This window comes from Neopsephotus bourkii, unplaced genomic scaffold (genome assembly GCF_033783945.1).
Source record: "Neopsephotus bourkii isolate Nb327-2 ecotype Australia unplaced genomic scaffold, CSIRO-AGI_Nbou_v1 NB_369, whole genome shotgun sequence".
NCBI classification, from domain to species: domain Eukaryota; kingdom Metazoa; phylum Chordata; class Aves; order Psittaciformes; family Psittacidae; genus Neopsephotus; species Neopsephotus bourkii.
In genome coordinates, this window is record NW_026900875.1 from 136,380 (window position 1) to 260,258 (window position 123,879).

The 123,879-nt window shown below is 49.9% G+C and overlaps 5 protein-coding genes across 12 annotated transcripts; all 5 read right to left on the minus strand.

Annotated features, from left to right (window-relative positions):
- Positions 1-3,908: 3,908 nt before the first annotated feature.
- On the minus strand, positions 3,909-7,336 carry LOC133209855 (PHD finger protein 13-like). 2 transcript variants are annotated; one of them, XM_061348698.1, is made up of 5 exons: positions 7,161-7,336; positions 5,383-5,475; positions 4,585-5,197; positions 4,273-4,308; positions 3,909-4,177 (listed from the first exon to the last, which is right to left on the minus strand). In XM_061348698.1, the coding sequence occupies exons 1-5, from the start codon at positions 7,290-7,292 to the stop codon at positions 3,951-3,953; spliced, it is 1,101 nt and encodes a 366-aa protein (XP_061204682.1). In that variant the 5' UTR covers positions 7,293-7,336; the 3' UTR covers positions 3,909-3,950. The 2 variants fall into 2 exon arrangements, with proteins under 2 accessions (XP_061204682.1, XP_061204681.1); XM_061348697.1 differs by having other exon boundaries at positions 4,273-4,311.
- Positions 7,337-7,842: 506 nt separating this feature from the next.
- On the minus strand, positions 7,843-18,357 carry ABCF3 (ATP binding cassette subfamily F member 3). Of its 2 annotated transcripts, XM_061348699.1 has the most exons (21): positions 18,209-18,357; positions 17,850-17,997; positions 17,686-17,765; positions 17,258-17,313; positions 15,412-15,509; positions 15,183-15,305; positions 14,651-14,917; positions 14,364-14,444; positions 13,760-13,819; positions 13,394-13,450; positions 13,160-13,182; positions 12,518-12,573; positions 12,189-12,389; positions 11,943-12,019; positions 11,661-11,705; positions 11,196-11,328; positions 10,547-10,635; positions 10,270-10,361; positions 9,966-10,098; positions 9,527-9,614; positions 7,843-8,771 (listed from the first exon to the last, which is right to left on the minus strand). In XM_061348699.1, the coding sequence occupies exons 1-21, from the start codon at positions 18,279-18,281 to the stop codon at positions 8,613-8,615; spliced, it is 2,139 nt and encodes a 712-aa protein (XP_061204683.1). In that variant the 5' UTR covers positions 18,282-18,357; the 3' UTR covers positions 7,843-8,612. The 2 variants fall into 2 exon arrangements, with proteins under 2 accessions (XP_061204683.1, XP_061204685.1); XM_061348701.1 differs by lacking the exon at positions 9,966-10,098 and having other exon boundaries at positions 8,631-8,771.
- A 452-nt stretch (positions 18,358-18,809) lies between these two features.
- Positions 18,810-47,369, minus strand: AP2M1 (adaptor related protein complex 2 subunit mu 1). 2 transcript variants are annotated; one of them, XM_061348702.1, is made up of 11 exons: positions 47,216-47,369; positions 36,641-36,753; positions 30,866-31,131; positions 29,345-29,427; positions 24,886-25,021; positions 24,647-24,788; positions 22,215-22,334; positions 21,313-21,448; positions 20,513-20,610; positions 20,255-20,366; positions 18,810-19,912 (listed from the first exon to the last, which is right to left on the minus strand). In XM_061348702.1, the coding sequence occupies exons 2-11, from the start codon at positions 36,712-36,714 to the stop codon at positions 19,778-19,780; spliced, it is 1,302 nt and encodes a 433-aa protein (XP_061204686.1). In that variant the 5' UTR covers positions 36,715-36,753; positions 47,216-47,369; the 3' UTR covers positions 18,810-19,777. The 2 variants fall into 2 exon arrangements, with proteins under 2 accessions (XP_061204686.1, XP_061204687.1); XM_061348703.1 differs by lacking the exon at positions 47,216-47,369 and adding an exon at positions 46,204-46,249.
- An 8,820-nt stretch (positions 47,370-56,189) lies between these two features.
- Positions 56,190-89,618, minus strand: DVL3 (dishevelled segment polarity protein 3). Of its 5 annotated transcripts, XM_061348704.1 has the most exons (17): positions 89,366-89,618; positions 68,396-68,465; positions 64,757-64,878; positions 64,262-64,368; positions 63,580-63,715; positions 63,224-63,317; positions 62,743-62,812; positions 62,311-62,450; positions 62,039-62,115; positions 60,882-60,949; positions 60,470-60,520; positions 60,198-60,347; positions 59,241-59,372; positions 58,829-58,996; positions 57,997-58,209; positions 57,313-57,711; positions 56,190-56,872 (listed from the first exon to the last, which is right to left on the minus strand). In XM_061348704.1, exons 1-17 carry the CDS (start codon positions 89,530-89,532, stop codon positions 56,841-56,843), a joined length of 2,196 nt encoding a protein of 731 aa, XP_061204688.1. In that variant the 5' UTR covers positions 89,533-89,618; the 3' UTR covers positions 56,190-56,840. The 5 variants fall into 5 exon arrangements, with proteins under 5 accessions (XP_061204688.1, XP_061204690.1, XP_061204692.1 ...); XM_061348706.1 differs by lacking the exon at positions 60,470-60,520 and having other exon boundaries at positions 89,366-89,617; XM_061348708.1 differs by lacking the exons at positions 68,396-68,465; positions 89,366-89,618 and adding an exon at positions 67,985-68,088 and having other exon boundaries at positions 56,191-56,872.
- Positions 89,619-93,370: 3,752 nt separating this feature from the next.
- Positions 93,371-112,736, minus strand: EIF2B5 (eukaryotic translation initiation factor 2B subunit epsilon). Its single transcript, XM_061348709.1, has 16 exons — positions 112,532-112,736; positions 111,068-111,192; positions 110,159-110,344; positions 109,885-110,062; positions 108,783-108,863; positions 107,971-108,048; positions 107,578-107,890; positions 106,824-106,969; positions 106,397-106,535; positions 105,642-105,743; positions 104,922-105,029; positions 103,948-104,038; positions 103,066-103,189; positions 97,847-97,972; positions 96,224-96,334; positions 93,371-95,149 (listed from the first exon to the last, which is right to left on the minus strand). Exons 1-16 carry the CDS (start codon positions 112,682-112,684, stop codon positions 95,084-95,086), a joined length of 2,127 nt encoding a protein of 708 aa, XP_061204693.1. The 5' UTR covers positions 112,685-112,736; the 3' UTR covers positions 93,371-95,083.
- Between the last annotated feature and the right edge of the window lie 11,143 nt (positions 112,737-123,879).

Consider the following 123,879-nt stretch of genomic DNA (forward strand, 5'->3'; position numbering starts at 1 on the left):
GAAGGGAAAGGGGGTGTGTGTTCAACTTCATTCCGTACCCACAGCACCACATCCTCTGACGCACAGCGATGGGGAGACCCCAGAAGAATGCCACCAGCGGGGCATCCCCTCGACGGGCCACCACCGCCTCCAAAACTGCCCCCGCCACACCACCACCTTCTGCCTCAGCTACCCAGGCCCGGACTGCAGCTGCCAGGGCTACTGGCCCCAGCCAGAGGCAGAGAGCAAACCCAGACTCCTCTCAGCAGAGACCCACAGCATCCCGCAGAGCCCAAGGAGGTGCTGGGGACCAGCACAGAGCATCCACCGAGAGTTACTCTGCAACCCAGAAGAAGGCACCAGATGCCAAAGCAGCTGCCAGTCCAGCCAGACCCAACATCAAAGCAGCTGCCACTCCAGCTGGACCCAGCACCAAAGCAGCTGACACTCCAGCCAGACCCAGCACCAAAGCAGCTGACACTCCAGCCAGACCCAGCACCAAAGCAGCTCCCAGTCCAGCCAGACCCAGCACCAAAGCAGCTGCCACTCCAGCCAGACCCAACACCAAAGCAGCTCCCACTCCAGCCAGACCTAACCCATGTCCGCAGAAGCAGCAGCCTGGGGATGACCTGAGCAGGGCCTATGGCCGGTTCCTGCCCCCGTTGGAGAGCCAGGACATCCCACGTGTGGAGAAGGAGACCCGCGGCCAGCGGAGCAACCCCAAGTGGTACGAGTGGCGGGCGAACCGCATAACTGCCTCCATGGCTCCCAGGATTGCCAACAGCAATTTTGCCAATGGCAAGACTGACAAGGTGCCACAGTCCTACCTGAAAGCAGTGCTGGACTCCAGCCCCAGTGTGCAGACGCGAGCCATGGCCTGGGGGATCGACAATGAGAAGGTGGCCGTGCAGGCTTATGAGCAGCTGAAGTCGCAGGCACTGGGCAAGCCAGTGCAGGTGGAGGACTGTGGCCTCTTCATTGACCGGGATAAGAAGTGGATCGCCGCCAGCCCAGATGGCATCATCAAGGAGGCGGCCACAGGGAAGGCCCTAGGGGTGTTGGAAGTGAAGTGTCCCTACAAGCACAGGAACAATACAGTACGGGATGCCTGCAATGACAAGGATTTCTGCCTGAAGATGGACGGGGACTCCTATGCCCTGAAGAAGGATCATGCCTACTTCACCCAGGTGCAGTGCCAGCTGGCAGCCACCGGCTTCCAACAAGCCGACTTCGTGGTGCACACCAACAAGGAGACAGCCGTGGTCCCTGTGAAGTTTGACTCCGAGTTCTGGGGGCAGACAGTGCCCAAGCTGGAGAAGTTTTACACTGAGGCAGTGATTCCCCACCTGCAGAAGGCAGGCAGCTCTGCCCTGGCCAAGGAGGAGTAGACCCCCCTGCCCCATCTTGCTCATCTGCCCCAGAAACCCACCTTTGGTCCCTAGCATAGAAAAGGCACCTGGGTCTGCTGCTGTTCTTGGACTGGTCTCTGCCTCAGGACTGAAACACTGCCAGCAGGACCCTGCTTTGGTAGGGGTCTCCATGAACAGTAACCTCTAGTGCCTTCTTGTCCTGTCACCCTCACCGTATCCCCCATTTGACCAGACACCACTCCCTGATGGAAGCTGGTACACCTCTGGATCTGCAGGGGAAGCCACTGATACCTCCGTGCTGGAGTAACAGGCTTATTTTGTGGAGAAAACTGGATCCTTTGGCATCTCGATTGCTGTCAGGACTAAACTGTAGCTCTGATCTGGAGACAGGCAAGTTCTGTCAAAGCCCAAGAGTGAAACGGCTTTTCAGCTAAATAGTGATGTACTGTAGCAAGGGCATGGGGACACACTTCCCCCTTGAGCCACTGGACCCGCTGCTTCTTTGGAGTGACCCATGATGTTCACAATGAGTTGGCTGCAGCCTTGGGAAAATGGCATCCATTGAAGAGGTTATCCCCCAGCCCATCTGCTTCCAGAGAACCTTCCTGTGAAGCACCCCTGTGCACTGCAGCGGGGTGGGGAAGTGGTCATCGCTCTATTAAACACAAGATGCACTGGCCTGGTCGTTCCCTGTTGTTTGTGCACCCTGGTGTGTACCTGGGGTGGGGGTGGGTTATCAGGGCTGAGTGGGATCCCCACACCAGGTCCCCTCCCAGCCACAGCGGAAGGGGAGCACTTGTGTCCCAGAGGGATATGAGACCCAAGGCCACCAAACTATGCCAAAGCCACCACCGTTATGGCAAAAGTACTTTATTATATACATAAGACTCTAGCCACACTCCACAGGGCAAGGACCAGAATTCACTATTTTACATATCAATACAAAGTAACTATAAAAACATAAAGCACTTTTGGGGCCCAGGCTTTCCATAGGAGGAGAGGCACAGGGATGAGCCTGGGGGCTGAGTGACAGGGGCTGCCCCACACTCGCCCCGGGAGCTGTGGTCCCACAGTAACCAGATGTGCAAGTAGAAAAGAACCCAGTTAAGAAATACAGTTGTGGGGGCCGTCCCACTCCTGCTTCAGTCAGCAGCACACGGGGGGCTGAGCTGAGCATCACCAGGCCAGGAGCAGGGGCTGTGTCCCCCAGGGAAAGTGCAGAAGGCACGTGGGCCAGGCTTTCTGGAGGGGCTGTGAGGAGGAGGTGGGATCCAAGTGCACGTGGGGCCCCAGGAGATCACACACAGACACCGCGCACAGGGAACACAGAGGGGGTAAAGCCTTCCACTGCTGAACTTCACCAGGGGGCTGGAGAGGGCACTTCCCATGTCTCTGGAGCAGCAGTTGCATAGCAGAAGGGGCTCAGGGCCCACTCTTGACAAGTCATTAACTCTGCACGTTCAGGACAAGAAAAACAACCCCAACAACCTCAGTGATGGAGGGAGCGCTGGGAAGCAATGCCCTCCCAGCTCCTGGCTTCATCCAAGCTCAGGTCTCAGCATCCAGCTGGTGTTGAAGCACATGCTCCACCAGGCAGCCCTGCAGGTAGGAGATGGCCTCAGGGTACAAGCTCCAGTTGTTTTAAACTGGGCGTGGAAAAGATGAAAAGCTAACCAGAGCACTCTTCTGATCCCTTTCTGAAGGGCTGCCAGCCCTGCCACAGCCAGCTCTGAGGATAACTTCGATCTCCTACAAGGAATCTCACCCCTCTTCACACAGGAGACCTCAGTGAAGCTGGAGAACAGGAACCAAGGAGGGCTGCTCAGCAAGAACAGCCTTTGCAATCATCTACTAGAGGATGCCTTTGCTAATCCTGACCCATCAGGGCTATTCTGGGGCTACGGGGACAGCAAACAAACAGGGATGGACCTCCCCTGTGCAGCCTACAACGCTGATGAGCCAGAGATGGATGGCTCCACCAATGCCCCTAAGATGCAAGAGCCCCAGTCTGCTTCAGGCACCAACAAGACCAATGTCCCTTCCCTGCCTAGCCTGCAGAGCAGCACACTACATCCCTTGATGCAGTGTAGACCTTGATGTGCAGCAAGAAGGTGTATCCCTGCCTGGGCTACGGCTACTTGCTGGGAAACTTGGGTCACTGGGGCTTTGCCATTGCAGCCCACCTGAAGGGTCAAGGGAAACGGTGATGACAAAGGAGGAAGGGGCGTCACATCGTAGGGTAAGTGTAAGCTTCCACCACACCACAGAAAAACTACTTGGACTAGGTTCTCCTTGGCTGTCCTGGGGGAAAGGCACTGGGACAGCCTCGTGCAAAGACAGATGTTTCCAAATGACCTAGTGCATGGCTGAGCCACCCTCCTCTCCCCCCAGAACCTCTGGGTTAACCGACCTCTGCGGCCAACACAATCCTCAGGGAGGACACGCATGGCAGCTCCCAGGAGTCAGAAGTGCAAGGGGGACAGTCCAGCCCCCGGCCCAGCCCCTCCACTGCCATTACTGTGCATTGATTGTCTAGCCAAACCAGGCTACAGTCTGCCGTTGAGAAAAGGGGACCCCCACCTTCCCTGCTGTGGAGGAGCTTCAGTCACAGAAGCGCTTGCGGGGCACTGTCCGAGCTCGGTTAGAGCGGCGAATCTCCTGCTTGGCATCGCGGCACCGCTGGCAGATGAAAACCTCAGGCACGTTGGATTTGCGGATCTTGGCACAGGAGAGGTGGATCCAGGTCGCGCACTCGTTACATTCAATCATGGGCCTTCCTGCGAAGGGCTTCAGGCAGAAGCAGGTGATCAGATCCCAGGCATCATCATCTGGTCAGGGAGAGAGACACTGGTCAGAAACCACCTTACAGCTGCAGCCAGACTAGCCAGTTGCGCTGGTGATAAATGGGATAGCCCCCACTCACCTTCTGCTTTGGTGTTGGGTGCTGCTGTGAATTCAACTGCTGGAATCGAAAAAGGGGAGAAAAGAGAAAAAGGAAGACCAGGTGAGCAGAGAGCCCTGCACCCCTCTTCAGACACTGCACAGAACAGAGCTGCCAAACAGAGCTGCTCTTCAGGCCCCTCCAGGTCCCAGTGGTATTCCCCTTGCTGGGAGAGGCTTGCGCCATCCACAAGGCCTCCCTGCAGCCAGCATAGGTAGCTCCAGCTAAGGGAGGGACCATCTTCATCACTGGCTGCAGCATAACAGAGCCCTCTGCACTGCCTCAGGTACTCACCACTAAGCTGGGAACTCCCTCTACTTGCATCTTCTCCTTCGCTTTGGTCCAAGGTACTACAAGAACTGGGGCTTTTCCTCCCTCCAGAGCAGGGGCTGTGCTCCTTTAGCTGAGGATCATCTCCTGCTAGCTTCTCCGTCCCCTGCTCTCTATGCATCCAGTCCTTCTCCTCCTTCATCAGTTCCTCCAGGAGGGAGTTGGGCTGGGGGTCCCCAGCCGGGTTGAGGGAAGGCTCCAGGAGCTGCTCTTTCACGGGAAGCATCTGTCCCTCTGGCGCAGCTGGCTCCTTCACCCCGTCCTGCTCTGCGCCAAAGCCCTTCCCAGTGCTCAGCAGCACGCTCTTCACCTCTGGCTCCAAAATGAGTTTCTTTGCTGGTGGCTTCTTCCGTTTCGTTTGCTGGGGCCGGACATCATAGAAGCTGGTGGGGAAGGCTGGGCAGCTCATGAGCAAGCTGCTCTCCACAGCCCCCCTGGCCATGGTGCTCCTGCTCCTCCCATCATCCGTCAGGACATGGCAGTCAGAGGAGTGGGATGAGGCCCAGCTATCACTGTCCTGAGTGCTCCCCGTGCTGTTCTGGGGACTCATGCTGCCTCCATGGGTCCAGGGCTCATTCTGCAAGAGGGGAAGATGCAGGACTAACATGGGAGACTGCAAAGCAGACACTCAGGGGTAAGGAGGAAGGAACTGGGGATGGAGAACGAATCTTGAGAAGAGATATTAGAAGCTGGGTTTGCACGAAGTGGAGAGCCCAGAGAAACCAGTCTTTTCATAGAGGAACACCCTGTAAACCTGCTTACCTCTTCAGGGTAGGGGATGTAGCCTGCGTAGGCCAAAACGAAGGTGCAGAACTGGTTGAAATCCTCCACGGTTCTCTGTCGTTTCTGCAATGGCTGCAACAAACACCGTGTGTCAGTTAAACTGCCCCATACCCCTACCTGAGCTGAGCATCCCAGCCAATCCTGCCAGGCAGCGCTGGACCACTAGGCAATTATACAAGCACATAATATTTAGGTCATCCAAACCTCCATCCATCCATCCCCTAAACCCATCAGCATCATCTGGCTCGACAGATGCAGCCTTTCCCTTCAGAGCCCGTACCGCGGGGGGACCCAGGGCGCACACGGTGAGGACACGGTGGAACACTTGGAGCGGCAGCAGCCGCCCGGCACAGCGTGAGTCAGAGGCTCGGGAGCTCCGAGCCAGGGATGTCCGCCCACAGCGGCTGACTCAGGGCCAGCGGGAGAAGGTGCCGGGACACTGGGGCTTCCCCGGCTCAGCCGGAAGAGGCCGGCGCCGCTCGGGACCAGCTCCCGCACTCGGAGCTCCGGGATCCCTCTCAGAGCCATCCCCGCGCCGGCGTCCCCAGAGCCATGGGCGGAGGAGCAGACGCCCCCCACCCGTCCCCGTCGGCACCGGGGGGAGCCCCTGCTGCCGGGTCGGGCAGGGCCGGGCCGCGCCGCCCCTCCTCGCACACGGCGGCCGGAACCGCCGGGGAGGGGCGGGCAGGGGGCGGGCAGCGCCCGTCCCCGCGCCGGGCACCTGATGGCTCCCAAGATGGCGCCGCGCTCCCGGTCCTGCCCCGACCGACCGTGGGGGGAGGAGAAAGGGGGGGGGGGGAGACCCCGCTCCCGCACACGGGCATCCCCCTCCCCCCACCCCGCACGAGCAGCACCCGCCCCGGCACGGGACCTCCGGAACCGGCACACAACGGCGCGCGCACCCCGCTCGCACACGCACCCCGGCAGCCCCCGGCCCGCCTCGGTACAAGCACGCCGCGGAACACACACACACACACACACACACACATATACATACATACATACATACATATACACACACGCATACAAACACACCCCGGCCGCGCCGCCAGCATCCCCCGGACCCCGTGTGCCACCGCCCGCCCGCTACCCCCCTCCCGTTCCCCCCCGCACCGTCGCCCGCCCCTGCCCACAGCCGCCCCCCGGGGCTCTTCACACAGGTACAGCCCCCCCGCGGGCGCACACACAACAGAGCCGCTCCCCCCGTCCCGTTCTCACGGGGCACGCACAGAGACACCCCCAGCACACACACACAGACCCGCTCCCCCCCCCCCCGGTCATATAGGGAACACAGAGACACCCCCCCGCGTGCACACACACACAGAGCCGTTCCCTCCCCCCGTTCTCATGGGGAACACAAGACGCCCCCCCCCTCCGCGCACACACAGAGCCGCTCGCCCCCCCCCCCCTCCCCGTTCATAGGGGGAACACAGAGGCCTCCAGCACACACCGATGGGGGGGGGCCCCGTTCACATGGGGCACACAAACACCCGCCTCCCCTCCCCCCGCACACACAGCGCTCCCCCGCTCGCATGCACCACACACAGCCCCCCTCTCAACCAAGCCTCCCTCAGTCACAACCCCCCCCCCGAGACCAGCTCCAAGCACCCCTCGATATGAGGACACCCCCCCCCCCCAGCACACACGGTCCCCAGTGCACACAGACGATTCCCCCCACCCCCCCATCCCATGGCGGGCCCTCAACCCGGACACACAAACAGCGTCCTCAGGGTTCCCCCCCCCCCAACCCCGCTCACCTCCTCGGACACCGGGGATCCAGGGCTGGGCACGGGGCTGCTCCCCGCCGAGCGCGGCCCGCCGCGGGGGAACGGTGCTCCGGGGGCAGCGGCCCCGCTCCCCTCACCTGCCGCCTCCCCACCAGCGCTCATGCCGCCCGCCGGGCCCTCCCCTCCCTGCCGTGCCGTGCCCGGTGCGGTGCACAACGGTGGGTGCCCACCGCCGGTCGGACCGAGCCTCGAGCACCGCCCCGGCCGCAGGGGCGGGACCACCTGGTGGCGGGGAAGGCGGGGGCGGAGCCTCGCTCCAGCCGCCCCGGGAGGACCGGCGCGGGGCGGGAGCCGCGGATCGGGCCCGTCCCACACAGCCCCGGGGCGCCGGCATCCCCTAACTCCGGGTGCCCGCCCTGCCCCCTCCTCTCACCGGCCCCTAACAGCAACCGGACCCAGCACCGGACCGGGCTGACACCCAGAGCCCGCATCCCCTCCCGCCCCAGCGGGCACCGGCGCGGCTCCGCACACCCCAGCCCGGGCACCCGCCTCCCCCACCCCACAGAAGAGACATTTGATTTTGGGAGACCCAACCAGAAAGCATCTCCCTCCCCCCCCCCCCCGCTGCCTTGTGGCCAGGGCAGCAGAAACACCCCTTCTGCCTCCTCCCGCATTCAAGCCCCGCAGCCCCCGAAGGACAGAGAGAACTGCACCCACTGCACCCTGGGTTTATTTACACGGCAACCTCTGTGCAGCGGGGCGAGAGGGACCCCGGGGCAGCCCACCCGGGACAGCCCACCCCAGGGCCGGTTTGCAAGCAGAGGCAGGCGCAGAGGCAGGCGCTGAGGCGCCGGTAGCAGCTCAGGGGAAGGAACGGGGAGCGGGGCCCAGGCAGAGAAGGGCACTGGCTCCCTCGGCACTACAAACACAAACCCCTGGGGAGGACGGACCAAGCAAGCCCCAGCTTCCAGGGGTTGGGGGAAGAGGCCGGGGTCATATTTAGCAGCAGAAGCCTCATTTCCCTCCAGGGTGGCAGGAGGATGGTGGCATGAGATGGAGCGGGACAAAAAGAACTAAAAGAGGCATAGGAGAAGCCAAGAAACATGGAGAACAGCTCTTCTCCTGCCCTCCAGAGCACGGAGTGACACTGGGGTTGTCGGGATGTGACACCTCTTTCCCTCCTCTCCGCAGAGCAGCAGCTCTAGGCACAGCCTTTCCTGTGTGCCCAGCACCAGGCAGAGCTCAGGGCGGCAGCAGGGTCCCCAGCGTGCCCATGGCTACACAGCACCAGGCTCCTGCTCCCTCGCTGTCCTTCCACCCGGCCCCTGGAGGGGAGAGCAGTTCAGGTGGCAGTTTGACGGCGTGGCTGACAGTCCATGTGGGCAGCAGCGTCCTTGGTGCTCTGCCAGGCACAGTTGGGATGGATGCCAAGGCGGTCAAGCTTCGCCCTCCAGCCCCAGCACAGTCCGGCTCCCGCCTTCCTTATAGGAAACCCTCCTTCCGGAACTGCTCCTTCAGGATGTCTCTGTACTGCTCAAAGCCACCCTCAATGCGGGTCACGGTGGTGTTCTCACAGACCCATAGCTCCTGGCACACCAGGTGGATGAAGCGCTCGTTGTGGGACACCAGAATTACACCACCCTGCCAACACACAAGGTGGGGAAAAAGGGAACTCAGTGGAGCACAACCCAGGGCCCAGCACTGGTGGCAGGGAGATCCTGAGCCCCCGTCCAGCCTGTGCCCAGGACTTTGGGTTTCCTTTTGCATCAGAGAAAACAGAATGGTATTTCACTGGCAGAGACCTAATCGCAGCCTTTCCTTCGTTCAGGGGGAGAGACAGATCACACATGGAGGAGGTGAGTGGAGCAGAACATATTTAGCCTCCACTCTCAGAAGGTGATCACAGGGTTTGTTACTGGCTCTCCAGGTCTCTGACAACGTCAGGGATGGAGATTCCAGATGGAGCCAATGACAGCTGAAATGTGGCTGGGCAAGGCCCCCGCAACCTCAGTTAAGCTTTTCTTTCACAAGGAAACTGCCCCAACCTGAGCAACTATTGAACAGTGAGAACAGAGAGTGATCACAGAGGTACCTGGAGATCAGCCATAAAACATGCCTAAGGAAGATCCAAGCGGTCCCAAGGCAGGGCTGAGTGCCACATGCAGCACGCGAAAGATGGGGGACAAGGTGCTCTCTGGTCTGCAGCTGCCTGCCTCAGCCACTCCCAGCCAAAGCCAGCAGGTGAAACAAACCATCAGGGTGAAATGTGGCCAACTTCCCAAATTCTGTCCTGGGCTTGAAGCCACTGCTGGTATTTGACCACCACCTCTGGCTGAGATACCCAGGAACTTGAGCTGGAGGCTGCAGGAAGCTTTACAGAAACGGGAGATCCTTACCCGGAATTTATTCAGTGCCTTTGCCAATGCTTCAATAGTCTCCATGTCCAGGTGATTTGTCGGCTCATCCAGGATGTAGAAGTTTGGACTGGAAAAGAAGACAGCTTTGAGCACACATGGGAACAGGTCCCCGCAGGGTCTGCACCCATTGCACTGCTGCGACCTGCACCAGGCTGCTGCTTTAGCTGCTTGGAGCTACATGCCTGGCTCAAGATTCACACTAACCAGCTCCAGGGATACCTCTTATCCCAAGACAGAAGAAAACCACCTGCCTCCTTCCACACAGTCCTCCCAAGGTGACAACCTCCCTCCTCACAAGTGCCAAGGACAAGGCTTCCACAAGGCATTGGAAAGCCCCTGGATGTCTGCCTTCCTCCGGGAGAAGCAGGCTCCAGGGATGAAGCCATGCCAAAATTAACAGCATCTGGGAGAAAATTACCAGGACATAGTCATCTGGGCAAAGGCCACGCGACTCTTCTGGCCTCCGGACAGGCTGGCCACAGGGCGCACGGCCAGCTCCCCCGAGATACCGTAGCTCCCCAGCTGATGCCGGTACTCCTCCTCCGTCTTCCCTGCAGGAACATGTCATAACACAGCTATGGCACACCCGATGTGACACAGGGTGTCCAGTGCCGCGTGCTTGGGCACTGTGTGCCAGACCAGCATGGCGGTGGAGGAATTCAGTATCTGCTTCCAGGCAATTCCCTCCCAACCTCAGTGTCCCACATCTTCTGGGATCTCACCTGGGAACTTTCTTGCCAGTAACTCTACAGCACTGATGTTCAAATCAAGTTGATCCACATGGTGCTGGCTGAAATAACCGATCTTTAGGTTTCTGCAGAACAAGAGAGTTTGGGAGCTGGTACTAGGCCCTGCAGAACCAGCACTCGCAGCTACAGTAAAGGGAGCGCACGCATGGGTGTGCAGGACCCATCCCCATCACTCCAAAGCATAGCCAAGAGGCCCTCCAGCTGCACCACTCTTCCCAGTCCCAGTCCCCCAGCCCTTCCTACCAGGTACCTGTGAGCATGTCGTATCCCTCTGACTGGTGCCAGCTCCCCCATTAAGATCTTTAGCATGGTCGACTTGCCAGCTCCATTTTCCCCAACCTAGAGAAGCAGCAGCAGCAGCATTGGAGACCATGAAACCCATCAAGGTACTTTGAAGAGGGGAGCAGTGATCAGGGAATCTCAGCTCTCTTGGATGATCATCCAGCAGAGGGGGGCAGGTTTAGACTCTAACCAGTGACTCCAGCTACCTGGCAGCTGCATTTCTATCACTGATGAACAGCACAGGCAGCAGTGCTAGGAGACGTTCCTTCCCCAGCCCTTGAGCCTAAGGACTACCTGGTCCCAGCCTCATTTCCAAACCACAGTGTCTCTCTGCTGCCCCATCCAGTGTAGCAGGAGCCCCCACTGTTGTCATCTAACACGGAGCTACAGAGAAGATGGAGCCAGTCTCGCCTTAGAGGCACCCAGTAACAGGATTAAGGGTGATCAAATGCTGCAATGGGACCCAGAGGAATGGGAGAAACAGTCCTCCCTAGAAATAGCCAGAAGTCAACTGAACAAGGACCTGAGCAACCTGACCTAACATCAAAGCTGGCCCTGCTTTGGGAAGGGACCTCCAAGGTCCCCTGCAGCCACCATTACTCTGCAAGCCCACATACCACACAGATGCGGGACTCCAGGTCAGCAGAGACGGAGAGGGAATGAAAGATGTAGTGACTTGGGTCGTAACAGAAGTCTACTTCATCCAGCTGCAGGATTGGCGGGGAGAACTTCTCAAAGCCATCAGGGAACCTGGGAAGACAGGAAGAGGAGAGAGATTGTGAGGAGCTTCAGCAATCCTGCCCCCAGCCCCTTGGGACAACCTCTGCTACCCCCCATGCGGCAAGGGATGCTATCTGACATGCAGGGCCTCTGGGAAGGATGGTCACAAGAAAAGGACACAGACCTGAGGCCTTGGCCCCAAGAGGCAACCCAGCCTGAATGCAGGGGTCTGTCTGGACTCCCTGTCACAGTAAGTAAGGCTGGCCCGCAGGAAGGGGTGGTTATTCCAGCCAGGACAGGACCCAGGAGGAGCTCACATCAGAAAGAGGCATTCTCCAAGCAAGGGGTCAGGAGACACTTACTTCATGATCACCTCAGACTCCTTGTCCACAGGTTTCAGCTCTGGTCTGCAAGAGGAGACACATAACCAAGGTGCCTTGCACTGGGCGTCCGTTCCCAGATCAGAAGCTCAGATAAGAGCATTCAGCTATGCAACACCTCAGCCTAGCCAAAGCCTCTGTAGCAGAGACAGAGCATTCAAAACCCCAAACCACCGCTGTATCCCCCAGGCACCCTGGGAACCTCTGTTTCTTCCCATGAGCACTGCCCCTTTCCCAGCTCCCGAAAGGAGAAGATGCACTCACAGCTTCTCCAGCAGCTTGAGCTTGCTCTGCACTTGAGACGCCCGGTTGGCATTGTAGCGAAAGCGGTCAATGAACACCTACAAGAGGGGAAAGCATCAGAGAACTCTATATCCCCTTCAGCCCCAGGCACCCTGCTCTGCTGCCAGACCTCCTGCAGCAATACAGGCACATCATGGGTCTAGAAGCATGGAGGAAGGGACAAGGCTAGGAGAAAAGCACCCCAGCACTACTGGCTTCTCCCGGTACCTGGATGTGCTCACGGTACTGCTGCTGAGCTTCGTACTCTCGCTGCTGGTTCTTCATCCGCTCCTCCTTGATCTTCATGAAGTTCTCAAAGTCCCCACGGTACATGTCCAGCCGCTGCGAGTGCAGGTGGATGATGTCTGTGGCCACCGCGTTCAGAAAGCTCCTGTCATGGGACACCACGAGGATGGTCGACTGCCAGGTCTGGAGGGGACAGCGAGAGGGAGGCCTGAGCACCACAAAGCACATGGCTTAGTGCCACCACCCAGTGAGGCGAGACACCAGCCCGACCCTTGCTCTGTCTTAGGGCCTCCCACCACACCAATCCCTACCTGCAGGTAGGTCTCCAGCCACAAAATGGCCCTCACGTCCAGCATGTTTGTTGGCTCTGAGGGAAGGGAGAGAGGCACTGAGATCAGGTGGGATGAGGATGGCTGGAGTATGTTTTTTTACACAGGAAAGACTAGCACTCGGCATTACGGAGGAAGAGACCCTGCGTAGGGACCTTTCCCACCCGAGTTCAAGGGGACTCACACATGTAAGATTTAATGGAGTGTGGGCACACGGGAAGGGATGCTCCCCCCACACCATACCAGCACCCACACCCTGATGCCCAGCAGCTGCAGCAGCATCTTGCCCAGAACCTCCTCCCAAGGTGGGCCTCTCCTGGCCCCAGGTCACCCACTGCAGTGAAGGGACACTCTCCAGTGTGGGCTGGCTGCCAGGGCACATCACAGGGACCTCCTGGGGCAGGCTGACAGGCAGCTCTGCTGGGCGCAGTGGAAGTGGCTGCCAAGCAGAACTCCCTGCACCACCGCCGTGCCAGGGGAGCACCAGCAGCGCTGCCAGTCCAGCCCTGTCACACAGGACTATTTTGAGCAGGCAGCTAAAGGCCACAGTGTGTTCCTAACCCCAGCAAGGGCATAGGCAGGCCCAGCAGCAGTGTCAGAGGGAACTTGCAGTTATCGACTTACCATCCAGGAGAAGGAGATCTGGCCTACGAAAAACAAGACATGGGTATCAGAAACAAAAAGAGCACAGGGTCAGTAATGAAAAGCACATTTCATCACACACACAGAGCTGCGATGCCTCCAGTGCTCCCCACTCTGAGAGCCTGAACCAAGGGAATCCCCAGGCAGCATCCCTGCAACTCCCAGCACAGACAGCAAGGAGCATTAACTCCAGAGCACAAAGGCCTGGACACCAACCTGGCAAAGAGGGCTCTGGCTAAGGCCAGTCTCATTCTCCAGCCTCCGGAAAACTCTCTGAGGAGAGAAGAGGGTGCAGAGGGGTTACTGTTTAATGCAGGACCCTTCCAAGTTTACCTGCCTGCCAGGCTCCCTGCTGCCCAGCAGCACTTTGGCTCTGCTGTCACCCAGAGGCATGTTGTCTCTGCAGGGATCTTGGGCACAGCACAAGGTCAATGGCCCAGCAGGAACCTCCAGGGCAGGAATAGACCCTTGCTCTCCACATGAGGCTTCCCTCCCCTGCAGCCACAGCAGTGCCTGGGAGCTCATCAGGAGCATCTCCCCAGACCCATTTCTGTTTCAATGCCCCAGGCTTTGGAGACTTACTTGGTTGTCTGTTGTTGCATCTTTGCATTAAAACCCAGCCCAGCAAGAATGACGGATGCCCTGGGGAAAAGGGGAGAGAACAGGAATCCAGCTACAGCATAAGCACAGTCCAAGGTCTCAGACCCATGGCCACCACTCTACTGCCTGGTTTAAAGCCATTCTGGTGCAGGAAAGCTTCCCTGCACACCTAAGAGCAGCACTCGGCTGGGATATGCAGCCCAGCAGGGAACATCATCCACATGCACTCCCAGATGGTTTGCAAGTTTTCAGCTCTTTGACCAGGAAGAGAGCCACTACCACCAACATCCCAGAAACGTTCCCCAGACAGCAGGGACCTGGGGAAGTTGTGAGGAGCAGCAGCAACAATGCAAGCCATTTGGGGCAAAAAGAATCCCTGCAGCACTGGGAGGAAGCTCAACTACTCCTAACCCAGCTGAGCTGTGATAGAAGCTGACAAGATAGAAGAGACAAGAAGAGCAGTCTGGAGAGCCCCCTGTCCCCATGTGCCAGATCCCAGGGCCACAGCATCACCCCTCCATGCCCTGTACCACTCCCCAGCTCTGGCCATGCCAACAGACAGCAGTGCCCTCAGAGTCCGTCTCACCTTGCTGGGGCCTTGTCTGCCTCAATCTCCTCCAGCTTTGCATAGATCTCCGACAGCCTGGCACCTTCTGTTCCTTCTCCCCTGTGGCAGGACAAAGAGGAGCGTGTGGAACTGACCAGGATCAGAGTCTGAGTGCTGGGGGAGCCTGATCTCCACAAGCAGGGCCAAGGTGGGCAAGACACAGCCCAGCCCTATCGGAGCCCTTCATTTGAAGGAAGAGACCTCAGAATGAGACCTCATGGTCAAGAGGCCACAGGATGGCTGGAAACGCTGCGGCAACGTCTCACCTGCCAGCATTAACTTTAGCTGTCAGGTCCCTCTCCTCCCGCAGCAGGCTCTCACGAGTGGTGTCACACTCCAGCACGCTCTGCAGCGCCGGTGTGTCATCCCCTGCCACCTCCTGCTCCACGTGGAGGATGCTGATGTGCGAGGGGATGTGCAAGCTCCGGCTGGCAATCATCTTCAGCAGTGTGGTCTTTCCCAGCCCATTCCTGCCCACCAGCCCATAGCGCCGTCCAAACGCCAGGTTCAGGTCTGCTCCTGCCAGCAGGACACTGCAGCAAGAGAGCAGGCATGTAGGGATCAGAATGCCCCACAGAGAGAGATAACCAGCAGCCACCTGCACCCAGCACATTTCAGGCTGCGCTGGAGGCAAGCAACTGTCACAGAGTTCTCCTGACCAAAGGCAAGAGGGTCAGTGCCCTCTCTGATCTTTTCCATACCCTCTGTCATTTCTCAACCACTCTTCAATCCGGTCTCAAATCCCCCACGGTCTGAAGCCCCAGCCAGGGTCTCTCCCACCTCCCCACCTGCACTCACCGCTCACCGAAGGACACATCGAAGTTCTCAATGCGCACATCATACGACTTGTTCTTGCCTGACGACTCCATGCGAGTCTCCTTCTTGCTGGCAGCTTGGCTGGCAGACGCCTCCTCAAGGACCCTGTGGGCAGGCAGAAGACAGAGAAAGGGGCTCAACTGGAAAGCTCTGGTACAGTCAGATCCCAGCAGAATGGAATGGGAACGTTCAAGGCATCCTCCATACTCACAGAGGGCCGGACGATTTCAAGGAATCCCGTTCCATCCTCTTGTCCTGCTTGGCTTTCAGCCTGGCTTCTGCCTTCTCCAGTTTCTTGGCATTCACCATCTGGGGCACAAAACAGAGTTTAAAGATGAGAGAGCATCTTCAGCAAAAGCCCAACTCCAGGAGAAGAGATCAGTCAACCCCTCAAGCCTGAAAGGAAAGGAGGGAGAGCAGGAAGGAGGTAGGACAGGCAAACTGGGACATATTCAACTGCATCTTGAGGAAGCTAATCAGGCCAGGAAGTCACTTCAGGAATGAAGTCCTAAATCAATAGCTCATAGACAACAGTTCTGCCATAGCAAGGCAAAGGGTTTGGCTGACCCTAAGGTACAGCCAGTTTTCTGCAGTGCCAGGGAGCTGGGTCAGCCAAGTCACTTCAACAGCAGCAACCTGCGATCCCTACACCCAGCCCTTCCCTAGATCCTGAGGTGCTCCCCTTCCTGACACGTTAAACTTTAGCCAGCTTGGAAAAAACCCTGTTTACGCAACGGATCGATCACAAGGGAGACAAAAAGCATTTAATTAAACCTGGAGCCAAGAAGGAGCCAAGTGTTTTAACCTGCCTCAGGTCTTGGCCAGGCTCTCAGCCCACTCCAGCTTATTCCTGTGTCAAGTCAAATACTTGTGGCTGACCAAGAACACTCCTAGATATTTCTAGGCAACTCTTCAGCCACCAGAGCACATTACAGACCTACATGCTAGACCAAAGAGCGTCTTGTTACTGGGCTGTGACCCCATACCTACAGACAGACTGAGGCAGTCTGTACCGATCTCCCAGTAAGACATGTCCTCCACAGCCTGAGAGGCCTCCCGAGACCTTCTCCACTTTTTCTGAAGATCCTTTCGAGCTGTGGACACGAGAGCCAGCAAGCGAACCCAGCAGCAACAGCTCCAGTGCCAAACCAGCAGCAGCTCCAGTACCAAACCAGCAGCAGCTGCCAGCTTTCACCTAGGGCTCCATTCAGACACATGGGGATCACGTTCAGCCTCAGTCTCCAAGTGAGGAGTTCTCATCCTCAATACATTACCCCAGGAAGGGAGAGCTCCGGGAGAGACGGGCCTGGTGGAGGGAGTGCCCACCCTGTACAGCTACAGCTGCCCTTGCTTTGCAGATGCACCACCACGTCTCACCTGTACCCAAACTCTGGCGCATCCAGCACAGAGGGGAAGCCAGGGCACTCCTGAGTGAGCAGCTACACATTCTGTCAGTAAAGACATTACTATTTGCTCCAGGTCGTGGAGCATAACTGCCTCTAAACGTCTCTGCTCTTACTCTGATTTCTCAAAACAGGACAACCCACAGCCATTGCTGAAGTTGGGTGTACAACCTAACCACAGCAGCTCTCTGGAAATCAGCTGCTCCCTGCTAACTACCCACCAGTAACATCCCAACATCTAACCGTGAGCGCGGATTTTATCTCATTGACCATGGCAAAATGTCATCCCAGTACATACCTGTTTTCTCAACCAAAGGCCCTGCTCTAAAAGCCAAATGTCTTCATGAGAAGCTGCACCCTGAGCAGCACCACTGCATCAACCACTTTTTGAAGTTCATTAAGAAAGCACAGCAAAATAGGTTCTGTCAAATTAATCTACCATTATCTCCTGTTGAGCCCCTTTATCAGACCAAGGTAAAGAGCTTCCCAGCTCACAGCAAACCTGACAAGGAGGAGCAGTACCCCCTGCAGCTGTCTCCCTAACCAGGGTGGCTGCCTTTCCAAGCTGACTGGAGCAGGGCACCTGCAGCCTCACATGTCAGTTGCTACCACCAGCTCTGCTGCCTTACAGACAAGGGCATGGTCCCCACTTACCGAGGTCTGGCCTCTCTTCAGCAGCAGCCCCGGCAGCATGTCCACACTGGCATCGGCTGCAACAAGACGGTTGGGCTGGTGAGCCTGTGCTCCAGAGAGGCTCCACAAAGCGCTGCCTGAACATCTGCCTGTGAGCAGACATGCCTATTCCTTCTCCCCATGGGACGGGGGTATCAAAGGGTGGCTTCTCTCCCAGCACCCAGCAGGCAGCTGGGTGCCACTGGCCACAGCTCAGCAGCGGGAAGAGCGAGAGGGCCAGCACCTGAGGGGCAGCCCGAGGCACACAGTGGTGGGGTGAGCTGCTCCCTGAGGTCCAGCGCATGTACACTCGGTGCCCCAAGCCCATCCCTGCTGCTGGCACCCTGGATGGGTGTGGGAGCTGGGGGGAGTGGTATGCATGGCCAGGGGTCCTTGGAGGCAGCACTCACCACATCCATCAGTGATCTGGGAGAGCTGGATAGGGGTGTCCAGCAGCACCTGGCTGCAGCGCTGAGCTTGGGCCTCATCCCTGTGAGAGAGGAGGAAGAGGAGGAAGAGGAGGCAGGGTTCGGGACGGTGTGAGGGCGCTGGGGGCCGGGGCAGCGACCCTTACAGCTGCAGGGTGTTGAAGAGGCGCTGGCAGATCTCCCGGATGGCGCCGTCGTCCTTGCTGTGCTGCGACACCTCCCGCAGGAGCTCGCCCACCGCCTCCACCAGGTCGTCCACCGACTCGAAGTCGGCCCCGCCGCCGTGCAGGATCCCTGCGGGCACACCGCGCCGCCGATGCACACCCCTCCGCTCGCTCGAGCGCTGTCGCGACGGACGGCCGCGTGTCGCGATGCGGCCGGCAGGTGGCACCCACCCGCTCCCACCACCCCCTTTGCTCCCCGGTAGCCTGTCGCGACAGCGGGGAGGTGTCGCGACATGCGGCGGGGCGGAAGGCCGAGCCGCGAGGAGGCGGCCGCCGCTCACCCGTCACGTAAGCGAAGACCTCGCCGTCCAGGTCTGGGAACTCGCTGCGGAGGATGTCGGCGCAGGACGCCATGGCGGACCCGGAGCGGGCCCCCCCTGCCCCTGCCCCTGCCGCCGCCGCCGCACGGAGCCCGGCGCCGCGGCCGAGCCGGAAGAGAGGGCGCGCGCGGGGACTACCGGGAAGTGGAGTCTGGGGCGTGGCGCGCGTGCGCGGGGCTGCGCTCGGGCCGGGGTCGTTGCGCCCCGTTTGGAACGGGAAAGGAGCTCCGGGGCTCGGGGCGCGGCCGAGGTGCCTCCAGCCACAGACAAGGCCCTGGGACCGGGACCGTGTCTGTGCTCGGGCGGCCCCCATCCACTCACACCTGTGCCGGAACGGGGAGCAAGGATCGGTTCATCCCAGCCAGAGGTTGCGGTGAGCCAGCCCTGCAGGGGAAGCCCAGGGCACCCTCCTTGCCCCGGCGGGTTGCAGCAGCAGCAGCTGGAAGGCAGAGCATCACTTGCTCGTTTCACACACTAACCCAGAGGCAGCCCAGGGCTGGGGAAGCCACAGGCACAAGTCAGGCTCTCACACCACAAATCCCACACAGCAGCACACATAGCCTTCTCCATTCTACATACTTTATTAGAGTCAGAGCTGGACAAATCACAAAGTGTACAAAATGGAGACCACACTACCAGAAGCAGGACTGTGGGTAGCAGCAGCATTCCTATGGCCCAGAAGCATTTGGTAGAAGTGTGGAGAGGGTGGGCTGGGGCACCTAACTACGTGTTAGATTCCCCAAGGACAGACCATGTTCACATCATAACAGAGCTCACCTGGCTCACCATCCCTGGGACAGAGGGGTCACATTTCTGATTGGCTTGGAAAGGACAGACTGGCTCCAGCCAGCAGCAGGTGGGGGAAGTGCTCCAAGGGCCTGAAATGCCATGCAACCCACATACACATCAGCAAGAGCCTAAACCCTCATCCTTTTTGGTCACAAACCTTCCCATGGCAGGACTCTATACTGATGACTTTGCAAGAAATAGAAGGTGGTGAAAAGATCTGGCGAGCCCGCCATCTCCTCTGAAGAGGCCCGACAAACTCACCACCCCAGGCATCTTGGACTGGCCAGCAACATCTACCACAACAGCAATAGCTAGTACAGAAGCCAGGGTAACTTCAACTCAGATTTGTCCAGTCTATGTTTAGGTCTATTCTACGGGTACATATGCACAAGAACTTCAAAAATACTAGGATATGATGCAAGTAGTGAGACACCAACAGAAGAGGAGTTTAATGGTGGACGTTCCCTAGAAAGATCACGAGGATGGGAGTTAGACTAGCCCTTCCTCACCCTGGGATGGGGAGCGTGAGGCTGGCTGCACCCCTGCACGTGACTAGGTTCTGAACTTCAGCTGCAGCAAGGGTGGTAACAGCACAGGCAGGCGAGTCCGCACCCAAGGTGAGCCACAGGGTCTTTCAATCTGCGTAGAGGGGCCAGGCAGATGTTTTCTCTGAATCTAGTTGACGACCGAGGAGAGGCGGAGGATGGCTTGGAGAAGAGGGAGCCCGCCACGCCGCTGGGGCTAGCATCTGGTCTCATAGATCCCACTCCTGCCGATGTACCTCACCCATTTTATCACATCATGGTCACTGTAGTTCAGCTTTGGCTCAAAGACTTTCAGGTAGCGCACCTTCAGCCCAGAGGGTGCAAATGGGACCTGTTGAGAAAAGGAAAGGCAACAGAGCATTAGAATGAGGGGTAAGATGTTTTCCATACACAAACGCCCTAGAACCTCTGGGTTATACATCTAGAAATGGACACCAAGAGCCACAGTTCATTTCCCTGTTCCCTGCATGCATGCTGACATGCTCCAGTAGCTTCAAGGGCCATTCTTATCCATTAGCCTTACCACCACGCTGGTCTCATGTTAAGAAGAGTCACATGCCAGCCTGAGGCAGGGAGCACTCACGTGCATGCAATTCCCATGAGGGCAGAAGCGACTGGACTGACAAAGCTTCTCCAAAGTTAGCTGATCCCTGGAAGGCAGAGAGGGACTCACCTCAAAGTTCATAGATATTGGGGGCCGAGCCCACTTCTTCTTGTCATTAGTGGGCAGCAGTTCAATCTCCGCACTGATCTGGGATTCCTTCATTCCAGCCATTCTTTTTATCCTACCAGGGAAAGCCCAGAAGTGAGAAGGTGCCAGAATTTATTCTCCCTTCCACTACATGTGCTCAGGGCAGAGAGAAGCACTGAACAGACTCTGCCTCCCCATGCCCTTCCCCTGCAGCACCCCAGATCCAACACAATCACTTACTTCCAGACAATGGCATTCTCACTGGCCTTGTACTTTGCCTTCCCTTTCATACAGATGACTTGCACTCCACTGGTATTGAGGGGTGTTGGGATCCGGACCTGGAAGGCAGAGCCCAGTGAGCAGGGGCACGGAGACTACAGCCTGGGCACTCTGTGCAGTCTCAGCTTTCTCTCTCCCATCTCAAGAGAACATCACCTACCACTGATGTTCCAGGGCATCCTAGGCTAGCTCCCTGTTTTTTTTTGCTTTGAAGTTCAAACATGTTTTCAGAATCCAGTCAAGGAGGAACCCACCAGGTTTTCCAGCAGCCTGAACTGCCTAGTGTCAGGCAGATGAGTTCAGAAGGCTGGCCTAGCTGCACCAGGCTCTGGACAGCCTAGCTTTGCAGCAGCAAGCCTCTCCCAGGAGTGGCTAAGCTGCAAAGCCACCATTAGCTTGTCTTAACCAATTTATAGCCTGCTGCCTGTCTGACACACCATCAGATCACACAGAAGTAAGAACATGAACTTTTCACAGTGGCCAAGACATTAAGTGAACTGGGGAGGGGGGGAATCAGGCTGCAGGGAATGAGGCCTCTGCCAGTGTGGCTGTGCAATTGAAAACAACTTCTGCCTTCCTGCTTTACAGCAGTTCCCTTCCACAGCACAGCAGCACCACACATCTGTGGGGCTTCCAGTTCACTCTTTTAGTTCTGTACAAGCTTGAGGACTCACTGAATCACCTCTAAGGACTCTGCAGCAGGGGACAAAGCAGAGGTACAGTTCTCAAGTACAGGAGGCCATAGTTTTTTATTTTCTTACCTCTATCTTCTGGGCCAGCAAGGAAGGTTTGAAATTTGATTTGATCACCACCTTCACTTCCAGCTTGGTCCGACCCACTTCCCGCACCAATGGGATCACACGGAAGGGAAGGATAATGTCCTTAGTGGTTCGGTACCTGCAGGGATGGAAGCAACAGTGAACTCTAAGGAGGAGTTTACTCCCTTACAGTTTCAAATTGTAGTACAGCCTCTGCATAGAATCATAGAATCATAGAATAGTCAGGGTTGGAAAGGACCTTAAGATCATCAAGTTCCAACCCCTTGCCATGGGCAGGGACACCTCGCTCTAAACCATATTACCCAAGGCCTCGTCCAACCTGCCCTTGAACACTGCCAGGGATGGAGCATTCATAACCTCCCTGGGCAACCTATTCCAGTGCCTCACCACCCTAACAGGAAAGAATTTCTTCCTTATATCCAATCTAAACTTCACCTGTTTAAGTTTTAACCCATATGGAAAAGGGCTTAGAAACATCAGGCAGAAAGGGAGCCATCCCAGGAAGAAGCAGCAGCGAGATCTAATGCTGCTGTAGGGCAGTGATGGTTTCTTGAGTCCCAAGTTTTATATCTGGTTCCTGCCAACCGCTCTGTTCAAGGACACCAGTTTTAAGCACTAAAAAAAAAAACCCCACAGCACGCTAAAGTGTAAGGAAACCCATGTCAAACACTATGACCGTGGCAAAGAAAACCACACAGCTGGGCTGCTACTACACTTTTAACAGAAGGATTTGTGGGACACCCTACAGATTCCAATCTGAAAACAAGAAGGCAAGGGCATGCTTGTTAGGTGCTCAAGGGCTGCAAGCCTGCTTGAGAGCAGCAACATTACCATAGCAGCAAGCAAATGCCAACGCCAACCTGTTCATCCCCCCACCACAGTACCTCATGAGCTCAAACTCTCCATCTGGTGGAATGAAACTGATGCTCCTCTCAGAATCAAACTTGCTGAGCCTCACACACTGGTGGAAAGTGCAGTCGTCGATGGCGATTGACTGTTTGCCACTAAAAAACACAAGACAGTTAAACAAGTGCAAACTGCAGCCCTGGTATCTTGGTGCAAAGTCTGCCCAGGCAGTAGCTACTCTACAGAGCATGTTGCCATCACAGGTATCCAGCAAATGGGGAGGCAGGGAGATTTAAGGGACAGCAGCCTCTTGGCTCAGACTTCTATTGTTTCACCACCACAAAAATCATATTTCAGGAAGCTTGTTTGAAAGAATTCCCTTCCTTCTCTCTGAGGAGAGGAAGGAGATTAAAGGAGCACCTTCTGTCACAGCCAGCAACACAATGCTTAGGTCTGCCTGCCAGCAGCACCTCAGAACTGCAGAGGCAACTCTGCTAGCCCAAGTCTTCTCACAGCACAGTTCAAAGGAGAGAAAAAAAACAACACTTTCCTGTCCACAAAGCTATCCCACTGCCACACAGCCAGGATATGCCATGTTCAGGGTCTTCTGCTCATAAATGTCTTCACAGCTGTTGAGCTCCACACTGCTAGCAGGTGGTTTGATTATGAACCCATTTATGCCATAAAAGTTTGCATCTCTCATTTCTAAAAATCTACAGAGCTACTGTCTGTCCTCCTAGGTGCACTAGCCTAAAGTGCCAGCAAAGAGCTTGTGCTGGGTTCTGCTTTCTGAGAACACATTCCTTGCTACAGGTCCCGAGATCAGCTGAGAACTCTCAGATATGACAGTGACCAGAAAACAAGGCAGCAGCAGTGGTATAGTACTGTGATACCTAGGCTGCCTCAACTGCTGGAAGGAACAGGACAACCATGAAAGTGTGCTGAGATAGTATAAGCACTACAGGCAGGTTCAGCTGCCCTAGGGGCCACCATTACCTGCACAAACAGGAAGCAGAGTGACCCCAGGCTGACTGCCTGTTTAGTTACGCAAACCAGTGGTATAGTCTGCGCTTTGTAAGCAGGAGTTATGCTTCCCTAATCTGTTGTCCAGATGACAGTCAGTGTTAGCTCAGAAGTTCCTGTTTCTTCTGAAAGCTGCTGGGAAATCCCTGCAGCCTAGCACTGCTCCAGGTCTCCGGCAGCACTGTTCAGGGCTTGCGGCTGCCACATGCTAGATGCCAACGAAAAAAAGAGCAGCAGCTGTCCCTTTTGGTCACCTCATAACTAAATCCTCCTGGAGAGTAACATCTCCAAGCTCTTGCCAACTAGAGAACCACAGCTAGGGAGAACCACCTAGCAAGAGTCTGTGTCCATCTTGCTTCTGTAACTCAATAGCACATTTAAAGGGAAAGGCAGTCGTAGCACAGAAGCTCTGGAACAGTGTTACTGACTCTTCAGAGGCCTATGCAGGTGACATTTTCACTAGAGTATATATCTCCCCTAGGCAGCCACCTGAGGCTCATCCATTTTACTATGTAGATTCAGGTATAAGAAAGATGGCTTAAAGGTGACAGTGAAGTGATAGCTCTTGGCTTGGTTCTGAGAGAAAAGGCAAATAGCAGCTCAGCTCCATTTATGGGAACCATCATGGAAAGTGTCTGAGATCCAAGTTACATGCACAAGTCAACATGAAGCAAGAGACAGGGAAAGACCAGAGTGCACACACAGCTCAAGCAGATTATCTACCTTCCCAATTCACTGGGGGTCAGCAAAAAAAAAACAACAAACAAACAAACAAAAAACAACCAAGAAAAACACAGTTGAGTTGAAAATGGTTAGTGAGAGAACAGTGGCAGTCCCTTTGCTTTTATCTCTTCACCCCAAGTAGGAAGGCTGGAAAAACCGCAAGACCCAGTTTTCAGCTTCAGTGTGGGCACTGACTGAGGTACAACTGGGAAGGAAGGCAGCTCAGCTCCCAGAAGGGATAAGCCTCCCTCCAATCCACACAGCCACTGACACCCTGTGTGTCAGTAGGAGGGGCTTACCCAGAGTTTGTCAGCTGTTCTAGTTTGGGCACAGTCCCGGTAGAGTAGGCTATGGTCAGAGAGGTTCCTTTACAGTTCCTTAGGAGCACTACTACTGCATCCTATGAGTAAGAGTCTCTGGGCTGATTAGAACTGCTAGGGACACAAATTCCAGGGAAAAAACATCTTGTGGAAGTGTTTCCAGCTGCAAGAACTCCACACTTAATACATTTAAAGCTTAATACTTGAAGAGCTGGACAGAAGCCCTCTGTACTGAGGCCCTCAGGCTGGTAGCTTGCAGACAACTGCTCTAACCAGAGAAAAAGTAGCAGTAACATCTGAAAGAAGAAGATACCAGCTTTGTCTACGAGACCAGGTAAGATATTCACTGCTGCCCTTCCCCGAGAGTCCCTAGTGGCAGTGGCTTTTAGCCCAATGTCTCTTACCTTTTCCCTGTTTCATCTGCAGTCCCTTTGCCCTGTTTTTCAATTACAATCTTGTCATTCATGCCAAACTTGCACTCTGGCATTCCACTCAGATAACTCTTCATCACCACTCTGCCAGAGACATGAGCACTCAAAACCTGACCTGGTGCAGAGAAAAGTACAGTTCAGAACACTTACACAAGTGCTCACTTACAAAGCCTGAAGGGGAAAAGGATGCCAGCCCAACACCTCCTACTTACCCTGGGGGGACATCAAAAGATTCACACTCTCCAGCACATCAAGAAAGAGTTCATTGCGACGATATTTGATCCCTTCACGTCTCCATCCAATCTGCCCAGTCACCTGGCTGGTGATCTGGGACTGCTCTTCCTTAGTCTGAAGGGAAAAAAATAATGACATCTTAAACCGCTAGATAAATTCAAAGGTGAAGAAACCTTGCACTAAATCTAAGAACAACCACTTGTCATTTATTACACACAGCTGCTTTTGACAGGTAGATATGGGTGCTGTCACATCCCCCCAGTTTGATCATTCTCTCCTCAATACAGCAAATTCTATGCCTAACTAAAAACTGGTCATAATGACAGCAAGAAAGGTTCTTCCCTTTTGTTAGCTAGTCCATTAAGCTACATTTAGGTGCAGGGAGGCATGGACTGCACCAGTAACACCCAAATCATGCCTCAGACTGTTGCATCAATCCATGTTAAGCAGAGAAGCAGCTGACAGACCAGTTTGCACCCTTATCCAACATGAAACCATAGGGCCACAAGACAGCTAGTCTCCAAGGACTGCTTCTTAATGACTGCAGTCAGTTATGTACCAACACTAACCTAGCATGAATCTAACAGCATCCAGGCTCTAAGCCTCCTAAAAGTACTAAGGGTTGTCTTGAGAGGCACAGGGAGGTTTCCTACCTGATGCTACAGGCGGGGTCCAGTCACACGCAGAAAGTCAAGAAGATGTATAGCAGCAAGTGTGGTGCACACAGGGTTAACAGGCAAGCAGGTCAGTAGCAAGGAAAGGGAGGAAGGAGAGAAAGAGGCAGGTTAGGCTTAAGGCTACCTCAGGACAAGAACAAAGCAGGCCAGTTTATCACTAATTAAGTAGCTAATTACCACAAACAAGATGAGGGGCTTTGCCCTTCAGCTCCCCTCAGGAAAGCCAGAACTACTAATAACGAAATGGCTTTTCAGACTTCCATCACAGAATCCCAGGTTAGAAGGACCTCAAAGATCATCACATCTAACCCTTCCTGGCAAAGCATGACCTAGACTAGATGGCCCAGCACCCTGTCCAGCCAAATCTTTAGTGTCCAGCGTTGGGGAATTTATCACTTCCCTGGGGAGATTATTCTAATGGCTGAGAGTTCCTATTCTGAAAACTTTCCCTCTAGTGTCCAACTGCAATCTCCCCGGGAGTAACTTGTATCCAAGTTACCTGACCCATTATGCACCACCCAAATATAAGACAGAGCAGAGGGAGTGATAGACAGGCCAATACCACTCCCAGTAATGTGCCCACAGAGATCGAACTCCTGATGTTGCCATTCCTAAAGCAAGCCTTGACTATTTACTATGGCAGAGATGCACAGACTATGGGAAGCACCGGGTATCCAGGACTGCCAGCATCTTAAGCCTGGGTCCTGTATGAAGTTATATCCTAGTTAACTCTACCTCTTCCACCACGACTGCACAACACAGACTGTGCAAAGTGAGTCCTGCTGCAGCAGCTTTGCACTGGGTCCACAGGGTGGCAGTACATGATCTCAGCTTTAAATCAAGTGGCTTGGTTTCACACATGCTCTTGCCAGAGATGTGATAAATCCTTGAGCGAGCAGAGCCTTTATTGTAACACCTAAGAGACAGAGCTTTATACTCCCTTGGGAACTGCCTAGGTGAGTGTTCAATGGAGCACAAAGCACCTCCCTTGTCTGTCCCACAAAAAAAAAAAGAAGCCTCATTATCTGCCTTGTTCAGGCTCAAGGGGAACAAAAGACACACAGATATAACACCCAGGTCTCTGGTTTCCAAAAGGACACTGCTCATGTGCTGACTTTCCCATCTCCTGCAACAGCATCAGTGCCATGAACCTCTGCTGGCTGCTACAGAAAGTGACTTGATAGATCTGGAAGCAGATGCCTGGAGAGTACTGAAGCTAAGAGCACACAGCTGCATGAATGCTCCCCAAGGGAGTGAAGGACTAAAGGCACCTGGGTCTGAAATTCCTCAGAACTGGGAGCTTCCCTAAACTGGACAAATAAGCCAGCTTTAACTTAGGACAAGAAATACCCAGTTGTACTTGTACATAGTTGCCAGCATGTTGATAAGGCAGACAGCTACCAGCAGGTTTCCAGGCTCCTGAAGCTGGTGGCAGCCTGCTCCTCACTTTCAGAAAGTAACAATAGCATTTTAGCATTAAAGTATACCTAAGGGAAATGCTGTAACTAAAGAGTTGACCAACCCGTACTCCTAGAAAGCATTTAAGAGGGGAAGAAAGTTACAGCATTCATCTAGTTCATGACATCCAGACAGATGCAGACTGGATTCAAAGAGTGATGAGTACACAGAGCACACCTTGAACTGTAAAAGCAGGTTTAGCCTCTACTGGAGGAACATTGGTTCTGATACACGACATTGGTATGGCCTACAGTCCTGCTATTGGAGCAGTGAGGAACCTCTTGGGGCACTTCCCTTGGCAAGCAATGCAGCAATATCAGACACTCTAAAAAAAGGGCAGATCTTTTATTCTGCAATCACCAGGCCTGAAAAGGCCACTGCAGCCATATAGGGAGGGCATTCAGAGAACAGCAGCTCAGTATGCCTAAAATCTTTCATTAAGAGCAAAGTTAAAAAGTTGTATTTGGAAATTCTGCCACAACTGTGGATTTTGCTCCTTAAACTCATAAGGACACAAGCCCAAGAAAGCATCATCAGGAGCTAAGCAGGCATGAGGGAACATGGAAGACAGGCCACCTAGTCCCAGATTCTCGTTCAAGGTACCTGCCAGAAGTTGGCTGTAAGTGAAAGAGGAGCTGGAGGCTATATGTACCAGAACAGAGAACAGAAGATTGCAAGTACAGTTTCAGTTGTTGCTGTTTGCCATACTGTGCCTGGAAAGGATTACTTCTGCTTTTTCAACTGGGCTGCCCAAAATTCCAACAAGTAAGCAGTCATTCTGCTCTGTATATCAAGCTGAAGTCCAAACTCCTCTTTGTAAGGAAAGGACTAAACCTACTGTTGCATAAAGCAAGATGCTGTGACAGTGGTTTGCACGAAACAGCGTAAGAGTTTGTTAAAACAGACAAAAGCAAAAAAAAGAGCTAGGGAAGGAAATGAGGGTGGTGGTTAGTTTAAAGCTTTTCTAGGAACAGGAGCTGACTCAGCTAGCTCGAGTGCTGACTGCCCAAAATGTCACACTGCAGAAGGCAAGAGTGATTTACACTAGGGCTTGGGATGGAGCACCAAGACCGGATGCACTCACATCCGGCCACTGATACGTGCGCCCTCTTGCAAAACACTGCTGTTCTGGCAGGAAATACACTGTTTAGGGGCAGCTTCTCTCTTGCCTCCTTCTCGAGATGCAGCTAGCCTTGTTATTAGTAGGTTAAAAATTTACAAAGAAGCTCTTCAGAAGTCAGTGCTGATGAAGAGAGTTGAAACAGAACCTCCAGAGACTCTGACCTCTGCTTATCCTAAACCCAGTCATCAGGTAGGCAGGCTCTCACTTGGCACTTTGCTTCTGTTTGTACCCTGAAGCTGAAGCTTCACCCAGGTCTCTGCTATACAGCTCCAGTACAAACTGACTCCCAGCTTTTTTCTTGACTCACCTGCTACACTGGGGAGAGGACCAAGTTTTAGGCTAAGTCCTCATTATGAGTTCCACAGCTGTATTAAATGGACAAGGTGAGTAACATTCCTTGGGGAAATGAGAAACAGTGACTATAACAGTCTTTTGGTTTCTGAGGTTGAGAATGAGCTGTTTAAGATAGGAAGCCTAGTTCTGAGGGCTGTTGCCCAAAGCGGGATTAGAGCTAGTTTAACACACATTCCCAAGAACAGTCCAATTTAAGTCTCTTTTCCCCAGGTGCACTTCCATGTAATATTTGTTGCAAGAGTTAATACTCTGCCAAATGCACAGCAGAGATTGCAATCCCTAAACATGAGAAAGCTCAGACTGTACTGATGCTGATCTGCAACGTTGTTACAGGCAGAGACAGAATAACAGCAGCTTCCTGACGGACAGGAAGATTTACAAGTCTGAATGATACTTCATTACAAGGCCTGACAGCTAAAAACACTGAAGGCTGGTGAAGAACAGACCGGCTTGGTGAGACCCACACACAGAAGAGCTGTTTCTGGTTCAGCAGGTAGATTTGTTTACCCTCTGTCAGAAGCTGACACAGAACAGGGCCTGAAGTCAGCCATCATCTACATGCAAGGGACTGTCATTATTCTAGCTCAGGGCCCTTCCTCACACATTGCACCATATGCCAGGGAACATGAGGTCACACAAGCATAGAGACACCTAGAACAAGACGCTACCGAGTTACATCCCTGCTGGGGTGTTCTTAATCTACTCAGGCACCTCCACCCAGCATAGTTCAAATGGTTAGCTGGTAATTAAGACTGTATTTTCTTGAACAGGCTTACAGATAATTTAGCAGCAGAGAAGTGCTGTACCCCAAATTCCTCTGGTTACCTGACTCTTGATGCCTTGTTGAGTGATGAAGGTCTTCAGAGCCCCTGTTTCAGAGTTCTGAGGATAGCCAAAGTCCAGGATTTCTAAAGAAAAGTAAAAGAAAGTTAGTCCAGAGCTGCAAGGTATAAAAGTGCCAGCTATGCTAACCATTTCTATGAGGACAGAGCCAACAGTGCACAGATATTGCGTACACACTAAATCTCTGGATAAATTGATGGAGCACTTCTTACCAGAAGAAAAGGAACAGCCTTGCTAAATTGTCTGCCCAGTGCAGTATTTTGAAGAGGAGGGGGAATGAAAAGCTGTCCAACTGACAAATTTGCTGGGCTTTGAATATAACTGCTCTTCAGAACTAAGCAGCAACTAGTCTAGCTATGTGCACAGAGCACACCTGGTTTGTCCAAAAAACCCCAAGGGACAATAGCGAGGGTTTATCCGACAGCAGAACAATCTATCTTCACTGCATGTTCATTAGATTTGTATTTTCTTACAAAGATGCAGTAAGAATCAAACCCTAAAAAAAAATATAAAATAATAGAGTAGTGGCACTGCAAGAGAATCACTGTGGGAAAGAACAGATGTTTCTTACAGATGGTGCACTTAGTACCCAGTCCCCTCAAAGAGAAAGGGAGCAACCCACAAGAGAGACAACCCACAGGGGAGAAAAGAGCCCTTCATGTTACACATTAATACTGTGTAACACCACACTGGCAGGGTTTGATTTCACTGCGCCTACTAGGAGACAGCTGTAACTGACCAAAGCAGAGAAACATCAGCCTCTTGATCTGCCCAGAAGGAACAGATTAAACATCAGTCACTGTGACCCTTGGCTAAGAATCCTAGGATACATGCACATGATGCCTTGTCTGGAAAATAAATTGAAGCATAGCTAAAACAAAATACGCATGCTACGCAGAACAGGGACAGCTCAAGGGCAATCTCCACAGGCAGGCTGATACCACAGGCAACTGAAGGGACACTTACTCTTCTTTGGCAAAATTTTGATCTGTATCACTGGGAGAGGTAGGGCTTGGGCAAATCAAGTTGGGTTTTATCGATCTCCTTCTGTCTCAGAACTGCCCCCAAGAGGCAACCTAAGAGTGGCAACCAACTGCAGCCTGGGTGACTGCTGCCATACAGTGCTAGAGCCACCAGGACGCTAGCTGGGATGCCTGGCCTTAGAGGTGCTAATGATAACCCTTTTTACATACCTCGGTATAACAACAGCCCTACAACTACACACGATGTACTCAGAAACTGGGGTCCAGTACCAGCTGCCTCATTTATACAAGTGCACAGCTCCCAACCCTTTAGCAAAGCAAGCGACAACCAACACAAGGCTATAGGCTTGGGATGTTATCCACATGTACAGCACAGGTGGCATTAGAAAGCAGAGCAAGTAATTCTGAACTCACCACACGTTAAAAATAGTTCAAGGACTACTATGACATCAAACTATAAGCTAAGGCTTTTAGAATGACCAAGCGCAATATCACATAGCAGATAAAGAGCATATCTCACCATCCAGTAGCTCATAGATCAGCACGAAGTTGTTCTTTATGTTCTCCTCACTGATCTTCCCAAAGTAGGCAGTCATCACGTCACACATCTTGTAGAGAAACTCGAATACCATGGCAGCATTGACATTCTGCTTGGTGACAGCAGCCAGCCAGATGTTGGAACGCTTGACATGGAAGAAACTGGTGCGGGCGATGTTGGTGACAGGCGAGCGCACCTGCTGCCGTGCGTGGATGACATTGACGCGGAAGGCGTCGACAGCATTCCGCCTAAAAGATCAGCACCAAAGAAGAGTTAACACCGGGGATGTGACAACAAGCTGCTGCAGAGTTCTGCTTATGCACTTACAGTCAGACACTGAACTACATACACCCAGCTTGCTTAGGAAGGGTGCCTGGGGATGTCTCCAAGAGGGACAACTGAAGGCTCTGAGCAGACGTGGACATTAAATTCTGCATGAACTAGAGGAGACACAGAGCGCTACTTGTCTCCAAGGAGTTTTGGACCACAGCGTAACTGTAGACAGAAGGAGAAGCTAACCTTCATCTGGAGTCAGACAGCAAAGGAACCATCCCTTCAATTAATTCTGCTACAACTCTTGATTGATTGCCATAGCTGGAAGCAGAGTAGCAGCTTATGGCTCCAAGAGCAGACCAGTTTTGACTAAACACCTAGTTACTGTCTATTCTTCATGCTCAGGCCTTCTTACTCTTTCCCCAAGGCAAGCTATAGTTTCCCAAGATAATATCAATGGCAGTTCCTCTAAGGAAAAAAACAGCAAAACTTGACACACTGTCAGTGCCCGGGTACACCACAAAAGGAAGCCTTAGCTCTCAGATGCACCTCAGCTCCATACCCCCACACACCATGGAGGGCGGGTTCAAAGCAGCAAGCAGGATGAGGAACACTGACTTTCCAGTTACACAGCCTCTCAAGCCTACTAGGCTTCAGAAAAGGTCTCCTGCAGACAGACTTAGGGTCCCCACAGTGCAATGTTCTAGTAGCACTGCATTACATGCACTGGATGGTGCAGTACCATTTACAGTAAGGAGGTTCTGCACAGTGCTGAAAAGGTGCTCTGCAAGCTTCCCAGCTGCTGTCGTCTTCAGTCCACACTGTCTATACATTAGTGACAGGGAACAAATCCCTCCTGGGTAAATTGGGATGTCCAAGGGATATTCTGGATGCCAGCTCTTTCACATGAGAGTTTCCTTATCCTGTGGGATAAGGACCCTTATCCAGGCCAGGATAAACTCCCCAGATTAAAGTCTGCGATTCCTAAGAACACAGGAAGGAAGCCTAAGTGCTTTACATGACAAGACAAAGACTTAGCTATAGTCTACACACTGAGCCAAGACTCATTCAGTTGTGCTTTACTGCCCATACTCTCACACACTGAATAGAATGGGGCGCTCCTGACTGCAGCATCAAGGCCACAGTACTTACGATGCAGAGCCATGTTTGAGAGCAGAGAGTAATATCACCCTTGCAAGCAAGGATACAGGCATACAAATGCTTGTAAGCATTGAGAGTTGTCAACAATCCAGCAGAAAGTTCCAAGTCTGAAAATAAAGAATATTCAAGGAACATATGCTACCACAGCAGGTGTTTGCTTGTTGAAGGTCTGGATATGTATGTACAAGCTTCACCAGTAAACATGCTCCCCCATATGCAAAAATCTGACCTTCAAATAAGTTTTACTGCTCTAGAAGGTTTGCAAGTTTGAGTTACATTAATATTTGTTATGGAAAAACAAAGGTAAAAAGGACTGTATTTTAATCTATTATAAAATAACAGTATCTAAAAGCCCCATTCCTCCCCTCCAGAAAGCTTTGCAAGGAAAGTTCAGCTTGTTCTGGAGCATTAGCCCTCCCAGCCTCAAGTTCTAGCCCACTAGAACTAGTATCGGAACCAGTAATCACACTGGTGCACACTAGAGCAGAAGCCTCAGGCTGATGAAGCTTTTCCAGCACACCGGTTGCCCACTATGAAGTGCCAGTCATGGCCTAACCACGTGTCTCTTACCTATTGCTACAGCAGCCAATGAGATGGGATGGACAGAAATGGCGCCAGCGGAGAAAGGAGGAGTGACAGCAACAAGAGAAAGGGTTAGAAACACACACACAAGGCACAATGAATCTAAAGAAATAAGAAGAGACCAAACAGCACCCCCTCCCCCTGCTCCTGGGCACAAAAGGCCAAGGTGGTATTGGATGGACAGTAATAAGCTGTGGCAGCAATGAAGCCCTCACAAGGCACAACGCTGACATGCCATGGTCAGGTTGCCAGCGTGGACAGACTTGTGTTTGGCTGAATTTTAGGCCTATGTGGGAGTTTAATCCAGATGAGCTGCATCCTTATCACATCAGTGATGCCCAGTCTGCTCTGCTAACACATGTAGCAGGCCTCGGAGGGGAAAAGCCCCAAAGCCTCAGTCTGAGGCATCACCTGGGGATCATGGAGTATCAGGTGTCTTCTTCCCAGTCTTCCTCAGAACAGGGCTGCAAGTCTGAGTGGGCATTTCTATGACCATACTTCTCATTCAAAGCTGTTTGGGTTGATGCTTTCTGGCTTGGTGCAGCCAACAAGAAATACAGCAAGCTTGATAGAGCTGGAGCACATCTGGATAGATAGGGCACATCCTGCAGATTCAGACACTGCTCTATCCACCTTGCACTTTTTCCGTAAGGATCAAGAGCCACGAAGCCGAAGTGATGTAGTAGAAGCTCAGAAACCAAACGCCTATTACACTTAAAATGCATGCAGTTTGTCAGGTAAGCTGCTCGATTTCAAATAGCTTATTTTTGTTAGATAGCTATGTTCTTAAATGCACGTAGGTTCTCCCAATGATCAAGTCACTGAAGAACAAGCCACTTGTCAATCTCAGTAGAGCCCTGCACAGTATCCTGAATTAAACGCATAGTGATTTGCGCTTTTTTTTAAAGAGGCTGCTTTACATGCAGCTAGCTGCTGTATGGACAGATGCACTACATGCACTGAAGCCATTCTAAGTTGCAAGCAAAGAAAGGTCAAGTTTTGTGGTACCCCTGTGTTTAACAAGGTCAATGGAAGGGCTTCTTCACTGATTATCACTTCGTTCATTAACATTTGAGGTAGTATGTGTTTATTTATATCCTTACACTATGCAAGGCAAGGGGTTCTCATAACCACAGTTAATCTTTCCCAGCACATCAGTTGAGGTTTCAGGATGCCAAAAAAATGCCAAGGCCAAGGAAGGAGTCTTAAGGGTCAATTACTCAAAGACAGGCAGCTATGCTCATTTCTAGTTCAACCTACCACGCAGTATGATGGATGGGCTCAGGCCTTAGCACTTCAGATCTGTCACATATAGAATACTATACAGCTCTTGATTCCTAAGTCTATTACCTGGTTGCTTGGTTGGAAACAGAACTCCTACAGACTATAAGCTACAGTATCATAGCTGTTCCTTTCTCTACTTCCTTCTGAAGGTCAGGATACTAAAAGCTTTTATTAAGTAGACCCAGTATTGATGCTAATGTTCACACTAGGAAATGACAAGATCCTCACTTACTTGCGGTGTAGATTACACCATAAGATGAGATATCGCCATTTTAAGGCAACTTGTTTTACGAGGTTACATGTCTAAAAAGATTCCAAACAAGGTGTGAAGGCCTATTTCAGAAGGAATCCAACACTGGGGAAGAAGCTTAGTTACGTGGCGCTGGTGCTGGCTATTAAGTCACACGACTGACACTTTCACAGGAACTGAATGGAGGATTTCACTCAAGGGAGCACTGACTTCTGAAGTCCTAGAAAAAACACTTGACTCTTTCTGGCACCTTCTGCCAAATGAAAAAGCTAGGAACAGGCAGGAAATCCTTTTTTCTAGTTTCATTTTTCCAGCCAGCAGGAAGTACTTTATCAGGTATGGAACACAAGTCACTCACTTTGCAAGAGCAGTGAGCCAAGATAAAAAGCAATAGAAAAATCAGTGCATTAAAAATAATTACATCAGAAATAGCTACCTCACTCTCCAGTTTACATCTCCACAGCCAGCATGCCCTTTAAATTAAAAGGCCTTCTTGAAAAAACATCAGTTTGAGCCCAATCCTATCTTTAAGTGCTTTAAATTTGCAAGCCACTAAAAAACACACACACCCCCCAAAAACACAAAGCAAACAAACCCCCAACCAAAAAAATCACCCAACTAAGCCAACAAAAAGCACCCCAAATTTTTGCCAGTAATGGCAGTAACAGTATCCCTAATCCCATCCCTGTCCTCCCCCAACATAACCTCAAAATTCAAAAATTATCTATAATCCAGACTGGCTTGGCTCGACCACTGTGATAACTGTTCATTAGGGGAACTTTACGAACTCAGATCTAGCACACGAATCGCTTTGAAGATCTTCAGCTAACAAGTAACCAAGATTGAAATGAATTAGTATATCAGAGGAGAGGCAAAACTTTGTAGCCAGTAGTTTTCTGCTTCAGAAATACAATGGTGTGGAAGATCTGTGTGGAAGTCCTGGAATAATTTAGGCAACCTTAGAGCAGCTACTTTACCTTAGCGGAATTAGAACAAGCACAGAGATTTAAAGCTTATTAGGTGAAGCCTTACTACAAGTATTGTGTTGGCTGCTATTCCATCAAGGATCAGTGCAAGCCCTGAGTAGCTACTAGTTCTACCTCAACTTCTCATCTCCACTAGACAATTAATAACAAGAAGGGACACACTCTTCAGACTAGAGCAGTCTGAAGGCAGACCAGCTTGACAGTTTGTTATCATTCATGGCAACAAGCTATTTCACAGCACATCATGCTACTATTCATTCTGGAGACCTGATACAAACTATTTTTAACTAAACTGTCCAGAAGGATCTCTCTCACAGACCTTTTAATTATCACCTACCACAGGCCTTGCTTCCATTACCTATGTTTTAACTCCATTAACTAATTACTAACTTTCACCTAAAGTCTAACACTAGTGAAAACCCACTAGGAAGAGCAGCATTCTGCAAGAAGTCCACTTCATGGCTTTAGTCCAAGAAGCAGAATCACTTAATACTGGGTTCCTTATAGCACTATCCACTCCCTTAAGACACCAAATTTTTAGTCAGGTGCTTTCTGGGAATTAACAGCCTAAGGACTGCACAGATCCACTCTAAGTAAGCATTGTAACTCTTCTGGGAAGTGCAATGACACCCCTACAACCTACTAAAGGCTTTCAGTGCTTCTCATAACTTTAACTACCCAGGAATGTAAGCTTTTCACATACAAGGCTGCCATACAAAGCTGGGGGACAGAATGCCAGCTTTAAGTGTACAGCCATGGTTACAATATAACTGCTTGCAGACAACTTCCCCAGGCCATAGACAGTCTTCTGCATGCCTGTACTTGATGCTAGACATCAGTGTCTGAAACTAATTCAGAGCCCTGGTTACAGTGCGTGGCAAACAGATCCCACATTACTGCTCCCATAAAGCCTTAACAACTACAGTGGGGCTGGCAGACTCCCATGGTGGCAGTCCATGTTGCTGAAGCATTTGGAGTAACAGCCAGATCTCTACCGTCTAAAAGAAAGACCCATGTTTGCCTGCAGGCCATCCTTTACTACCATCTGTAGGTAACCAGAGCTTAAACTGGTTTTTGCCTCTGCACTAAGCCTAGAGCAGCAAGTTGAGTTGCAGTCTTACATGCATGCACAGCTGATGCATAATAAAGCAGCTCCGGGTTGCTGTCCACACCAAAATGAGACAGAAATGCAAAGACCAGGGATGCAACAGAAGCACTTACCCAATGTCATCCCGGTAGACTCGAGAGATTAAAACCTCTCCTTTGTGATTATAGATGAATAAGCCGCCGATCATGATGGAACTTTAGTCTTCTCTTCCCATGTTGCTTAAGACCTGAAGCAAGAGACAGCATATATCAGAAGCTGCATGGTAAACAAGCAGTGCAGTAGGCACAGACTTTGGCACCTGCTGGGTACCAGGCAGGGCACAGACACCTTTTGTCACGCACATGCTCAACCAGAAGATGATTCTTACAGTACCTGTGGTACTGACCTCATAGCACACACCCTATAGGTAAGGCCCAGAAGGGCAGCCAGAGACCCAGGAGCAGCTCAGATGCTGGATATGCCTGCCTGCCTTGTGCTTACATCCTGCAGAGAAGAGTACATGGCTCCTTATAAAGGACTATTAGAAACTGTGTTTTACTTTGGAGGGGAGAAAAGTAGCCTTATAGCTGTAGTTACAGATTATACTTTTTGATCTGCTGGGGTTTGATACGGAAAAGTGTATGTTCCCAGTCCCAGTACAGACTGTAAATATGACAACAAATCTAACTGCAAGCCAGTCTCTGATCAGCTCTCATGTTTGCTGCCGAACTGCTTCTCAGGGGCACACCAAAGGACTCAATGAAGGAACCTACTGGGAACCAACTGCCTTGTTCAAGACCTAAGGAGCCACCACAGGAATCCTGACAGAGACCACTTGAGTGACTTCCTGAGCATGTTTGAAGCAACCCAAGAGCTGAGGTCTAGGCGAGGACCTACTTCTACTGTACACCCTGTAACACATGAAGCTCTGAATGTGACAGCAATTTGTAGCCAGGACTGAAGCTTAAAATTAGCACCAAAATATATGCAGGCTCACATCTCATTCCACTCCTCAGCACGGATGGATCAAGGCTCAAGTATTAGTAGTACCTGGTCTATTCCCTGAATGCAAGAAAAAAAAAAAAGCCTGGAATGACAAGCAAATCAAAGACCCTCTATTTCTGTTACAGAGCATCTATCTCCCCAGTGACTGAGACACAGATCAGATGCAATTCATAGTAAATCTTCTTGTAGAGAGTTCACACAAGTGTTTGACGTGTCACTAAACCTACCACTGTAGGGCAGGGCGTCCTTTGCAGCAAATACACCTTGATTTATTATTGCTTTTACATAGTTTTTAGAGAGCAACATTGCAGGCTTTGCTGATTCCTAGCATCAGAACTGAGAAACACTTCAGAGTCCAAATTGAGAGTAGTTTGGCCACAAGGAGCCATTGGAGAGGAAGATCTCAACCATGACCCACTTCAACTGGGGGCTAATGCCTCACAGGTTACCTTCTTAGACTGCTAATCTTCTTTTTCTTCAAAAGAAGATTGTTTTGAAGACAGCTATAAAGCTGGTAGGAATTATTGATGCAGAAGATTATTTTAATACACAGCTACTTCAGATCCTATTCCTGTAGTCATATGCAATCCTATTCACTTAGGTCCAAGTTGTAATACCCACTCCAGCAACCACTTTGTTGGCTTAGTCCAGAGAACAGCACTACAGATATGACAGGGCAAGCCTCCTGACTAGGTCTTGGAGTGATCACATAGGTATTTATCAGCTTTGGCACTGCAGAGCATTAGATAACCAACCACCTCTTTACTGCTGTTAGGGTGGGTTAGCCTACACCCACTTGTCCGGGGTGGGTGGAAAGGATAGGGAGAGGCCAGCCCACAGACAGATGCTGACAGTCACCTGATACATGTTTGCTCAGAACACTGCAAAATTAAGTCAAAGTGACCCAGCCCCAGACCATCTCAAAGGTCTGGGGGGGGTAAGTGGTGGTGGAAGGAGGTGGGAAAAAAAACAACACAAAACAAACAAAAAAAACCCCCAAACAAACAAACAAACCAGCAAAAGCAATACACACCAAGGGACAAAAGAACTTCCAGGGTGGAAGCCTGGCACATTAAGAGTAATATACTCTCTAGGCATTGTGGTCAAGAAACTAAATTAGCTGCCCATTTGACTACAGACATGAGTTCTGTGCTAAAACAAGATTTACAGTGCAGCCTCTACTTTAAATTTCTTTTTTGATAACTTTTAATAAGCCTTACACCAACAATTTTAGCTACACCTAGTGAGTCCTCAAACTAACATTACACATACTTCTCTGCTACAGGTCCTCAGCTACCAGATGGCTGCTTCTGCTCATAAAAGGGGGAGGGGGGAATATATCAAAAAGTCAGTTGTTAAGTCCAAATAGTGAGAAACAGAGAAACAGGCAGTTTTCCCAGAGCTCAGCAGTGAGCTTCCTGGCTTTTCCTCCCACACTCTGTTGACCAAGTGTCTCTGGCTATTAACTGGCTGCCTCCTGCCACTGTCAGTGGCTTCATGTGGCACTGTCATTAATATTTTTTGATGTCTGAGACTCTATCTAGCACAGAAGAGGCTTTCAAATGTGTTTTTCCTCCATTCCCATTAGTGACACTTTATAACTTCAGGATACAAGCATTTAATTTCCTTCCAGGATAAGACTGTAGCCAAACCTATTAAGACAAAGGCATCACACAATTTGAGATTCCCATGTAGTTACAGAGTGGGAAAAGCTTCCTGTAGCTGCCCACTGCCGCATGTAGAGGGACTGAGGTTACACAGTGTAGCTGGCAGCAAAGCCAGCATCCCCATGCCAGACGATGAAGACAATCTAGCTCGTCAACAGAACAAGCCAGGTTCTCAAATCTAAGGAAGTGGCTGTACCACACACTCATGACTATGGACATGAAATATACACAGCGGTAACAGGCATGCAGGAGACAACTAGGAAGGTTAACATGGAGAGCTAAAACCCCAAACACAGGGAATATCTGTTCAAATGTAGTTGCCCAACAAGTCTGGCAGACGCAGAAGCTGTAATTCAGCAAACATTTGTCAGGTCATTCACACAGGCCAAACAATAAAAAGAATTAGAACCGTTATGATAACAAAAGCAACTTTTGTTTTGCCCGCTCTAGGAAATACTTCCTTAATTAGTATTTTTTCATTCCACATAAAGAGGTACCTTTTCAGACTGCTACACTGCTGGCTTCCACATTCAGATAGGGCCTATTGTAACCAAATTAAGACTTATATTGTATTGAATAGTTCCATGGAAGCTTATGTAACTTGTCACAGCTGGATCATAAACACAATAAACCTGCTCCAGAAGATTCCTAGAAAGCATATACTAGTCTTAAAAAAAAAAAAAAAAGAAAAACAACAAAAAGATATTATCCCTCTTGGGTTTTAATACTGCTGAAGTTATTTGTTTCACTATTTTTTGCATAAAGGAAATGTCTGCTTTGATGAGCAACAGGATCAGGCACACAGCATATACAAGACAAAGACTTGCTGGCATGACAAGCTAATTGCTTGTTGAAAGAAGTGTCGATTTGACTATTTGCTACATTACTACAAAACATGTAGAAGACTGCTGATCAAGCTTAGCATTAAACATTGAAAACCTTCTCTGGGGAAGACATACAAACTTTAAATCTGATTGAGATAATGAGGCTACACGTTCTCATTGGTTAGGTTAGAAGGTACTCTAACAACTTCACTTAAGTTACAGGTGAAAACATCAGCATTTTTAACTGCATCACACTACTAGGCAGCAGAGTCAACTGCTTGCTTATCTTGTACATTAATAAAAATATATTAGATGGAGAGTGGACACATGATGATTCAAGCACTTTTAGTCTTTAAAAAAATTATTTGTCAATGTAAATAAAATGCTAGGCTGCTTCCTTATACAAACACACTGGGAGCTAAGTTCAGGCTTCAAACTTTCCACACAGCACCTAACCTAGCCAGCTTAATTTGCACATTTAAGAGCCACATGGGCTCATACTGTAGATCTGTTAGCTCAGTGTCTTGTCTTCAACATCAGCAATGAAAGGACAGTCAGATCAACAATAAGAACAGGTCAAAAAAAACCCAAACAACAAACCGTTCTCCAGGAGATCCCCCTCTACTGGCTTGTTTATTTTAAACTGTCAGCAGATCTCCTATACATTATTTGCCCAGTTTCCTCTGAAACTGATGCATCGGCAGCATCTTATGGAAAAAAGAAAACAAAATCCACAGTCTAAAGTTTTGTAACCACTGTATAAAACATCTTCTTTGTTTTAAGCCTGATTTTTCTTTCTTCCTCCAGCTTTGTTTAATGTCTTCCAGTTCAATGCAGAAAGAAGCAATTACGAATGAGCCCCCACCCTACATCTCCAGGTCACTGAGGATTCCGTAGATCCTCTCCAATGCCTCCACTACCCCCTTCCCAGAATGGGATGTTCCCAAATTAGTTGTTCTTCACAGGGAAATTGCTTTATGCTTTGGTCTTTCTCAGTGAGGATACAGTTCTAAATATTTTCCTTCTGAAAGTGAGGATACAGCTGCACAAGTTATTCAAGATGCCAGGAAGCCACGATACAGACAATATGACAATCATACATAACCTGCTTTGATCCTTTCCTAGTGATTCTCCGTATTTGACTTACATTTTTAAACTACCACTCAGCAAGAAGCTGACCATTTCATCACCTATCATAACTCTAAGATCACACTGAATTCTGTCTTCAAGGTGATTAACCACATTACAGGGAAAGCAAGAATTTGCTCCCTAATCCATCCACCTGCTATACGCACCACTGTTCATTTACGTATCTTGAATTTAGTGTTCCAGGTTATAGTCCCATCACTGCGCCTCAGTGTTGATTTTGACCCATTTTGCCCTTACTACTGTGAATACCCTCTTACCTACACATACACCCCATACCATGCCTGCTGATCAGAGTTGCTCTTAATGCGTACCATTCTCTACAACACAGGAGCACAGAGAGAGACTTGCCACCAGCCAGTTGATGCACAGTACCTGTGCTACACCAGTAATGCAACCCTGTATTGGGCAACTTGCTCCCCTCTCCGTGCTGTGCAAACCCTTGGCTAACACTTGAGGTGGTAGTTTCACTTAGTTCAGATTTAGCCACAGGATCAGGACTATTCTGCCAGTTTGTTTTAGAATAGCAGTGTACCAGCTTAAATATGCCTGAGAGATACCCACTAGCATTGTTTCACATGTAGTAGGAGCTTGCCTCTATACCAGTTATGATTCTCCTCAAGCCTGGGAAAACAGTTCTACAACTCTGCAGATTAAACCTGAATTCATATTTAAGTGCAAGATACCTAACTTAATTTGCATCAGACAACTGATAAAAGTGCTTCCAGGTACTAAGCAAAGTCACACAGGCTAAGGACAGTAGAGACAAGGAAATGGTTTTAGATGACTAAACCAACTCCACCAGTGACTTGTCAGGTGTCTGCAGCAATTGAAGGACACATGCAGTATAAACCTCTTGCTGCATTCCCACTAATGACATTGGGGGCCAAAGTGGCCTCAAGTGCACAAAATACTGAACTGAATTATAAGCAGATTTGTCTTGCTCTGCTCAATGTCTGCAGTCCAGCATCCTGAGAGTTCCAAGCTTTGCAAGCACAGCCAGCACAACAGCAGCAAGTGAGTGGTATTCTATCAGCCAGCCTTCACCAAGTTTGCCCATAGTGGAAGTTCAGGAAACACCGACAACAGCCCAGTCTTCTGCTCTAGCCTTGCATTACATGCCTCCCAGACCACAAGATCCACAAGATGAAAGTGACAACGCTCCCTCCCCACTACAGAGTTAATTCCATCAGCCAATGGGAGCATGTCCACACAGATGGACACTCAAGAGGTGGAATGACTAGCCCAGAGATATATGAACAGATGAGAGGAAATCTATACAAAGGGCAGCATGCAACAGAAAGTTGCTTAAAGCTTAGCAAGAAGAATGGCTCTTTAAGATGACAATGGCTTTCCTTGAAGTGATTGTAGCGAAAACAAGCCTGCTTTGTTTTGATCCTCATTTGTGTTTCTGTACAACTTTCAGACTCATTCCAAGTATTTCAAGGTTACATTACAACTAAAATGAGGTTTTTAATGGTACAGTTGTTATGATCTTTCACACATTTTAAACAACACATAGTTTTGCTTTCAGATGTTTATATTTCCTCTAATCTTGCAAAAGAAAGATCCTAGTGTTTGCAATGGTTAAGAGCTGCAGAGAACAGGGCTCAAATTAATTTGAGACTGACATTCAGTGACTCATGTCTGCTGGAATCAGAAGGCCCCAGAATATGAAATCCACCACAGGAGATGGGTTCATCTGCTTTCTGTGCATAAGCAATGTGACTCAGAAAGCTCGCAGCATTGCTCAGTTTTCAATGACTCATTCTGCTCCTCTCCACAGTCAGACTTTTCTGGGGAGCCTGCCCTCCACTGGTTTTGAGTTTCCTCGGGCTAACAGCTGACTGCCAGACATAGTTTAAGAGCAAAGACCATTGCTTCTTCAACTGTTGATCACTAAGTGTCTTGAAAACAAGGGGACTCTAGCTGAAGCCTTTGAGTTAATGGTCCATCAACTGCATTACTAGAGCTTTCCAGCTCCCCTCTGTCTGTTTCACTAGCTTGAACATATGGCAACCCACCCCACACTGCTACCTACAGCCCTGTTTTCTAGTTATAGTATGGGCGAATTTATTCCAGTTAAGGTACAGAGAAGACCCCCATGTATGCTGAATTCACACCATGTTGTGACTAATCACCTTAATTTAGGAACAGGCCTCTCCCCCAATACACTCGGTATTCTTCAAGCAGCTAGCTACTGGGATAGGGGTACGCTCTAACACCTGAATGCTGCTCATAAAAATACCTAAGGCTTCCTACTCTGCTGCCAAGTACTTGCATTACCATAACTTCTATTGCAACCCATAAATAGAAAGAAAGAATCATGAAGAGCATCACATACAGACCACATACTTAGACATTCTTATAAACCCACTAAGAGTTAAGGCTAGATTGAAATGCCTTCCCACTCAAGTGAAAGTCAGAGCATTAAGATATAACTGTGACAGAGTAACAACATTAAAATATCCAGCTACAAAAAAAGAACATGGATGAAATGCAAATACTGGGATGTGGATTTGAATGCATTCCAGCAGTTACACCACTTAAAAGCAGCAGGATTAGTTGGACATACAATGATGGACATGGCACCATGCATCCTCTTAAAAGAATCAAACATACTCAAATCATGTCCTTGCTCATGCTGTGCAGGTGATGTGCATTAGGGAGTATCCCTCTCTCAAACCACAACATGTTAGATAAAGCCCCAGAAGCCAGTTTGCAGCAGGTTAGCTGAGACCATAACCAAGAGAGTCCAGGGAAAGATAAAGATGCCTCCAACTCAGCCACTGACAGAGCAACCCACTGAGGCTTAATCAGCAGAGCTGAGGAGATTAATGCTCACCTGTGAAGCCATTCTGGCTACAGCCCCACTGTGAGACAAGCTGTTAGCATCACCAAATTCCCTGTGTCATCAAGTACAGAATACAAATAAGCACAAGACGATCAGTAGCGAGTCCAAGACCCAGCTACTTGGGCTTTGTCACTCCCATTAGGAGCGGGGGCCAGGAGCTTTCCACAGTACAGGTATCACTTCGATTAAAACCAGGAATGCTTATTTCTCCATTCTACACAGCACACCTAGGAAACAGCAATCACAAGTCAGCTAATAAGCTAGTGTAAAGCAACCAACCCATTTAGTAGTCTATTAAAAGAAAGTTTGAGTTCTGACTTAACAGTAAGACTCCTGTGCATTAATGAGCTTAGCTAACTAAGCAGTTCAGGGTACATTAGCTGCTAGAGCTCTCTCCAGGAAGAAGCAAGTGGTACTGCAGCTCTCGCACAGAGCTGAGGGTAAGCTACCAATTATAACAGTTTCTGCATTCCAGAAATCAGTATGATCCTGGACAAACGACAAAAACTGAAACAGGAGGGGGATTAGTCAGGCTGCTCTGGCAAACTGGAGTTATTCAGAAAACCAGTCCTTTCAGGCTAGCCATTATCAAACCAGAAGGCTTACAGCTTACAACAATGTCATCACCCCACCAGCTAATCCAAGCATCTAAGCTTTGCTTAGAGGGCCGTATTAGCCACCTTCCATGAGGCCATGGGCTGCACTTGCTTTTCAACAAGAGTAGCTGCAATCACTTCGTCCTGTGGAAGACAGGCAGCATAATTTAATTAAGAGGCATACCGTGAGCTAAAGAACTACTGAGATAAACCCATCAGTTTCAAAGAAACTGTTCCTATTTTAAACCAAATCCCATAAATCCCCACAACCAGTGGGCAGGAAGAGAAGCATGTTCAGCTCTTACCAGGCTCTCCTCCTACAGTCTACTTCTGAATGCCATACTGCGCACAGCCAGTCTGTAGAGTAGCAAGAGACAAATACCGACACAGGAAAACATGAAAAGCTCCCTTATTCTGGTAAAACATTGCAGGAACAACACTTAACACACCTTCCCACCTTCAGTCAAACCTTCTCTGAACAGCCCCAATGCCTTCTTTCATTTCTACCAGTTCTTCCAAAGCACTTTTAAAGTCAGTTTGAAGCATCTTCAACTTGCTTTTCACTCTTGAGCTAGAAACCCGAACACTAACTTGCATTCCATTCATCTTCTAACAGAGATTGAGCATTAAGTAAGAGCTTACATTCTGTGGACCAGTAGTGGTCTAGGTGCCCTAATGTTTCTCTCTCCCGCTACTGTAGAGCAGATAATTACATTTCACATCCTGTGTCTCAACCTACAAGCTTCTATCTAAGCTGCCAACCTCCTGCTGAGATCAAAATAATATATAGGGCTTGCTGACAACTTTTGACTCTGTAGGTCATGTAAAGGAGAGAAGCTGATTCTGCCATACAGATCAACTATATTCTCCTACCCCAAGCTATAATTCTGTGCATTTTCCAAGTGACCCTAAGAAGAGCCTTTAAATACTCTAATAGCCTTCAGTACTATAAGCTTAAAAAAAATCAGTACAAGACACTTTGCTGCAAACAGTCTTGGGTTTATCTCTTCTTGATGCAGGGATAAGACAGGAAGATTTTAACTAGGGTCACAGGAAGTTTCTTTACAAAGCCCATTTTGTTTAGTGATTGTTCCCATTCCATTAAAAGAAATACCATCAAACTGGAGTTCCAGTCATCTGTGTTCCAAAGAACTCAAGATATAACCTTTCACAGCCTCAGGACTCAACTCTTCAAAGGCCATAGTTGTGCTGTCTCAGGAGAAGGAAGCAGCAGCTAGCCATAATCCCCTTCAAAAAATATCACAAATGTTCTCCCTGGAACAAAGCCATTTTGCAGCCCAAAGAAGGCCAGGTATCTTTGCCACTAGATGTCAATAGCATGCCACTTCCTACAGAAGAGTGATGCCTCGCTTCTGGCAGGGAAAATATGTAAGCAGACAGTTTGGCAGTATCTCTTCAGATTAGACTGCCCCTCCAAGCAAAACTCACAGGGACAAGTACAGCTTTTACAATAGCAAAAAACAGTAGCTACAGCTCTGGCAGCATTCAAGCAAATGCTGCCCAACAAGACACCACATGAGCATGTACGCAGTCAGAAACCTGTAATACCTAGGCTTCCAAGCCCTAGAAGCCATTCAGACTCACCCATCTGGGAAAGTTCCAGACCCAGATTTTGGCAGCCTGGGGCTAAAGCTTGATAGCAGCTTTGTCATACTAAAGCAAGCAGAAAACAGATCATGGAATCACACAGCTTATGGGTAGAATGCTAGATCATAAGCAAGTCATTTCCCGGTGGGGAAGTAAGTCAACTGCACTGGATTGATAAACACAGGCTGTGTTTCCTGCAGCTTTACTGAATCCAAAAACCTAGCCCAGGGAAGAATGGAAGTGGAAATGCATCTAGAAGAGCTATTGGACAAGAGCCCGTTTTAAGCCACAGAACAAACAGTTTACCATCAGCAGCACCACATTCTGCCTCAGCAGGTTTTCCAGGGAGGAAGCTAGAGGGTGCAAGCCATGACCTAGCTAATTCACATTTATATCCGTAGCACAGGCAAATCATTTTCGGGGAAGATCCTGCCCGACACAATGACAAGACCTTTGCTCAGGCTGACCTAGCACATCAGTGCAGGCCTTCCCTTGGCGTTCTGTGTCACACAGAGCCTGACTCCGTCCCCACTAGCACCCAGTTCAACACCGCAGGGCTGCCGTCCCAGGTATTCCAGACAGCTAGCTGACTAATACAAACAATCAATAAGCCCTTAAACCCCAAGCAACATACGAGTGGGTGAGCCAGCCTCGGCGGGGCTGGGGTCGCCCGGCTGCCCACCACGGGTATCTCGGCAAAAGCCGTCCCAAGGAAGCCTTGCTTCTCTCGCGGCGCGGCTGCATGGCCGCTACCGTACCCATCCGCGGGAGCAGCCAGCTGGGATCCTCGCTCTCCAGGAGCATCCCCCGAGCCTGTCAGCGCCGGGCCGCGCCCCGCGGGGTAGGCCCGCGAACCCCTATTGCCGGCGAACGCCGAGGAAGCCGCCAGCCGCAGCACCTTGGCCACCGCCCGGGCGCAGAGCGAGCCCCGCCGCGGGAGGCCACTGGGAGAAAAGAAGCAGTGCGCACAGCCCACCAAGGACCGAGAGGACGGCTAGGAGCTACTCACCTGCCGCTGCCCGCCGCCGCTCACTGCCCAGCGCCCAAGATGGCGGCCGCCACCCCCCCTTCCCTCAGAGCCCCCCCTATCACTGCAGAGCCTCTGCCGCGCATGCCCCACCAGCGTCCCACCGCCCCCGCGCATGCGCTACAGCGGCGGGGCGGGGCAGGGAGGCCGAGGGCGCGGCTCGGAGGGGAAGGGAAAGGCCGGTGCTGCGTGGAGCTTGTCGGGAATTGTAGTCCTGCGGCGCGGTGCATGTTGGGAGCTGTGGTCCGGGGCGGTGAGAGGTCGCGGCACGACCGTGAGCAGGGAGCGAGCGCCGGCAGCAAAGTGCCGGGCGTGGGACCTCCATCCTCGCTGGCCTGGGGGGCACGGCCCGTAGGGCGCAGCGGGGCCTAGGGCAGGGACTGCTGTTCCCCTTTCAATAAAGGACTGAAGCCGCCTTGCGCTCCCACGGCGCTGCTGGCTCCCGCGATCTGTACCGCCTGCGGGGCGGCTGCACCGGGCGCTGCCGTGCTTGTCCCTGGTTCTTTCCGCAGTGCGGAGGGGGAGACGGGAGAGCTCGCAAACAAAACAGCACCACAACGCAGGAGTCCAGTAAACGTGTGTTTATAAATAAAAACAAGGAGATTGCTTTTGTCTTTATAAACTCAGCCGGTAGGGGAGGGCAAGGGCCTGAGCAGTGGCCAGGGAGCCGCTGGGATCGGGAGATGGGGACGGGGACGCGGGAGCTCTCAAGTGCTGAGATGAGGGGGATGGATGGGTGGGTGGGTGGGTAGGTAGTAGCCAGAGCTCTGCTCCAGGCAGCATGATGGGAAGGAGGGGCTTTAAGGGTCATGGAAAGATAAACTTACGGCATGCAAAAGTTGGCAGAGGTGTTACAAGCGTAACACAGACCCCAGAGGGATAAAATACATTTAATCTCCAGCATCTAAAAACTGCAAACACAGGAAGGACAAATGGAGGCAACACCTGCAGAGAAATCCACAGTGTGGCAGCAGGAGAGGGTGGAGGGTGTCTGTACTGTACCGTGCTTGGCCCTGGGAACATATGCAGGCCCTGAGCTCAGAGGCCTCAGTCCAGGATGCAATCTCCCTCCCTGAGGTTCTGTTGCCACCAGGTTCAGTTCAGAGCCCTGAGGGAGTGGAGCCATCTTCTTCCATGCTGGCCCCTAAAGATGTCACATTGCTCGACAGCAGGAAGGAGAAGGCCACAGCTGTACCTGCCAGCCCCAGGCATTGGAGAGCCCCTACAAACGGGACAGGCAACAGCACTTCACAGTCAGGAGGGCAAAGAGCGGCTGGAGGGGTCAGAATTCTGCCCTTGAACCACTTCAAGTAGCCAAGGGCAAGTGTAGGGCCCTGAGTTGTGCAGGACGTGCACAGGCACCAACCACAGCTCCGGGATGAATGCAGAGCTACAGCCTCAAGACAGGGGCAAGGTGAAAGAGGGTCCTGCGATGAGGCTGGGCCAGGCCTGGACCTGCCCCAACGTGTGCGCAAGAGAAGGAAGGCAAGAGGGAAGCGGCAGCATCTCTCCACTGCCCGGAGGCATTGAAGCCCTGCAACATCCATGCATTAGCCGAAAGGCAGCTACAAGGGGGTTTGACACGCATATGGAAGGCTGGTCCCTGCTCCCCTCACAGGGCTGCAGGAAGGGCAGGGTGTCTTCGCAAGGGGGAGGAAAGAAGCCATCTTCAGCGCCACGCGTGCCCAGCGCCCCTGGAGCTCCGTGTCCTCCTGTCGGGCCACGCCACGCTCCAGCTCTCCCCCCCACGGGCGGCAGGCTCACAGAAAGTCAAACACCCCGTAATTCTTTGCTGCTTGACAGAAGAAACACAAAAGGGTGAAAAGAAAGAAGAGATGTTTAGGGTGGGAAGACCGAGGCAGCAGTGACACACGGGCAAGCAGCACAGGGCGCTGGGACGGATGCGGATTAATGGCGTTAGAGAGGACAGCAGGAGGGAATTACCATCGGCAATACACAAGTCTGGTGGCAGGAGGGGCTGTGGCACCCAGCAGGCCTGCCAGGCCCATCCACCCTGCTCAAGGTGGGATTAGAATCAAGGTTTAGTTCGTTTATTTCTTTTCTTGTCTTGGTAACGAAAAGGAATAAAGGGAAAAACCAAACCAAACCAAACCAAAAAACCAAGGGGGGAAGCCAGGGCTGGTCCTAGGAGACAAACAATGGGGATGGAGGGAGGAAAAGAGGGCAGCAGACAGACAAGGGATGGGCGCTTCACATTACATCCACAAAGAACTCACTGGGGTTGCCCATAGCCATTTGGAAGGACTGTCTACTGGCTGTCAGTTCAGGGGGCACAGAGGCCAGGTCACGGCCTGGCGGTGCCCCAGGGGGCCCCATGGCTGAAGGTGGTGGAGGCATCAGCAACATGGGGGGGCTGAAGAGAGGGGGGACGCCGGGCGGCCCATACAAGAAATGTGATACTGAATTAGACAAGTATCCCATTGTGTATAGAGACATAGTCACGGACAAGGCTACAGGGACTCTCAAGATAAGGAAGCAACAAGAAGACCAGATGTCTTCCTTTAAATGGATGTGGGCCTTCCTCCTTTTGATAAGGCCTGAGAAATAGGTGAACAGCTGCAAGAGAAAACAGCTAAAGAAACCTCTCAGGGTCATGAATTTGCCCAAACAAGAACTTACAGTTAATTGGTGAGACTAAACAAGTATCCCAATGTCCTTCAATAATGGATTTCCACAACAGGGTAAAATGAGTAACAGTATTTCTCTTGAAATCACCACCACAACCCCTAAAGACCACCCCTTGAATTCACAGTGCCTTTGCTGCAGCCTTCTCTGCCTAGATTACCATATGCAATGAGTAATGGTATTCTGGTGGGCACGTTGTGGAATGACAGTAGTTATGTATATAACAGATTTATATAACCTGTAAACTGTCCCTTCTTGGTGTGAACAATAGGTAGAACGATCCCCCCTGCACCTGATACCGTAATAAAGCAATGTTGGCCTTCTAACCTGTCCTTCTGGATAGAGAGATTATTCCCCAGATTTTGGTGACAGTTTTTGGTGACCCAGATAGGAACCTGTGTCAGGATTCCAGCACATCAGAGGAATTGCCAGAGCTCCAGCATACACCAAAGTTTTTTTGTGGAGATTTTCCTGTTCCGTGGTGTGGGGAATACTCTGCAGCTTTCCTTCTGGGAGACAGGTAAAGAGGGTACTTTAAGGTTTTGCCTGCACATAAGTTGCTCTTGGTGATAATACACAGTGCTGGGCTAGAAGGGTTTTTACAGGTTTGCTGCCAGCATTGGGTAAAGGCATACGCTCCTACAGGGGTCCCCAAAGTACAGATCAGTTTTTGGCATTTTGGGCATCATAATGGGTGCATGACAATCTTCACAATCCTTGGGAGAAGGGGGCCCGAATTGCTCATTGAATGTTGTAATCACTGGTGGCCACTATAAGTTAGAAGGTCAGGAGAAATGGCCTGTTAATGGGACTGTTGATTGTGATACGATTTTGCAATGGATGCTGTTTCGCCAAAGGAAGGGAAAATGGGATGAATTTATTCTTTGATTTGCAGAACAGTTCCGATTTGTGACAGGAATGTATGCGTATATGTAAAGACACCATGTTATCACAGTAGGTTAGAGATTGGAAGGGACCTCAAAAGATCATCTAGTCATGTTATTAGCATTGGAAAAGGGTAAGAAGAAACCACTCAAGAGAAGTTCTGCATGTAGTATTGGTAGGCGGTGTATTAAATATAAGCAGGAAGAAGAGGATGTGGAATTATGGGTTGGGCAAGAAGGCAGAACAGGGCAAAGGAAACAAGGGTCGGGGGCAGATTCAGGCTCAGAGGGGGAAGGAAGCCACTATGCTGGAAGTGAAAGCTTTAGCCCCATCGCGAGGCAAACAAGGAGAGGTGCTCCCCTAAACATTCAAGCTCCTTACACCAGGGAGTAGCGGTGAAGGGACTGGTGACTATGAAGGTGCCATTTACGATGTACGAGCCTGGGAAACGTTAACCAAGACCTATAGGGAAGATCCTGAGAAAGTAATGGAGAGGATTATTAGAACAAAAGATCCAGATTGGAATAATTTACAGGTAATGCTGGATACTTTAGTGACGTACGATGACAGAAGTGCGGTGCTGGCAAAAGCAAGAGGCAGAAAGAGTCCTTGTGCAGGGGGCCCAGCAGGGGTCAGTGGACGACCACTTTCCTTCCACCGACCCTAAGTGGAATCCAGATACTCAGACCCAGAGGTATTTATTAACCTGGTACCAACAGCTAAGTTTGTTTGGAATGAAACGTGATTCCTAACGCAAAGAACTGGTCAACACTGTATCACATAGTACAGGGGAAAGGGGATAGACTGAGTTTCAGTCTGCTTTTCACTAAAGACATATGGCAACGGCTAGGAAGTACACTATGGAGCCTGAAAAAGATGCAGCAGCACAGTTATCTTGTATTTTTATTGGACAATCAAATCCAGACATTAAATGCCAGCTGCAAAAGCTAGAAGGGACAGATTCTTGGTCTGTCAATGAACTGCTGGAGACCACCTGGAAAGTGTACAATAACAGAGAGGTTGTTGAAAGGAAGAGGGAAAGGAAGGAAAATTGTTGGCTGTAGCTATCACACAGGAAACCAGGAAAGGGGGGAACAGCCCATGAGGGAAGGGTCGGAGGGAAAGATTACATGAAATGTTTGTGAACAGACTGCATGGGTTCACTTAGAGGAGGATCAGTGTGCAATTTGTGAACAGAGGGAATGCCCTCACAGTAAAAATAGACACTAAGGATTTAGTGAAATGTCCAGACAGGTGGCAAAACCGATGATTTTAGATGAAGACTAAGGAGGAGTGGGGGAAGATTCAAAACCCTCCCCAACAGAGCCCTCAGTTAGTTAGGCTGGGAAATTATAAGGTAAAATTCCTTGTAGATACAGGAGCTACCTATTCTGTTATGAATACTTGGCAAAGGACAATGAAGCAAACAAACAGCTTCAGTCATTGGTGCCATAGGGCAGAAAGAAAACCGGCCTTTCTTTCAACCTTTGAAATAGGCAAACGGATGTTGACCTATCAATTTCCTTACATGAGTGAATGCCCTCTGCCATTACTGGATAGGGATATACTGAGTAAATTACATGCACAAATTATGTTTAAGGAAATTAAAATCCAGATACATATCCCTGAGGAAAAGGCTGTGGAGGCCCAGGTTTGTATGTTACAGAAACCAGCCACTGAGCTGGATATACCAGAAGCAGCAGAGAATGCAGTCACTCCATGGGTATTGGCTGCTGGAGTCCTGGGCTGATCACAAAATATGGAACCAGTAACTATTCATCTGAAACCAAACGCCAGGCTGGTAAGACAGAAACAATATCCTATAAAACTGAAAGCAAGGAAAGGACTAGAGCCTTTAATAGAAAATTTTATTGAATACTTTGGGACAAAAATTGACTGTATTTGTACCTCACATGGTAACAACCGTCCTGGAACAGAGAAGCAGACATTGGCTTTCCCCAAGCAGGCCGTGCTTTTGGAACAGAAGGATGCAGAATTGAAATAACTAACCTTTTGAACCCAGCAGTGTTTTTGACAACCGATCCAGAAGCAGGAGAGCTCACAACTGTTTACAGACTATTGAGTGCAGGTATATTCCACTAATACCAACCTACAAGATACCCCCCCAGAGGACAATGGACTGGGGAGCTGTTTGTGGGTAGTAGCAGCTTCATGAAAAATGGAAATCAGAAAGCAGGATACGCTTGGTAACCCAACATGAGGTAATAGAGGGCAAAGGCCTGGCCCCCACGCATCAGTGCAGAAAGCCAAGCTGATCACACTACTGAGAGCTCTGGCACTGTCAGAAGGTAAAACCATTCACATGTAGACAGTCAACATTTGCTCTTTGTTCATGCCCATTAGGCCATATGGAAGGAAAGGGGATTGTTAATTTCTCAGTGGTTCCCTATAATATGGACAAATAATACAGGAATTGCTAAAAGGAGTCCAGCTACCCCAGAAAGGAGCAATAATGCATTGCAAGGCATATCAATTAGGTAATACTCCAGTGAATAATGGCAACTGCCTTGCTGACAAAACAGGCAAAGAAGCTGCTGGCCTGGACCATTCATTAATATTGCCTCATAAGTGCTTGCATAATGAAGTTCCAAGATATCAGAGAATGAGAAACTGGCAAGTCTATTAGGAGCCAAGAAGAACAATGAAGGATGGTGGCTCATACCAAACAGGCTAGTAATAATTCCTCAGCCTCATACAAGAAAAACAGCTGAGGAAAAACAGCAGGCAACTCACTGGGGAACAGAATCAATGACTGAGGCTTTAAAACTCCAAGTTGTGAGTGGTGAATGGTGAGAATTAGAAAAGGTTTTGTAAAGAAGTGCAAACTTTGTTTATGAAACAATTCTTACCCTGCTAAAAGACAGCCACCTGGAATAACAAAGAAAGGCAATTGTCTGGGACACTACAGGCAAGTAGATTTTACAGAGTTGCTGTGGCAAAACAGGCTCAGGTATATACTGGGACTAGTAGATGTGTTTTCTGGTTGCCTGGAGGCTTTCCCTTGTCACACCAGTAAGGCCAGAGAAGTAATAAAAATGTTATTAAAATAAATAATTCCAAGGTTTGGGGTACCTACAGCAATGTCATCTGACTGGGGTTCACATTTCATTGCCGAAGTTGTACAAAATCTGTGCAAGGTAGTACCGATAAAGTGAGATTTGCATACCCCTTGGAGACCCCAGTCTAGTGGGAAAGTAGAAAGAATCAACCAGAGTTTAAAGAAACAAATCAGTAAGATTTGCCAGGAATCATATCCGAAATGACCAGATGAGTTACCTCTGGCCTTGTTAGACTGGTGTCAAAAGAAAAATTAAGCCCATATGAAATATTATATAGGCAACCACATCAAATCACAGAAAGTAAATGAACAGATTATTGGAGATCAGTATCTAACGGAATACATTATGTCCCCATAGAAGGTGTTGTCCTCTCTCCACAGGTATATTGTATTGGTGGCACCCACGATTTTGGACATTACTGCTCATAAATAGCAGCCCTGAGACTGCATTGACGTCAAAACTTGGACCAAAGAACCCCTTCAAGAAAGCAGAAGGGGCCATACCTGGTATTGCTCACAACAAACACTGGTGTCAAAGTGCAGGGAGTAGACACGTGGGTTCATTACAGTTGGGTCAAACCCTCACTGACACCAGAAAGGGCCACCAAAGCCACAGGACCAACTCGCCTAAAGCAGACCAGATACTGACTAGGATCACTTAATTTCTATTTGCAGAGGCCTGTTCAGTGAGCTAACCAAGAGAGAACTTGATCCTGGAATTGGTAAAGGGGGTGGAAAACTACATTATTTAACTAGACACTGCTTACCTATCCTTCATGCTGCAGGAGAACCTATCCCATGGGGTATCATTCCCTTAAATCTCTCATAGATTTAAGTCATAGATCTCAAGTCTTAGAGCATTTTTAAAATGTGACTAAAGCACTGGAAGCAACAAATGCATCCTACTTCTGGACAACGAACAAGGCTGCAGACAAACAGGCAGTGATATATTCTACCGAAAATAACCCGTTAAACAAAATTTTGCAATCCTTTTGAGTGCGGTCCCTAAAGGAATGGTTCGCTATCCTACTATGATAATAGTCGCAATTTTAATAGTCAGTGTTTGTACAGGATGTGCAAAGAGGGGAACAGAAAAACAGTTGTGGAAGTAATTCGAGACATAGCTAATACTTCCAAATGGCAGAATTAATACCTAATTAAACAAGTGTTCCATTGTGTATAGAGACATAATCATGGACAAGGCTACAGGGACTCTCAAGATAAGGAAGCAACAGGAAGACCAGATGTCTTCCTTTAAATGGGTGTTAGCACTCCTCCTTTCAATAAGGCCTGAGAAATAGGTGAACAGCTGCAAGAGAAAACAGCTAAAGAAACCTCTCAGGCTCACGAATTTGCTCAAACAAGTACATACAGTTAACTGGCGAGACTAAACAAGTATCCCAATGTCCTTCAATAACAGATTTTCACAAAGGAGTAAAATGAGTGTGGGTATTTATCTTGAAACAGCACCCGAAGACCACTCCTAGAATTCACAGCGCCTGTGCCACAGCCTTATATACCCAGATTATCATATGCAACGAGTAAAGGGAATTGGGTGGGCACTCTGAAGAATGACAAATAAATATACATGTAATAATTTATGTCAGTTGTAAACTGTCCCTTCTCGGTGTGAACGATAGGCAGAGCGATCCCCTCTGTACCGTAATGTCAGCTTTCTAACCTGCCCTCCTAGATGGAGAGGGTATTTGCACGGATTTCAGCAATAGATGGATGGCACAGCACAGCTACGGGCAGGATGACAGGAAGGAGAGGCTTTAGGGGTCACAGAAAGATGAACCGATGGCACGCGAGAGTTGGCAGAAGTGTTACAGGCGCAACACAGACCCTGAGGAGTAAAATACATTTAATCTCCAGCATCTAAAAACTGCAAACACAGGAAGGACAAATGGAGGCAACACCTGCAGAGAAAGCCACAGCGCAGTCGCAGGAGAGGGTGGAGGGTGTCTGTACTGTACCGTGCTTGGCCCTGGACATGGGAAGGGGGATGCCCCCAACCCAGGGCATATCTCTTGAGTACCCAGAAGAGGAAGAAAAGGGTAGGGAGCACTGGAGCAAACTGGTTCAAGTGTCCCAGCATATCTGAAGGGCCTGAGGTCAGAGGTACAGCCCAAGCTGCTGCCTCCCTCCCTGGAGAGCTCGTGCTGCCACCAGGAACAATTCACACTCTGGAACGAGCCAGGCCATCCCAGATCAGATCCAGAGCCTTGTCCCTCCCGCCAGCCAGGCCAACAGCACACGTGGTACTGAGAAAAAGGGGAGGCAGACTCATATATACTTCATAGGGTACATACAGGGAACATTCTGTTTTTCCCAAAGCATGACAGCAAAACAGCTGTGCCCCTCTACATCCATGCTGGCCCCTAAAGATGTCACATTGCTCAACAGCAGGAAGGAGAAGGCCACAGCTGTAGCTGCCAGCCCCAGGCATTGGAGAGCCCCTACAAACGGGACAGGCAACAGCACGTCACAGTCAGGAGGGCAAAGAGCGGCTGGAGGGGTCAGAATTCTGCCCTTGAACCACTCCAAGTAGCCAAGGGCAAGCGTAGGGCCCTGAGTTGTGCAGGACGTGCACAGGCACCAACCACAGCTCCGGGATGAATGCAGAGCTACAGCCTCAAGACAGGGGCAAGGTGAAAAAGGGTCCTGCAATGAGGCTGGGCCAGGCCTGGACCTGCCCCAGCGTGTGCGCAAGAGAAGGAAGGCAAGAGGGAAGCGGCAGCATCTCTCCACTGCCCGGAGGCACTGAAGCCCTGCAACATTCATGCATTAGCCGAAAGGCAGCTACAAGGGGGTTTGACACGCATATGGAAGGCTGGTCCCTGCTCCCCTCACAGGGCTGCAGGAAGGGCAGGGTGTCTTCGCAAGGGGGAGGAAAGAAGCCATCTTCAGCGCCACGCGTGCCCAGCGCCCCTGGAGCTCCGTGTCCTCCTGTCGGGCCACGCCACGCTCCAGCTCTCCCCCCCACGGGCGGCAGGCTCACAGAAAGTCAAACACCCCGTAATTCTTTGCTGCTTGACAGAAGAAACACAAAAGGGTGAAAAGAAAGAAGAGATGTTTAGGGTGGGAAGACCGAGGCAGCAGTGACACACGGGCAAGCAGCACAGGGCGCTGGGACGGATGCGGATTAATGGCGTTAGAGAGGACAGCAGGAGGGAATTACCATCGGCAATACACAAGTCTGGTGGCAGGAGGGGCTGTGGCATCCAGCAGGCCTGCCAGGCCCATCCACCCTGCTCAAGGTGGGATTAGAATCAAGGTTTAGTTCGTTTATTTCTTTTCTTGTCTTGGTAACGAAAAGGAATAAAGGGAAAAACAAAACCAAACCAAAAAACCAAGGGGTGAAGCCAGGGCTGGTCCTAGGAGACAAACAACGGGGATGGAGGGAGGAAAAGAGGGCAGCAGACAGACAAGGGATGGGCGCTTCACATTACATCCACAAAGAACTCACTGGGGTTGCCCATAGCCATTCGGAAGGACTGTCTACTGGCTGTCAGTTCAGGGGGCACAGAGGCCAGGTCACGGCCTGGCGGTGCCCCAGGGGGCCCCATGGCTGAAGGTGGTGGAGGCATCAGCAACATGGGGGGGCTGAAGAGAGGCGGGAGACCGGGCGGCCCATACGACTGCTGGCTGTGGTGGCTGCGGATGCTGTGAGCCAGTGAGTGCTGGCTGCGCTGGCTGTGCTGGCTGGCTGGCACCGAGCGCTCGCTGGCTGCGCGCTCACGCCGCATGCTGCTCCTTGTGGTGTGGTCCGACTCACTACCGCTGCCGCCTGACTTGGACTCCCCAGTCTTCTCTCTCTCCTTCCTTCTCTCACTGCCACTGCGATTGGAACCGCTGCTCCGGCTCCCTGCAATGAGCACAAGGCAAGGTTAGGTGACAGCTCAGACAAGTCATGAAGAAAGGATGCTCCTCTAGCCAAGAGAGGACTAGAGCATGCTGCAGCACAGCTATCTACCAGCACTGTCCATGCTCTCAGGTTTTTTTTTAGTTCCAAGTTCTACGACCATTTTTGCCCTGGCACCCCACACAGCTATGGCCTTGCCTAAGCAAGTTCTTGCCTTTTCCTGCTGTTTCCCTGTACTGAACAGGGCATCTGCCCACCTGCAGGCATATTTTAGTTCTTTTCACTCACCTTCACTGTGCTGGCTGCCTGCACTGCCTCCTCCATAGCTGTATCCTGGATCAGGGAAGCCGGGGTGGGGGTTGTATGGATGAGGAGGTGGATACTGGTATGGGAAAGCCATAGGCCAGGGTGCGGCTCCTGGGTGCGGGAGCGGAGCCAAAGTGTCCTGATCAGAGGCACCGCTGGAACCATCATGATTGTGAAGAGATAGATTAGCCATGTCTGCAAGAAAGCAGAGAAAAGTGGTTAATCCAAGCAGAAAGACAACCCCATGTAATCAAGAAATTCCCTGTCCATTCTTGCTCGTGGACATGGATGGGGCTCACAAGGAGACACAAAAAGCTGGCACTCTCCCTGCTTGTCAGTGTATCCATTTGTGCTTCCTGGTTGAGCAACAACCAGGCTGTGCAAGTCCAAGCTGCCAGTCTAACACAGAGACCAGCTTGGTGGTAAAGGACCACATCAGAGCTGCAGCTCACCCTGTCAATTACTTCCTCCATCCCTCTTATTCAAGCAGAACCCAGTTGTCTGAACACCACCCCCTTGCCACCACTGGAATTTCAGAGCCTGAAGACAGTTGGTACAGACTAAGACTCTGCTAGGGCTGCCTGGAAGAAAAGATCACATAGTGGGTGATGCTGTGAACGCTGCTTCCAACTTCACCACCGCAACAGTACGACCAAGAAGCTGGGAAATTCTTTATCACTCTCTAACAGTGTCTGTAGAACAAGGGGCCCAGCCTGATGGCAACAGATGTAGCTACGTCCCCATTGTGTCAGCAGGGCTCTGTAGGACCTCTACTCCCCCATCCTCTCCCTCCCACCCATGCCAAGTGTCATACTTCCACAGAGGTCCCCGAAGATGTAGTAACACTGCTCTGAGAAGGTGATCTTGTTGACGGTATGTCGGATATAGCCAGCCTTCAGCAGATAGCTGGCATATTTGCGGGATTCACGACGGTCTGTAAAGCCCTCCACATGGTGATAGAGCCAATCCACCACATCCGAACCTGCCACCAAACACTGAGTTAAATACAGCAAGAGAAAGACAGTGGCCCTTGAGGCAGCAGGCCCCACTGGAACCAAGACAAAGCGGGCCAGAAGTTGAAAAGGGACTGCACAGCTGAAGGTTCAATTTGTGACTGGCTGGGTCAACAGTTTATGGTGACAGAGATGCTCCCTTGGCATCTGCTTGGAAAACAGGCCACCCATTTCCCAGTCCCAGCCTCGGCTGTAGGCAGCACAGTCTCTTACCAATGAAGGCATTGGGGATGGTGATCTTCAGCCACATGCGGTCACGCACCTCCAGGCCTGACTCTGGTGAGGCCATGGCTTTGACAATGGTGGCCATGTCACTGTGGATGGACAGGTGAAAGTCATCGAGGCCTGCGGTGTGGATGAAGGAAGGGAGGCAGAGGTGAGAGAGGACAGAAAAGACAACAGGGCTGCATGGAAGCATCACACAAAGGAGGAATGACAAGGGAACAATACATTGCAGAGAGCCTTGAGGCACATGCTGTGTAACTCCCAGTCTTCCACTGTTATCCTTCACATTAGCCATTTCCTTTTGTGCAAAACCCAGGCCAGAGTCTCCTTCCTTCCAGACAGTCCCAAGCAGCTGAGATCCAAAGGCTGCCAGTTGAGCCCACGCCACACAGCAAGAGAATTCTCTGTTCCTCACAAACAAACAACAAACTCCTGGCTTTTTGCCCCATCTGAGCTTCCCAGACCCTTGCTTCAGGGCTCTCTATACCAGAATTGCCAGAGATCTTCAGAAAAGAACCTGAAGAACCCCGTGTTCAGCAGGATCCTGCCACACTGCAAATCAATTTGCCCCTCCATCTTGCCCTATCTGCAGTCTGGAAGGGCAACTGCTCCAGGGACAAGCTGAATCCCTCTGGCCTCACACTCATAGCTGCTAACCCCTGACTGCTTTGAACCTTTCTTCTGCACCTGCCACAGCTCCCAGACTATACCCAAGCTCTTCTACTCTCCTTACATAGAAGGCTGAAAAATGTGGTATTAATTCACCCAGGCAGAACTCCGCTGATCCAAGTGCCTGCCTGGTGAGAGCTGCCTCCCTCCTAGTCTCTTGGCAGGGCAGATCTTGCCCGACCCAGCTGTCCCCAAGCAGATGTATTGCTCCCTTTACGGCACAGTGGAGGCGAGGAAGCTGTGCAGTGGGTGGAGCACGGAGGCACAAGGACTTACGTTCAGTCTCTGGTATGGAGCTGGTGATGGAGGAGCTGGTGGAAGTGATTGTGCTCATGGATGGACTCATACCGTACGCTGGGTAGGTGCCGGTCATCGCTGCTGTGTGAGACACCCAGGCTGCCGGGTCAATGGGCCGAATGGGCTCACCTGCATTGAAGAAAGAGTCAGTCAGCAGCTATAAGAAATTATCCCTTTATCAAATCAGCCTCTGGGGAGGGACAGGGACTCAAGCACAGCCCATTCTATTCCCAGCATCTGCCGGGACTCACCCGGATCGGAGCATGGAGAGTCTGGCCCAGCCCAGATCCGCTGGGGAGCAACTGGGAGAGAAAGAAGAGAGGGAGGGTCAGCAGGACAGGTGCAGAGGGAGAGATCCCCCTATGGCTCAAGGCAGGGGTTTCTCTTTCCTCTGGCGCCCCGAGCAAGTGACCCCCCTGCCCCAGTGAAACGCGTCCCCAGCGTGATGTGGGAAGGAGGGCTGGGCTTATGGGCATTTTGGCCTGAGAACAGGACATAGCAGCCTCCTAATAGGAGAGCTGAAAACCCACCAAACCCCAATTCAGTGCCACATGGCGTCACACACACAGGGGAGGAACAAGACGACAACCAATCAAGTGCTTAAGGCAGGGCTCTCACATGAGCTGGGTACCAGCATTAAGGGTGGGTCAGCTATCCACTTACTCCTTGGTAACGAGAAGCAGCCACGGGGGCTGGGGTCCCAGCACTTGGCCACTGTCAGGGTGATGGGCCTGTAACAAAAAAGCAAGAATTAGAACAAGAGCCCAGTGGCACAAACCTCTGTGTGATGGGTGATGCTGTATGCTGGCTCTCTCCTGCAAGACAGGGAGAATCACAGAATCTTAGAATAGTTAGGGTTGGAAAGGACCTTAAGATCATCTAGTTCCAACCCCCCTGCCATGGGGGGCACCTCGCTCTAAACCGTATTACCCAAGGCCTCATCCAACCTGGCCTTCAACACTGCCAGGGATGAAGCATTCACAACCTCCCTGGACAACCTATTCCAGTGCCTCACTACCCTAACAGGAAAGAATTTCCTCCTTATATCCAATCTAAACTTCCCCTGTTTAAGTTTTAACCCATTACCCCTTGTCCTACCACTACAGTCCCTAATGAAGAGTCCATCCCCAGCACCCCTATAGGCCCCCTTCAGATACTGGAAGGCTGCTATGAGGTCTCCACGCAGCCTTCTCCAGGCTGAACAGCCCCAACTTTCTCAGCCTATCTTCATATGGGAGATGCTCCAGTCCCCTGATCATCCTCGTGGCCCTCCTCTGGACTTGTTCCAACAGATCCATGTCCTTTTTATGTTGAGGACACCAGAACTGCACACAATACTCCAAGTGAGGTCTCACAAGAGCAGAATAAAGGGTCAGGATCACCTCCTTTGACCTGCTGGTCACACTCCTTTTGATGCAGCCCAGGATACGGTTGGCTTTCTGGGCTGCAAGTGCACACTGAAGCCGGCTCATGTTCATTTTCTCATCGACCAGCACCCCCAAGTGCCCTTGTCCCTCTCCAGCTCTGGATCTCCTTAGCAGTACGAACAAAATGATGCAATGCTGCTGAGGGTTGCTGATGCCCCTAGTGACACGGTATCCCCACAAAAAAGAGGGGCACAGACCCCAATTCACCACCATTCTGCTGGCTGCAATTTTTGCTCTAGGCATGAAAACCCAGAAATCAAAGCAACACCAAAAATGTTAAGTTCTGAGCTCCTGCAGAGCCACTGGCAGAGGTGACTGGAAGACATCACTCGCACACCCCATGCACACACTGTACAGCTGCCCATGGAAGTAAGAAACACCCCAAATACTTACCCGGGCTTATGCACAATCTCCCTCAGCACCCGCACGGCATCATCGTTGCTCATGTTCTCAAAGTTGATGTCATTTACCTGCAAACAATGAAAAGAGGTGAGTCTCTGAGATGTGATCAGAGGCTGAGCTCCCCACTCAGCTCAGCAGTGACTCAGCTTCCCCCTTCCAAGCACAGCTTCCTGGGTTTAGCTTGCCAAAGTGCGCAGGGAGACTTCTGGGTCTTTTCTTATTGTTTTCCCAGGCCCAAAGATGGTATTGTGGGTGTGAAGTACCTGCAAGAGCATGTCTCCTGGCTCAATCCTGCCATCAGCTGCTACAGCGCCGCCCTTCATGATAGAGCCAATATAAATGCCTCCATCTCCATGCACATTGCTCTGTCCCACAATAGAAATGCCCAGGAAGTTGTATTTCTCTGTAGGGATGGGAAGAGAAAGAAGTAAGACACCATCAAGCAGAAGGCACAAGCAGCCCCAACCTCAGACAACCCACATGCTAATGATGGTCATTTGCACCCCTGTCCAAAGAAATGTCCTGGGACACAGAAACACTTGAGAGAACAGTGCTTCAAGACAAGCCACTTTCCTACAGAATCCATCTTCTCACCCCTCCCCGCATGCACTCTCTTCGAGTCCTCCCGACTTCCCCCTTCACCACCCAGGCTTGCTCTGTAAGGATCGCAGGGTCCACGCACACCCCCTACTCACCCATGTTCAGTGTGACTGTGATGATGTTCAGGGACATGGTGGAGTCTGTGATACTGCTGAAGGACGATGACTGCAAAACATAGGTGAAACACGAGATGACCTCCTGTGCCTCAGTAACATTCCCAGTGCCCCAGCTCCCTTCACTCTGTGCTCTGACACTCCCTGTGGCACCACAGCCATCACCCACAATTCCAACCTTATGCTGGGAGCTTTAGAGCTACAGGGCACCAGCCACTGTCCTTATGACCTCTGCAAAGCCAGGACAAGATTTGCAGTCCCAGATTTCAAGGCTACATTGGCCTGGGAAAGGTTTACAGTACTTCATTGGGTCTCAGCACTTGGACACCACCTGTCCCCATCTCTGCCTACAGCAAACACAACGGAATCCCTGACCATCCCTGAAGCACTGAGTGGAGAGACCCACCAGCCAGCCCACCTTGCCCTGCACTGCCCTTCCCCAGGATACCCAGCCCCTCAGTACCCGCTCAATGCGTGGAGCCTTCTGTTTCCGCCGGCGTCGCTTGTGTCTCCTCATTAGACGAGAAGCACTGCTTTGCTCTGTCGAACTGCTAAATCTAGAGGCAAAAGCAAGAGTCAGATCTGCTGCTGCCAGGGTGGTGGCTCTGGCAGCAAGAGAGCCACAGAAATGGCACAGGGAATAGAGGACTGCAGGGGGAGAACATGTCTTTAGAGGGTTAGGGTTAGCAGAGGGGGGTGCTGGGTGAGACTTGAGCAAGGACCCTGAATCCCAGGATTACTGTGCTCTACAAGGACACATCTCTCTGTGCTGGGATGCAGGGGGAAGCTAGTGCTCCTCTAGGACCCAAGCTCTCCTACCTGCTGGTGGAGTCATCTTCATCTGAATCGAAGAAGCTGGTGGTCTCCAGCTCGCTGCTCATGAGCGTGGAGGAGCTCTCATACCCGCCCAGATCTCGGCGCCGCTCTCCCTTTGCAGTCCCATTCACCCTGGGCGCTATGAAAAGACAAGACACTGTGTGCTTGAGACAGGCCACAGGGAAACCGCTTCTCCTACACAAGACTCATAGCAAACTTCTCAACGTGAATCTGCCCATCAGAAAATCCCATCTGTGTTAGCCAGATCTGAGTCTTCTGAGTCCACTCTGGGATCAGATCCATCTTCTGTGGAATACCTCTTCTATCACTACAGAATGGGCAAGGGGCTGATGAGCCACTTAGGAACAATGCTGCTAAACTCATGGAAGACTTGCATCTGTTTCCTTGCAGAGCAAATTGCAGCATGGAGTGGTAAAGCTACAGCACACTCTGCTTTTCAGTCAAGGACTGAAGCACTGCTGCCTTTGCCCCCAGAGGTTTCAACATGAAGCTCTGACCCAAGATATGTGTTAAGTTTCTGCCTTCAGTGTGAGGCTATGGCCTCAGATCACTGAACAGTCCTTCTAAGCTGGGATGGTTCTGCAGAGCAGAGAGCACTGCCCCATGGCTGGAGCCATGACCTAGCCATGCCCTGCAGAGCTCTTGCTATGTTACCAACACTCACCATGCTCAGGCCCATCTGTCCGACGGGGTCGTTCCCTTTGGGATGACACCACTGAGTCCGTCTCTGTCTCATTGTCCAAATTTTCTCGACTCCCCCCAGTGTTAGGGCTGCAACGAGATAAAAGGAACAAATACATCCATCAGGAACAACTTAAACAGGCTCTCTACCTCTGTGCTGGCCAGTGCTATCCTCCAGCCATCAGCCAACTACTTCTTGAGGGACAGGAGCGGAAGTGGGGAGAACAACCACAGCACATCTACGAGTGCAGGGCAAGGGACGGGAGGAAGCTGTGCCAGCTCTTTGCCAACTTCCCTGCACTGTTTTCAGCATGTCCTTACTTGTTGAATAACAAAGCTCTACTTCAAATCTGCTCCCAGCCCCATCCTCCTCCCCTTTAGCTGCCAATTTGGGTAGGAGTGTCCCAGACTCTGATCTGGATTTACAGCAGTCACTTTGAGTCCCTCAGAAATCAGGATAGGCGTCCAGGTAACTTACTGGAAAGAGGGAGGCCTGGAGTCTCCAATTCCTCCTGTGCGCTCCATAGAAGGTGGCAGCTCTGTCTGGTTATCAGCACAGACTGAGCCAGCATCTGAATGGGAACCCTCTGCAGACACCAGCTGGAAGAATGAGAGACAGACAATGAAATGGCTGAGGCACTGGGAAAACGTTTACAAGAGTGGCCAGACGAGCTGGCCAAAAGCCTGCCTGGCCCAAGATCTCCTCTCTGACAGCAGACAACAGCAGATGCCCAGGAGCAGGTATGGAACAGGCCAAGCATGTAGCAACATTCCCCCTCAAAGCCTTCCCAGACACCGGCTATTTGTGGCTCAGGAATTCCTGACCCAGCAGTGAATCTGGGTGGCTGACAGCCCTGCTTGGAGACTCTGACATCATCTGCACACTCATACCACACAATTTTCCCACTCAGGTAACCTTTAGCACACGTCCTGTAGGAAGGAATGGATTTCCCTAGTTGTTCTTACATCAAAAGAGGCTGCTACCAGTCATTCCTTTTCTCAATTTTACCAGCTCAGGACTGAGACCAGCTTTGAAATAGACTCCCAACATTTTCTGCCTTCCACACATACTTCACAAACATTCAGGTTGTGCCCAGTTAACTGTCTTGGGCACAACCTCCAGCCAACCTCTGGGAGACTCAACAGCTTCCTTCCCCAGTGCAGAAATTCAAGGGTCAAACCCCAGGAACTCTATACCAGCCATGCGTTGGTACAGCCCAGCCACACCTACATCTGTGCCTCTGGATCCAAGATAAGCCACCAACTTCAGGGCTCCAGGAATGAGGTGGAGCCTCTTCTGGGAAGAATGGGCTCACCAGTGGTATGAAAAAGAGGACAGCTCAAAGGAAACCAATGGAAAGTGGTTTCACCAACATCGCTCCCTATCCAGGTCTGCTTTCTCCTCACTTCCAACACGCTTCCACATCTGCCCCACGCCTGTCCCCTGCACAGCATGGACAAGTAGGATGGTTGATTCTCTCCCAGTGTCAGGGAGGGACCACAGGGCCCAGTGCCCCACACAAAAGAGGCTGTGGGTCAGCCTGCAGCCAGTCCAGGGAGGTGGGGACACCAGAACAGAGGTGAAGTCTCAGGCTGTCTGCCCGAACCAACTGCCAAGCCATTAGCCATCACAGGAGAGGTCAAATGTATCAGAGGTGGGGGATGCCCCACTGGGGATCAGGGTAGAAGGATCATGAAACACAGGCTGTAAAGGAGCTGAATGCTCCACAAACCTTAACACCCAGTACAAATGCAGAGGCAGCTCTACTGCTTGCTGGTGAGGTGACCACATCTGCATGTAGACAGAAGCAGATGCCAAGCCAGGTGCTGGAGACACAGCCCATTTACACAGGTCTTGAGTGCTTCCCAGCATCACTGGGATGAACCCACCTTCAAGAACTGAGGAAACCATGATAAAGGGAGGTGGGTGTGTGTACCTCACAGGCCATCATTAGGGCAGGGGGAGAGAGGTCTGCTGCCAGGGGGCACTGGGAACAGAGACAGAGATGCAGCTGGGGCAAGGAAGACAGAGCAGCCCTGAAAAACCCACAGCCAATGCAGCAGACAGGGCAGAGGGCACCCTGGGGTGTCAAAAGCTGCAGAGCCCGTCCCACAAGCCCCAGGACAAGCCCAACAGCTCCTGCTCTCACAACTGTCTAAGCAGCTCCTGTTTCACACTTGCTGGGCTTTCCTCTCTCCAGAAAGCCCCAGGCACATGCCCAGCTCTGCTTCCAGCACCTTCCTGGTGACTTATCTTCCCAAGACACATCCCACTCCCTGCGGGCAACATCCCTGCTCTGGCAGCCACTGCCTGGGAGCACAGGGGAGAAGAGATGCTGGCCAACACTGTCCAGGGAAAAGACACATAATGCTCTATGCTCAAAGAATTCAAGGCAAAACCATGAAAATAGACCTGGACAGACCAAACTAGCCATAGGCAGCTGTCAAATAGCAGTGAGAAGGAGAGATGGAATCTTGAGCAGGGGGACTGATGCTGCCTTCCTCTAAGACTCCCGGGGCTGAGATTTCCTCCAGGGAAGGTTTTGATAAGCACCCTGCTCTTTTCCTGCTTCTTGCACTGTCAGGAAATAGTCATTTGCATCCAAGCTCCTGTCTTTCCCTGTAGCTAAAATTAGTACCAAGTCCCTAAAATAGCCTCATCCCAGCTGGCTGTCTGGCAGAAGCAGCAAAGCAAGTATCCCCCTTTACCCCTCAGCCCCCCAACCACCCATGGACAAGGAGACTATCAGCAGAGATAGAAAAAGGGATCATTTGCTGTATGTAAAGGTCTCCAAGACTGCTGTCACCCTTCATGCGTAAAAGCCAGGACCAGTCAGCGCTAACTGAAGGCATAACCTCCCCACAAGGAGCCGGCACACCAGAGCAGCAGCATGGTACCTTGTTTACACCAGACAGCCAAAACAAAGCTGTGCCACTCACATGGAGCAACCAGAGAGCTGCTACAAGGTAAGCCAGCAGCTACGTGGATGCATGGACCACATGGAAAAGCACGCCAGGTGAAAAAAGAGCAATGGAAAGGGCTCAGAGACTTTGGGACTCCCCATAAGGCAGGTGGGGAAAAAAAAGGCAAAGGAAAGGGAAAGGTGAGGAGATGCAACAGGGCAGATGGAGCAGCAGTGGGGATGGAGGCTGTTTCGGAAGGACCTGATAACCACTAGAAGGAGGGTAGCAGGCATCCACTTGCCAGGGCTATGGCTCTTTGTGCGGAGACGTGGCACCCTCTCCTCCCAGGCGCCCAGGCAGGACACTATGCTGCGTGCTGCCGGCACCCCAGCAGGAGCCTGAGCAGCAGCAGGGTGCCCAGCCACTTGGTCCCACCAACCCTGCCCTCCCTCCTGAAACACAGTCACTTCATGGCCCCCAGTCTGGGGCCTAGCTGTTTGATGCAAGTGCTAGAAGAAGCATTAGGTCTGATTCAGTCTAATTTGCTGAGGATTTTCACTGTTTAGGGGATTATTTGGCAGCCTCTTGCTTCTTCTGGTGTAGATACATGCTTTCTCATCAGCATAAACTGCAGCTCTGCAGAAGGGGGAAAGGGATAATGGACTACAGAGACTGAATACCCTCTCCCCCCACAAACAGAGGATCCCCTTGGACACAGAGGGAGGCATGCGGGCAGGGGACAGAGCATGTGCATGGCACGGCACAGAGGGAGAAGCTTGTCCTGCAGCTGCCCAGGCAGTACCTTTAGTCTTCAGGTCAGTCAAATCCAGTCCACTTCACCAGCACTAAAGTCACTTAAGCCCTTTGCGCCAGGCACCGGAGCAGAACTTTTCTTGGAAAGCTGACCCTGCCATAGGGGCACATGGGTTACGCTGCAGACAGGCCGGGATCACCACCTCTGCCAACCATCGGTTACCGTGAGCTCTCCACAGAGGCATCCTGCATCTCCCCTGGCACAGGGGACCCAGCACCATGCAGCCCCTCTCCAGATGAGGGGCTGGAGCGTGGTAATCCAGCTCATCAGCTTCATTAGCACTCAGCACACCGACAGTATGTAGTAGTCCCCGTGCCTCACTTGGCACAGTGCAACCAAACAGTAGTTTTCAGAGGGGAGAAACAGGCAGTGAGATACTGAAGCAACAGGCTTGCTTACCCAAGACACCACCCGGCCATTGAAGCAGGGAAGCTTGGCATTGTCATCAGAGATCTCTTCTTTCACCACCCTGTAGAGGGGAGAGGAAGCAGTCAGAGCTGGGTCTAGGACATAAGAAAAGAAGACTTTCCCAGGCAGGTGTTTGCACCCAACAACAGGCAGCCCAGGCTTGGAGATTGGGTAGGGGAAGAAATAGCAGCTCCCTCCTACTGCTGGGCTACAGCTTTCTATGCCCACAGCTATGATTGGCAGGCTGGAGAGACGATGAGGGAGAAACAGGCTTTCCGGTTTGCATCCAGCTGTTCCAATAAAGAAAAAAAAAATCAGAGCATATCACAGAATCATAGCATCATTTAGGTTGGAAAATACCTTTAAGACCACCACCAAGTCCAACCATTAACCCAACACTACCAAGTCCACCACTAAACCATGTCTTCCGGTGCCATACCTATATGTCTTTTAAATACCTCCAGGGGTGATGACTCCACCACCCCCTGCACAGCCTGTTCCAGTGCTTGACAACCATTTCAGTAAAGGAATTTTTCCTAATATCCAATCTAAACCTTCCCTGTTGTAACTTGTGTTCTTTTCTCTTGCCCTATTGCTTGGGAGAAGAGATTGACACCCACCTTGTTACAACCTCCCGTCAGGTAGTTGTACAGAGCAATAACGTTCCCCCTGAGCCTCCCTTTTCTCCAGGCTGAACACCCCCAGTTCCCTCAGCTGCTCCTCATCAGACTTGTTCTCCAGACCCTTCACCAGCTTTGTTGCCCTTCTTTGGACCCACCTCCAGCACTTCAATGTCCTTCTTGTAGTGAGGGGCACAAAAGTGAACACAGGATTTGAGCTGTGGCCTCACCAATGCCAAGTACAGGGGATGATCACTGCCCTGGCCCTGCTGGCCACACTGTTTCTGATACAGGCCAGGATGCCATTGGCCTTCTTGGCTGCCTGGGCACAAGCTGGCTCATGTTCGTTGTCAGTCAGCACCCGCAGGTCCTTTTCCACCAAGCAGCTTTCCAGCCACTTTTACCCAAGCCTGCAGCATTACATGGGGTTGAGACCCCATTGTTATGACCCAGGGGCAGGACCCAGCTCTTTGCCTTGTTGAACCTCATACCATTGGCCACAGCCCATTGATCCAGCCTGCCCAGATCCCTCTGCAGAGCCTTCCTACCCTCCAGCAGATCAACGCTCCCACCCAGCTTGGTGTCATCTGCAGATTTACTGAAGGTGCACTCGATTCCCTCATCCAGATCAATACAGGTATTAAACAGAACTGGCCCAAGTGCTAAGTGGTGGGAACACCACTTGTGACTGGCCACCAACTGGATTTAACTCCATCCACTACCACTCTTTGGGCTTCTCTACCCAGCTGGTTTTTACCCAGAGAACAGTACACCCACCCAAGCCATGAGCAGCCAGTTTCTCCAGGAGAGTGCTGAGGGAAATGATGTCAAAGGCTTTACTTAACTGCAGGTAGACAACATCCACAGCCTTTCCCTTACCTACTAAGCAGGTGAACGTGTCATCGAAGGAGATCAGGTTAGTCAAGCAGGGCCTTTCATAAACCTATGCTGACTGGGCCTCATCATCTGGCTGTCCTGCACATACCCCATGAAGGCACTCAAGATGATCTGTGCCATAACCCTCCCCAGCGCTGAGGTCAGACTGACAGGCCTGCAGTTCCCTGGATCTTCCTTCCAGCCCTTCTTGTAGCCAGGCATCACATCTGCTAACTTCCAGTCAGCTGTGACCTCCCCACTGTGCCAGGACTGCTGATAAATGATAGGAAGTGGCTTGGTGAGCACTTCTGCCAACCTCCTTAGTACCCTTGGCTGGATTCCATCTAGCCCCATAGACTTGTGTGTATCTAAGTTGTATAGCAGGTCACTCACTGCATTTCCCCTTAGATTACAGGGGCTTAATTCTCTTCCTGTCCCTGTCTCCATCTCCCAGCTCAGGAGAATCTGAAACTCTCTTTTTGTCATCACTGTGCCCAAGATGGCCTCCAACCACCACATCACCCACAACTCCTTCTCTGCTCACAAACAGGTCCAGTTGGCATCTTCCCTAGTTGATGCCCTTGCCAGCTGTGTCAGGAAGTTATCTTCCACACGCTCCAGGCACCTCCTAGACTGTTTTCTCTCTGCTGTATTGCATTTCCAGCAGACATATTTCCACCACTTTGCTTCTCTATAAATAAATACATAATATAAACCTCTCTGTAACGATCTGAAAGAATCACAACCTATGCCAGAGATTTCTAATAGATGAAAGTGCAAGACATTAAACATACTGCTTCCCAAATGTTACTGTTGCTTTTTAATCACCTACATAACATTTCAACATCACTTCAAGCTTTACAGTTGTGCCAGAATGTCATGTTCCTGCATTACAAAAACAGATACATTATTATCAGTCATCATAACGGAGGGACTACTGATAATTTTCCCTCCCAACAGTAAAAACATCATTTTTCTTTAGAGAGAAATTTTATTCTATTTTATATATCACTGGCACCATATCACTTCCACACTGAGTATGCAATCAAAAAAAGTTAATTCACTGGACTCAATTAATACCACCTTTGATAAATCGAATTTAATGGTAAAATGGCTTTAACAAGCTCATTTTCTTTCTACTCAATGACATTTTAAGTACTCTTCTTTAATACAAAAATATCTTACAAGTAGTTTGTGATATTAATTTCCCCTTCCAAGCTATACCTAAGGTAGCTTGACATCTACTGCCCTTTAAAAAACCAGTGAATAATTTATTTTGGGGGTGGGGTGGGTTGGGGACAGAATCCAACAGACAAACAACAAAAGAACAAATGTGAAACCAAGGGAGGTAATATATTAAGAAGTAGCAGCTTGTAAGTAATTAACAGAGTACACAGAGGTGGGATCCCATCAACAGCTCTGAAGGGTCCTCAGGCCAGTCCCCAGCTCAGGAAGAATCAAAGAGGATGCAAGCGTGGGATGAGGAGCTGTGACCCATTGCCCCAGACTGCTGGGCTGTCCAGGCACTGCCATCGAGTCCCAGCACACTGGAGCTTGGAGAAACAGGTACTCTGTACTACCTGCTGCGCCAACAGCTGCCCAAACTGGCACTGAGAACTGGGCAGCACGGCTCGCCAACACTCACAAGGCATCAGCAAAAGGCAGATGAACAGGGCCTGGAGACCAAAGGCCAGGAAGCAGGCTCCCTCCACCCTGCCAGCCACACTGGTTACTCCAGTGTCACACACGCTCAGCAAACGGCTGTCCTGTGGGGTGAAAGGCAGCATGTTGCCATGTCTTTGCTGGCAGATGACATTCACAATCCCTGCCCAGACTAGAGAGCCAGTAAAGGGACTGGACAAATGCTGTCCTTCCCTGGCAGGCACAGATGAGGAGGTCACAGTCCAAGCAGTCTAATCCACTCCCAAAATGTGCGTTAATTCCTCCTGCACAGATGGAGAAGCAGGAAAAAGCAGGAAAGGAGCAGTGAGGATGGATCAAAACCATGCTGGCTTAATGCTTCTGCAGCATGCCTTATGCCAGCCTCTGCTCAAAGCCCCTGCAGCCCAGGCTGAGTGTCAAACACAGGCAGTCCCCCCCAGGACCTGTCCTCTTTGATGCCCATCTCAACCCTTTCCAATGCAGGCAAGTTGCTGTCTCCTCACTTCCAAGTGCACGCACACCCCTTGGCCTGGCTGCACTAGCATCCATTCATGCTGTCGCCAGCAGCCTGGACTTCATCCAATTCCTAGAGAGAACTTCAGGCAGAGCCAATTTTCAGTGCTGCATGCTGCCTGCTTGGGGTCACAGAGACCTGCCTGTGGGTGAAGGGAAGGGACAGGGTGATATATTTGCAGGCTCAGGGTGGCCAACCACTAAGCACAAATGAACTATTCCACTCTCAGTGGGAACAGAGGAAACCAACCCCAAGACCCCCCACCCACCCTCAACTGCAATACCCAGTGCAGAACAAGCTCTCTCTGTGCTGACAGCAGGTCCCTCGTCACTCCTATCACCCCACTGCTGTCCCAGACATCCCAGGGGTCAGCTCCACCCCAGAGCAGTTCACTCCCTCCTTCCCCAGCCACTACGTTATTTACCAGTATTTACCACCCAGATGCCAAAGCACAATGGGTTATATATTTAGACTCTACAGTCTGATAGTGCTGGAGTCAGGCACATGCTGAGCAGGAATATCTGCAGTCCTGCTCATGTCTGCCACCCCTCACCCTATCCCAGCTATTCATGCCCTGCATTCCTCTCCAGCCTCAGCCTCAACCCTGAGCTGCAGCCTCACTCCCCCACCTCTCACCACTCTCTTCAAGTCACACTTCTCACACGAACGAGACCGCAGGTTCACGTCAGAAGCTGCCAACCGAGCAGCCTCTGGGGGAGCTGTGAGCAGTGTGCCACGTTTCTCCTCCGCGGACGCATGGGGAAGCAGCCATGAGAGGGAACTGCCCCATGGATGTGCTGGCAGGGAAAACCATCCTGCGAATGTGCTGGGAAGAGCCCCAGCTGATGGGGTTTGAACCTGGGAATCCCAAAAGAGCAGACACAGAAGGAGCTCAGGCTCTCTCCATTCTCTAAACGCCTTTCCTTTTGGCAGGAGCCACCACAGCCCAGGGAAAACATCTGCCCAGGGCTGATTTCAAAGGGACTGCTTTTAGTTTACCCTTCACCAGGGCAGCCCATTTTCAGATTTTCCCATGTTTTGAGTCCTGCTGGTGGCTGGGCACAACACAACAAAAAACGGGGCCAGAAAAAAAAACCTTCTATGGAGAGGCAGCCCATGCCTTGCCCAGGCGAGCCTGGGTCCGGCTCTCTCGGCACTGCCACCCTACATGCAGAACCTCCCAGCAGACCAGGTGCTGGCAGGCCCCTGTCCCACCCCCGGGGCAGGCAGACATGCTGAGACCAAGCTGCAGGCTCAGCGCCTGGCCCGCAGGCCCAGCACTCCCCAGCATTCATCTGCCATGAATTTTCCAACAAAGAGACCTGCGGGAGGGAGGAAGCAGGGAGGAGGAAGGAGGGAGGGTTACAGGGGAGGCAGGCCGAGAGGGTGGATGATTCAACCGCTGTCCCCAGCGACTGGCAGGGGGGAGGAGGAGGGGACGAGGCTTTGGCTGCCGCAGGAGCCCAGCTGGGGTGTGCAGAGGGGGCTGCCAGGGCTGACACAAGCAGCACATCTGCTCCCATGCAACGGGGGGAGGAGAAGGGGCAGCAGGGAGGAAAGCGGGAGGAAACCCAGCTCACACCCTGGCTCCATCCCTGCCCTCCCACCAGCTTCTCTGGAAGAGGCAGCAGACCCTCCCCGCACACCCTGGGAAGATGCCATGCTCCCAGCTTCCCTTCCCTCCTGCTCCCTCCCAGCAGGAGCAGCTGGCAGCCTGGAACAAGGATGCAGAGGCGGCCGAGAGACAGGCAGGCAGACGCTGCCTTCTCCAGGGAGCCCCAACCCGGCTTCAGGAAATTAGAGGGTATTTTATATCACAGAGTCATGTCCTAGGAATGAGGGAAGGTGGGGAAACAAGACAGTGTGCAGAGGACAGAAAGGAGGCCATAAACCCCAAGCCTTGGGGACGGCTGCGCTGTCAGAGACCCCAGGCTGCAGACGCTACCAGCGCAGCTGCTGTGCTCCCAACCTCCCTGTTTCCCCTCGGTGGCCTCCAGCCCGGGTGAGGCTGCAGATACAAGGGAGTTTCTAGCTTCAGCCAGCTCTGGTCTCTCCCGAGTGGGCCCTGCTCACTACAGTGAGGTCCCAGCAAAGAACCTGGATGGAGTAACACAAGCCCAGTGAAAGAAGAGATGCAAGAAGCACTGACAAACGCCCCGGTAGGAGGATTTGAACCTCAGCTCTGGATGCAGGCTGGAGCTCCGCAGCGATTGCTGCCCATCTCCGTCAGTCCCGCCCCCAACTTCATCTATCTTAGGGCTGACAATGGGGAGGATACTCGGAGAGAAGCATTCACGTGATGTGGCAGGAATGAGAAAAGCTGGATCTGGCACTGAGGGATCAGCACCAAGCAAGAAGGTGAGGGAAGGGGATCCATCAAGGATATTAACTAGCTCGACAGCCAGGATGAAAAGCAGTCTGTTACTAGATGAGATGCAAAGACTGAGAAGACAACTACGCAGTGACAATTTCATGCTAAAAAGATATAAAGTTAGTAGAGAGCAGATGAATAAATGGTCTTTTCCTTCATTTAGTTCAATTATTAAGAATAAATCTTTACAGAACAACAATTTTTTTCCAACACTGCAAAACCCAGAAATTCAGTATTAAACCTAAATCTTCTATTATAACCTCTCAAGAGTGTAAAGATTCAGTAGGTCATTCTCCTGACGTTAACAGCCTCTTATCTCTTGCAGCCCGCAAAAGAAGAAAACAAGCAACCAACCATTAGGATACTTTTTACCCAATGGCACAAGCTTCAGGGATTTTCACACCAGAAATGTGATCTCATTTTCATGACCTGTAGGTACACACCCCTTAGGGGAGGGATGTTTTGTCTCCAAATGATCGTATAGATTAATAATGCTGCATGGCAAAAGGAAGCACCTTCATATGTTACTATCCCAATGTGAGCATCTCTCAGCTCTAGAGCAGAATCTTCTTCTCTTCTGCAAGATCAAATGCTGAGGCCACAGGGATGAACTCTGCAGTCATTTCATCAGAAGAGAAAATTGGACAAGGCAATTCCCCGACATAGCTGGGATTTCAGATGGGAATTACTTGTCTGTTAAGCCCAGATATGACACGTGTGCTTCTCACGGGGATACAATCACCCCCCCAAGGGCTACAGGCCCAACCAAAGAACACACACACCAGCAATCATACATGTATCAGTGAGACCATGGGCTTTGCAGGCGAACAGCATGCATCAAACAGGATTAGAGGATTTGAGCTGTCTGTCTCAGTAAGCCAAGGCATTCTCTGGGTCTTCCTCACTGTATTTTTACCTTCTGTTCAGGAGAAGAAATACACAGGGTACAAATAGCATGGTGCTCTAGCGTGAGAAGGGCTCTTGGGAGTGTGGACAGAGCCCATCACTCTCCCATTTAATTTCACTCCCAAGCCTCCAGATGGGGTATTATCCACTGCTCCTCTATGCTACAGCACAGCATACAAAGGGAAAGAGAGATTTGTAGGTGGTTTAGCTCTGTCAGACCCTGCTCCCAGAGGAGCTGTTGTCCTCCCATCTGTCCCTGCACCCCATGTGAACGTGAGCTCCCCCACAGCATTGTCTTCACCTGCAGTGTAAGTACAAACCAGCTGTCCTGATAACACAGTAACAGCTCTGCATTTGAGCAGGAGAGGCCACCTCTCTTCTCCTAACAGATCAAGGGAGCTTTACAAGGACTGCTTCGTGAGCAGGTCACCCCATTTCAAGCTACTAACAGCTCTCCTCAGGAGTGGGGACACAGTGCCCATGAATGAAAGCACAGGAACATCTTTCATTTTCAGGCTGCAATCTCTACAGCCTCCCTCAACAGTGCTCGCCACTGCCGCCCCACAGCCTCCCCATGCACCCCACAGTGTGCTGTGCTTTCCCCTCCAGGATCACTCAACCAGCAGCTGAACAGACATCTAAAATGGCTACTGTTTTCCCCAAGAACCCCTCATCAGCACATCTGCAATCACTCCACTGGGCATACACCAGGACAGCCACAGCCCCCTGCCCACGAGATGCTTGGCTCTGTGGACCTGTGCTCAGTCCTACAGGTATCCCTGGGTGGGAGATACCAAAGAACAAACTTTCAACCCTTCTAGTCCAAAAGAATGGCATTTAGAAATGAGCCACCCAACATCACAGGCCTGCCTGGGAGCAGCACTTATCAAAGCCAAGCTGCAGACTTTGATTTCAAAGCCAGCCCAAGAGCTGTGGCAGCCCCTCCCATCCTGATCACTGAGTGACCATCTGGCTGAAGCACTGCTCTGCAAACAAGCCCAACAGGCCTGTCCTCCGACCCATAGGAGGAGGAAGCTGCACCTGGACTGCAGGCACCTCCACACTAATTAATCCTGCCCTGCTCAAGTGATGCTTCCAACCACCAGAGGACATTCAGAGACATCATCAAAGGAAGCATTCTCCAGGCCCCTGAAGGTTCAGTGACACTTTAAGTCTCTTTGAATTGAAAATCAGGACAAACGGGAACTCCCAGTAGAAGCCCAGCCAGGCTCTTCACCCTGGTAGCTAACTTTAAGAGCTTGCACAGCCCAACCTAAGGACACAAGAGAAGTGCAAGGACTCATTGTGAGATAGATCTGAGGTTAAACATCTGCAGAAATGACCTTCAGGGAACAAAGACAAATGCACAGATGTAACAGTGACCAAAACCTGGGCTTGTATTTAAGGTAGAATAGGAAACAGGCCCAAATTTCTCCCCAGCTGGAGACACACATATGAAAGAAGGTAAATCAGTGTTGAGAGAAGGCAAGCAAACTGAAGCAGGCTTAGGTCTGCTGTGACACTTAGCTCCAACTGGACATGGACAACATGAAGAACCCGCAACACAAAGCTGCAACATCGCAGGCACCAGAGGGAAAGGGACTGTGCAGAGAGGTGGAAAATGGGTTTACCCCACTACTACTGGTAGCAAAACACAAAGGCCACAACACTACCTTACCAAGAAGCTTATAGGTGAAGAGTCTGTGACTCACAGGGAATTCCCTGCAACTCTCCACAGGAGTCAATTACCCCTTTCTAGCCTGGCTAGAAAAGGAACAACCTTTGCAATGTCCAGGGACCTCATACAAGTAGTTGCAGTAGTTAAGACAACAGCATGAAGCTGTAAAGGGCTCCAAGGTCTGCTGGGGAGACAGTGTGATGTTGATGCATACACAACAGCCAAGGGAGAGAGAGGGCCATGATGTCCATGAAGGCTCTGCATTTACCATGAGGAGAGTAGGACCAGGCCTTCCTTTTCTGGCCCTCAGCTGAGGGACGCCAAGTCTGTCCTGCTTTTCCTTAACAGCGAGACTCCTGCCAAGAAAGCGCTGCTGCTGTGGAATGTGCTGGGCCAGCAGTACTGCTCATTCCTGGAAAAGCATCAACTCAGCAGGAGAGCAAGGAGAGGAGAAGAGGGGGGAAATGGGAAGAGGGGGAGGGTGGGAAACAAAGTCTGAAAGCCTGAACTTCCACACCTGGGGAAGCAGGGAGCTGCCGCAGAGCAGTCTGCTCGCCAGCACCCCCTTGTCCCCAGCTGCCAGCACAGCAGCGCTGCCCTGCACCAGCTCTCTGCTTCTGGTGCACCTTTCTGCTGGGCAGCCTCCTCCAGAGGCCTGGGAAGGCATCTACCAAGGTGATGTCTGCGGGGAGGAGGAATAAGGTTTGTTTCCTCAACCACACTAACAGTTAATTTATATTTAATGACATATCTCCATCAGGAAATGACAAAACAGCCTCCACACGTGTCCTACCCTCAAGACACTGACCAGCTCACATTACTCTCTCCTAGCACAAACAACATTGCTAGAGTCTCTCAAGGAAACCATTCCAACCTCCTAGCTGGTGGGAAGGGGCCTTGAAGAGTAACATGCTCTAGATGGCTGCACCTACTCTTCACATCCAGCTGGGCTACCATCAGCAACATATCTGCTAACTTCGTCTGTAAAACATACAGAGAACCTATAAAGCCAACAGGGAGTTAACAAAGCTCAAAACTAAGTTCCACCACAAAACATATGCCAAAGACAATGAAAAGGACTCACGCAAAGAAGAGCATTTCAGAGTCACAACAGTCACATGGTGGCAAAGAAAGAACTTTGCCCCTGATCCCAGCCTATTGCAGCACTCCGAAAAAGGGGCAAACAGTGATACTATGTCCCTCTGGTCCTAAAATTCAGGATGCAGCAGACAGCACAAGGGCCTGAAGGCTGAGAAGAACAATTTCTGACCACTGCAAGGACAGCACTTCCGGCTCTGGATAAATTTTGGTGCAACCAGAAATATTCACTCTCAGAAAACAGGTGGCAAGCCAGGAAGAACTTATCAGCTCCTACATAGGTCTACTAGTAGACAAAACCAAAGGCAGAGGAAAGATCATTTCACCAGGTCTCCTGCTTTGGATGATGTCAGGGAATGGCATAAGAAAGCTCTGTATAGAGAGACAGCAAAGAGAGTACCTTTTAGTAGCCTTTTATATACTTCATTTATTTCAACTAATACCAGCCATCTTTAACAAACTCCTTTCAAAAGGCAGGGCTAAACAATTAAACAGTACAAGGAGCAACCTCCTGCCAAGCACCCTCTGCCAGGCCAGCTAAGCCACCTGCCAGCCAGCAGCACCCAGCAAACAAACAAATACTGTTGAACTGCTGGAAGAAAGAGACAAAAAGATGCCCCAGTCCTAACCAAACCAAACATGTGCTGGCACACAACTCACTCAACTAGAGGTCCAGAAAGCAGACGAGAGTCATAAAGCAGGAGCCAATCAATTACTGTAAATTACGAGGAATCAGATTAGCCAAGAAACAGGGAAAATGTGAGCTGTCTCCACCCCGCTGCTGGTTTATTCTCAGCAATGAAAATAGTCACTTCTTTTTCCTTCCCTTATGAAAGCCTTGATCCATGGGACTCCTGACATCTGATGGATGTTCCACTGGATGAAGCAGTATCTAGGCAGTCAGGAGACCATCACCTGCCTAGGACTCCTCCAAAGGAATGTCAGAAATTTACTGAAATGGGGCACAGGCCATGGTCTCAATCTGGAAGGAAGGCACTTTCTGCAAGCAGACAGGCTTTTCTGTTTCACCAGCCCAGCTATAAGTGATAGCTAGAATTAGTCCAGAGTCTGCAGGAGGTGCCACGTACAGAACTCAGTTCAGATCCTACCAGAACTCACCTCTGCACCAGTGATCAGCAGCCTTGCCAGCAAGAGGGTGTCTCCCCATATTTCAGAAGAGGACAGAAGAGGTTCTCCTCTGCAGGATCAAGTCCAACTCAGAGCTGCTACTTCTTGGCACTGTGAACTCCCAGGCCTAACTCTATCACATACTACTCAAAACCTTCCCACCCGCTATCTGTGACAACTGCTCCAAAGACTGGATAATGGCCAGTGACCTGCAGAAGTCACCATCACATGTAACATGAAGTGTTCCTCTTGTGGAGGGACCCAAAAGTCACAGCTGCCAAGGATGGAGAAGTGCGGTGGAAGGAAGCACAGCCTTTCTGCAGTCGGTGAATATCCCATGAGCTCAGTAACTATGTTGTACTGGTCACTATACACATAAACTATTCCCAACAGCAGCCCAGAAAGACTTGTCACACATTAGTACTGCGACAGGGCTATTTCTTGTGTCTGTGGATCTGCTGGTAAGTTACAAGACCCTGACTTGGATACTGACATCAAATTCCTATTAAACAACTCTCCTTTAGTCACATGTAAAGTCATCACTAACAGTGCTAGCACCATGTGCTGACTGCCCAGGAGCTCACCCAGTCCCTACAGATATCATAGCCAGACACAGCCTCCACACCTCACTACAGGAGAAAGCACGTGTGCCATGCAGCCTCCTACCAGAGCACAGCCACCAACTGCACCAGAAGTCATGTAACATAAAGGCACTGAAAAAAGCCACATTGGCAATAACAGCACATCAAGAAAAGACTGCTGCAGTAGGCTCCCGTGTTTATGTGTGGGATTCAGAAGCACAGACACATGCTGCGCAAGTCTGACCCAGCTCAGACACATCAGACTTAACATGCACACCCTGCGTAGATGTTTCTACCTCTACATCAAGTTAGAACTGCCCAAAGGAAACCCAAAGAGAGGGTAACCTAGGCAGAAGCAGATGTTGCCACCCTGAGAGTCCTGTGCTGCCTTCAGGATGGCAGGACAGGGAATAATCTTAAGAGTTTTCCCAAACTAACCCAGCTTTTGGCCCCAGCTGAAACAAAACATTTTAATTCTGGAAGGAAAATGCATCTCACAGAAGCCCCTTCAGGACCTAAAGGTGCATTTATCAGCTCCAGGTCTAAGGCAACATGGAGGTCTGCCACAAGGGACTCAGCTATACAGCTAGATCCAAAAAAAGACCCCCATTCTCAGAACTACAAAAGTCAGTAAGAAAAAATTCAAATGAACACAGTGCAATGACCATACCTTCTGCATTAAGGCCCTATACAGCCTTCCAGTATAGCACAGCATCTGCTGGGCCCACAGGCAAGTCTCCCTGAGAATGGCACTAAAATACTGGTTGGGCTAGGCAGGGCTGAGCGAATTGGGATAGCTCATTAGCCATATGCAAACAGCGGTACAGAGTTTGCATATCCATCACAGCTTCTGAAAGAAGCTGCAGTTTGAGAAGCTGCTGCGCCACAGGCTGACCAGCTAACAGCTATCAGCGCAGCAGCAGCCTTCTCACTGCCCTGCCCTGCTGATCCCATCAGGCCACAAAGCCAGGTTTGTCCCCACGCTCCCTTACACTGCTCTGGCTGTCAACAATGGTGGCACAGCACAGTGTACAGAGCACAACCTATTTGCTCACAGATGGTGAGACACGAAAGGACCATGGATCTCAAGCAGGTCAGAGTACGGTAGAGCAATGCTGAGGGAAAAAGCTGAAACCCAGTGAGTGGACAGGCTAACGTGCTAGTACCAGTGTCCCCACCGTGATAATCAGTACAGTCATAGCTCCCAAAACACAGACCCCTTTGGCAAACCCTCGCTGTCCTCAGAACCAGCCTGTACACGGGCAGGAACTGCCAGCCTTCAGGAAACAAGGAAAAGCCCACAGTCTCTGTTACCCAGATCCAGAATTCCGAGCCTATCACAGAGACAGCTGCCAGCTATCAGAGGGGCCACAAAGGAAATAAATTCCCCTCCAAACCCTAAGGGCAGGTCGAAAACCAGCAGAGGAAAGACCTTCCCACACAGTGGCTGGTGCCAGCTCTCCCAGAAACAGATCTTTGCTCCTAGTCACATAAGGAAGCCTTCTCCCCATCAGCAAGTCTTCAACCAGGACCAGAGGGCAGACTCCCTCTACACTGCTTCAGTCCCCGCTCCCTGTATCTTCTTGTCCTCCAGTTCTTGCAAGATAGCAAATTTTACCCATCAGATGCCCCAGTGAGGAGACAATCAACACAGAGGACTTGGTGGAGCAGGCTACTCAAATGCTGCTTCTGCTGCCTCCAACAGCTAGTTGTGACTGGAAAAACAATGCCTCTGGCACATATCCTTTAACAAGTAACTGATACAACCACCACAATGGTCCCAACCCTCCACTGCAACACAGAATCCCACAGCACAGGAAGGTCAGCAGCAGGCATCTCTGCCTGACAAGACCTCCAGAGAATTCCAGCCCATTCCTGGACAGGATCAATATTAGTGCTATAACAGTAACAACACATTGATGGAAAAAAGTGAAACCAAGATCTACAGTGCAACAACTCAGAAGATACTAATACTTTAGCTAATGCAGTCCTTGGAGACAGTGATATTCACAGTCCAAGAGCTCACATATTCTTCTAAGGCCACCATGGCATTACATAGATAAGCACATGGACAAAACAGACAAAGTCACAGAGAATAGACTAATTCCCAGGTTTGTACCTTACTTCAACGCTGTCCAAAAAGCCTTAAAAGGATTTTGTCCAAAAATTTCCAACAGCAGCCACTGGCAGGATTAAGTTTTACTTAACTTGCCAACTGCTGCCTAACAAGCCAGCACCACCAGGACAAACAGTAACACAGCCACGTGGTGCCACATCCCCCTTCTGGAAAACCATCGTCCATCTAGCACAGGTCAGAAGGGCAGGCTCTGAATAACAAAACAGGGAATGGAGAGAAGAGGAAATCAATAGGAAACACCAAAAACACACAGCCCTGACTGCTGCCTCATCAGATGTGCAGTGCATTGCAAAGCTGGTGTGACAACACGAAGGCAACTTCCTATAGGCACAGTCACCGCTGTGTCCTGCAAGTCCAGCGGTCTTTTATGGGCCTTTACACAGATCAAGTATCCTAAACCACAACACTGTTATATCTATTTCGATGCAGACAAGGGTGGAGGAGTAGCATTCATTACAGCAGATGCCCTCAGCTTAGAACAGTTCAGCAACTGCAAGAGGCTTCCCACAACTTTAAGTATCATGAGCTCAAAAACGACTTGAGGAATTTTAACTATGCTCCCCACACCTCTAAGATATACAGCCTTCAAGTCTAAATGAAGAGCCTGATGCCCACCCTGAGGACCAAAGCCAAACACATCTGTGCAGTGGAAAAGTTGTAGGGAAAACCAAATTGTCTTTTTTTATATGCACAGCACCCTTCTTTGCTGAGCACCCACAAGTGCATCGTGGTGAATAACAACCTCCACCTTCAAGAGTTCAGGGCACAAGGCTGCAGACCCATACATCCCTGACTGCTGGGAGACCAGGTGGGGAAATTACAGGTGAAGGAGGCCAGGAGTATGCTGGAGAAGAGGGACTTACTGAAGGCTCAGTGCTCCAAGCACATGGCCCTTGGGCCTCCATCCCTAGAAGCCAGCACATTCCTTCTCAGAGTCCATTATGAAACACTGCCTGCCGTGCTGTCCATCTTGCTTTCACCATAGCCACATAAGAAGGAATGTCACTCCTTATGGCACCACCCAGAAGATCCAATACTCACTCTGCAGGTGAGCCGATGTCTGGGATTTGGGAAGGGCCAAGTTCTAGATGAAACTCTCATAAGCTGTATTTCAGCAGGAACCAGAAGACTGAGCAGTGGGGCCACCACTATCATCCCATAACAATGAACAATGTTCAGGTCATGACCCAGATTATGGTGGTTTATGAGCTACTTTTAACGATGTTTGGCCTTGACCTCAGAGACTGAGCCATGTTGAGCACAGCCGTACCACAGTCAGGGTACACACATTTACTTCATGGCAATTCCTGAGATATCGAGGTAGGTTTTTGCTCTGTGCAGGAATTTGGAGGACCAGAGTACTGCAAGTGATTTCGAAACAAAGAACTGCACCAAAACAGCTGCATTCTCATTGATGAGTGAAGGTTTCTTGACCTTTCTTTCTCTTTTTTTTCCAGAGATGACAAGAGAGGCTTAAAGTTAAGAAACATTCCCATCAAAAACATAACTGAAAACAATTGAAAACCTCTCCAGAAAAAATGCTGGCTTCAACATAACACCATATTTTGGGAGAAAATACATTCAGTAAAAAAGAAATTTGGACCAGCTCTAGCTGCAAACAAGTTCAATAGCTGCTGTAAAGCTTCATTGTTTGCATAGTACAGACAAGGCCTTAGGGAAATTGGTCTGCAGCCCGATTTGGCTAACTTAGCTTTCCGAACACCACCCCTGGGCAAAGAAACCAGGCTATGACTGCCATCCAATGTGGCCTTCAGAGCACAGCTCCAACCACAACAGAGAAAGCCGGACACCTACAGAGTGAGTTATAGCTGGGTCTGAACAGCAGGACACACACTGCCAGGCACAGACAATACAACCCAGTGAAGAAGCAAATAACATCAACTAACCCTCTCCATCTGCACCCCAGCCATGGCACTGGTGCAGCCCCCCACCACCACAACACTTGGAAACAGCCTCCAGCAGCAGCTACAAGCCAATATCATGAGCTCCAGTGTTGATGGACCACCCCCCAGCATGGGCAGCATCACAGGAACTTCCCACCAGCACAGACAGTGGTTATCAGCTCTCTGCCAAGTCCTCTGCAGCCCAGGAGACAGAAGCGCAGGCTGCAGTAACCTACATGCATAATGTCAAAAAATAACCTCTGGTGGACCCTAGCTAACAAGGGCAGCCCATCTCACATGAGCAGGCAGGGAACCTGCATCCTCCAGAGCGGGGAGCACAACAGATTGGGTGCTGTGGTCTCTCACATGGCAAAGTGCCAGGGACTGTCCAGAAACTGGAGAAAAGTGATAGGCACCTTATAGCAGGACCAGGGCTGCCACTGGGACAGAAGCACCACAGAGGCGAGCCTGTGATGGGGCTTTGAAGGCCCTTTCCCTCACAGACCTCTTGCTATCCTCTCCCTGCATGAAATAAATGCTGAGATGGAAGCTCTCTCCAACAGGGGCAAGGGATAAGCAGAGGTCTCCTTCAGACAGCGACGATTCAAATTAAAAATGAAATAAATATAAAAAGCTCCAAAAATCAAAACAAAACTCCCCCAACTCATGCTACAAATTGCTGGCAAGAAAGGCAGCGGCACCATGCCAGAGGCTCACCACTGCTTAGGGACTGACACTGCTTATTAAGTTTAGGATCCCTTCCCCAGCTCCAAACTTCCAGCCAGAATGACAGTCACTGCTGGCATCAATTTCAAAACGACCCTGCAATAAAAATAAATCACTCAGCCTTTCAGTGAACATCAGTGCATTTCCCCATGCACATGTGCAGGAGATGAGGTCGCCAAATACCAATGGCATCTGACCCCTGCACTGGGAATTTCAGCAGGACCCGCTTTGTTCTGCCTCTAGAGCATTGCCCTAATCACTGCCTCATACCCAGCTTTGGAGAGCAGGTGATAATTAAGCAGGTCTGGATTAGATACTGGGCTAGTGATTAGTTGGATACCAATTTTCACTTGACAGCTGAGACCTACGAATCACTCACCACAACTCTGAAGTTAAAATTGGAATAGAGATCTGCAAGAGGGAGAAACCAGCAGCGGTGTGAGGAGCAATGCCATCCCACCAGTGTACTTCAAATCAAATCACTGGTGTCTTCCCGGCAACGCTGAACAAGTAGGTGACATGCAGAGGAAGAGATAGTCCCCTTGCAGGAAAAGTAGGTCTTTCTGCTCTCCAGCCTAGAAGATGAGAGGTGCCCCAGTGGAGAAGGACAGAAATTAAAGTCTGTTACAAAAACCCATGAAAAATCCTTGATGAAGAACGTAGATCTCATGAGCGGTCATAGCACTGCACTGATCTAAGGCTCTCTCCTGATGAGCAGCACACAGATCTTACCTGTAAAATGTTGAAAAGAGAAAAAAAAAAACAAACCTCCTTCTCTAACGAGAGCAAGGTTAGCAGGCTAAGGATAGTTCCACTCTTCATAGCAAGTCATATCCACACAAAGTATGTGAGGTCCAAGAAGAGCGTAGTACATCTATGCACTGCCGTATTTCCACCATCAGATTCCTTAGCTCCTCCACATGTCTCCAGTTCTGGAATCAGCAATACAAAAAGCCAACAAAGGCACAAAATCTCTGCACGTTGTGTCACTGCTCTGCAGCACTGGGCACAAACTGGGTTCTCTGTGGCTGTAGCCCACTACGTGGTGGGTACATGAGGCAATGAAACTTGCAGCCTTCCCGCTGCTCAAAGCTCCTCTCCTGAAGATCGAGTGCATGAAAACTCATTTCTCCTCCTTCCCATCTAGAGGTGACAACATTCTGGGGTCTTCTTAAATTGGGGCTGAGCGCTTTGACTAGGATTAGCTCCTGGCATAGCCCAACAACTCCACAGCCACCCAGGGGAGCCTCAGTTCACATTTCCAAGGAGATGTAAACACTGAAGCTGCTCCACCACTGCCCTGATTCTCAGAGCAAACAAATATTAACAAGATAAACAAAAGAATGAAAAATCCCACACACCAAGACTGCAGCTGTAATACTGCCTTGGGGATAGGAATGCCAGGCTGGAGATCTACAGCCTGGAAAGAGGAGGAAGAGGGAGAAACAGATTCAGTCTGTGCAACAGAGGTGAGAGGAAACATTTGGACCACATCTTACTCCAGCTGACCCTGGAAGGTGAGATGCCTCTGTTCCCAACAAAACATAAAAACTTAGTCTTATGCCACTGGGATCCTGCAAAAGGTCCAATCACTGATGAAAACAACAAGCCATCAGATCTGCAGGTCATCTCCTTGTTGATCAGCTGCCATAAGGCCATCCACTGTTAATAGCTCATGTCTTTCACAAAGGGGCTTTACCCTGGCTGCTACTTCTGGGCACTGCCCAACTGACAAAATGCAGCCCAGCTCAGAAACTGTCAGCACAAGCCAGACCATCCCCCATGCTGGGCAGAGGGCATCTTGAGGAAAGGGACAAAGATACTTGTGTGAGAATGCAGTGCCCTTCTTTAGCACACAGCTTTTGAATACAGCCATCATAAATCTCCTGATTTTCACTAATTACCTGGGCATCTACAGTCAAGCAGCTGAGGTGCCTCCTGCCCGTCTGTTCTTGTTTCCCCATGCACTGGTCCCTGCAGACCAATGGCTTGTTCTTCTTGGACACCAGTTACCAGGGATCACAAAACATTTCAGTTTTACTCTATGTTCTTAAAGATCTTTTACAACCTAAATGATTCTATGATTCTATTCCAAGTGGTGCCTGGGGCTTCAGGGCTTCTCAGAGACAAGGCTGCAGCTGGACTGTTCTAGTCCAGCTTCCCCATGCTCCAGCCAACCATCAGCATTCTCTTCAGCTGTCTGGAAAGGAGCAAAGACAGCTCTCCTGAAGGGGCATCCATGGTGGCACCATGAGAGGCTTTCTCTCCTCTGTCCCACACAATGCTCTGCTACTTGCTGCTCCAACTGCACAACTCATCACAGAGGACTTGCCTGAGGAACAGACTGCCCACATGCAGCCTCCAACCCCTCTCAGCTGCACCTTCCCTTTCAGAGAGGTTCACACTTCCCAGAAGAATTATCTGAATGAGTCCCAACAAAAACCTCATCCCATACATTTCTGACGCAACTAAAGCTTCTTCCTGAGAGATTTTCCCATCTCCCTGCTAGCATCCACAGTAACTCCCTATGCTGCTTTATCATTGAGTTTCATTAATCTACCATCTGTCTCCTCTTGTGGAGCCTTAAAGAAACAGAGGATGAAAAGGCACAGCACAGAACTTTGTTGCCACCAGACCCCTATTCCCAATGTGAGACACTGCTATTTATTACTAAACTTTGTTTATAGTTACGCAGACACTCTCCCACCCACATGGCAATGTTTCATTCAAGACAAGTTTGAATTCACTTCAAGAACAACATTTCAAAGGATCCCAAAGCATTTGTTTACAAACAGCATGCACAGAGAAGTCGCTTCTCCCACCAATGAACACGGTCCCCTTCAAGACACGGAGAGGCAGCTGTTTCATAGCACCCAACACTACCCAACAGCTGAGGGCCAGGAAACGATCCACAGACAACTGATATTGCTGAGGAAATGTATGGAAAATGAGGGCTGGAGGCTTCTATTTGCCTGGAGAGAACAGGGAAGCTTCTAAGGACTAAAGCTCTCCACTGGGTCAGGAGGAATTCAGGGAGGCAAAGCATCCCAGACTGTGGTCAAAGGAGTGACTCCAAATTTCAAGCCTCATGTAAAAGTTGGCACTTCCCAAGCTAATGGGAACCCGGGCACTGGTATAATTTGGCTGCAGAGGGGAGAGCACCCCCTGCAGAGGCAGCCACATCGATCTCCATCCCAAACCCTGAACAGGCCCAGCCCTGTTCAACGTAGGGTACGAGCCAAAATCACAGCCTAGGGAGGCATCTGGCGCAATAAGACGACACTAGGAAGACTATAAAACTGAAAGCTTTTTGTAGTCCCAGCCTCCACACACAGGACCTACTGTAAACACTGAATCTTCAGGGGGGTGTAATCCAGAGGAAGGAATATCATGCAACTCTTTCAAACAGCAAATACCGGGATGGAAAAGGGTCACATGTTGTAAAAGCCAGGAGAAGCCATGTTCACAGGAGGGAAACAGAGGTCAAAACCGTAGAAGAGAGGCAGATTTAGGAAGATTCCAGTCAAAACAGTGGGGACAAAGTCTAACAGAGAGTTGGCTTCACATGGTACTTGTTCCCCAGAACAGTCACTGACTTTATGAAGGCAGCAGACAGCAGGGGCTCCCCAGAAGGTAAGTCAGTACAGCCATCCAAACAAGAGACAGAACACACCTCTTCGCCTACAACCAGCCATATGTGACAGAAGGAATCAAAGAGTATCAAAAAAGAAGTGATGAAAACACCAATACTGGAAGAAGCCTGCCCTGCAGTAGATGGGATGAGGCTGTAGCCCTCTTCTATAAAGACCCACCCCAGAGATCAAGCCCAGGACATCTTACTTTGAGGATGGGACACATACATGGGTACAGTAGGTCTTGTATACACCTCTTACTCAGAGATGAGCAGCATGTGGAGACCTCTTGCTCCTTCTCCATGAAGGGAGGGGAGAAGAAAGTTGGTCCCCTTTCCCCACTGCTCCTAAAGATGAGATGCAGAGCACAAAGCTACCAAAATGGATGACCCTCCCCAGAATGGATGGTAGGAGAACAAAACTGTCCGCAGATTCAATCCCTGGGAAGGGCTCATAGAGCATTGCCCCTGCATGCTCCTGGTGGAGGGAATAAGGGGCACCATCGCCAGGCAGGCACAACAGGAGATACCCAGGTCCTTTATATGTGGAATGACAATCCCACAGTGGAGATACCCTTGCAGGCAATGTGCTGCTCAAGCATCATATGCAGGGCTGATCCTCTGGTGGGGCAACGGTCTCCAAGGTGCCTCTGGCAGACCTGGGGTGCAGTCCAAGAGAAAGTGCATGGAGACCACCACCAGTTCCCCCACAGAGCAGCTCACAAGGGGCAGCTTCCCCTAGAGCCATCAGGGAAGGGCAGGATGGGGAGGCTGTCCTCAGAGGCAGCACACGGGGCTCACCAGCCCCAGAGAAGGTGCGGGGGGGGCTGCTAAGGTAACAGGGGGTGCACACAAGGGTCGTGTACCCCGAGACAGAGCCCAAGGGGGGCACCAGCCCGCCCCCTCCAAGGCAACGGGGGTGGAGGATGGAAGAGAGTTCGCCTCTCCAGGCCGGGCTCCAGAGGGGCCGCCAGTCCCGAGGGGCACCCCCCAACCCGGGGTTCCGAGCCCCTCTGCACACGCAGCCCGCTACCCCACGGAGGACCCCCCACAGGCCCCGCGGGAGCCCGCCCTGCAGGCGCGGACACGGGGGACTCCCCCCGCGGGCCGGGCCCAGGTCCGCGCTCACCCGAAGTCGTCGTCCATGGACTTGAAGTAGAACTTGTAGTTGGGGCGGTTGAGGAGGCCCTTGAAGTCGCCGAGGGTGACGCGTTCGGCCGGGATCGGCAGCTTCACCAGGTACGGCGTCTCCTGCTCGTCCAGGTGGTAGATGATCTTCGTCTCGGCCGCCGCCATGGCGCCCCTGCCCGGCTACCAGGCCTCCGCCTCTGCGCCTCCGCCCCCGGCCCGCCGCGGCCCGCGACCCCCGGCCGCCGCCCCGGCCCTCACGCGGCCCGCCCCGACCCCCGCCCGCGTCCCGGCCCGGCTGCGGCCTCCGTGCACCCGGTCCTCCCGCACCCCTTGTTCTCCGGGTCCCAGCGCCGCCCGGCTCCAGAGCGCAAGCTCGGGCTCCGGCGGCTCCTCCCCCGCCCAGCAGCCCGCCCGCCGCCCCGGCTCAGGCTCCGCCGGAACCGGAACCGGCGCCCCACGGGGCCGTGCCGCGCCGCGCACCGGGCCGCGACTGAGGCCCCAGCATGGACCGGGGCTCAGCGGGCACCCTGCGCGCTGCACGGACCCGCACATCCGCAACTCAGAGCCATGCGGCGCTACAGGCCCGCGCCTTGCCCCCAGTCTGGATCCCGCACTGATACCAGACGCCCCCCGGGCTAGAACTGACCTCCATCAGCCCCTGGCCCCCACCCGCACCCCTCCTCCCCTCTCCCCAGGGCCATACAGCCACTGCTGCTCCATCTGCACCACATCTCTTCTGGGAGCATTCCCCCTGGGGCTGTACCCCACAGCACCTTCCCAGCCATGCACAGCCCCACTTGCTGTGGAGAGGTTTACATTTTTACTTTATACCCACATCCCTTTATATACTGCCTTATATAGCTCCCACACCTGCATTCCCAGCCCTAGCCAGCATGCACCCATATACCCCTCCCAGGCTTCCCATCCCCACTCAGCTTTCAACCCCTTGCATCCACTGGTGCTGCTTCACACACATGATCATTCCTGTGCCCCATGTGCTCCTGCTTCCTGCAACCTCCACTGCATCTCATGGAGACATCCCTGCCTCCCCTTCCAACTTGGCAGCCCTGGGCCTTTTCCACATACCTTCCAGCCTTCTCTACTCTCCTCATAGAACTACATGCCCCTCAAGTACAGATGACAGAACATGAGGTGTATCCCGTCCTCCCATGTTGAGGCCCCTTTGAACTCCCCATAATCTCCAATGGCCACCCCACACACGGACACTGCTGCACAAGAGGAGTGCAGTTCTTCTCCCCCTCCTCTTCTGCTGTGGCTTCCCTCTAGCCCTTTGTCACCATCCCACATCCACCTCTGATAGTCTGGTACTGAGCACTGCAATGACCCTTCGAGTTCCCCAGCCTCATTTCCTCACCAAGCAGACTCCATCCTCCGCTCTTCACAAGCATCCTCCTTTCCACATACTACGCCTCTTCAACTGCACACGTCTGCTCCAACAGCCCCTTGGCTCTGTGGCTTATCCCCCATCCTCTCTCTCCCTGGACCCCATCACTCTTCCCTACAGTCATCAACACTGTGACCCCAGCTCCTAGGACTTGCCTCTGTGTTGCAGCAGTCTCAGGCCGGCTGTCTTCCCCTCTGGAAACCTCAGCAGCACCCAAGGGGTGGCAAGGAACCAACTCCATTGGCAGTTTCCTGGAGCTGTGGCTGAGAGCAAAGCTGGGGTGGACAGAGCTTGGGGAACACCCACCACCAGGAAGGTCAATAACCGCCTTGCAACGTCCTGGATTAGAAGGAACAAATGCAAAGGAAGAATCACACCATGGGCCTGCATGGGGCATGAGACTAGATCACCAGCCCTCAGCAACAGACTCGCCTGCTGTAGGAAGAAGAACCAGGGAGATCTTATAGGGAACAGAGCCAAGCTCCTCAGGCTGGCAGGGTGGTGTGAGCCAAATAGCTTTCTCATGCATGAAAGAGTCCTATAGGCGTTTCTAGCAATTACCTGGGCAGCACTGCCTGGCTGGGTGAAGACTTTGACATGAAATTAAAGAAAAAAGATAATCAAGGGGAGACCTCAGGTAAGCACAAGTTGTAAGAGGCATGAGTCTCTCCCATGTCTCCACATCGAGTCTTGGAAGATTGTCATTTCCTCATGCTCAGAACTCTGAGGCAAAAGCGGGCATACCTGGAAAGAAGAATCCAGGTCACAGATGGAAAAGTTTAACATAAGCTGCTTCTTATTGTGTCAGCCCTGACAGAGATAACCTGGAAGTCTTTTTGTAACACCTCCCTGCCCAAAAAGCTGGGCCTCTGTGGAAGAATTATAGTTTTTCCCTGTCAGGCCACTTTCTTGCCAGCCTCCCAGCACAGCTGTGGATGCACCTTGGAGCCTGTACATACTTGTTAAGACACCTTTGTTACCAAAAGGGCAATTTTCTGTAGTGCTGAGCTCCTGAGGGAGCACATGCAGCCCAGAGGAGGGGTGCCATACACCCTCAGTGTGGTGGTAGAAGACATCTCATTGCTACGGCTGCCTTTTCTTTCAGAAGAAGCCAAGGGATTGAATAGATTCAATCGACAGGTTGATTTAACTGCTCACAGAGGTCTTGTGAAGTATGACTCACTCCTAATGAATGGAGGTTAAAAACACAGAGCCAAAGAAATTAGCAGTAGGAGATCGTGCCGAGCACTACAGGTCCACAAGAGTTTCTGAACAGCCTGTTGGCCTATGCCTACGTTTAAATATTGCAGCACTGGTAGCATTGCTTCTCCTTACAGAGTAAACAGGCTCCAGGCATTTTAGTGCATCTCAGAACAGCACAAAGCAGAGGTGGACGTACTCACATTCCATCATTTACACCTTTAAGCAACGTAAAATTACTATCTTTTTCTAAAAGGGACACTCCTTAACTGAAGTTATGGGTTTGATACAGGAACACAAAGTGACATCCATCCATCCATCCATCCATCCATCCATCCTCTTCAGATGGGAAGTCAGGCACTTGACTACTATCGCCTCAGAAAAAATAAGGATACTTTATGCTTACCTTGCTCAAAAAAGTGGGTTGTGCAATCAAGGTTGCTCTCAAAGGCATTTCAAGCCAAACATAAATCTTGATTGAAAACAACAGAAAGCATCAAGTCCACTCTATACTTAAGCAATACAATTTATGCTCCTTTAAAAAGTCTACACTTACCTGCCCATAAGGATGCTGCACCACACCAGAATTCCATCTTGGAGAATATTAAGAGTCCTACTTTGCCTCCTTTTTGCTACCCTATCCCAGAAAAGCAGCAAAACTACACCCCACCCCACCAAGGCCTGAAGGGTAAGGATATCTGTCTGCAGAACATTATCCCCTGGATAAAAAGGCAGCTCACACCATGAAGAAGTTGGCTACTATGGAGCAAAGGAGGAGGGAATGTGGAAAAAACAAAAGTGGAATTGCTATTTGGCACAAAGAATCAAGAGCCTCTGGCAAAATCCAGACATTTACAGAACTACACGTTAAATGCATTTTTAAGCCATCTGTACACTGTAGAAGGGAGGGGGGAAATTGTCCAAGGGGATTTTAAAATTACCACGTCTTGCAACTGGTTTGTAGATGGTTTTACCAAGTGCCCTGTAGCTGTCCTTTCCCCTCTCTGCCAGTTCGTACTCCCCAACATGAGGAGAGCACAACACAGTACCTAACAGCCAACATTCCCACTGACGCTAATCATGGTAAAGGATAACAGGTTTCACAGGATTTTAAGCTCATCATTGCAGCATAATCCTGCACAAAACCAAACCTCACTCATCCTAGGATTCTATGTTTAGAAGTTTTAACAAAGTGTTCTCTACTTGTAAACTGAGCTCACGAGCGATCACTGAACACTTACACCAATGCACTGGTGTGCTGATTCCCCACCTGCCTATTTCGTGCTTAAAATCTCCTGAGGAAAAAGTGATGAGTTGTTTTGCTTACCCCTTAAGCCCTGGTCAGGCACATGCCACAGCTGGAGGCAAACAGTTCAAAGTCAAACAAAGCAAGCAAGCAAGCTGGTAACACCAGGATAGTTTTTATTTGCTCCCTGAATTAAATATTGGCAGATACAGAAAATTCAGATACCACCTATTTCCCCAACATTTACAAGACTGAGTTTGCAATGTCAGAAAACAAGCACATTTATGCACAATCCTGGTGACTGATAGTGTGAGTGCACAAGATCGTCCTCCCTGACCATCAGTTTTTAAGAGGCAGTATCCCTGGTCTCCAGCATCCAATGCCGTCCCCTCACTGACAATTGTGGCACCACAGAACAGCCAAGTAAGTATCCTGAGTGAGCAGCTCCAGTGCATTTCCCCCTGCAAAGGATTTATTCCATGCTCCTCCTGAAGGGGCAGAGGCAAGGTCAGCACATCCAACAAATTACCCACCTGTGAGCACAAGCCAATTCTCACTGTGCCTTTTTCCCCCCACTCTGTTCTTGGAGAGCAGGGAAGAACACAGCATAGTGACACTTCCAAGAAGCTGTTCTTAAAGGCCTTATTGCTGCCACACATTGTCTGTGCTGGCAATAAAGTGCCAGAGGCACACTTGTTCCCTGCTGCATGCGGAGTTGCTCTGGGGCTGCAGAACTTTGCAGTGGGTTTGCAGCACTTTCCCTGCTGTCTGAGGGAAGTTTTCAAATAAATAGAAGGACATGAAGTAAGCAACTGAATAAACACGATTGTATAACTGAAATCACATGGAAACATGAAGCACATGCTGTTGAAGGAAATACCATTTGCTCCTTTTCACACAGGAGCAGAATTTAGCAACTTGCATCCTCCTCAAAGCAGCTGGTGCAGTCAGTGCCCCAGAGCAGAACACAAATGTAGCTGGTACAGCAGGAGGAGCCAGGCATCTCTGCTCCCTTTTTATTAAACAAACACTTTCCTAAAACTTGTTTGCTAAGCTGGGGACGCACAGAAGACAGATCATGTCTAAGATCTGGTGATCCATACAGCATTTCACTGACCAGTGCAGAGCCACTATTAGCAAACCCCTGCAGGGGAAATGAGCACATACGATCCCATTCTGCAGAAGGGGGAAACACAGTTTTACCAGCTCTACTGTGCAGCCCTGTGTTAAATTCTAGCATGGCAGATGGTAAGATTTTCCCTTCTGGAAAGATCACGGAAGCGCCTTCCAGGCTGCAAAATGCCTTGGGCATCCTCAGACAACTGCATCTTCTCCTGGCACAGGAATTCCTGAATCCCAGTCCTGCACTCCAGATCCTAATCCACATGCTCCTACTCACCAACCTTGCCAGTGTCTCTTCAGCAGGAGTTCCCCTAGCTCCAGAAGCAACAATGACTCCAAACAGCTTAGCTGTATGACCATTCTTCCACAACCCCGATGGTTATAGATTTATAAGGGCATTGTATGCATTTGCATCTATTTGCTCCCTTTGTATTAGTAACAAGGACCTCCCAAAGGATAGTTTATAGTATACCATATCCAGACTCCAAAGGGATTCTAGGTATTACCACCTTCTGCTTTTCCCTATGGTTTTTATTCTGGGTTGCAACCATCCAACATAAGATGCCACTGGGCAAGTGAGGGAGGGAAGTGGCAAAGTTGGGAACACACAATTAACGATGGGATTGTCAGTCTCTTCGATGTCAGGCCCCACATCTACACACCATGCACTGGCATTGATCTTGCCCTGCCCACTTGGCCCAGAAAGGCAGTGAGAGTGCCTCTTCTCATGCTAAGCCACCATGTCAGTCTTGGTCGCCATCAGACGACTCTTCTTCTGCCTCCTCCAGCCACTGGATAAACTTCTGGAGCTGCAGAGACAATGAAATGGAATTGTGTGACAAGTGACACCGAAGAGATGCTGGGGAGCACTCAACAACTACACCATGTCAGTGAGCACCCCGGTATCACACACAAAAAAGAGAAAGAGAATGTTTCTAGGGGACATGGAAATAGAGGCAGATTGAGGGAGAGAAAAAAGTTTAGACGAAAACCAACTGAGATGCCGTGGACAAACCCAGACTGATTAGATTCCTGAGGGAGATTTCTTCAGTCAGACAATCCCACAACAGAAAGGCAAAAGTTTGAGAGTTTTCAGAACTTGAGGGAGAAGAAATGACAGCTGCAACTTAAATAAGACAAGCTTGGAAAACTCTGCTGGGAAAACCTCCTCCTTGAGAAATGGCTATAAAGAAGGCAGCTCATTTTACCTTTTAACTGAGCTTAAATAAGCAGCTGAAAGCACTGCTGACTTATACTAACAGCTGACTTTGCAAAGGTTTTAAACAAAGTTGGAGCTCTTCAGAGATGGCTCTTTTCCCCTGCTCCTCATCCAGATCCAGGGAGGAGGACTGGGACAAGGCTTAGCCAAACTGCAGCAGAAAGTTCTGCCTGATGGAGTGGGGAAGTTTATACTCTCCTTGCAACACAAGCCAAATGAAAACACTTGGTACAGCAAATGCTTAGAAATATATGCGAAGGGACTGGTGAGCCAGGAATGAAAGCTTCAAAAGAATTGTATGGGGCCAGCACACAGGGCACTGGCCTAATGCCCATTTCAAATGGGTGTTGGCTTCCACAAGCGATGCTGTTGCTCCAGAAAGTGCTGGCCTCGTGCTACAGAGACCTCACTAAAAACAAACTCCATTCCTCATCCAAACAGGATGATTATGGCAGAAGGTACAGAAGCGACTGTTCTGGAAAACAAAGTTGTGTTGCTTAGTGTTTAATGCACTGGTGCATTAGTGTCCTACCATGCATTGGCAGCTGCTCCACAGAAGGTGACAGTGGCACCAAACTCCACTCAAAGTTTATTCTGGCAGCTGTTGTCCCCCCTCTCTCTCCCTCCTTCCCATCCTGCCTCTTTAAACACCTTTGGGACTTACCCGCTGGTTTTTACGAAGCTGCTTTCCCTTGTCAGATGTGTCCCGCATGGAGAACCAATTGAGAATTACATCTTCTTCCAGAATTTCCAGCTGGTAAAATGTCATCAACACCTGCAGCAATAAAGAAAGAACAACAGGGCTCTCTATAAACTCTTTTGGGGCTAGATCATGTCCAAGTACAATGTTTACACATAACCTGTGCCTCCCACCTCTATCTTCAACAGAAAGCACTCAGTCTGCTTAATTTTGCTTTTATTGTTAAACATAACTGTGCTTCTCCTACCAAGCCTTATGTTCCTGACTGATGCTGTGACACATCATGAGTCAAAGTTCAAGCCTCATCGGCTTCAGCTCTATGGATACAGGTTATGATTGAGAGCTGTGGGCAATAAACGGCCACAGGGGACATCAGTTCAAGATGTAACTCAAGTTCTCTTTTAAACCATCCAAACCCCATTCCCAAAGCAGACCTAACTAGCAGCTCTTAAGCAGGCCTACATATGCATAATGGTGACATGTGCAGAGAAGAGCATCAAGCTCTCCAGCCCTGTCCCAACCTCGCTCCTTCTGCTAGCTCTCTTAGAAGTGCCTTATGGCAGGTGTCAAAGCAATTGGTCATTCATCAGATCAAACTCCTGCCCAGCACAACAAGGCTAAGATTACAATCATGCTTTCTCAGGGTGCCTTTGTGCTGAGGCAGAGCAGGCACTTTGCAGTTGGTCTCCTTGTGGCACAGCACTGACAAAGCTGGCTGCCAACGCCAAATATAAAGTGTCACTTCAATTCCCAATCTCCAGAGAAACCCAGGCCCCTATAACAATGGACACATGCCAAACAATTGCTGTAATTCAAGAACATTTTGGCTCACCAAACTGAAGACTTTTGGCTCCAGTCCTAAGTGCTTTGCCATAAGCCAGAAGCACTGGTAGCAGAAGTTAGGATTACTCTTTCTTAAGGAACCAAGAGTTAAGTAGGCTCTAGGAGAGCTCTTCCAAAAGAGACAGGGGCTTCCTGAGACACTGCTGTGGTCTGAGTCAAATGCACTCAATGTGACAGGGCAGAAAACACAGGGATAAAAGTATTTGTGAAGGAGGGTGAGGAGGAATGTACTGAAAACCCTCAGAAGCAGGGAGATAAGCAATAAGCCACATCAGCGCCCCTTTATTCCCAGTTTCATAACTAGCTCAGCCTGAAAAAGAAATCCCAGCTTTATTCCCAGCTTTGCTCATTTTGCACTCTAAAGAAGGATAAGCCATTTGGCAGTTAGATCCCAGGGACCATGAAGAGACAAATGAAGTAAAGCTGTTCCTAAAGCAGGCCTCTGCCCTCACCTCTTCCAGTGTCACACAGCAAGGGCGCCTAGGTTAGAAGCTACAAAATAATAGCTCCCTTCAGGCTGCATGCTGGTAATTAATACTCACACTCAGCTGTGCTCCCTCAGAAGCACAGGCAAACACAGAACTTTATTTAAAGCAATTGTTATGGATAGTTTTTCTATATACCCTCTCCACTGAGACCCCAAAATTCTCTCCTCTAAAGCAGATAGGCCGACTACGCAGCCACCATGAATTTCACTGCGAATCCAGCAAAACCAGATCCTTGGAGCTGGGAGCAGATACTCACTTTAGCTATTGATGTGCAGAGACTGTCGTGTTCCAGGAAGAATTCCTCAATGGCAAATAAGGCAGTCAAATGATCCGATGCCCGCTTTATGTAGTTCTTAAACAATGGGGTCCAGTTCTTCAACAGCTGCAGGCGAAAAACACAGAAAAGTTCCTGAGCTGCGAGATGGATCTGTGCACTCAGCGCTGTTTCTCAGCTGTGCTGCACTAAGAAACTGACCCAGGGAAGCATTTTAAGAAACCGTTCAGCTCACCACTTCATATACTTGCCCCACTCAGTCCATAAAACAGATGCTGTCTCACATGTGCAGACAGGACCTAGTTTTATTAAGAGGCTCTGAGGATAGCAGCATTCCAGTATCAGAAGGGGGCCTATAAGGATGCTGGGGATGGACTCTTCATTAGGGACTGTAGTGATAGGACAAGGGGTAATGGGTTAAAACTTAAACAGGGGAAGTTTAGATAGCATATAAGGAGAAAATTCTTTCTGTTAGGGCGGTGAGGCACTGGAACAGGTTGCCCAAAGAAATTGTGAATGCTTCATCCCTGGTGGTGTTCCAGGCCAAGTTGGATGGAGTCTTGGGTGACACAGAATCACAGAATAGTTAGGGTTGGAAAGGACCTTAAGGTCATCTAGTTCCAACCCCCCTGACATGGTTTAGTGTGTGGTGTTACTGCCCATGGCAGGGGGGTTGGAACTAGACGACCTTAAAGTCCTTTCCAACCCTAACTATTCTATGATTTTATATCCATTAGCTTTCTTGGTTCTGCTTCTCTGGATGGAATACTTGATTATCACAATAAATGTGTTAATGGAGCCTGATACTCAAACAAAATCAGTTTATAGCAGACTGATAAGGAGAGGTACACAGATGCTACTCAAACCTTCCCCCCCCCAGAGCGGCTGACATTTCAGTGGAACTTTCCTTCAAAGCAGATGAACAAATAAGAAAAAAGAAAAAGACGGTGCCAGGATAATTACCAGCTGAGGAGAAATGGACAGTGGAAAATAGCCACCCTAAAACAGGAACACAGTGGAGCAGCCCCAAAATACACTTATTGTATGCCTACGGCCTTGTTTGGATCCTGGAGTCTGCTGCAGGGAACGGGTGGGAAGGATGAAGGGCAAGAAATTGTTATACTACTAGCTGATTGTAGTTCTCTCCTCCAAGGCTTATATTTTATCAAGTCTTTAGTTTAATGATTTTGGTGCTGCCTCATCAAACAGTATTTCTGTCTGAGTTCCCCCCAGCTCTTTCACTTGTTATACATATCTTGAAAGCAAGCAGCAGGGAAAGGGAAAGCTCTGCAGATCAGCAGACTTGCCTTAATCTGGGATAGGAGGTAATAGTTTGACCCCTGTTCATTGCAACTTTAAAAGGCATCAGAACTAGGATACAAAAACTTCCTCATTGGCCACATCATGACCAGACCATCCTACATAAACAACGTAGGAAATTAAATCAGAGTTCCGTATCTTTTTTAATTGATTAATTGAGCAGCAAACATTCCTACAACTACATCCCTGGCATGCCCGTACACATACACTGTTTTGCTGTGCCTTCAACAGTGGCTCCTTACAGAACACATCTGGTCTGTTTTGAAGGGAAACGGGTAATTGAAGAAGCTCAGAGTCACCTACATCCAGGTTAATCAGCATTATTCTGCCCAGGACAACTGTTAACAGGCAGTAGCCCTATCAGAGGGACTGCTCCAGAACACATAGTGGAGCTAGAACCCAGGCTAGTGTGGACTACCAAAGGCAGCCTGTATTAGGAAACAGTGCTCAACTATTCCGTAGTACTACACTCCATCACCTCTTCAGACACATTTGCTATGCAATCATGCTGGAATTTGCATGCCTCAAGCAGAAACAAAGAACGGGATTAGTACAAACAAACTGATCTGTATAGCAGTGCATCAACTGGCTCAAGGAACAACAGAAAGAGCACAGAATGATCCCAATGGTGTCACAACAAAAAACTGAGGGTTGCATGGTGTATTTCCGGAAAGTACTTAGCCTTCAGCAAAATGCTTAATCCTAAACACTCGTCCCTCCTCTGCAACCACCTCCTGCATTTTTCATTATCCTTTGGAATTCTTCACCTCAAAATGCAGTAAAGCCACTAGCAAGTCAGCTCTAAGCTAAGAAATACTTTGTAACACCTTTCTGTTAAAACCTTTAAATCATGAAGGGACCCAATTCCGACAAGAAGCTATTGAGTTTGCATGACATTACAAAGGAGTAAGGTTCCCTAATGAAAACCTGAAGAGGTGCACAACACATGCTAGCTGTCTGCACTGCTGCCTGGCAGTGGCCAGCTCCGCAAACTGAACTGCTACATTGCTTCCCCCAGGTCCCTTTAGACATCCTCACCTACATAAGTAGTTTGATGCTACTTCAGTGACAACAGAAGCAGAGCCTTCAATTTATCAGCAGATTCAGCTATATTTGCTCAAACTATGTCTACAGTTCTAGAAGAGGTCTGGTTTTCTGTACCATCTCTGCTTTGTAACTTGTACAAGAGCTGAACAAGATGCCTGACATAACTCTATTTCTAAAGCCTCCATGTTTCATCTGAAAAATACCCATGGGTATATTCTTTACCAGATACTTGTTTTCTAAAATTGCTGCAACACTTAAGAGCTTCATGCTCAGGGGCCAGCACCTCAGAGCACATACTGTGGTTTCAAGTCAAACCATACATCATAACTTCGGCATTTCCACAATTTCCCCTCCTGAGGTGCCTGGGACCACTCTACCATCAGTCTTACACAAGCAACCCATCTTCCTTCAGCATCTCTTAGGGTTGAGCTACAAATAGGGAAAAACATAAAACAGTTCTGTAAAATCAGTGGGCTTCTGGTATTCATGACTCTCAGAATGCAAATCTGTGCAAAATAACACTGCCATACGTTATAAACTGATCTGCGCCCAATACCAGTACTGACTGAGGCATTTTTACCTTCACAGCTACACACTTCAGCTGCATGCTTTCATGGTATACCAACATATACCAAGTTAGTATTTGGGATTCTCAGGGTGTAAGTAAGTAAATGCTTATAAATTAATGGAGTGTACTTTCTACTAACTACAGAATGACAAGTTGCAGAAAAGCCACTGTTTCAGGTGCTGTACAAACATGCATGTTCTGCCTGAAGAACTGGTCTCTTCTCTTCAGAGCACTGTTGGGAAATACACTAAGCTGCTGCCCAGGAAGACCACTGATACTTGTTTTATAAGCCTTTGAGGGCTGATTCACTACCTCTATTAGAGGCACATCAACTCAAATGTACTGGGTTACTGTAACAGTGACTAACGTCATGGGTACAGTTGAACTTTAACAGTATATTCCACCAGAATACTGCCTTCCTGCCAGTTTTAGTACAGAAAGCTAGCACAGTTCTGCACACACTAACAACACCAAGGCACAAAAACTGTCCCAGGGAAGGATTCTCAAACTTTTTGATTGTTTTTTACAAAGGAGAATCTGAAGAAACTGGCTGCCACAGTGGTCAACAGGTTTAGCAAACAATACATCTAAGGATAATTTGTGTTTCATAAATGCACACGGCACACAATTCTCTGCTTAGAGAAATTCCATTTGACCATGACATGGGGCTTGGTCACCCTCAATATTACAGATTATTCACATTATTCAGATTATTGAATTTCAGATTATTGCTTTGCACTAAAAGTGAGTTGATTCGCTGTCGCTGCTGTTAAATATGAGCATTAACTTTTCTTTGGTGAAATATATATGGGCAAAGTTACCCAAGGGTAAGCCCTTGTTCAGTACTTCCATTGTCTTCAGCTTCTAAGGGGCTTTGGACAACTATGCAAGTCATTATGCATTTATGCAGTATCCTTTATCCCAGACTAGAACCTCTTCTGACTGAGTGCTGAAGTGAAGTTCTCCTGTCCTACTCATGCTGGATTAGAAGCCCTACCTAGGAGACAAGAGATGCCATACCCTAGCTGGAAAACAACCAACCGACAATAACAACAAAACCCAAAGAAAAAACACCACACCACCATCCTATACAGCTACCAACTCTGTACAACCTGTTGTCTAGATGTACTGCTTTCCACTTAAGACTCTAACACCTGTTCTACACATTCTCTTCATTCCTCCTCCTTCAATCCTCTTCCCAGGACAGGACATGCTATTCAAGGAAACAGACTGAAAAATGAACACAGGCAAGCAGAATTTCGACAGAGCAAACAGCAAAATCTCACTCAGCCATCTGATTAACAGATCAGTTCACATGGATGTTTTCTACAGAAGGCATTTCTACATGTCCAGGAGATGAATTAAGTGCCATACTTACACCTACATAATGAAGAATTAGTTTTCCACCCCTTCACTTCAATAAAAAGCACATACTTCCTCAGAGGAAGTATTATGAGGATGTCTGATGTACCTCTTTAGCTCCATTTCCTAAAAAAATTAACTTAGTCCTTCTCAAACAAGTGTCAGATCCACTCATTCTGAAAAAACACCTCTGCAATCTTTAGAGTTTGCAAATCCAAATATATAAATGGGCTACAGCAAAGAGCCAAAAATACTATGATGGCTTCAGCTTGGATGAACAAAACCATGAAGATAAGACTGCCTGCTTTTTAAAGCAGACCCGACCCTATTTTGTCTCCCTTAAGTCAGGAAATACAAATTGCTGTCACCCAATTATACAACCCCTTTAGAGACACAACAGAATTCTGTACCTTCAAAGGCGACAATATCATGCCTTTGCATTTGGCTGGGAAAAAATTGGCACCAGTTTCAGTATGCAGATTAGCAAGACCTTGGAAAGCATCCCATTGGGAGAGGAGCACTCCCTGCTGCCCCAGGGACAGGGCTTATGATGGATTTGAGCCAGGTTCCTGGAATGCAAGTCTGTAAAGGCATCTCTGACAATTCCCTTTCTTTTATTTCTGCAAGTGATGCACTTGTACTATCACACACAGGAAATAAACAACCAAGGGTATTGAAGAAGAGCTCCCCACACCTACAGTCTCAGGTGAGTTCTGAGCAAGTACAATAGTTTCAGTTCACTTTTACTTCTATAGATGACAAAGAGGCTCATGATTCAAAGAGTTTGAGTGGCTTCAGGCTTAACCAAAAAGAATTCTTAGCCAGGAAACACCTGAGGCATCCAGACAGACTCCTACATACTAGAAGTCAAGCCCAGAGAAAAGTCAGATGGAGCAGAACTCACAGGAAGTAATGCTGAGAAATAGTTCTGGGAGTCCAGGTTTGCATCCATCTGCTGCAGTGGGAACTCCAGGATCACTTTACTGAGCACCTGCATCATCTCCTTCAGGCCAATGTTATACGCATACCTGCAATGAAAAAGGCAAACCCCCCCAACACTTCACACTATCTGATCTCTGCAGACCATGTCTCTTCACAGAGATACAGAAGGTTTAATTTTCATCTTCCAGATTTGTTTTTTGTTTGTTTGTATTTCCAAATATTCAGGCAATAAAACCACGTTGGACTGCATCAGGCCCTGCAGAAGGCCAAAAATCTTGAAAATCTGCTATCACAGTGGAACAAGCTGCTGCAGGGAAAGCACCCTCACATTTACAAGAGTACTGTACAAATATTGTTGCACAAGAGAAACAGGTTTGTATTTGAGAAATGGTAGGTAAAATGCACTCTGATTACATGTTCTAGACTTGCTGCTGTAAAAACAGTGGACAAGCCACACCACAGCAGAGCCCCAGCTGCAGGCAGCTGGTTGAATGTTGCAATGCACAAAGCAAGAGCCCCTGCATGAACTTACAGGCAGTCTCTGCCAAGAACTGGCTTGCTCTTTTCAGTCCACAGTTACTTAATAGCAATTCAATCTCTCATTACAGAATTCAGGCAGGAAAAGCCTAACCACTAAGGATGCTATAGATGCAGCTGGCACTTTCCATCAGCTCCTGTTGCCATTCAGTCATGATCTCTAATCTGCATTTCCCATGCTCTGTACTGACGAAACTGATGTTTGACAATCCTATGTGTATTCACATGGTTTCTCCTCTTTCCTCTAGATCCACTGTCAAACCCAACTGTTCAGCATAAGGGACAGCAACCCTAAAGAAATACTCACTTGAGGGAGTTGATTTCCAGGACCAGGTTGTCACAGGAAATGTTTTCTTCTTCACCCCTCTGTAATGTACCCAGAACCTCATTCTGGAAAACTAATGAAAGAAAGAACAGGCAGTTAGACATGAGAGGGAAAAGCACAGATTCTTCAAAGTGTTCATTACTGAAGAAACTATGCCGTTAAAGGAAGCATTCTGACACAAATGTCTATTTGTTCTCTGTAACCTGGCACAATCCCACATCAACTATAAACAGCCAAATATAATTCACATAGAGAAAACCTACTAGATATCATTGATCTATCCACACAAACCACTGCAAAGCTATCTACCTCTGCAACTTTTTAGAGCATACTTTCTATTGCACTTTCACAATCTAGCCTTACCTATTCAGAAACACTTCATCTTCCCCTAAAGATGTGAATTCAAACCTAACATTTATTCGTTTAATTTCCTTTGGGGAGATACTTTAACGTGAAGAGGGCTTTTATTCCTGGTTTGGCTTGAGCACCTCTCAAATCCAGAGTAACTTTAACAAAACAGAAAACCAAAACATGTCTGCCAAAAGAGGCAGCTCCTACAAGGATATTTAATTCTCCAGCATGATTACAGCACTGAGCTGTCCACACAGGGCAACTCTGCTGGACGTTCACAAATTTCTGAGTTTTAGGCAGTGCCGGTGCCACTTAAACAGATAACTCAGGGAGGACACTTTTGTGAAGGCCCAGTGATGAGGAGTGAGAAAGATGAAGGCTCTTTGTCTAGCTTCTCATCCATGCCTACCTTGGGTTAACACGCAGCAATACAGGGAAAATTAAAAAAAAAATATATAAATGTAGAAAATGCAAGAAGTGAGATCAGAAAAAAAGGTATTATAGATATCCACAAGTTTTCCCATATACCTAAGAAAGCAGCACAAATCTCACTGTCACTGCATTATCTGCAAGCTCACCATACTTCTTAAGAGCCCATCTCTCACCTTTGATGTCATCTAGCTGAGGAGACGCTGCCCGACTATCCAGCTCCTCAGAGCCCATGCTCAGGTCACTGTCTGATTCGCTCTCTTCCTCTGAATGCAGAGCTGGGCCTGATGAAGGAGAGAAGATGAAGCATTCAACACTCAAAAACTGCAGCTGTCATATGCATAAAAAACTAGGTGTTTTAGGGACATCCCAACCAAGTCAGCATCCTTGCAAGGAAGCTTCTACTTCCAGGTCCACGTGATTAGATTTGCTGCAGAGGGAATACTACAGCTACCACCAGGATAATGGGACTTTTAAGAGTATGCAGGCAGACAACAAAGCACAGGGACAGAAGCAAACACATCCTGAGCAGGCTGCTGACTCATGATGAAGCAATGTCAGCAGATGCTGTCACTAGCAGGAAGAAAGCCAGCAGTACCCAGAACAGCCAAAGCATATTCCCCTCTAAGGGAGGGTATTACACAGTGCACCACTCACTGCAGATGCAGCTCTGCATGTTAGTGTATAATAAAAACATCCACAGCACAGGAAGAGAGAGAATCTGGTCCACCATCTGCTTTCACCTCTCAACTTGCCTCCATACACATCTGAAGCCAGACTGCTTCACAAAGCCCAGGTCTTACTCTAGACAAAGTTATCAGCACCCCACTCAGCCAGTTTCCCTGACACAGGTTTGTCTGTCCATCCTCAGGTGACCATACTACACTTTTCCTCACCCCACAGGCTTTGCCTCTGCTCTTCTTCATCATCTTCATTCTTGTCATCTGCTTTCCAGAGATAGCCTCTGCCTTCTGAGCCTACATCCTTTTTATTGTAACCTGAAAAAGAAACAGATTAGGAGGTAGACCTATCAGGTCTGCTTACAGGCAAACCTGGAATAGACTGGTATAACTTGCACATTACTGCCCCTTACACATCCTTCATCAGGAAGGAGCTGGGATCCCTGCACATGCATATGGATTTCAGCTTCTACCTTCTCACTTGCCTTGACAAGTGACTGACTTACTCCTCCCTGCAGCAGCAACATTGAGCTGACCATGTTTAGATCCCTTGACAAATCCAGACTGGTAGAAACAGTATTTCACAAGGACAAAGTCCTTGGACACAGTCCAGGTACAAGGACATAGATCTTGCAACCTGCCTTGAACTGCACATCCCTTCCATCTTCAGCTTTTATCTCCTACAAAGCTTCTACTCTTGGGGGAAAAATAGGAAAAAAAAAAAAAAAAGGGAAAACAGCTGAGTCTCCAAAGATTTTAGTACTGCGGTATTGAGGTACATCTCATTGTCCAACTTCAGCTGAACATCTTTGCTTGCCCTACTGAAAACACACGTTGTCCAAACTGTATGCAGCACAAATCTCCAGCCTGGTACTGCAGAATCTACAATGGGGGAGGGAAAGACCCCAGATGATCATTGAAGGCAAAGCCCTCTGCATAGCCAGACTGCATGGAACTAGAGGTTCTCGTACCTTTCAGTTTCACTTTGCTTTCCTCCTTGTTAACACCAGAATCATCACTGAACTGGTCATCATCTTCTTCCTCCTCATCTGGTGGGTGCAGAGAGATCACTGTGCCCTCAGAAAGAGTGATGCCAGGACCTACTACTACCTGCAAATACATGTAACATATCTTAATGAAGAAATATGCTGATTGCCCCCTCATAGCTCCACCAGCAGGGAAAACAGCTGCTCCAGACAAGCTATATACTAACAAGTATAACTGAAGACATCAGTACTGCTGTCATACCATGCTACCAAACAAAAGGAAGAAAAAGGTGGGAGCAGTAGCTATCCCTCACCTCTGCAAAAAGGCCTGTAGCAGCCCTGTATTCTGGTATGGACCAGTGCAAGTCTAGTAACTGCCAAGAAAAGCAGAACAAACATAATTAGAGCTCACCTGAGAAGAGAGGACACAGTGAGGCTTTAGCTTTACTTTTTCCTTCACTTCAGCTTCATCACAGATAACAGAATGGCAGATCTCCACGTTATCTGCTACGTGTACTTTGTCCCAGAGAAAAGCTCCATCCAAAGTGACTTTATCACCTGTATACATCATCAAGCACAAATACAGTGAGCAAGGAGGTTGCTGCTCTCCCACACTGCTGAGTCCACTAGAAAGTATCTTACTGAAAACCTATGCCTTTGATACGTGATGGATGTTAGACGAAAGGTGAAAATTTGTCTTAGGGGCTTATGGCCCCTACTTATCCAAAGCTAAGATTTGTTTGTCCTCTACAAAGACTGCAGTTTACAGTAACAACTGACATGTTGGTTTTGCCCAAATACAGCTAAATCACAAAGTCCAGCCAAAACTAGGAAGGAGTACCAGGCAGCTCACAAAACCTGGGACAGGTATCACTCATTTGTAGGATACTGGCAGGCAATAACCCCAGATCAGTAAAGGCTGCGCATTCTCTACTACTGAAACAACTTGTCTGCATGAAGTGCCTTCCACCTTTCAGCATTGTTATGGTACCTGAGAACTTTAACCTATTTTCTCCACTGCAAAACCAAGTTCTCCTTTCTCACCACAAGAACTCAATTGGTACCCATCTATCATCCTCTCTGAGACAAATGCACTTTAAAAACCAAATCCCAACAAACCGTGCCCTTTCCTGGCAAGACTTCATGTTCCCCATTGTTGTACTCACCTATCCTACAGTTCTGCCCAATAACACTGTTTGTTATGGAGCAGTTGCTGCCGATGACTGTTCCCTGCCCAATGAGTACGTTCTCTTTCAACACGCTGCCTTGGCCCAAGCTAACATCAACTCCTCGGTAAATGTTGTGTTTAGAATGGGTATAACTCTGATTCTTGTCATCAGTGAAGTTCATCTCTGGAGTCAAAGGATAAACCCAGCGCCGGATGATGTCAGAGCATACAGCTTCATACATTAGTAAGTTGCATATATGGGCACCATACTGTTCTGTTGTCACATGCATATGGATCTGGTTCCCCAGGACCTGGGAGACAGGCAGGAGCACATCAGAAGATTCTCTAACATGAGGTAATGGGATCTGCCTAGTAATAACCCTCTCCTTACCTCCTCATTCACCAACAGACCACGCACAAAGTCATCCCGTGTCTGGTAGTCAAAATTGTCTGTGAACAGCTCAGCCACCTGCCAGAAATGAAATATAAGGAAATAATATACTTAGCAGAAAATATTGCCAGGAAAGCCAGATAATTAATGGCTATCCAGTGGTTCTCAGAGAGACAAGTTATACGGTATAGGAAAGTGATGCTCTTGCCTTGAATAAAGCTTTGATTCCTTCTGCTAGGAGTGTTGACCTTCCCATCTCCTCCTGCTAATGGAGACTACGGACAGATTCTGGTTTACAGAAGGGGCAAAACACTGCATTTTCAAGCAATCTGCCCAGCCTCACTTTGCAGTTTCACTCCCAAAGGAAGGCTGTAGACCAACTTTTTCAGACGTGCAAGAGATATTAGCAAGCCTAGGCTGGAATAACCCTGAACGTTACCAGCTTGCAAGTAGTGACACTTTTCCACAGTGCAGCCATCACCTCTGCTCCACAGACGTTACTATACTCAAAGTGAATTCATGTATTTTCCAGAATAGCTTCATCCTGTGCCAAATCAGCTAGCGTACTGATACATTTACTGCCTAGCTCTGTCTGAGCTCGAGCTGTGGATGCCAGATACAGACTGAGCACCCAGTCAACCTGCAGAGCAGTGCTACATGATCACTCAGGCTCTCTGTTCAGTCACTGAGCGCAGCTAGGAGTTCTGATTTCCAAAGCTATTACCCTCATACCACACGCACCCTCTGCACACCAGCTGGACAAAGAGAACAATTCAGATTGAATTTTGGACCCTCAGATGGGCAGAGCTCACCTGTGGAGAGCAGATGCTGATATGACAATCTAGCAAGTCATGGCGCACCTCAACATTCTCAATAGAGCTCTGGAACAGACTCTGAAAGAGGAAAAAATTCAGATGATCTGAGTGCCTCATGCAGTACTGAACCCCAAAAGCCTTCTATAAGCCAGAGGCAGTACTGACTGAATTTGGAACTAGATGAAGTTCTGAAGATCAAAAAAATCTACACTGAGACCTTAGCTTAGCAGGCACAGCATGGTCACACACAGAGCTGTGTGTCAGCCAGCAGAGACTGCCCTTGTCCTTACATAGTGCAGCGTTCCAATAAACAGCTTGTACTTCAAACAATCATTTTCCTCCAGGAGGCTCCTGGCAATATTCACAGCTTCCATACCCACTGTGGATTTTTACAGCTGTGGGTTGCTTTTCTGTTGTTGATGGTTTTTATTTGTCTTGGGTTTCTTTCCTTTTTGCCTTCCTACAGTGATTCCTGCTTTCATACAAAGGTAAGAAATAACCTACTGATTACTGATTTGGGGATGAAAATGCCATATAATCACTGTCTTAGTTTTGAGCTGGAAAAAAGGTCCACCCATCTCACTGGAGAAAGTGCCTCCACAGACATCTACAGAGCATTTGCTATATGATTAGGGGAACAGTAGAGGCAGAAATAAGAGGAGGTACTACCCATTGCACATGCTGCAATTCAACCACCTGTATCAGGTTCAGTGCTGCTTCAAAACGGTTTGTGTATGATAACGGTACAAGCATCCCAATTTCGGAACCCCTGCAAAAGTACAAATCATTCACCTCCCTTATTTCACATAGAGAAAAGGAATGAAATAAATGCAAGAACTGAACTGTAAGAAATATGTCTGCCCCATCTTCAAACTCTGAAATGAGCCCCAAATATATGTCCCGCACAATTTCATCAAGCCTCAAATAATGGTTAAAAGACAAAAAACCACCAGTTCACCAAGAGTTACTTCCTATCACCTGCTCCTCCAAAAGAAGCAGCAAGCACAGTTCCCCAGCCCTCACTCAAGTAGGACCTCCTCCCTGGAGTAGGCTGCTTCACTACCACAGCCCTTTTCCACCCACCCAGTTCCAGACGTACCATAGGAAAGCAGAACCGTTTAAGCCCCTGGGTTCTCTGGTAGTGAAGGACACGGTTTGTCGCACTGTCCATAGCAATAATAATGTCATCCTCTTTGCACCTGGCATGGTGACCAGGTGAAGACTCCTTGAATATCATCGTCATCACAGAAATGTTCTTTTCCATCTTACGCCGCAACCTGAAATAGAAGGGCAGAACTTTAAAATCACTCTTCAGAATGTTATAGCCCAGAGCCTCAGTGGACCAGACAAGCATACGCTCTTTCTACACCTACTTGTGCTCCTCCAGGGCTTTGGATATATTGAAATTGGACACCACATCTCCAGTGACAAGAATGAAGTCAGAACGAACAAGGGATTTGGCATCAACATCTCGCAGCACATCACCAAGGGAGCGGTACAGGTCAGAAGTGACAAAGCGCACCGTGTTGGGAGAGGTGTGGCGGCACCACTTGGATTTTCTGGAAGCGGAAAAACACATTAGGGAAGTGTAAAAAGGATATTCCTGTAGAGAACACACTGGGATACAGTGCCCCAGTGTACACAACACCTGTAACTGAATGCAAGGAGAATCCTATTACAATGACCCCACTATTGACAGGCTTCGGTATGCTCATTGCACACAGCAGGTAACTGAATGGGGTTAGACCTCAAGACTGCAGCTTATGAAAACTCAGGAAACCCAACTCCACTTTGAGCTACATTTTGACAAAGGATAAGGAAAAGGTACACACAACCCAAACTTTTTTTCTTGGAAAGCAGTACCTCAGGCAGGGAAAAGATCACATGCTGCAGGTTTCTCTTTACCCTGCAAACCTGCAGCATACAGACACAAAGGTGCTGAGAAAGCTGTTTGCATATGCTGCATGGCACACCAAGACAGGGCATAACACAAAGGGTGATACTCGGATTTAAACGGCTTCCCATAGGAAACCCCTGCTTTTAGAAAAGAAGAGTCAAAAGCCAATATAAATGCAGTCCCAAATCACTCAACCCTTTTAATACACTGCACAACCACACTCCTTCACAAGACGAATGGTCTTTTTTGAGGTATGCTAGGAGACAGCTGGTGGAAGGAATCTTTTGCACACAGTTTTCATCAGAAGAACCAGCAAGGCCTTCGACTCTTGTTAAAGGAGAGAAGAATCCTTTCTATAATGAAGCTAAAAAGAAGAGATTCTTACTGTAAATGCTCTTTTATCTCAGCTGATTTCCAACAGCAGAAAACAAAGGTTTCTTCCACTCCAGTTGCTGTTAGGAACTCCAAGGTATAGTCAATCATGGCCACATTTGCCATAGGTAAAAGTGCCTAAAATAAACCAAACCAAAACCAAAGATATACAAAACTGAACAAACACTCTTATACCTCAACATCAGCACTGCTAGGGGGGGAGAAGAAATAAATCCCAGAGTGCTGATTCCCTGACGCAGGCTTTAACTGCTTCAAGAAAAACCTGTCAGACATGAATGAAGAAGCCACAGGAATGCAAGTGTCCAAAATTAAACAAGAGGGGAAAAAATCCAACCTACAATGAAGTGAGTTTTCTCTTGACTCAAGCTTCAAGCCACGCTTTTAAACTGAGTTACTGATTCACAGCTGAGTGATCTCACATTATTCTTTAATTCTGTGCTGCTGTGTTTCAAGCCTGAGCACACGTGTATAATTATGACTACCACAAACATTAAATCAGCAAACAAGGTAAGACAATTGTTCAAACCTAAGTGCTCCAGAAGTGCTGTTTCTTTTAACATACGGCCTTCTGATCTGGATAATTAAAGTGCTTTCTCTATCATTTTTCCTGGCCATATTCTTTTACCCATTACTGCTTGCAAGGGGAGGGATTTTGTTTCTTTCCCCTGTCCAAATAAGCCTGTCCAAAACCACTGCCACTCCTGCATCTGCAAAAGATGAAAAGCAAACAGCACCAGTGCAGCGATTAGGTTCTCACTGCCTCTCCAGCAGGGAATATAAACTCTCACAAGCAAGAAGAACTGGCCGAAGGCTTCCACAGCATAGGGAAAGGCAGGAAAAGCTGTAGCAAAGGGACAGCCTGAGCCTCGGGCAGATGCTGGCACCCAGGAGCACTCCAAAACCTACCAAGAATGGTTGGAGGTACCTCACCTTCTCCCCACCCAGCCCAGAGCTCTCAGCAGGTAACACCACAACCGTGGGCCTGACCATGACCACCAGCCAGCACTCTGCTTTTTATTGGATCACAGAATGGTTTAGGTTTGAAAGGACCTTAAAGCTCATTGAGTTCCAACCCCCTGCCACTTGCAGGGACACCTTCCACTAGACCAGGTTGCTCAAAGCCCTGTCCAATCTGCCCTTGAACACTGCCAGGGACAGGGCAGCCATAGCTTCTAGGGGCCACCTGTACCAATGTCTCATCGCCCTCAAAGGGAAGAATTTCTTCCTAGTATCTAATTTAAATCTCCCCTCTTTCAATATAAAGCCATTCCCCCTTCTCCTATGCCCACATGCCCTTATAAAAAGCCCCACCCCAGATTTCATGTAGGCCCCCTTCAGGTACTGGAAGCTGCTCCAAGGTCTCCCGGAGCTTTCCGTTCTGCCGGGCAGACCGGGACAGGCGGCCCCAGGGTATCCGGACCAGAGGAGGCAGCGGCAGGCAGGGGGGATTTCTCACCCGCGGCCGGTCTTTGGAGATGGGGAAGAAGCGGCGGTTGAAGCTGTCGGCGACCAGCACTGCCTGAAGCGGCGGCGGCGGCTCCTCCTGCGGGTCGGGCCCGCGGGACCCCCCGGTGCCAGCCCCACGCCTCGCCGTGCCGCGGGCCGCCATCTTCTCACGCTGCCTCAGCTCCCACCTTCCGCTTCCGGGGCTGAGCCGGAAGCGCCGACGGGAGCTCGGCGGTGTCAGAAGAGCTTGGTGCAGCGGTGCGTGTTCGCTTTGCTCGCGCGGCCCGGGGTGCGCTGGAGCCCGGCCCTGCGGAGCAGGGTAGGACCTGCCGGGGCTCCGCTGCGTTGCGTGAGGCAGCCTGGCAGAGCGCGGGGCCCGGGGAAGGTTCCAGGAGCTCCTTGGTGCCTCCCCGGCATCTCAGCCCATCCGTCAGTACTGGCGTCAAGATCCGACAGTGCCAAGTGAAGCCAGCCGCTGAGCGCCATGCCTGCGCCTCAGGAGCGCCGGGTTCATCCCCATGCCCCGAGGAGGCAGAGGGTGGAGAGCAGAGCAGCTCTCCCTGCCATTACGGGGCACGGCCGGGTCCCAGCTGAGGCAAGGGCCTGAATGTCCCACACAGGCATTTCCCAGAGGAGCTCTGGGTGTGCGTAGTACCTCGGTGCAATCCCGGCCATTTCCAGTTTTGGAAACAGTAACATTTTCTCGATACATTTCCTAGCCCTGATGTGGCTTAGTGCTATATTTCCAGATGTCCAGCTGCTGCTCCTGCAAAGGGCAGCCTTGCTGTGAACCGGCCCTTCAGTACTCACACCTTCTGTCAGGGATTGATCCCCTAAAGCCACAGCTCCTGAGGGACCTCTCAGAGACCCTTCCAGTGAGGAGGGGAGGAAAGAAGACGTGTTTTCCAGGGTGAGGATGGCGTTTGTCTTCCCCCCCAGCTTAGTGAAGTGGCTCCTGCTTGGGTGCTGCAGGTGGAGGTGTCTCTACTCAGATGCTGTCAGCTTGGTGGATCCTGGTCCCCCCAGCCACCCCTGTCTCAGTCCCGGCTCTGCCCTCAAGTGGGTCTGGGTGTCCCTCCTGACGTGCTTCAGTATTGGCCTGGCCCTCAGAAGCGGATTGATATAAAAAGCTTGCCCTCAGCTGATTCCCTCCTCTCCCTGCTGCCAGTCACAGTGCTGTGGTCCCTCTTACCTGGCACAGCTCACACAGCACAGCTGCCTGCTCATTTTTCATCAGGAGAAAACTGTGTGATAGCCTCTGCATTCAAATCTGGAAAACAGGCTGAGAGACTTCCCCAGGGAGCTCCGAAGTGGCTGGCAGCAGGAGGGGCATGGAGAGCCCCAAGCCAGGCAGCTGGAGGGCCCTTACCAGCACTGGGGGCTGCAGGACCTGGTGCTCGCTGCCATGCTCCATCTTTATGCTTCTGCCCCTCTCCACGTGGACAGGCATTCAGAGCCCCTGCTTTGCCACCTCACCACCCTCTCTTGGATTCTTGTCCCTTGCTCCCCATAAACTGACCCCCTGTGTCACCCTGCCGCGGTCCTTGCTGTTCTCATCTGTAGCAACTCTGCACCTACCCACTGGCTGACCAAGTAACCACTGCCTGATACAAGTAACTCATATGCAGTTCAACTGCAGTCCAAGAAAGAAACACAGGGCACTTGCATCCCCGCCTCTGAGGCAGGGTCCATCCCAAGGCGCGTAGTATGGCATTTCCATCCTGGTGAGAGGGGAAGACTAAGGGAGGCACTATTCAATCACAGACCTACAGTACTGTCCCAGTGTCACGGGCAGCCTGTACAGCCCCTGTGGAAGTGCTGAGGGGTCTTTGGTGAGGGGGAGAAGGGTATAATTTGCAACATGCAGCATTCCTTTCCACTATTTGAATTGCAGGTTCAGGACTGACACAGTAGAGAACAAAGTCTCCTCTGTCTCCTGAAGGACTCTGCAGCATCGGGTATTCCCTGAAATTTCCCTTGCCAATTAAAATGTTCAGGCATTACTTATGTGGTGCCATCTGCACCAATAGCTTGTGACTGAGCCCTTGCTGTGCTGTACCTCACAGCTGAGTTGCTTGACCTTAGCTAGTGGTTTGGAATAAAGCAGCAAGGATGGTCACAGTGAGAAAATAGATATGAGCTGCCTAGGGAAATAAATCATCCTTATCCTTTTCAAAAATAGGTATCCGCATACCCTTGGGAATCTTGTTGCCTTGGCAAAGAAGCTAACCCCAGAGCAAAAGCTCCCAGATGGCTTCAGCCCAGGGGTTACAGATTGAGGAATGATCCAAGAAGTGGATTTGTCATTGCCCGAGGGCAGGACAGCATCTTCCTTCCTGCCTACATAGCACTAAGTGCATAAACAGCATCAGAAATCAGGTCTGATCCAGCCTGCACAGCCACTGCCCATGTCGAGACCAACCATGCACACAGAGCTCAACAGGAGAATCAGCAGATTATCTGGTTAATTACATCCTGTTCTCGCCAAATGAAGCGAGTTTCCAAGATGTTGCCCTGGTCAATTGGCAAGAGCAGGAGAAGACAAATAAAGGTAATTGATAATGGACTGAACTCAGAATCAGCCTGGTAAATATTCCTTGGGCTTCAGACACACACTTCTCTTGGGTTGCACAGGGCACTTGCTGGTGAGTGGCATCCAGGCCAAACATTTTTTGAAAGCAATGTAATTCCAGGGGAGCTTTTAACATTTGTATCAGCTCAAGAAAATTGAAATGAGGCTGGACTGGTTTAGACTGGAGGTGCCTTAATCCCACTATCCCACAGTGGCTGAGCAGGGGGTTTGGAAGACCAATACACTGCGGCTTTTCCTTACTTCTTCATCCTCGGATATTCCTGGACAGAGAATCATGTAACAGCATCCACCAGCTCTGGGAATGATGAGTGTGGTGGGGATGCTCTGCTTTCTAGGGCATCCTCCTGGTCCCTATTCCCACATTTTTAACACTTCTTTCTGTTTGTTGTCCTCTGTGAGCATTTGGTTGCTCCCTGGCTTTTCTCCCTGTGTAGACAATGGCTCATGAGGGATTACTAAACCTTGGCAGGCATCTCCAGATTTGGGCCAATTTTAGACAGCTTTGGGGCATCCCATTCATCAGGGCTGAGTGGGCCTTGTGTCAGGGGGCTCCCAGGGTGGCAAGACTTGCACTGAGGAGGTCTGCATGGAGGAACCATGTATCTATCACAGGATTGATTTCCCCTCACATGTTCTGCCTGGCGACCAGCAGATCTGATGCCCTTGGAGCACCCTTGGTGCCTTGGCAGAGCTATGGGATGTATATCATCTGAACTCCAGGTCAGGGGTGCGATTCTTGCCTAAACTAAGTCAGCTCTTTCTGGCCCATTCTGTGCTGGCAGGATTTGGTTGAGGGTATCCCTACACAGTGTCAGAGGTGACAGTGGCAGGCCATGAACGCCGGCACAGGGTATCTGGGCTCGGGGGGCTGTCCTGAACTACCCAGCATGGCTGATGTGCACTTGTCAGGGGCAGAGAAGGGTCTGCCTGCTCCTGGTAGAAAGGGTAGGCAACAGCCAGGATGTGCTTACCTTGTCCAGCCCTCCTACATACCTGGATGGAATGGCTCTGTGCCTGACACAAGATTTACCTGAGCACTGAACTCCTTTTATCCTGCAGATAAAAAGAAAACTGCAGACCACAAGTAAGTCAGCAAACGTGAAAGCCAGACAGGCTCTGCATCCTGACCATTCCATATCCCTCCCTCCCACACCCTGGGCTTTGGTCAAGCTGAAAGCAGGGACACTGATTCATAGGCTATTCCTCCACTCTGCTCATTTGAACTTCTCCTGTCCTCAGCAGAGGGTTTCTGCCAGATGAACTGCTGGGCTTCCTTTGCTTTGGCATCCTGCTGCTCCTGGGTTGGCAGCCTTGAGAAGGGGACCCAAAAACAATAAGACACCCTGTTTGCATACCCCTGGGTTTCCACCTGCCCTGGGGTGCCACTTACAGGACCCTCTGGTGGACCTTTCCACCAGTGGGATGCTGGGCACAGCATCATTCACCTGCTATCAGGGAGGATGCACTGCTGCTGCCTGAGCTCTGGGCTGCCCTGTAGGTTTCATGTTGCCCTTGTGTTAGATGGGAATTGCAGTGAGACAAGCAGCTGCTGCCCCATCACTTCCTCAGATACCAAAATAGGGAGACGGGGCAGGAGGGGAGTGTGTGTGTCCCACTACAAGGAGCAGAGCATTCATCGAATAGAGTGCAGCAGCAGGGTGTGCTGGAGGATGCTTATCCCATGCTGCTGGGTAACAAGTAGGTATGCCAGGTTGAGCAGGTTCTTGTGGGTGGTCTTCTGGAGGGACAGCCCCACTGCTTAGAGAAAGGTCATCTATGTGACTGCCACTGACCACCCCTGCCTGGAGCTTAAGCATCTGAAATGAGAGGAGAGGCAGGGAAAGCATAGCTAAGCCTACAGTAAACCTCTCTCTAATTTACTTCTTCCTCAGGGCTTTTCCTGACCCAGGCTCCCTCCTCACAGACACAGACCGGACTGTAGGCTATATTGCCCTGGATATTTTAGCTAAGTTTCTGGCCCTTGATAAGCCTTGCTCCAGTTTCTCCCCCTTGTGATGGTTTTATTCTTTTCCTATGACCTCAGCAAGCAACAGCTACCTCCAGACTCCTCAAGTAGCTCTTGGATAAAGTCTGTGTGATGGGATGCACCTTTCAGGACACTGCTTCCATCATCCCTCACCAGCTGCTTTCCCAAGGAGAAACACCAGACCTAGAGCAATGGTGATCATGTCCAGCTAACAGACATGGTCTTGCCCAGGTAACCACCATTCAGATTCAAGGGCATGATTGCGCTGCTCTTCTGGTATTGCTGCTAATGCTCAGGCTCCATCCTTTGCTGATTCATCTCTCTGGTCACTTTCAGAGACTGATGAGGCTTTTGGCATGGCAGGTGCAGGCTCCTCAGTCAGCTCAGTCAGCTCCCTGATGAGAGCTGGAAATGAGTCAGTGGTCATCTGGGCTTGACATGTGCTCCAGCCCCTGGGGAGGGCAGCCCCTGGAGGCAGCTACCCTGCATGACCCCAGAAACTGCTCAAGGCTGAAGAGCAAAACATATTTCTCATCAGGGACAGTGCTGGAGCAGGGATCCAGCACTCGAGTCATGTGGGGACTGTGTGAGCATAAGCATGCAGGAGAGAATTTTCTCCCTGAGCAAGGCTCATGAGTCTGATGCTTCCCTTGCCCTTTCTATGTTCCTTATTCACATACAACTTTTTGCAACACTGGTAACACCTCCCTCTCTGGGACTCCTCACCTTCAAAGCTGACATTAGTCCAGGATCTAGCCCCAGTTTTGCACTCCCATTTGGCCGAGCACTGAACCAAGTGAAATGAGATGGCAACCTATAAGCAGATATTTCCTCAGGTGCACAAGGGAGGAGGTAGCTCCTGTTTTCCAAGTTAACTCTTTCAGCTTTGATCCATGTAGATTCCTGTAGCAGAAGATGCTGGGAATGACCCTTCTCAGGCAGGTATAAGGGTTGCCCAGAGCAGTTTGCATTTCAGTAAAAATGGTGTCTGCAGGAATGGATGAGTGGACTGAGACAGAGAGAAAAAGATGTCTCCTTTGGCAAGAAAAAGGGCTGAGCAAGACATGGGGCTGTGTAACTGCAGCCTTTGGACTGTGCGGATGGGCAGGAAAATGCCATGATGCAGAGGGTTACAGGGACAGCAGCTGGTGTCACCTGCATCGTGAGAAGGGAACCCAGGGCTGCCAGGGGCAAGAAGGGAATTCCCAGACTCTGGACAGCCAGCAAAAATACCCAGGAGAAGGATGGCTGGCCACTCTGACCCAGAGCCTCATTTCCAGAGCTCCCTGGCTGTCTCCAGCCCATCCCTCCACTCCCTCCCACCTGGGGGCCTTATGCCACCAACACAGAGCAGCCACCTGCAGGAATTATTGCTCTGTTCCTGCTCCCTTGCTCCAAGATGGGGCTGCTCCCCTCTCCTGTGTGAGGGCAGAGGGCAGGATTATTCCTCATCCCTCATTTTGGCCACGGGAGGAAAAGGGTTCTTGCATCATCCCCTCCCGGAGCAGTCCCAACTCTGCCTGGAGGAGAGGCTGAAGGAGGAGCTGTCCATCTGCTGTTGGAACCAGATGCATCATTTCAGGAAGGAGGCAGCCCTGCTTCCCACCGCCTGATCTGCCAGAAGCAAGGAGGAGCTTTGATCAAGACACAGCTATCTGTGCTCTGATCACTGCCTTTCCTGCAAGGGCCCTGTTCAGAGAAGAGGGCACATTTCCTTTAACCATTCCTTTCCTGTGAGCCTGGAGATCCACAGGAAAGGCACACTTATCAGAGCTCTCAGCACAAAGTGCCCCACATTCCAGGGATGCCTGGGAACTGAGTGATACTCAGTAGCTGTGCCATTTCAAGGATCCTTTCAGTTGCTCATGCATCCAGAGTTTTATTTTAGAAAAGCTTTGTCTTGAGGCTGCCTTCAGATCTAATTAATAAAGAGAGAAGGGGAACTTTCTCCGGGGAACACCAAAGCTGGTGGGATATCACATTATCTTGACAGATGTTGTACACTACAGATCTGGTTACTGAACTTATGTTTCCCATGGACTCATTCCAACACTTCTTTTAATTTGTCAGGGATATATTTCAAACTTTATATGCACATGGTTGCAGAAAAGTAGAAGGAAGTAACTGATTAATGACTTTTTCCTGATAGTGAGATATGCTGGTTCCAGCTGTAATAGATCCCAAACAAAAGGTAATATACTGGAAACCAGGAAAAAATGAAGTCTCTTGGATTACAGGCTCATTTTCCTGTTTCTTCAAAGTCACAGTAAGTCATAATGTTATAATGCAATGTGCTAAGCCATGTGATGAGGGTCTATACCTAAGATATGCTGAGGAATTCATTAGAGTGCTCCCACTGCTTTACTGTCACATCAGTGGGAGTCTTAGGTGCAGGCAGTTGAGATACCTTGTCCCTGGGAGCAGCTTCCTAGATTCCACTTGTTTGCATCATTCTTCTTCGGGTGCTGGCTTGGGACCCCCAAACGGATGTATTATTTCTACTTCTTTTCATCTTCTTGCAATCACCCACACTCTGAAGCACTGGTGACACCGCCAATCACAAGGTTTGATACCTGCCACCTTCTAGTTATCAAAATTGTTCCTTGCTTGATGCAGCCACCTGAACTGAAATGAAATTACTAGCTCCACGAGGCTAATATTGGCCTCCTCAGCACTCAGGCAGCTCCTGACCTAACCAAGAGATGCATGCTGCCAGAGACCTGCTGGAGTCCTCTGGGGCTCTGTCCCCATCACAGGGCCACTACTTCCAAAGAGGGACTCCAGGCATGGCTGCAGTGCCAATACTATATATGGGAATAAACACTCTTAGCAGGATTGTAATACTCAGCTTGGATCCTTGACCCTTAGAGGTAACCTGAACACTCTGATCCCTGCACTGCAGATAACCAAACAACCTCTTAGGCAGAGGCATGTGTCATAGACCTGGATTGGACATTGAAGGGCTGTCCACAATGATGTGAAGCGCAAAATAGGACAAAGGTAAGCCCAAAGACACCATGACAGGAGTAACTCAGCACTGATGCAAGAAGAGAGTCCAGAGCACACACCTCTAAATGCACAGGCAGGGCTCAACTCTCCTCCCAGCAGCTGGATGGCAGAGGGATCATCCCTGCACAGACATCACCAGACCTACTCTTACCTGTAGGTGATGTAGATGTTCAGCTAGAAACTTGACCTAAATTGTATCTCTGCCTACAGTCACAGGACATCAGTGTGAGCTGATAAATGCCTGCAGTAAAATATATTTTAAACCATCTCTGTGCAAAACACTGTAAATGCACTGGGGAAATAGAAAAGCAATAAACCAACACCACAAGTTGGACTTAATTCATATCAGACTGTGGCCATATTAAGTGCACTGCAGAGAGCAGCCCCCAGCTTCTTTAAAGACAGAGGGGGCAGCAACAGGATTCACAAAGACTGTGCAATGCTTGAGCTCATTTTTCCAACCCACACGAAGAGCTGCTGTACTTTCAAAGCAGGAGCAGCTACTGATTGATACATGTGCCTCATTCCAACAGCGAGCTGGGCCTGAATGGGGCATTTTCCATTAGTTAAAACTGGTGGAATCTTCTGGCTTTAAGAGGAAGCCAGATGCTGCTCAGTGATAGGGAGGAACTTTTGTACAGTAATGGATTGAGACTTTGCTCTGGTTTTTGTACAGTGACTCTCCTTTGCCTCTGTCACATGGTTTCCAGCAGTCACACATAATTAAGGAGGAGGAACTGAGGCACAAATTGGAGATGGGATAAAGTTGTGGTTACAGAACAAGTTGGAACCACCTCAGGAGCTGAGAACCATCACCCTTTCCCCATCCTGTTCCCATAGTGGCACCAGTTGCAATGAGAAGATGTGAGTGTGTGCTGTTGCCACCTGGACTGAGATCCATCCTCCTAGCACTGTGGCTTTAGTCCATCACTCAGGGGCCAAGAATTCCTGAGGGCACATGTGTTCACCCACCATTCACTGTGCCAGTTCCACACAGAGCCCTGGGAGGGCTGGGGTTAGCAGTACTAATGCAGGGGAGCGTGGGGCTCCCAAGGACATGGGGACCTGGGCATTGTGGTGGCATTGCAGCATAGGTGCTGGTGCTCAGGCAGAGCTTCCTGAGGAACTAAAAGCAATTAGCTCAGCAAAACAAGATGCACACAGAGGGGCTGTCTCAGGAGCACCCAGGAAACCAGTCCTGCTCTTCCTGAGGGGAGAAAACAGGAGACAACTGTATCTGCTGCTTTCTCCCCCAGCAACAGAGCAAAGCAAGTCTCCCAAGCCCTGATAATTACTCACTGCTGCCTGGAGTTTCCATCCCCTCACTGTCTGGACACAGAGCTGCTTGCCTTCCCCTGCAAGCTCTAGCAGGAGTCTCCAGAAACCATCTGCTTGCCCCAATAACCCCTGTGTGCAGCAGAGCCAGCCCTGGTGCCTGGCCACTCTTGGAGAGCCCCAGCACCAGCTGCAGCAGCAAAAGCTCCCCCCTTTTCTCAGTTTTCAGCTGCACAGTGACAGCCTCAGAGGCCCAAAGCTCTCTGACCTTGGTTGTCCTCATTTGCTTCTAAAACTGGCTGTACACACTGGTGAGCTCCAAAATTGGCATCCCAGTTGGCCTTTTTTTCTGCCACGTGGGATTCCAGCCACCTCCAGGGGATCACAGCAGTTTTAATTATTTTTCTCCCTTTTTTTGAAGCCCTTTTTGTTCATGCTGTATGTGGTGTTTCCAGTGGGACAGAAAGCTACTCTTCCTGCAGGCTGCTCACTCAGGCTGGCTCATCCTTGCCACGTGCCTTGGAGAGACACCTGGGAGCACAGGGGCAAATGCAGGCTGGTGGTTCCCTGGTAGCATGTGATGAGGGCAGAGGATGCACTATGAAGGAGCCCAAGGGCTTGAAAACACACTAGGAAACAAAGACCTTGACTCCAACAGTAGTAGCAGTCCCTGCAGTGCTGCCTTCCTTATGGACCCATTGCCAGGCACCAGGGAAACATCCTGTGTTCCCAGGAGCACGGCTGGCGCAGATGTGAGGTATGTAATGACCAGCTGAGCTACATCAACAAGCATCTCCGCAGAGGATGAGAGCAGGTGGTGAGAGAGCTAATGGCACCCACAAACCGTGTCCTGGAGGAGTACAGAGCAGCAGAGGAAGGCTGGATGTCATCATAGCATCACCAAGACCTTGGGTGGATGTTGACATGGTCACTTCACAATGGAAATGGTGAGGGTTTGGGGGACGGGAGGGAAGACACTGTTTCTGTCAAGCTCATCATCTGCCAGTATATAGAAGACGTGGTTCTTGTCCATGCCTGATGTGCACCTCATGAACCAGGAGCTTCTCAGAGGAGCTGCAGCATTATGGGTGTTGGCAGGGAGAGCAGCAGGAGGGAGCACACTGCATATGTATATGGGGCTGTCACGGTTGCATCCACACATCATTTTTCCACTGTACATCCTGATGGTGACTATCAAGCTGGTCCTGCACAGCCACATAAGCAGCCAACTGTAAGAAAACCACATCCCAATACAGGCAACCAAGTGACCTTGCTGCTCTGCCCCTCTGCTCTTTCCACACGGCTGGAAGCAGTGACACCTTCACCTCCATAAGCCCACAGCTCTGTTTTCAGAGGCAGGACAGAACAGAGTGGGCCCTGACCTCAGTGGGCTGTGACCGTGTCCCTGGGACCTGATAGGAAGGTCATCCTGCCTCATGCCGAGCCTCCACCTCTGGGTTTTGTAAGGCTTAAACCAGTTTCCCTGCCACAGCCTGCAGCCGGCATGGGTCCAGCCATGCCTGCTTTGCCAACCCAAAGCCAGCTCCAGAGCCTGAACTGAACACACTACTCTTGACATAGCTGTTGTCCTCTCCTTTTGATGTGGCTTGGGAGCAGTCCTGAGCTGTTCTCAGGGAGGCGTTAGAGGAGTTTCTCCCCACATGCTTAGTGCTTCAGACTAACCAAGGCCACTGCTGTGCACCTGAAGACCATAGGTAATGGACAGCTTAAAGGAAGTAACTACCACAGCCAGAGTGGTATAGCTAGGATGAATCCCAGCCTGTTCATGCTCATCCAGACACATCTCCAGCCTTTGTATTGTAACATTGTTTGGCCTTTTCACTAACGTCATCTAATAACCAGCTGTACAACCAGCCAAGGCTTGAGTTTGCTGTGCCTGTGAGAGCAGGCATATTCTAGGACCTGTGCTGCCAATTTCTATTACTCATTAACCGTGGGTGTGGTGCAAGCTGTAGGAACCACACAACTTGTTACCATGCATAGGTCTGCACAAGCTTCTGGTCTCTGGGCAGTGCTTTGCCCTTGAATCAGATGATCTTGTTCCCTGAATCATCAGGTTTATAAAAGAAGATCGATGAAACACTCTAGAGATAAGCTGCTTGTTTTCTGTGCTGGATTACACTTTAAGTGTTGCAACAGGTTTGAGAGCTGCTGACTTTACCCTGTAAAAACAACTAGTTTTGAATTAGTTGCCGCTAATTGTGTTGGGAGGGTGTTATTTGTACCCCACCCTCCCAAAGCACAGAGAAAGTAGCATATCAAGTAAGATGGTACACTTTTTCCATGCTGTCTTCTCCCACCCTGAATGATGAATTACAAACCAAATTTAACCTGTGTGATACAGCACAGTATCGCACCTTTTCCTTCTGCGCTCTGACAAACATAGATGCTGAAGAAATAGAGCAGGATGTTAAAAAAAAAACCCCAGAACAACCCAAAACAGCACTGAAAGGCATTTATTTCAAAAGCACAG

Bases quoted from the DNA above. Each gene is read 5' to 3' on its own strand.
- LOC133209855 (XM_061348697.1), bottom strand. From the start codon at position 7,292: ATGAGCGCTGGTGGGGAGGCGGCAGGTGAGGGGAGCGGGGCCGCTGCC. The intron at 5,476-7,160 runs GTGAGCGGGGTT...TGTTTGTTGCAG, and splicing joins GATCCCCGGTGTCCGAGGAG to CCATTGCAGAAACGACAGAG. The intron at 4,312-4,584 runs GTGAGTACCTGA...TTTCGATTCCAG, and splicing joins AGGGAGTTCCCAGCTTAGTG to CAGTTGAATTCACAGCAGCA.
- ABCF3 (XM_061348699.1), bottom strand. From the start codon at position 18,281: ATGGCGTCCTGCGCCGACATCCTCCGCAGCGAGTTCCCAGACCTGGAC. The intron at 12,020-12,188 runs GTACCGGGAGAA...CCCCTCTTGTAG, and splicing joins AGTACCGTGAGCACATCCAG to GTGTTCATTGACCGCTTTCG. The intron at 9,615-9,965 runs GTAATTTTCTCC...CTTCTTTTCCAG, and splicing joins GCCCAGATGACTATGTCCTG to TCCAAACTTCTACATCCTGG.
- AP2M1 (XM_061348702.1), bottom strand. From the start codon at position 36,714: ATGATCGGCGGCTTATTCATCTATAATCACAAAGGAGAGGTTTTAATC. The intron at 31,132-36,640 runs GTAAGTGCTTCT...CTGATCTTTTAG, and splicing joins GTCTACCGGGATGACATTGG to GCGGAATGCTGTCGACGCCT. The intron at 25,022-29,344 runs GTAACCAGAGGA...TTTTCCCTTCAG, and splicing joins AACAAGGCATCAAGAGTCAG to ACTAAGGAAGAGCAGTCCCA.
- DVL3 (XM_061348704.1), bottom strand. From the start codon at position 89,532: ATGGCGGCGGCCGAGACGAAGATCATCTACCACCTGGACGAGCAGGAG. The intron at 64,879-68,395 runs GTAAGCAAGCCT...TCATTCTTCCAG, and splicing joins ATGGCCGGGTGGTGTCTTGG to CTGGTGTCTGCAGAGGGTTC. The intron at 60,348-60,469 runs GTGAGTCCCGGC...TCTTCAATGCAG, and splicing joins CTCTCCATGCTCCGATCCGG to GTGAGCCCATTCGGCCCATT.
- EIF2B5 (XM_061348709.1), bottom strand. From the start codon at position 112,684: ATGGCGGCCCGCGGCACGGCGAGGCGTGGGGCTGGCACCGGGGGGTCC. The intron at 106,536-106,823 runs GTGAGCTCTAAT...ATGTATTTGCAG, and splicing joins ACTGTGTCCTCTCTTCTCAG to GTAGTAGTAGGTCCTGGCAT. The intron at 103,190-103,947 runs GTGAGTATTTCT...TTTTCATTGCAG, and splicing joins CTGGAAATCAACTCCCTCAA to GTATGCGTATAACATTGGCC.